Source organism: Glycine soja, chromosome 16 (assembly GCF_004193775.1).
Source record: "Glycine soja cultivar W05 chromosome 16, ASM419377v2, whole genome shotgun sequence".
Taxonomy (NCBI): domain Eukaryota; kingdom Viridiplantae; phylum Streptophyta; class Magnoliopsida; order Fabales; family Fabaceae; genus Glycine; species Glycine soja.
In genome coordinates this window covers 4465748-4609926 of record NC_041017.1, presented here as the reverse complement: position 1 = coordinate 4609926, position 144179 = coordinate 4465748, and the positions used below count along the sequence as shown (strand labels likewise).

Here is a 144179-nt window from a genome sequence, read left to right as displayed (position 1 = left end):
ACATGCCTAAACTATGGACCTTCCTCTCATGCGAGGATAACTTCAATTCAGGATGCTCCTGAATTGAAGTATAAAAGGAACGCAAAATTCATTAAAATTATCATTTAAAGGAAAACTAATAGTATAATTTACTGGTTTAGATTTCGAGTGGGTCAAGGTATCCTGGATGTTCTTACACTTATTAACTTGTCATAGATTTATATTAGTAAGGCTCAACATAATTGATGAATGACTAGAATTTTTAAGCAAATAGATAGGGGTTCAATTTTTTTATCATGCATGTGAAGAAGATTTCATTGAAAAATATAATTTATTTCAATAATCTATAGGTATTAAAAATTAGTTTCATAATTTTTGACCATGGAAATATTCTTTTAGGGAAAAAAAAATGCTTGCTATAGATTCATAGTCGAATTCAAACAATTATTTTCGTTGTGTTTTTCTTGTTTTATTACTAGTGACTAGTTTACTACATTATAAAGGTACAAGTGGGGTCCTTAGGTCAACAGTGCGTGACGCAAAAACGTGGGCATTAGAATTTGCAGGATGGAGAAATACAGACGAGCTGATAGCTAAGGCAATCGCTTCCTGCATCCTAATCCAAAATGTAATTTACATCTCAAATTAGTGATTTTGAAATATAAAAAATTTCATTTTGGATAATATTTCAGAGAGGTTAATCTTGAATGTAAAATTATATTTTGGATTAAACTTTCCATAAGATTAAAAAAAAGTGCAGGAAACAATTATGGTTTTAGGAAGCAATTGCTGATAGCTAATTTAACATCTATGAATTGCTCAACTAAAGAATGAGCTTTCCAAAATTAGACCAGCCCAAATCATTTAATGGGCCAAGACAAGCTATGTTTCAGCATCGGGCTAGCCCATTCCCTTTCCCTTTTCAAATTCTGGCTTATCATTTCGTCACCAGAACACAACGACAGACAAAACTTCTTGCACTTTCACTATTACTTCATGTACTTTTCATTACATTATGAAAAACTCATTCAAAAATGTAATTCGTATTTTAGAATAAGCTTTCCATAATACAATAGAAAATAAAGGAAGCAAGCAACAGCCACAATGACATTATGCAATGAATAAAAACGATAGTGTATAAAAAAAAAATCTATTATATTACTGTAGTTCCTAAACTTAACTGTTTAGTTGTCACTAAAATATTTAAAATTATAGTAATGTTATCACTGAACCAACTTGTATGAAAAATACCTCACTTTACTGTTCAATAGGAACAAAGAGCTAGAGGAGTTGGAAATTTAAAATAAAGAATTAATTCAAGTGCGCTAAGTCATTAATGCACGAGTATGATATATTGATCTAGAAGGCCTTATTATAATGCCTTGCCACAATGTGTCCGTCAAAGGCTGCAAATTGATGCTATTTATTAGTACTACTTAATGGAATAGACAGCACAGGTACATAATTTTCTAGGGAGAGTCCTCAGTTTGAGGAGCATAATTAGAAATCATCAACATTTAGTGGGAACTGATTGTAATATCATGTACCTGGCCAAAGATTTCAATATTCGCTTGAGGATAGTACCAAAGGTGGAAGAACCTGAAAGAAGCAAAAGAGAAAGTATTCATGAATACCTAGCCAAACATATTTTCAAATTTCAATTGGGTGAGAGAAAAAAGGGTTTACTTCATAATTGGAACCTCAGCCAATGGGCAACCAAGCCCAACAATGCATGCCAAGGTGAAACCTGGCCATGTCCTATCCAAGTAAAACCATATGAGTCTGCTGCAGCAAATAAAATGTAGGCTTCAATCTTGTCCGCTATTCCGGCACTCAGTTCTATAAACAGCGCCAGCAATCTAGGACTGGATAACCCTATAAGGTTTAAATATCACTTTAATTTATGAAAATATCATGATTTTATTATTATTATTATTTTAATCACTCTTTTTCACTCTTCCACTAGGAATAGGAAATTCCAGATACTTACTAATTTTCTGAGTATACTGAAAACCAGTAATACTAGAAAACTTTGTAATCTTCTGTCTAGGAATATTCCTGGAAGCTAAAAATTTGGCAACCATTAAGGCCATTTCTTGGCAACGTGTCCTATAAAAAAGGACCTAAATGATATTTTCTTTTCTTCATGGTGCACAAGTCCCCTTCAGTGACTCTTTGTGGAACTTCCTTTGTCAGGTCTTTTTGGTTCTTTGAGTGAAGGTGTCTCGTTTTATTATTTTTGGATTTAATCATCAAACTGAACATCATGCACAGATATGATGTAATTAATACCCCATTTCATATTAATATATATGATTTTGTTTCATATTAATATACATGAATTTGTCTTACCTACGGTCTTTTTATTTTATTCAATCGAAAATTTTAGTCTCTCCATTTTAAAAGAGACACTTAGTCTTCTATTTTAGAAATTTTATAATTTTGGATTAATACTTAATTTTTTCTGTTTTATTTTATATTTTGTTTCAATTAAATCATAAATTTGATATATTCATTTATGATGACAACAATAAATGATTTACTTAATTAAAATGTAAGTCGTAAAAAAAATAAACATAGGCAAAATATATTCATAAAAAATTATATTTTTTTTTAAAAAGAAAACTAAATATCTTTATTTTAAAATAGAAATGTCATATTTTCTATCTGTATAAAACAGATACCAATGTTTGTATTTAAGCTTTTTTAATTAGTGATTTTAATTTTTAGTTAGGTTGAATATGAATTATCTTGTTACCAGCTTAGGATAAAGTAGTAGAGATTGGGTAAGAACTAGTTCTTTTGTTATTTCACTGAAAAAGTTAAAATAAATCTGTTATATTTTTAATATATTCTATACCTTTTATCATCTCAATGTTAATAATTTTAAAATACAAAAATGTTGATGAAATATAAAAAATATGGAATAACGTACTTGTGAACTTTTTAAATTATATAATTGAAGAGGAAAGTTGATTAAATTGTAATGTATATATATGTGCATTAAATCATGGACTAGTTTATTTGTCCACATCTCAACCCAATTTAAAATTGAAAGAATGTACACCGAATAAAAAAGGGGATACTGTATAATGACATTTCATTGGTTGGTTCAAAAACACACGGATTATCAAACAAATAATAATCAACCATTGATAACATTAAATCAAACCGTTTAGATTTTTTTGTGCTAGTTCGATTGGATCCTCGCAAAGGCTTCAAAAGCTTTATAATGTGGAATTGTATCAAGGCACCATTCATCTACATCTTATCATCACTCTCCCACCCGTAATTATTCCTTTCAAACGAAATCTTCACTATGAAATCCATAGCCTCCTCTTATTGTCATCAAATAGAATATTAGACCTAGAGGACCAAGCCCAACCTTGCCCAAACTTTATAATTATTTTTGTCTTGTTGGCATATTTTCTTGTTTGTAAAATTTTTGTTCTCTTTTTGTTTATGCTAGTTAGATCTATGAGCCATAAAACAAAACCCCATTCATGGACCTTCATTGCAGATCTACTCAGATGGAATTCATTGACCATGTCTTATATTTTTTCATCTTCTGTTTAATGCTTTACCCTATCGTTTGTTCTAATCATGGCCAATAATTATAAACATCATCAACGATCGTGATTTCCTTGATTAATTAAATAAGGTGAAAGTTCTAACTCTTTTGTTATTGTACATTAACTTATTTAATAGTCCTAATTACAAGATTAATTTGTATCCTCCATAAAAGACATGGTCGGTACCCACATGAATCAATTTGTTATAGATCTATTTGAATCTCTTCATTTGTTGGTGGACGAACCCACACAAATCGGTTTTTTGAGGAACTTGGCCAGAGAGTATTAGGCCAATTAATTATTGGTTATTAACTAATATCATATTTTGAAGGAGAAGGGTAGAATGACTCCTATCCCAATTTTTCTAAATAAAGGTTGAAATTTAGTGGTGCTTTGCTAATGCATGTACTCTAAGTAAGACAATTGCATGTGGTACCTTGGCTATGTGAGTTAGCACTCCCCCTTAGGAGTCTTATGTGTCTTTTTACCCCCCCTTAAAGGTTTTCATAGAAAAACAAATATAATTACTTTTTGTTGTTGATTTTTCAAAATCACAATTTCCTTTTCTTTATTCTCAACATCTTTTAACACCATTGTTTTGACTAGTGTTATATTTCTTTTGATAAGTGCTTTGAAGGGATTGGATTATAATGACTCATGTGATTAACTCGTGTGCATTCCATGTTGCAGTGATTTAATGATCCAACACCATTGGAATCAAAGAGAATTGAATCAATTCACAAAGAGTGGGCAAGATATTTTGTAGAAGTTTGAAATAGAGCATTGAATGAATAATGTTTAAGAATGTTTAGAATAGTTAAGTTATATCTAGAGTAGCTTGAGAGTTGTTGACAACTTACAAGACATGAAGATCTCCTTGATGTCAATTGCAGCAGGTTTATTTGGATCATGCTACAATGACACATAGGTTTGATTTTGCCACATTATTATAAATAACATGATGGCAAATGCAGATGAGTCTGCGAAACTGGATTTATGTGTGCACAAGTCTTATGTACAGTGGTTCATGTCCGATCAAATTGTGTTGACTATGAATAATGATGTTGTTGATGAAGTTGGAGTTGGAGCTTAAGTTAATAATGAAGATGTTATTGCTTAGATCCTGCCTATAACTTTTGAAGACCAATATTCCAACTTTCATCATTTTTTTCCTCCAAGGAACAAAGTTATTATTTATCGATGCAACTTCAACCCAGGTTGAGCTCAAGACACGCCTAAGATAACAAGAAGGGCAGCCCATATGAAACAATAAAACTAAAGTCCAAATATGAACTAACATATGAGCAAGGCAACAAAACCCAATTCATAGACTTTCGTGGCAAATCTAGCTAGTTAGATGGAAGTCATTAACCTTGACTTATATTTCTTTGTCCTCCCGTTATGCTTAATTTGCCTTATTCTTGGTTCTAACCATGGCTAATAAACATATTCAAGTATATATTGTGATTTTTTTTATTAACTAGTGTGTTGGGCCTTGAAATCCCTGAGAAGACATTGACAACTCCAGTTCAGAATAAAAGTCTAGACTTTTCTATTTTGTTTCTAGATTATCTTATTTGTAATTTTGGTCTTTAGGCCTCAATAAATTTCTTCTTGTGTTGTTAAAGGGGGCATTGATGCAGATTGTATCAAAGGTATTAAGATCTCAAACTCAATGCATCTCTATAAATAATTTCCATTGAGAGAAATAGTTTGTTTATTTTGTTTCAGTTCAATATCCGTACCTGTATAATTTGTTTCATTCTCATCTACGTCACTTTCCCTCCCACGCCTACTCTCATCTCATTCTCGTTTATCTCTTATTATCTCAAAAACTTTAACATTTAGCACCAAACTATACATAAAAAACATTTACCACGAAACTACACAGAGACAAAGTAGCAAGTGTGACATATTGCCATCAGAGACAAAGTGACTACTCACATGAAAGAATAAATAGTTGACAACATTGCTTCTCCTTCGGCAACCTCAAAATGGACATCGGAGTTTCTTATTTGTTACTTGACAACATTAACATGTCTTTCCGTGAAAGTCAAAACCCATCGAGCCAAAAAAATTAACCAATACGAAGGCTCAAACAGTCAGATATGGCATTAAATTAATTTAGAGTACTTGATTTTGGTCAAGTGATCTAACCATAATGATCGGATGCCCAAATGCTACAAATGTAACCTTATTCTTTTTATTGGTATATAAAATATGATTTCTATGTTTCCACTTCTTTTGTACAAATCAACCAAATATGAAGACAAGAGCATTCCTAAGACCTAAATATATTTTGGATCCTTGATAAATTAGAAAATTTAATTTTGGATCCTATTAATTTTTCTATATTTAGTCCTTAATAAAAACAACATTTATATTTCTGCTTCATGTTATTTTACTTTAGTCATTCTAGTATGTCTATTTTTTTGTTTTTTTTACATAAAATATATAAATCATTTATTATTAGTCCTATCATATCATTTTAAAATGGACTAATACAAAATAAAAAAATATTAGTGACTTAAATAAAAAACAAATGTATTAGAAGGATTGCAACAAAATGATAATGACCAAAAATAAAAATTTTATTTTATTAAAGATTAAAAAAATAATTATTAGAGACCCAAAATAAAATTTGTAAATTTATGGGGTTTAAAGTTTAATAACTATATTATATATACGTTAAAATAAAAGGTAGAGGTTAAATGATATGTATTATCCATATATCAAATGAGAGTTTTGGAGTTGATATATGTTTTTTTTTTTACTACCGGAGTTGATAAATGAAAGTTAATTTATTTTAAGCCCATAATTGATAATGCAAAGTTTTATTTTTCTAATTGGTATATTGTGTATGTAACTTTTTATTTATCCTTCTTATATAATCTTGTCAGATTATCCTTGTACGTTGCTTCTTAATAAAGTTCTGCTTATGAAAATATTAAATATGCAAGAATTGAAGACTAAATGAGAACTAATTATATTTTAAAAAATTTAATAGAAAGTATGAAATATTTCTTATATTTTGTCATACATAAGAATTAAGAGAAAATAAAATATGTATTAAGAATGTAAAGATATTTTATATTATTATTCAATTACCAACTATTATGAATGATAAGTCTATTTACTTTGATGATAACTAACTTCAAAATCATACAAAAGAAGAATTTTAATAGATTATTAACCGTATAAAACTTTCAAACTAAAAGAGTACGTTAAATAATCTCTGATTAATATTAATACATATCACAACTGGTAATTATTCCTACCATGCAAAAGTCCATCACCTCCCCTTGTTGTCACTAAATAGAATATTTGATCCTGAGGTCCAAGACCAACTTTTGTTCACACTTTATAATTATTTTTTGTTGTGTTGACATTTATTCTTGTTTCTAAAATTTATGTGTTCTTTTTGTTTATGTCAGATCCATGAGTAAGATAATAAAACCCCATTCATGGACCTTTGTTAGAGATCTATTCATTAGGTGAAATTTGTTGACCATATCTTATATTTTTTTCGCCCTTTCTCTATATGCTTTGCTATATCCTTGATTCTAACCATGGCCGATACACATCTTCAATGTAACGACCAAGATTTTCTTGATTAATTAAAGAAGATAAAAGTTCTAACTCTTTTGTTATATTTAATTAACTTATTTAATAGTCACAATTGCATGATTATTTCATATCCTCCATAAAAGACATGATCGATATCCACACAAATTGATTTGTTGCATATCTACTCATATCTCTTTGTTAGTTGAGGGAAAAACCCACACAAGTTGGACTAAATTGAACTCAATATGGCTACAGGGGTAGTAATACAATGCAATGGGTTCTGAGGAAGAGAGAAAGAGAAAGGGTCACTGCAAAATGAATATCCAAGAATTCGTGCCATAAACGCGAGATGAAAAGAAAGAAGCAAAGGCTGTTGTGTTCTTCCTTAGCCCACCGAAACCAGTGCGCGGCCAAATACTTGGTCAGTTAGAAAAATATTGTACATAAGCAGTCAAATATTTAGCAGTAAGTTTTGGAAGGTCCTAAATTTTTGCATTACAAATTTTGAATTAAAAAAATAATTATTATATTTATTTATCAATATTATCCTTATTAACAAGAAATAATTAGCAAGAGAAAAAGAGAAATGGGAGCAATAAAGAATGTAGCAAAAATAGTTGCACTAGGAAAAAATAGTTGATTTATCAGCAAGAAAGAATGTAGTTAGAGAGAAAGAGAAATGGGAGCAATAAAAAACGTTTAAGAAAATAAAACTTAACTTGATTTTGTCACAATAAAAATTTGAAAGTAACAAACAAATTATGATTATGCTTATTATTATGTTTGTTATAACTTATATTTTTGTTTTCCTATTGTCTGATTATTGTAGCCTTATGCTTGTAAGATAAAAAAAAAGAAAGAAGATGAAGATTAAATTATATTTTGGGTAAATAATTACTTTCATTCTTGAATACGTAAAGCGCTGACAAATTCGTCCCTGACAGTGTCATGTATGCTCTCTCTTTCATTAACGGTAATGGATAAAAGTTAATGAATATATGAATTTATCTTTTTTTTTTCAGTTTGAATTTTAATCTTTCGGGACCGAATTTGCCAGCGTTCTACACATTCAAAGATGAAAAAGACTATTTACCAAAAAAAAAAACTCAAGAATCACATTCTTGAGGCTGCAGTTAATTTTATTTTTTCCTAATTGCATATTTTACCATCAAATTTTTTTTATGAATTTTACCGCTCAAAATTTATTTTCATGAATTTTACCACTCAACTTTCATAATTTTACAGATTTTTCCATTGAAGATTTTTTTCACGGATTTTATGCGTTTTACATTGTCTTTCAATCACAAAGAATGATAAACTTATTGACTTTGATGATAACTGCCTCAAAATTAAGTCATATAAAAGAATATATTTTATTAATTATTGAAAATTTAAAACTTTTAAACATACCGCGTTTGCTAAATAAACTCAAGAATTAATACATATCACTTTTACACATTATTTAATCAATACAATATACTTTTAGACACTCATTAATTAATAACTAATAATTTAAATGCATATTTAGTTGTGTTTATTCAAACACATTATTTAAACGTGTTTATTTTAAATAGTAACTAATAATTTAAACACATTAAATAAAATGAGTGCAATACATGGGCAAGTTTAGTTGTTATCTACATCTCGATCCAATTTAAAATTAAAGAACCTACCGAGAATAAAAAGTTGGTGTTGCATCATGCATGCCATCTCATTGGCTGGTTCGAAGAGACACGGATTGTCAAACAAATAATTGTGAGCCGTTGATAACATTAAATAGAACCGTTTATTTTTCTCAACATTGGTCGTTCTAGATCCTTGTAAAGGCTTTGAGGCTTTATAATGTGGAATTGTGTGAATGCACCCTCCACCCACATCTTACCATCATTCTCACACATATAATTATTCCTATCACATGAAGTCTAAACCTTAAAGTCCATCACCTCCTCTTGTTCTCATCAAATAGACTATTAGACCCAGAGGTCCAAGACGAACTCTTCCACACTTTATAATTATTTTCTTATGTGTTGGCATCTTTTCATGTAATTTTTTTGGGTTTTTCTTGTTTATGTTAGATCTATGAGCCAAACAACAAAGCCCCATTCATGGATCTTCGTTATAGATTTACTAAAATGGAATTTGTTGACCATGTCTTATATTTCTTCACCCTCTCTTTTATGCTTTGCCCTGTCCTTCGTTCAAACCATGGCAAATAATCATCTTCAACGACCGTGATTTCCTTGATTAAGGTAAAAGTTCTAACTCTTTGGTTATTGTAAATCAACTTATTTAATAGTCACAATTACATGATTAATTTGTATCCTCCATAAAAGACACAATCAATACCCACACGAATTGGTTTGTTGCAGATCTACTTAGATCTCTTCTTTAGTTGGGGGAAAATCCACGCATTTGATTTTTTGAGGAACGTGTCTAGAAATTAGATTTAGTTAGACAATGTATGGTTGGTAAATAAGAATCGATTCTTTAACAAAGTACAAAATGTATCACCTTTTCCAAATCATTTAATACTTTACAAAGCAACCATCATTGTTACAGTATCAATCATTTCTTTCAAGTTTGTCACCATAATTATTGTTGACATGAACAAATGGTTCATCTAAGTGGTATTGGACATGGATCCCTTAAGCATGTGATCAAGGGTCCGAATCATGACCGATGCGTATGGGAAAAATCTTGTTGAAAGGGGCATTCCACTTATGAGCGCAAGCAGGTCCCTCGAACGAGATTAAAATCCCCTTGGCTGGTCAATATACTTCTTTGCTATAGCCAATTTGCCTCTACCACCACACAAAATTGACCTCAATCACTTTAATTTTATTTTTAATTATTTTAGTACAAAATGATGTTATTTTAAGAGTTTTTTTTTGTGAAATCATTTTAAGAGTTTTAATTAGAGTACTAAATTATTTTTATTTATAAATATAATGAATCCTTTTATTTCTATAGATAATTTCTATTTTATTTTTTTAACCAATGTCATTAACATTCGTCCTAATTAAAAAAAAAGTTAATCCAATCTAGCTATAATTTGACTAGGTTGGGAATGAATCATGGTAAGTACTGTTCAAATTTTGCACTGATACAATCCATCATTTGCAAATTAAATGAGAAAAAAATGTCATTCCTCACCAATACATACAATTACATCTTGTCCCCATGCTACTAGTAGTAGGTAATGTTTCCATTACAAGAATATACTTTATCTTAATTCCAACTGCTCTTCTCAAAATTGGTCTGTCTATACTAGTAAGGTCTCCTATGTAACCTAGTTACATTGTTAGGTGCCTCATGTAATGTAGACTTTTGAATATAGCTATGTTACCTGTAGTCTACAACTATGATTGTTGCTTAAAATATATGCTAATTGCAGATTTTATTAACATCCAAAGTTGTGAATTTTTTGTCTTTTGATATATTTATTTGTTTGAGATTATGTAGAACAATTAGAAACTAGAATTGAAATACTTAAGCTTTTTAACCTCATCCGGGCTGTCCCAAAGAGGTGAGGTTTCCCCACTTATCTCTAAAGTTGTTGTTCTAATTACTAGCTTCTGCAATTAGTTTGAATTAAAATATATCGAGTATGAAATTGAATTTGCAGAATGAAATTAATTTTTAGTGTTAATTATTGTTACAATTAACAATTATAGTTTGAGATTGTGTGGAATGATTAGAATCTTGAATTGAAACACTTAAGCTTTTTAACCTCATATGGGCTACGCTGCTAGTATAAAAGTTTTATTTGACAAAATTGAATTTTTTTCTTATTGTTAGAATGTTATGGAGTGGAAAAATCTCCAACAGCTGTTGGCACTCCGCTAAGCCCTTCTCAATCTTCATGCTTCTGTCATCCCAAAGCATAAAGCAACTGTTTCACAGATTCTTCCTTCGAGTCCACATGAAAACATAGAGATAGAATCTCTTGAAACGAATGAAAGTACCTAATTTGATGGATGAGGTTAAGAATACCTAATTTTGTGTATACTAAATCTTTTTGGTAATCAGATTCAAGGATTGCAAAACATGTTCAAGTATCCTCTAGAAGCTGAAAGCCAAATGGGAACAGATAAAAATGATGAAAATGTTGCTGGTTACTCTGTTGGAGCTGGGCATAGTGCACCTGTTGTTGTTGGTGTTGTGTATACTAAATCTTTCTGGTAATCAGATTCAAGGATTGCAAAACATGTTCAAGTATCTTCTAGAAGCTGAAAGCCAAATGGGAACAGATAAAAATGATGAAAATGTTTCTGGTTACTCTGTTGGAGTTGGGCATAGTGTACCTGTTGCTGCTGGTGTTGGGGATACAAACATATGTGGGTGTATAGTTCAGTTGTATTTGGATAATATTTTGGACAGATGTTTGGATTTCAGTGAACAAGTTCGTCAATAAAATCTAAAGGTCAGAATCTAGCTTCTATTTTTATCAGATTCAACACTCTTGAGCCAAATGCCAAAGAACAATTAAAACCATGTCTTTGAATAAAAAAGAGTTAATATAGATGGACTGAGGTAAAACCAATAGTGTCTTGCTTAAAGCTATGATATCACAAAAAAAAAAAAAAATTTTAAGTCCGTTACGCAAAGAACCATCTTAGAATAGTACAACTACTAAGGCGGTTATTTGGACAACCGATCTAGAAAACCATCTACAATATATCATTTCTAAGACGGTTCAAAACCGGCGTTGTATAACCCACCATATTTTATGACCTCCCTATTTAAGATGGGTCAAAACCGTCATAGATTGACCCCAATGACCGACTTAGAAAGACTTATTTGTAGTAGTTAACTCACATAAAGAAAAACTGTATTGTTGTTTAACCTAGGAACTTTGAATCATTATGAAACTTAATTTAGATTGTAAGATAGATGAAACTTATCCTAGTACTAACCCTTTGTTTCATTATGTTAGTCTCAGGGAACAAATTCATGTGGAACAAATGAATCAGAATTACGTAAGAACTCTCAAAAATCTTTATTTAAGTTTTATTAAATTCTATGTTTTGCTTAATTGTTCATGATTTCTATATTTTTTCTTTACCGTAGTTGGCTTTTGGAATGTAGACAGTTCAATTATTGTTTACAAGATTGGCTTATGATGGCCTTCTTCGATGATGTACAGGAAAGTTGCAAGTTGCTTGCATCAGACAAGAAAACAAAGAGAAGAGGACAGAATAAACTTTCACAAGTTTTTGGAGGCAGGCCGGGCACCGAAAGAACCTGCATTGCTGTTTTATGAAGTATTGGTATGTTCAATTTGTGCATGTTTTAAGATTCTATTAATGCTTATAAAAACTTAGGTGACTATTGTAAAAAAAAAATATGAAATGTTTGGTGACTATTTTTCTCATGAAAATTCCATCTTCATTTTTTGTGCAGAAATCTGAATTATGTTTTTTTGTTTTACTACTCATCTTTTTCTGAAGATGACATACTTAATTTTGCTAAAGGATGGAAAATTGTCCTTAATAATAGTTAGTTCTACTTTTATTTGAGTGATGATAACAGGAAAATGTGGAATTGTAGTTGTCCAGATGGTTGGTCAAAGAATAATGGTGTACTTCTATAACTGTTTTTTTGGGTGATGGACGCCCTTTCATTTAATGGATATTTTTGTTGTTTGATTGGAATGTAAGTATATAAATCTACAATGCAAGTCAGAGGGGGAACCTATGTCAGTCCTTTTGCTCTTTCTTAGCAATCATATATATTCCACAGCGGCAAAACAAGTCGATCCTTTCAATAATTTACTTTATTGTTATTTAGTTTAATCATTTTTCTGCCACATAAAACAAACTGGTTGAATGTATTGTGGCTAGCTATGTGCATGTGTGGTGCTATAAGGATATTGTCATTGACTTTTAACCACACTACTACAAAAAACAATTTTAACATCAGCTTATTAACATTGGTTTTGGACAAAATCGATGATAAGTTAAACGTGGTGACATATTTGTAAATAAAGTATCCTTCTTAACATCAGTTTTCCAAAAAAACGATGTTAATGCATACACGTTAACATCGATTTTTCAAAAATCGATGTTAACGTATGATATGTTAACATCGGTTTTTTGGAAAACCGATGTTAATGCATACACGTTAACATCGGTTTTCCAAAAAACCGATGTTAATGCATACACGTTAACATTGGTTTTTCAAACAACCGATGTTAACTAATGAAGTTAACATCGGTTTTTGAAAAATCGGTGTTATCGTATGATATGTTAAAGAAAAAACTTTTGGGAGATCTACCAGTCCATTTTTAGTTTAAGTAGGACATCAACAAAATTTTTTTGAGTAAATTGCCCTTAATTACATCTCTTGAGGATTCGTCAAATCCCCTCTAATACTCCTCATTTTACTTCTACACTAAACACTCTTAGTTGTTTGAAATACATCACACACTATACATGCTGACACACCATGTTATCCATGAGATGGACCACATAATGAACCAATTTTTAAGAATGTTATTTGTGGAATAGAAAATCGACTCATTACCCCGACCAGAGGAGGAAAGATTTTAACCTTGTTTTCTGTCTACTGTTTTTACAGGTTTTGAAAACTACAGGCTATGTAGACGTGGAGCAAAACGAAGCTTATGGTGATATTGCAATCTCTAAACTCCCAAAATTAGATCAAACATTTTTATTTGATGGTAGGACGATTCTGGTAGATTAATTTTATGTATTAGCAGTAGTTTTTTTTTTATTTGTAGTATTATATAGTTTGATTTCACAGCATTACTTGTAATTTTATTTTAGCATGTTAGTGTCTATGGTTGCATCGCAACAACATTATTTTCCAAGGTTCTGCATATTAAGGATGTTAATTCGGTGTTGAAGCATATTAAGGCAATCTTGTGGTCTTGGATCTGCATCAAAGGGGGTTTGTCTTATGGTGTAGCTTTTGGTTCATGGTACAATATTCTCCTATTGATTGTATAAGTTAGATAGCCACTGTATTGTCTTTTTTTTAGTTTTGCTCTTGTAGCTGTACCCTGTTACTGTCAGCTTGCTCATATATCGTGCCAATTGCTATTGCAATAAATTTAGCCTTTAAAAAAAAGGTAGAGGCTGGACGATTATAATTTCATATATCGAATCAGAGTTTTGGATGTTAAATATTTGTTATTGTTATAATACAATTGTGAACACTCAACTTTGCTTGGATAATTAAAATAAATGAAACAAATAATTAAATTTGTGTTATATATTAACTTTTGTCTTACAAAATTTGTTTCCATCTGTATCAGGATTATATATGAAGTTGGAGAAGAAATTGCGAAGCTGTATTTATGTGTGCACAAGTGCATCAAACAGTGGCTCATGCACAGGAACCAATGCCTGATCTGCAAACAAATTGCCTTGACTATGAATAATGTCAAAAATGAAGTTGGAGCTGGAGCTTAAGTTAATTATGGAGATGTCAATTCTTAGTTCCTGCCTACAACTTTAAAGACCAAGGTTCCACTTTCATTTTTCCTCCATGCATGGAACAAAGTTATTTATGTACTTGATGCAACTTCAACGAAGAGGTTGATCTCAAGAAAGGGCAATAAGTAAGAAGATGGGCAACCCATATGAACCCCATTCATAGACTTTCATTGCAAATCTAGATAGATGGAAGTTGTTCACCTTGACTTATATTTCTTCGTTCTCTCTGTTATGCCTTGCCATATCCTTGGTTCTAACCATGGCTAATAAACATATTCCACTATTGTGATTTTCTTGATTAATTAGTGTGTTTGGACCTGCAATCCAAGAGAAGACATTGACAACTCTAGTTCGGTAGAAAAGTCTAGACTTTTCTATTTCATTTCTAGATTTATCTTATTTCTAATTTTGGTCTTTAGGCCTCCATTAATTGCTTTTTGTATTGGAGATTGTATCAAAGGGTATGTATTAAGATCTCCAGCTCAATTTATCACTATAAATAATTTCCATTGAGAGAAATAGCCTGCCCAGGCATTTGTTTGTTTCATTTCAGTTCAATATACTTACCTACATTTGTTATTAGTTCTTTTTAAATATTCTTCAAAGGGACTAATATAAGATGAATAAATATGAAAATGACTCAAATAAAAAAATAGATATATTAAAAAGACTAACACAAAATACCAGGGACCAAAATCAAAATTTATTTTATTAGAGTGTCAATGCAAAAAAGTTATTAAGGATCCAAAACAAAATATATTAATTTATTAGCAATTCAGAACATATTTAAGTCTAAGGTTGAATAATTTTTAATTCGTATATCGGATTAGAGTTTTGGAGTAGATAAATGCTAGTTGATATGGTTTAAGGCCATAATAGCTAATGCAAAGTGTAATTTTTCTAATTGGTATATAGATTATGCAACTATTTTTTTTTTTATCAATGGGAAAATACAGCAAAACAAAAAAGAAAATTACAGCCTTGTATGAGAAACTCCTGAAGCATTAGCCAGCAGAAGATTTCTCAAGCTAGCAGGACAAAGCTGAACAAAAGAAAGAAAGATTGAGTATGAACTCCATGCTTTGCTAGCCAATCAACCCAAGCATTAACCTCTCGGAGAGTATGCTGAAAAATGATAGTCCAATGTGATGATCTTGCAAGAGATTGAATATTGTTGATCAAATAGAGGAAGAAGCAAGCTAGTGTGAAGGAGGAACACCCTTGGATATGAGAGTCAAAGCCACTTTTGAATCTGACTCAAGCAACCAGGAACTTGCCTAGCAACCAGATGATAGAATCAGACAAATGATCCCAGCCGTATCCAACATTTTTCTTAAAAATAAATGGATACTTCTTGGATATGTATCAGGGTGTAATGGAGGCGTATATCAGTATCATGGCTCATGGGTGCCACACCAGTATATATCCGTCTATCAAACCAAAGAGAGATGTTATACCTTGACCCACTCAAAATCTAAACCCCGACTACAAGATTCTAGTTGATTTAGCTATGGAATTCTAAGTGTAAGAACATCCAGGATACTACTTAACAAACAGAATATATGGAATTATTACTAAGATATTTGGAAACATTTTGAACAATAAGTTTATTATGATCATGGATAAGAGACAAAGCATGCTTCCCTGATCAAAGAGCAATATTAATATCCGTTGCAGACCTTATACCTAAGTCTCTCATCTTCGTCTTGGTTGAATAATAGTCTCCCACTTCACCCAATGGTTATAATTACTTCCCCAAATAAAACGTCTAGTAACCACATCAATTTTATCACAAATACCTTAAAAGGGAGCCAAAAGTTTTGCATAGAATAAATGCGGGGTAGCATTTAAAACTGACCTAGCTAGGCAAAGTCACCCCTACCAGCTTTGTTCAACAACTTGGACTTCCATCCATCCAGTCTATTATTAATTAATGCGGTCCATAAGATTAGAAAAATCACTCTTTTTCACTCTTCCACTAGGAATAGGAAATTCCAGATACTTACTAATTTTCTGAGTATACTGAAAACCAATAATACTAGAAAACTTTGTAATCTTCTGTCTAGGATATTCCTGGAAGCTAAAAATTTGGCAACCATTAAGGCCATTTCTTGGCATCGTGTCCTATAAAAAAGGACCTAAATGATATTTTCTTTTCTTCATGGTGCACAAGTCCCCTTCAGTGACTTTTTGTGGAACTTCCTTTGTCAGGTCTTTTTGGTTCTTTGAGTGAAGGTGTCTCGTTTTATTATTTTTGGATTTAATCATCAAACTGAACATCATGCACAGATATGATGTAATTAATATCCCCTTTCATATTAGTATATATGATTTTGTTTCATATTAATATACATGAATTTGTCTTACCTACCGTCTTTTTATTTTATTCAATCGAAAATTTTAGTCTCTCCATTTTAAAAGAGACACTTAGTCTTCTATTTTAGAAATTTTATAATTTTGCATTAATACTTAATTTTTTCTATGTTTTATTTTTTATTTTGTTTCAATTAAATCATAAATTTGATATATTCATTTATGATGCCAACAATAAATGATTTACTTAATTAAAATGTAAGTCGTAAAAAAAATAAACATAGGCAAAATATATTGATAAAAAATTATATTTTTAAAAAAAGAAAGAAAATTAAATATCTTTATTTTAAAATAGAAATGTCATATTTTCTTTCTGTATAAAACAGATACCAATGTTTGTATTTAAGCTTTTTTAATTAGTAATTTTAATTTTTAGTTAGGTTGAATATGAATTATCTTGTTACCAGCTTAGGATAAAGTAGTAGAGATTGGGTAAGAACTAGTTCTTTTGTTATTTCACTGAATAAGTTAAAATAAATTTGTTATATTTTTACTATATTCTATACCTTTTATCATCTCAATGTTAATAATTTTAAAATACAAAAATGTTGATGAATTATAAAAAATATGGAATAACATACTTGTGAACTTTTTAAATTATATAATTGAAGAGGAAAGTTGATTAAATTGTAATGTAAATATATGTGCATTAAATTATGGACTAGTTTAGTTGTCCACATCCCAACCCAATTTAAAATTGAAAGAATGTACACCGAATAAAAAATGGGATACTGTATAATGACATTCCATTGGTTGGTTCAAAAATACACGGATTATCAAACATATAATCATCAACCGTTGATAACATTAAATCAAACCGTTTAGATTTTTTTGTGCTAGTTCTATTGGATCCTCGCAAAGGCTTCAAAAGCTTTATAATGTGGAATTGTATCAACGCACCATTCATCTACATCTTATCATCACTCTCCAACCCGTAATTATTCCTTTCAAACGAAATCTGATGAAATCCATAGCCTCCTCTTATTGTCATCAAATAGAATATTAGACCTAGAGGACCAAGCCCAACCTTGTCCAAACTTTATAATTATTTTTGTCTTGTTGGCATATTTTCTTGTTTGTAAAATTTTTGTTCTCTTTTTGTTTATGCTAGTTAGATCTATGAGTCATAAAACAAAACCCCATTCATGAACCTTCATTGCAGATCTACTCAGATGGAATTCATTGACCATGTCTTATATTTCTTCACCTTCTGTTTTATGCTTTACCCTATCGTTTGTTCTAATCATGGCCAATAATTATAAACATCATCAACGATCGTGATTTCCTTGATTAATTAAATAAGGTGAAAGTTCTAACTCTTTTGTTATTGTACATTAACTTATTTAATAGTCCTAATTACAAGATTAATTTGTATCCTCCATAAAAGACATGGTCGGTACCCACATGAATCAATTTGTTATAGATCTGTTTGAATCTCTTCGTTTGTTGGTGGAAGAACCCACACAAATCGGTTTTTTGAGGAATTTGGCCAGAGAGTATTAGGCCAATTAATTATTGGTTATTAACTAATATCATATTTTGAAGGAGAAGGGTAGAATGACTCCTATCCCAATTTTTCTAAATAAAGGTTGAAATTTAGTGGTGCTTTGCTAATGCATGTACTCTAAGTAAGACAATTGCATGTGGTGCCTTGGCTATGTGAGTTAGAACTCCCCCTTAGGAATCTTATGTGTCTTTTTACCCCCCCTTAAAGGTTTTCATAGAAAAACAAATATAATTACTTTTTGTTGTTGATTTTTCAAAATCACAATTTCCTTTTCTTTATTCACTCAACATCTTTTAACACCATTGTTTTGACTAGTGTTATATTTCTTTTGATCAGTGCTTTGAAGGGATTGGATTATAATGACTCATGTGATTAACTTGTGTGTATTCCATGTTGCAGTGATTTAATGATTCAACACCATTGGAATCAAAGAGAATTGAATCAATTCACAAAGAGTGGGCAAGATATTTTGTAGAAGTTTGAAATAGAGCATTGAATAATGTTTAAGAATGTTTAGAATAGTTAAGTTATATCTAGAGTAGCTTGTGAGTTGTTGACAACTTACAAGACATGAAGATCTCCTTGATGTCAATTGCAGCAGGTTTATTTGGATCATGCTACAATGACACATAGGTTTGACATTGCCACATTATTATAAATAACATGATGGCAGATGCAGATGAGTCTGCGAAACTGGATTTATGTGTGCACAAGTCTTATGTACAGTGGTTCATGTCCGATCAAATTGTGTTGACTATGAATAATGAAGATGTTATTGCTTAGATCTGCCTATAACTTTTGAAGACCAATATTCCAACTTTCATCATTTTTTTCCTCCAAGTAACAAAGTTATTATTTATCGATGCAACTTCAACCCAGGTTGAGCTCAAGACACGCCTAAGATAACAAGAAGGGCAGCCCATATGAAACAATAAAACTAGAGTCCAAATATGAACTAACATATGAGCAAGGCAACAAAACCCAATTCATAGACTTTCGTGGCAATTCTAGCTAGTTAGATGGAAGTCATTAACCTTGACTTATATTTCTTTGTCCTCCCGTTATGCTTAATTTGCCTTATTCTTGGTTCTAACCATGGCTAATAAACATATTCAAGTATATATTGTGATTTTTTTTTATTAACTAGTGTGTTGGGCCTTGAAATCCAAGAGAAGACATTGACAACTCCAGTTCAGAATAAAAGTCTAGACTTTTCTATTTTGTTTCTAGGTTATCTTATTTGTAATTTTGGTCTTTAGGCCTCAATAAATTTCTTCTTGTGTTGTTAAAGGGGACATTGATGCAGATTGTATCAAAGGGTATTAAGATCTCAAACTTAATGCATGCATCTCTATAAATAATTTCCATTGAGAGAAATAGTTTGTTTATTTTGTTTCAGTTCAATATCCGTACCTGTATAATTTGTTTCATTCTCATCTACGTCACTTTCCCTCCCACGCCTACTCTCATCTCATTCTCGTTTATCTCTTATTATCTCAAAAACTTTAACATTTAGCACCAAACTATACATAAAAAACATTTACCACGAAACTACACAGAGACAAAGTAGCAAGTGTGACATATTGCCATCAGAGACAAAGTGACTACTCACATGAAAGAATAAATAGTTGACAACATTGCTTCTCCTTCGGCAACCTCAAAATGGACATCGGAGTTTCTTATTTGTTACTTGAAAACATTAACATGTCTTTCCGTGAAAGTCAAAACCCATCGAGCCAAAAAAATTGACCGACCCGAAGGCTCAAACAGTCAGATATGACATTAAATTAATTTAGAGTACTCGATTTTGGTCAAGTGATCTAACCATAATGATCGGATGCCCAAATGCTACAAATGTAACCTTATTCTTTTTATTGGTATATAAAATATGATTTCTATGTTTCCACTTCTTTTGTACAAATCAACCAAATATGAAGACAAGAGCATTCCTAAGGCCTAATTATATTTTGGATCCTTGATAAATTAGAAAATTTAATTTTGGATCCTATTAATTTTTCTATATTTAGTCCTTAATAAAAACAACATTTATATTTCTGCTTCATGTTATTTTACTTTAGTCATTCTAGTATGTCTATTTTTTTGTTTTTTTTACATAAAATATATAAATCATCTATTATTAGTCCTATCATATCATTTTTAAATGGACTAATACAAAATAAAAAATATTAGTGACTTAAATAAAAAACAAATATATTAGAAGGATTGCAACAAAATGATAATGACCAAAAATAAAATTTTTATTTTATTAGAGATTAAAAAAAATAATTATTAGAGACCCAAAATAAAATTCATAAATTTATGGGGGTTTAAAGTTTAATAACTATATTATATATACGTTAAAATAAAAGGTAGAGGTTAAATGATATGTATTATCCATATATCAAATGAGAGTTTTGGAGTTGATATATGTTTTTTTTTTACTACCGGAGTTGATAAATGATAGTTAATTTATTTTAAGCCTATAATTGATAATGAAAAGTTTTATTTTTCTAATTGGTATATTGTGTATGTAACTTTTTATTTATCCTTCATATATAATCTTGTCAGATTATCCTTGTACGTTGCTTCTTAATAAAGTTCTGCTTATGAAAATATTAAATATGCAAGTAATTGAAGACTAAATGAGAACTAATTATATTTTAAAAAATTTAATAGAAAGTATGAAATATTTCTTATATTTTGTCATACATAAGAATTAAGAGAAAATAAAATATGTATTAACAATGTAAAGATATTTTATATTATTATTCAATTACCAACTATTATGAATGATAAGTCTATTTACTTCGGTGATAACTAACTTCAAAATCATACAAAAGAAGAATTTTAATAGATTATTAACCGTATAAAACTTTCAAACTAAAAGAGTACGTTAAATAATCTCTGATTAATATTAATACATATCACTTTTACACATTATTTAATCAAAACATTAAACTTTTGGACAGTCCTTAATAAGATATAATATTTTATCTCAAACTAAAAACTAATAATTTAAACACATTTAATAAAAAGAGTGCAGTATAAGAATAACTATTATTGTGGTTATCCACATCTCAATCTAATTTAACGTCCACTAAATTAAAAGTAGGTATTGTGTATAGTAAAATCCTATTGGTTGGTTCGAAAACATATGGATTGCCAAACAAATAATTGTAAGTCGTTGATAACATCAAATCAAACCATTTATGTTTCTTTGTGTTAGCAAGTCACATAGGATCCGGGTAAAGGTTTCCAAAGCTTTATAATGTGGAAGTTTGTCAAAGACCCCTCCATCTACATCTACATCTTGCCATCACATTCATAACTGGTAATTATTCCTACCAGACAAAAGTCCATCACCTCCTCTTGTTCTCACCAAATAGAATATTTGATCCTGAGGTCCAAGACCAACCTTTGTCCACACTTTATAATTATTTTTTGTTGTATTGGCATTTATTCTTGTTTCTAAAACTTATGTGCTCTTTTTGTTTATGTCAGATCCATGAGTAAGACAATAAAACCCCATTCATGGACCTTTGTTAGAGATCTATTCATCAGGTGAAATTTGTTGACCATATCTTATATTTTTTTTCGTCCTTTCTCTATATGCTTTGCTTTATTCTTGGTTCTAACCATGCCTGATACACATCTTTGATGTAACGACCATGATTTTCTAGATTAATTAAAGAAGATAAAAGTTCTAACTCTTGTTATATTTAATTAGCTTATTTAATAGTCACAATTGCATGATTATTTCATATCCTCCATAAAAGACATGATCGATATCCACACAAATTGATTTGTTGCAGATCTACTCATATCTCTTTGTTAGTTGAGGGAAGAACGCACACAAATTGGACTAAATTGAACTCAATATCACTTTAAATTTATTTTGAATTATTTTAATACAAAACGATGCTATATTAAGATTATTTTTGGGAAAACATTTTAAGAGTTTTAGTTAAAGATTATGATCAACAAGTGGTCTAAAAATATTGGTTAAGAAAAATTTCCTACTTACAATTAATTACTTAAAAAAATGTACTAAATTCATTACTTTTATTTTTTAAACATAATAAATCCTTTTATTTCTATAGACAATTTCTATTTTTAATTTGTTTAACCAATGTCATTAACATTAGTCGTAATTACAAAATGTTAATCCAATCTAGTCGTAAGTTGATTAGGTTGGAAATGAGTCATGGTAAGTCATGTTCATATTCTGTACTCATACAATCTATCAATTGCAATTAAATAAGAAAAAATGCCATCCCTCAGAAACACATACTATTACTTCCCGTCCCTGTTACTAGTAGGTTGTGTCCATTACAACAATAAACTTACAATAATTGTTGTGCGTCTATTCTAGTAAGATCTCCTAGGTAATCTAGTTACATTGTTAGGTGCCTCATGTATATAATTTAGACTTTTGAATATACCTATGATGCTTACTCTAAACTATGATTGTTGTTTAATGTGTGTCTGTGTGCCAGTAGTAGATTTTATTAACATCCAAAGTTGTGATTTTATTGGCTTTTGATTTTTTTTAATATAGATTGTGTGGAACAATTAAAAACTCTAATTGAAACACTTATACTACAAGCCCTGGAGAGCTTGGCACAATGATGCTAACTTGCAGTGGCGGACCTACATTGGTGGTCTGAGGGTGTGCACTTGCACCCCCTTATTTTTTAAAATTCACTAAATTTGTAAATAAAATTTTATATTTTTATATTTTATTTTATTTATATTTATATAATTGAACCCACTGATTTTATTTTTTTATAATTTGTACCCACTGACTTAGGGTCTTGGATTCGTCACTGCTAACTTGGTAGTGGCGAGCAAATTGAACTGCTCTCTCAATCACATCAGAGTTTGTAGGAACTTCAATGAAAATAGGTTTGATGGCATGTATGTTGCCTTGGTTAATCATGAAGGGTAGTTTTAGAAATCTTGGGGTTCTCAAAGTTCTTGAAAGTACACAACAACTTCATCTGCTGCTATGACCTTTCCTCTGACAATTCCAATAAAGCTTTGACCTGAAATTGAAGAAAAGGAATTTCTAAAAGAACATTGAAGGTCAAGATTGGATGATGGATAACGATGAAGAAGCAACACAAAGGTGGTTGTTATCTATGTAGGTTCCAGTGAGGGAAATCAAAGTGAAGGGTCCATAAACAATGAAAGAAGCTTAATATGAGAGAGTGGGCAAGAGTGGTGTTAGTACGAATCATTTCTATCCTTCACTTTAATTTCCCTCACTGGCACCCACATAAATAATAATCTTTGTGTCGTTTCTTCATCATTATCATTATCATTATCCAATTGTAGTTCTCTTGGAATTTCCTATTCTTTAATTTCAGGTCAAAGCTTCATCAAGATTGTCGGAGGGAAGGTTATTGCAGCCGATGAGATTGTTGTGGTAACTACTACTTCCAAAGGGAATCACCTTACTACCATTTTCGGCTGCAAAGCAAAGTATGGGAAGAAGCAAGAAGGCATGGCAACTGAATGAAGCCTCAAATGGAAAATGAAAGTGAAAGGAAGAGTGATTGGAAGCTGCAATACACAATACCCTTTGCTAGTAAGTTATCACGTTTGACTCAGAGGAGATGAGAATCACTGAAGAGAGAAAGGAGGGACAATTTTCTTCCTGCACCAATTGATAAGTGAATGAAGGGAATGCATTTTCTTCCTGCACAATTTTCTTGCTGCACCAATTTTCTTTGACGACTTTGCTAGAATGAAAGCCTTGGCCTTGAAAATAAAATGGACCAATTGATAAGTGGATGAAGGGAATGCATTTTATTTTATTTTTGCTAAAAAGTTAATTGCAGTTTTGTTGGAATAAATTGAACCTAATTAAGGTTGAGGAAAACCACTCTCAAACTTGCGCAAGTTTCTTATGGAGATGGATTCCACAACGAACCACCTATTAAGGTGGTTAACCTTAGCCTTTGTCTTGCATCAGAGTGCAATATAATGCTAAATAACTGCATACCACTCCAAAGTTCAATTGGCTGCAAAGAATAATTGTACTAAGAAAGTATATACATTGACTGTATAAATTAGTAAGAAAGTATATCAAAAGAGAACTCAAACTCAACCCACCCACCTATCTAACCATGACACAAAAAGGTTATGTTCATATATATTGAAGCATATGAATATGCTCCTCCTATAGTTAGCTATTTCCTCATAACACATCTCTTGTAGTAAATTAAAAAATGAAAAATTAAGAGAAAAAAGTAAGATATAAAAAGGAAGAAATAAAAGGAGATAATGTATTTCTCTTGTAGAACTCCTTGCCACTAAATTAGCTTTGGGATAGGGTTGTTTTTGCTGTTTCTCTGGTTCTCAGGCCATCTCTGTTTCAAGTATGAAAAGACAGTTCTCTGAGCAGGATCGACTGTTTCTTGTTGTCTGAAGTTATGTTTGATTAATGGAATGTCACTTTTCAATGGGTTGGATGAGAGACATTTCTGACCATTGCTAGCCAAATTCTTTTGAAGAATGAGGTCAGGGACTAGGTGGGGGCTAAACCTTTTTTTTTTTAAGTGTTGATTAGATCATCCGAAATTCAAGAAGGTGGTATCTGAGTGTTGACAATATAAAAATAAATTGACCGTGTATGCTAAATAAACTCAAGAATTAATACATATCACTTTTACACATAATTTAATCAATACAATATACTTTTAGACACTAGTTAATAAGATACAATATTTTATCTCAAATTAATAACTAATACTTTAATCACATTAAATAAAAGGGTTATCCACATCTTAGATCCAATGCAAAATTGAAAGAGTGAATACCGAAAAAAAAAAGTTAGTACTATATCCATATATTGGAATAGACACAGATAGGATGTCTTATTCGTTAGTTCGTAAAGATACGGATCACTAAACAAATAATCATGAGCCGTTTATAATATCCAATCGAACAGTTTACATTTCTCTGTGCTAGTCCTGCTGGATACTCGTAAAGGTTTCCGAGGCTTTATAATGTGAAATTGTGTAAAACACACCCTTCATCTACGTCTTACAATCACTCTCACACTAGTAATTATTCAATGACACCAAATCTACACTATAAAGTCTATCATCTCCTTTTATTCTCACCAAATAAACTATTAGACCTAGAGGTTCAAGACTTGACACTTTATAGTTATTTTCTATCATGTTGGCATCTTTTCTTGTATCTAAAATTTTTGTGCTCTTTTTGTTTTATGCTTGTAGCAGGGTATTGAATATTGTGAATTGTGATATGATATCTACTTCGTGTGAATATTCATATTCTCTTTAGCTAATTAATTTGTTATTTAAAAAAGAATGATATTTTTATTTCAATCTAAAAAATTCATACAAAATGTCAACTAATTATTGAATCCTCCGTGGGGAGTGTGAAGTTGGATTAAGAAAAGAATGATCAAACAATAAAAAATGTGATGCTTCTTACTAAGAGTTGAGTCGACAAATCATCATTGTAACATCCTCTACCCCTCACATATATATTAATAAAGGAATAAAAGTTGAAATATTAATTAAAAGTATTTTTAAAACATTTTTAAATACAAGTCTTTCAAAGGGGTAAAAAGCTTATGTTCACTTTTTTCTACATCATATTCAAACTTGTTCAAATAAATAATAAAATCATCTCGACTCAAATAAGGTCTTCTAAGACTTCATATGATTAATATAAAATTTTATACCACAATATCACATCCTATCAGAACGTTGTGTCCCGACGTCCTTCAACACAACATTCCTTAAAATAATTCACCTAGTCATCTGCTCTTTCGAACACAAAGTTCAAGATCATCAAAAGATCCAAACACAAACAACATACAGGAAGTGAGTTATCACATTCCTAACTAATGGAGAGAAATAAGATAACATGTAAGTATAAATATCATACAAACAAAATACAACTTACTTAAGCATCACTCACATTATTTTACCACTTTGTCGCACAACATTACATCGCAACACCACACGTCTCATTCATTTTCACAGCATTCACGTATTCAAGGATCAACACTCAATATCACCAAGTCAATCAATATCGATCAATACACAAGCGTTATGCAACATATACACTAAGACTCAATCTTATATGCAATGTGGTACTATATCAATGAAAAACCTCGTCAGGCGCCTAGGAGTACATGACGAGACAAACCACACACTAGCAAGTCAAGTCACTCTTACTAGGTAATATCATAGGAAGACCAGTCAGGATCACAGTGTTTTGCGAAAATGCTCCAACCATGTGAGATCGACAAAGACTTAAAAGAGCACTCAAACCGGGTGACCCCCAAGGCTTACACTCCGAATAGTCCGTTAGGGCCTCTTCCTCCTGATTCAGGTCCAACCCAAAAAACATTTTAGCACACAGACTCTATCTATGAACTGTACAAAACACATGACTCCTCAATTGTTCTCAAAATAGTTTTAACCCATCGTCTTTTAAGGGTCTTAGCATTAACTTGTTGTCCTTAAAGGAACTTAACATTAACTCGTCGCCCTTAAAGAGTCTTATAGTCGGTGTGAAAATTAACATAGCATCGTTATTTATACCTAGGATACTCACAACTTATTATTTACTCCATTTATTTTTATTATTTAAAAAAGGAACTCTATTTTATTCTATATCAAATGAATAAATAAAATATATTTTTTTATTTTCTCTCAAAACATTATTTTATTATAAGTATTATTTTATTTATTTAATTATAAAAATCTCATCATTTTCTAAAATTTTATTTATGAAAAATGAGATATTACAATCATAACCAGAAGACTAGGATGGGTCTGCCCCACTGTCTTCCTCGACTTGTAATGCATTAAGAGTTGATCCATTGTCTTTTCTTTTTCATATGCAAGTTTGGTTTCTTGGTGCTGCTGCTTCTTTGGTTTCTGTGATTCTTTTCCACTCAAGTCTACCTTTGCTCTACCACCAATGGTAGAATCTGAGAAATTATTGTTATACTCGTGTGGTGGCTTTAGAGGTCTTATCCGGTAGCTAGAGCTTTGGATTTGGTTGGTTTCTTCGTAATACTTTCACCTTTGTTAAAAAAAATTCTTTTCTTTGACACAAGGAGGCAAAACAAGCAAAATGGGCTCTTAAGTTCTGCTTCATCCTCCTCTGATAGGCAATTCCTAATGATCTTGAACAAGCCTTATGGTTATGGACATCCGAAAAGGAGTCAAATCATGATGATGTTCATGAATCAGTTGTTCCAAAAAAGCCAACACCGAGACCAATCACGTCACGCGGAGACCTCTCCACCCCACGAGGATAACAATAATTTTTTTAGATTCAACAAATGGTGGCACAACAAAGGTGGACTTGGGTGGAGAGGAGTCAGAGAAAACAAGCAACACCAACACACCAAACTTGCATATGAAGAAGAAAGGGCAATAATGGATGGACTCTTAATGCATTACTTTAATATTTAAAGTTGAAGAGGACACTGGGGCATGCAAATCCTAGTCAGCCAGCTTATGATGATTTGTCTTCTCAGAGAACTCTAAGTAAGAAACATCACATTTTTTATTGTTTGATCATTCTTTTCTAAATCCAACCTCACACTCCCCAAAGGGGATTCAATATTTAGTTGACATTTTGTATTAATTTTTTAGACTGAAATAAAAATATCATTCTTTGTTAAATAACAAATTAACTTGCCACAGAGAATACGAATATACACCTGGAAGTAGATGTCATATATATCTCAATTCACAATATACCATACCCCTTCTACAAGCATAAAACTGAATAAATGCAAGATGTAGCCCATTAGATAATTTTACATAACAAATTAATTAATAGGAGAATGAATAGTCCTAACTACATGAAAAGAAAATGTATTTAGATCCTATTCAAATTCTCGTTGATCCAATCACAAGAGACTCATGGAAAAGGAAGTCGGTTATCAAGTTGTTTGAATTAGTCCACTAAGTACTTTCTTGCGCTACTTCCAGCAATCCCTTGTGATTGGATAAGAGAAATTTGAATAATCAAGAACCTAATATTGTACGTGAAAGACAGACACATGAATAAACAAATGGCAAGGAATTTAAATTACCTTCCATGTGCATTGTAATCAAGGGCGTTGCTAAGAAGGCCAGCGATGTCTTTCTTGAGAAATTTCTGCATTGCACTCTTTTTCTTGTGTATTGTCTCTAGTCTCATCTTTAATAACTTCAACCGTGATTTGCTGTTTCACATTTTAATTTCATCATTATTAGCAGTTGAAGAAAGAATAAAAGAAAAAGGGAAAAAAGAGAAGAATTGTTACCACTTTGAATGGAATTTGGGCTCGAATAGCGCATCAAACATTTTCACTCCCGAGAATCTGAATATATGAAGCTGGTGAATATATTGGAAAATATCTGAAAAAGGGTTCTTGCAGAGAGGGTATGTTATTGTAAAATCAAGAATGAAGAGACTCTGGTGAGGAATTAATGGAATGAAATTCACGAAGAAAGAACTAGGAAAAAATAGTTGATTTATCAGCAAGAAAGAATGTAGCAAGAGAGAAAGAGAAATGGGAGCAATAAAAACGTTTGTCAGAATGGTAAGGAGAAGAAACAGGGATAGTAATACAATGCAATGGGTTCTGAGGAAGAGAGAAAGAGAAAGGGTCACTGCAAAATGAATGTCTAAGAATTCGTGCCACAAACGCCAGATGAAAAGAAAGAAGCAAAGGCTGTTGTGTTCTTCCTTAGCCCACCGAAACCAGTGCGCGGCCAGATACTTGGTCAGTAAGAAAAATATTGTACATAAGCAGTCAAATATTTAGCAGTAAGTTTTGGAAGGTCCTAAATTTTTGCATTACAAATTTTGAATTAAAAAAATTATTATTATATTTATTTATTAATATTATGCTTATTAGCAAGAAAGAATTAGCAAGAGAGAAAGAGAAATGGGAGCAATAAAGAATGTAGCAAAAATAGTTGCACTAGGAAAAAATAGTTGATTTATCAGCAAGAAAGAATGTAGCTAGAGAGAAAGAGAAATGGGAGCAATAAAAAACGTTTAAGAAAATAAAATTTAACTTGATTTTGTCATAATAAAAATTTCAAAGTAACAAACAAATTATGATTATGCTTATTATTACGTTAGTTATTACTTATGTTTTTGTTTTCCTATTGTGTAGCCTTATGCTTGTAAGATAAAAAAAGGGAAAGAAGATGAAAATTAAATTATATGTTGGTAAATAATTACTTTCATTCTTGAATACGTAGAGCGCTGACAAATTCGTCCTTGACGGTGTCATGTATGCTCTTTCATTAACAGTAATGGATAAAAGTTAACGAATAGATGAATTGGTCTTTTTTTTTTCAGTTTGAATTTTAATCTTTCGGGATCGAATTTGTCAACGTTCTACACATTCAAAGATGAAAAAAACTATTTACCCAAAAAAAAACTCAAGAATCACATTCTTGAAGCTGTAGTTAATTTTATTTTTTCCTAATTGCATATTTTAGCATCAAATTTTTTTTATGAATTTTACCGCTCAAATTTTATTTTCATGAATTTTACCACTCAACTTTCATAATTTCACAGATTTTTCCATTGAAGATTTTTTTCACGGATTTTATGCGTTTTACATTGTCTTTCAATCACAAAGAATGATAAACTTATTGACTTTGATGATAACTGCCTCAAAATTAAGTCATATAAAAGAATATATTTTATTAATTATTGAAAATTTAAAACTTTTAAACATACCGTGTTTGCTAAATAAACTCAAGAATTAATACATATCACTTTTACACATTATTTAATCAATACAATATACTTTTAGACACTCATTAATTAATAACTAATAATTTAAATGCATATTTAGTTGTGTTTATTCAAACACATTATTTAAACGTGTTTATTTTAAATAAACTCAAGATACAATATTTTATCTCTATTTAGTAACTAATAATTTAAACACATTAAATAAAATGAGTGCAATACATGAGCAAGTTTAGTTGTTATCCACATCTCAATCCAATTTAAAATTAAAGAACCTACCGAGAATAAAAAGTTGGTGTTGCATCATGCATGTCATCTCATTGGCTGGTTCGAAGAGACACGGATTGCCAAACAAATAATCGTGAGCCGTTGATAACATTAAATTGAACCGTTTATTTTTCTCAACATTGGTCGTTCTAGATCCTTGTAAAGGCTTTGAGGCTTTATAATGTTGAATTGTGTGAATGCACCCTCCACCCACATCTTACCATCATTCTCACACATATAATTATTCCTATCACACGAAGTCTACACCTTAAAGTCCATCACCTCCTCTTGCTCTCATCAAATAGACTATTAGACCCAGAGGTCCAAGACGAACTCTTCCACACTTTATAATTATTTTCTTATGTGTTGGCATCTTTTCATGTAATTTTTTTGGGTTTTTCTTGTTTATGTTAGATCTATGAGCCAAACAACAAAGCCCCATTCATGGATCTTCGTTATAGATTTACTAAAATGAAATTTGTTACCATGTCTTATATTTCTTCACCCTCTCTTTTATGCTTTGCCCTGTCCTTCGTTCAAACCATGGCAAATAATCATCTTCAACGACCGTGATTTCCTTGATTAAGGTAAAAGTTCTAACTCTTTGGTTATTGTAAATCAACTTATTTAATAGTCACAATTACATGATTAATTTGTATCCTCCATAAAAGTCACAATCAATACCCACACGAATTGGTTTGTTGTAGATCTACTTAGATCTCTTCTTTAGTTGGGGGAAAATCCACGCATCTGATTTTTTGAGGAACGTGTCTAGAAATTAGATTTAGTTAGACAATGTATGGTTGGTAAATAAGAATCGATTCTTTAACAAAGTACAAAATGTATCACCTTTTCCAAATCATTTAATACTTTACAAAGCAACCATCATTGTTACAGTATCCATCATTTCTTTCAAGTTTGTCACCATAATTATTGTTGACATGAACAAATGGTTCATCTAAGTGGTATTGGACATGGATCCCTTAAGCATGTGATCAAGGGTCCGAATCATGACCGATGCGTATGGGAAAAATCTTGTTGAAAGGGGCATTCTACTTATGAGCGCAAGCAGGTCCCTTGAACGAGATTAAAATCCCCTTGGCTGGTCAATATACTTCTTTGCTATAGCCAATTTGCCTCTACCACCACACAAAATTGACCTCAATCACTTTAATTTTATTTTTAATTATTTTAGTACAAAATGATGTTATTTTAAGAGTTTTTTTTTTGTGAAATCATTTTAAGGGTTTTAATTAGAGTACTAAATTATTTTTATTTATTAATATAATGAATCCTTTTATTTCTATAGATAATTTCTATTTTATTTTTTTAACCAATGTCATTAACATTCGTCCTAATTAAAAAAAAAAGTTAATCCAATCTAGCTATAATTTGACTAGGTTGGGAATGAATCATGGTAAGTACTGTTCAAATTTTGCACTGATACAATCCATCATTTCCAAATTAAATGAGAAAAAAATGTCATTCCTCACCAATACATACAATTACTTCTTGTCCCCATGCTACTAGTAGTAGGTAATGTTTCCATTACAAGAATATACTTTATCTTAATTCCAACTGCTCTTCTCAAAATTGGTCTGTCTATACTAGTAAGGTCTCCTATGTAACCTAGTTACATTGTTAGGTGCCTCATGTAATGTAGACTTTTGAATATAGCTATGCTACCTGTAGTCTAAAACTATGATTGTTGCTTAAAATATATGCTAATTGCAGATTTTATTAACATCCAAAGTTGTGAATTTTTTGTCTTTTGATATATTTATTTGTTTGGGATTATGTAGAACAATTAGAAACTAGAATTGAAATACTTAAGCTTTCTAACCTCATCCGGGCTGTCCCAAAGAGGTGAGGATTCCCCACTTATCTCTAAAGTTGTTGTTCTAATTACTAGCCTCTGCAATTAGTTTGAATTAAAATATATCGAGTATGTAATTGAATTTGCAGAATGAAATTAATTTTTAGTGTTAATTATTGTTACAATTAACAATTATAGTTTGAGATTGTGTGGAATGATTAGAATCTCGAATTGAAACACTTAAGCTTTTTAACCTCATATGGGCTACGCTGCTAGTATAAAAGTTTTATTTGACAAAATTGAATTTTTTTTCTTATTGTTAGAATGTTATGGAGTGGAAAAATCTCCAACAGCTGTTGGCACTCCGCTAAGCCCTTCTCAATCTTCATGCTTCTGTCATCCCAAAGCATAAAGCAACTGTTTCACAGGTTCTTCCTTCGAGTCCACATGAAAACATAGAGATAGAATCTCTTGAAACGAATGAAGTACCTAATTTGATGGATGAGGTTAAGAATACCTAATTTTGTGTATATTAAATCTTTTTGGTAATCAGATTCAAGGATTGCAAAACATGTTCAAGTATCTTCTAGAAGCAGAAAGCCAAATGGGAACGGATAAAAATGATGAAAATGTTGCTGGTTACTCTGTTGGAGCTGGGCATAATGTACCTGTTGTTGTTGGTGTTGTGTATACTAAATCTTTCTGGTAATCAGATTCAAGGATTGCAAAACATGTTCAAGTATCTTCTAGAAGCTGAAAGCCAAATGGGAACAGATAAAAATGATGAAAATGTTGCTGGTTACTCTGTTGGAGTTGGGCATAGTGTACCTGTTGCTGCTGGTGTTGGGGATACAAACATATGTGGGTGTATAGTTCAGTTGTATTTGGATAATATTTTGGGCAGATGTTTGGATTTCAGTGAACAAGTTCGTCAATCAGACCTAAAGGTCAGAATCTAGCTTCTATTTTTATCAAATTAACCACTCTTGAGCCAAATGCCAAAGAACAATTAAAACCATGTCTTTGAATAAAAAAGAGTTAATACAGATGGACTGAGGTAAAACCAATAGTGTCTTCTTTAAAGCTATGATAGCACAAAAAAAAAATCAAATTTTAAGTCAGTTACGCAAAGAACCGTCTTAGAACAGTACAATTACTAAGGCGGTTATTTGGACAACCGATCTAGAAAACCATCTACAGTATATCATTTCTAAGACGGTTCAAAACCGGTGTTGTATAACCCACCATATTTTATGACCTCCCTATGTAAGACGGGTTAAAACCGTCGTAGATTGACCCCAATGACCGACTTAGAAAGACTTATTTGTAGTAGTTAACTCACATAAAGAAAAACTGTATTGTTGTTTAACCTAGAAACTCTGAATCAGTATGAAACTTAATTTAGATTGTAAGATAGATGAAACTTATCCTAGTACTAACCCTTTGTTTCATTATGTTTGTCTCAGGGAACAAATTCATGTGGAACAAATGAATCAGAATTACGTAAGAACTCTCAAAAATCTTTATTTAAGTTTTATTAAATTCTATGTTTTGCTTAATTGTTCATGATTTCTATATTTTTTCTTTACCGTAGTTGGCTTTTGGAATGTAGACAGTTCAATTATTGTTTACAAGATTGGCTTATGATGGCCTTCTTCGATGATGTACAGGAAAGTTGCAAGTTGCTTGCATCAGACAAGAAAACAAAGAGAAGAGGACAGAATAAACTTTCACAAGTTTTTGGAGGCCGGCCGGGCACCGAAAGAACCTGCACTGCTGTTTTATGAAGTACTGGTATGTCCAATTTGTGCATGTTTTAAGATTCTATTAATGCTTATAAAAACTTTGGTGACTATTGTAAAAAAAAAAAAAATGAAAAGTTTGGTGACTATTTTTCTCATGAAAATTCTATCTTCATTTTTTGTGCAGAAATCTGAATTATGTTTTCTTGTTTTACTACTCTTCTTTTTCTGAAGATGACATACTTAATTTTGCTAAAGGATGGAAAATTGTCCTTAATAATAGTTAGTTCTACTTTTATCTGAGTGATGATAACAGGAAAATGTGGAATTGTAGTTGGTCAAAGAATAGTGGTGTACTTCTATAACTTTTTTTTTTGGGGTGATGGATGCCCTTTCATTTAATGGATATTTTTGTTGTTTGATTGGAATGTAAGTATATAAATCTACAATGCAAGTCAGAGGGGGAACCTATGTCAGTCCTTTTGCTCTTTCTTAGCAATCATATATATTCCACAGCGGCAAAACAAGTCGATCCTTTCAATAATTTACTTTATTGTTATTTAATTTAATCATTTTTCCGCCACATAAAACAAACTGGTTGAATGTATTGTGGCTAGCTATGTGCATGTGTGGTGCTATAAGGATATTGTCATTGTCTTTTAACCACCCTGACGAATGACGATGCTTGAACATTCATAAAGGAAAAACTTTTGGGAGAACTACCAGTCCATTTTTAGTTTAAGTAGGACATCAACAAATTTTTTGAGTAAATTGCCCTTAATTACATCTCTTGAGGATTCGTCAAATCCCCTCTAATACTCCTCATTTTACTTCTACACTAAACACTCTTAGTTGTTTGAAATACATCACACACTATACATGCTGACACGCCATGTTATCCATGAGATGGACCACATAATGAACCAATTTTTAAGAATGTTATTTGTGGAATAGAAAATCGAATCATTACCCCGACCAGAGGAGGAAAGATTTTAACCTTGTTTTCTGTCTACTGTTTTTTCAGGTTTTGAAAACTACAGGCTATGTAGACGTGGAGCAAAACGAAGCTTATGGTGATATTGCAATCTCTAAACTCCCAAAATTAGATCAAACATTTTTATTTGATGGTAGGACGATTCTGGTAGATTAATTTTATGTATTAGCAGTAGTTTTTTTTTTCTTTGTAGTATTATATAGTTTGATTTCACAGCATTACTTGTAATTTTATTTTAGCATGTTAGTGTCTATGGTTGCATCGCAACAACATTATTTTCCAAGGTTCTGCATATTAAGGATGTTAATTCGGTGTTGAAGCATATTAAGGCAATCATGTGGTCTTGGATCTGCATCAAAGGGGGTTTGTCTTATGGTGTAGCTTTTGGTTCATGGTACAATATTCTCCTATTGATTGTATAAGTTAGATAGCCACTGTATTGTCTTTTTTTTAGTTTTGCTCTTGTAGCTGTACCCTGTTACTGTCAGCTTGCTCATATATCGTGCCAATTGCTATTGCAATAAATTTAGCCTTTAAAAAAAAGGTAGAGGCTGGACGATTATAATTTCATATATCGAATCAGAGTTTTGGATGTTAAATATTTGTTATTGTTATAATACAATTGTGAACACTCAACTTTGCTTCGATAATTAAAATAAATAAAAGAAATAATTAAATTTGTGTTATATATTAACTTTTGTCTTACAAAATTTGTTTCCATCTGTAGCAGGATTATATATGAAGTTGGAGAAGAAATTGCGAAGCTGTATTTATGTGTGCACAAGTGCATCAAACAGTGGCTCATGCACAGGAACCAATGCCTGATCTGCAAACAAATTGCCTTGACTACGAATAATGTCAAAAATGAAGTTGGAGCTGGAGCTTAAGTTAATTATGGAGATGTCAATTCTTAGTTCCTGCCTACAACTTTAAAGACCAAGGTTCCACTTTCATTTTTCCTCCATGCATGGAACAAAGTTATTTATGTACTTGATGCAACTTCAACGAAGAGGTTGATCTCAAGAAAGGGCAATAAGTAAGAAGATGGGCAACCCATATGAACCCCATTCATAGACTTTCATTGCAAATCTAGATAGATGGAAGTTGTTCACCTTGACTTATATTTCTTCGTTCTCTCTGTTATGCCTTGCCATATCCTTGGTTCTAACCATGGCTAATAAACATATTCCACTATTGTGATTTTCTTGATTAATTAGTGTGTTTGGACCTGCAATCCAAGAGAAGACATTGACAACTCTAGTTCGGTAGAAAAGTCTAGACTTTTCTATTTCATTTCTAGATTTATCTTATTTCTAATTTTGGTCTTTAGGCCTCCATTAATTGCTTTTTGTATTGGAGATTGTATCAAAGGGTATGTATTAAGATCTCCAGCTCAATTTATCACTATAAATAATTTCCATTGAGAGAAATAGCCTGCACATGCATTTGTTTGTTTCATTTCAGTTCAATATACTTACCTACATTTGTTATTAGTTCTTTTTAAATATTCTTCAAAGGGACTAATATAAGATGAATAAATATGAAAATGACTCAAATAAAAAAATTGATATATTAAAAAGACTAACACAAAATAACAGGGACCAAAATCGAAATTTATTTTATTAGAGTGTCAATGCAAAAAAGTTATTAAGGATCCAAAACAAAATATATTAATTTATTAGCAATTCAGAACATATTTAAGTCTAAGGTTGAATAATGTTTAATTCGTATATCGGATTAGAGTTTTGGAGTAGATAAATGCTAGTTGATATGGTTTAAGGCCATAATAGCTAATGCAAAGTGTAATTTTTCTAATTGGTATATTGATTATGCAACTATTTTTTTTTATCAATGGGAAACTACAGCAAAACAAAAAAGAAAATTACAGCCTTGTATGAGAAACTCCTGAAGCATCAGCCAGCAGAAGATTTCTCAAGCTAGCAGGACAAAGCTGAACAAAAGAAACAAAGATTGAGTATAAACTCTATGCTTTGCTAGCCAATCAACCCAAGCATTAACCTCTCGGAGAGTATGCTGAAAAATGATAGTCCAATGTGACGATCTTGCAAGAGATTGAATATTGTTGATCAAATAGAGAAAGAAGCAAGCTAGTGTGAAGGAGGAACACCCTTGGATATAAGAGTCAAAGCCACTTTTGAATCTGACTCAAGCAACCAGGAACTTGCCTAGCAACCAGATGATAGAATCAGACAAATTATCCCAGCCGTATCCAACATTTTTCTTAAAAATAAATGCATACTTCTTGGATATGTATCAGGATGTAACGGAGGCGTATATCAGTATCGTGGCTCATGGGTGCCACACCAGTATATATCCGTCTATCAAACCAAAGAGAGATGTTATACCTTGACCCACTCAAAATCTAAACCCCGACTACAAGATTCTAGTTGATTTAGCTATGGAATTCTAAGTGTAAGAACATCCAGGATACTACTTAACAAACAGAATATATGGAATTATTACTAAGATATTTGGAAACATTTTGAACAATAAGTTTATTATGATCATGGATAAGAGACAAAGCATGCTTCCCTGATCAAAGAGCAATATTAATATCCGTTGCAGACCTTATACCTAAGTCTCTCATCTTCGTCTTGGTTGAATAATAGTCTCCCACTTCACCCAATGGTTATAATTACTTCCCCAAATAAAACGTCTAGTAACCACATCAATTTTATCACAAATACCTTAAAAGGGAGCCAAAAGTTTTGCATAGAATAAATGGGGGTAGCATTTAAAACTGACCTAGCTAGGCAAAGTCACCCCTACCAGCTTTGTTCAACAACTTGGACTTCCATCCATCCAGTCTATTATTAATTAATGCGGTCCATAAGATTAGGAAATTTTCACTCAACACTAAGTTTTCTAGTATTACTGGTTTAACTACAGCTTCTAGAATGTGATTCTTGAGTTTTTTTTTTTTTGGTAAATAGTCTTTTTCATCTTTGAATGTGTAGAACGCTGACAAATTCAATCCCGAAAGATTAAAATTCAAACTGAAAAAAAAAGACAAATTCATCTATTCATTAACTTTTATCCATTGCCGTTAATGAAAGAGCATACATGACACCATCAAGGATGAATTTATCAGTGCTCTACGTATTCAAGAATGAAAGTAATTATTTACCCAACATATAATTTAATTTTCATCTTCTTTTCCTTTTTTTATCTTACAAGCATAGGAAAACAAAAACAACATAAGTTTTATCAAACGTAATAATAAACATAATTTAATAATAAACAAAATCATAATTTGTTTGTTACTTTAAAATTTTTATTGTGACAAAATCAAGTTAAATTTTATTTTCTTAAACGTTTTTTATTGCTCCCATTTCTCTCTCTCTAGCTACACTCTTTCTTGCTGATAAATCAACTATTTTTTCCTAGTGCAACTATTTTTGCTACATTCTTTATTGCTCCCATTTCTCTTTCTCTCTTGCTAAGAAGCATAATATTGATAAATAAATATAATAATTATTTTTTTAATTCAAAATTTGTAATGCAAAAATTTAGGACCTTCCAAAACTTACTGCTAAATATTTGACTGCTTATGTACAATATTTTTCTTACTGACCAAGTATCTGGCCACGCACTGGTTTCGGTGGGCTAAGGAAGAACACAACAGCCTTTGCTTCTTTCTTTTCATCTGGCGTTTGTGGCACGAATTCTTAGATATTCATTTTGCAGTGACCCTTTCTCTTTCTCTCTTCCTCAGAACCCATTGCATTGTATTACTACCCCTGTTTCTTCTCCTTACCATTTTGACAAACTTTTTTATTGCTCCCATTTCTCTTTCTCTCTTGCTATATTCTTTCTTGCTGATAAATCAACTATTTTTTCCTAGTTCTTTCTTCGTGAATTTCATTCCATTAATTCCTCATCAGAGTCTCTTCATTCTTGATTTTACAATAACACACCCTCTCTGCAAGAACCCTTTTTCTGATATTTTCCAATATATTCGCCAGCTTCATATATTCAGATTCTCGGGAGTGAAAATGTTTGATGCGCTATTCGAGCCCAAATTCCATTCAAAGTGGTAACAATTCTTCTCTTTTTTCCCTCCTTCCCTTTTTCTTTTATTCTTTCTTAACTGCTAATAATGATGAAATTAAATTGTGAAACAGCAAATCACGGTTGAAGTTATTAAAGATGAGGCTAGAGACAATACACAAGAAAAAGAGTGCAATGAAGAAATTTCTCAAGAAAGACATCGCTGACCTTCTTAGCAATGCCCTTGATTACAATGCACATGGAAGGTAATTTAATTTCCTTGCCATTTGTTTATTCATGTGTCTGTCTTTCACGTACAATATTAGGTTCTTGATTATTCAAATTTCTCTTATCCAATCACAAGAGATTGCTGGAAGTAGCGCAAGAAAGTACTTAGTGGACTAATTCAAACAACTTGATAACCGACTTCCTTTTCCATGAGTCTCTTGTGATTGGATCAACGAGAATTTGAATAGGATCTAAATACATTTTCTTTTCATGTAGTTAGGACTATTCATTCTCCTATTAATTAATTTGTTATGTAAAATTATCTAATGGGCTACATCTTGCATTTATTCAGTTTTATGCTTGTAGAAGGGGTATGGTATATTGTGAATTGAGATATATATGACATCTACTTCCAGGTGTATATTCGTATTCTCTGTGGCAAGTTAATTTGTTATTTAACAAAGAATGATATTTTTATTTCAGTCTAAAAAATTAATACAAAATGTCTACTAAATATTGAATCCCCTTTGGGGAGTGTGAGGTTGGATTTAGAAAAGAATGATCAAACAATAAAAAATGTGATGTTTCTTACTTAGAGTTCTCTGAGAAGACAAATCATCATAAGCTGGCTGACTAGGATTTGCATGCCCCAGTGTCCTCTTCAACTTTAAATATTAAAGTAATGCATTAAGAGTCCATTCAATATTGCCCTTTCTTCTTCATATGCAAGTTTGGTGTGTTGGTGTTGCTTGTTTTCTCAGACTCCTCTCCATCCAAGTCCACCTTTGTTGTGCCACCATTTGTTGAATCTAAAAAAATTATTGTTATCCTCGTGGGGTGGAGAGGTCTCCGCGTGACGTGATTGGTCTCGGTGTTGGCTTTTTTGGAACAACTGATTCATGAACATCATCTTGATTTGACTCCTTTTCGGATGTCCATATAACCATAAGGCTTGTTCAAGATCATTAGGAATTGCCTATCAGAAGAGGATGAAGCAGAACTTAAGAGCCCATTTTGCTTGTTTTGCCTCCTTGTGTCAAAGAAAAGAATTTTTTTTAACAAAGGTGAAAGTATTACGAAGAAACCAACCAAATCCAAAGCTCTAGCTACCGGATAAGGGTCAAATCATGATGATCTTCATGAACCAGTTGTTCCAAAAAACCCAATATCAAGACCAGTCACATCACATGGAGACCTCTAAAGCCACCACACGAGTATAACAATAATTTCTCAGATTCTACCATTGGTGGTAGAGCAAAGGTAGACTTGAGTGGAAAAGAATCACAGAAACCAAAGAAGCAGCAGCACCAAGAAACCAAACTTGCATATGAAAAAGAAAAGACAATGGATCAACTCTTAATGCATTACAAGTCGAGGAAGACAGTGGGGCAGACCCATCCTAGTCTTCTGATTATGATTGTAATATCCCATTTTTCATAAATAAAATTTTAGAAAATGATGAGATTTTTATAATTAAATTAATAAAATAATAGTTATAATAAAATAATGGTTTGAAAGAAAATAAAAAAAAATGTTTTATTTATTCATTTGATATAGAATAAAATAGAGTTCCTTTTTTTAAATAATAAAAATAAATAGAGTAAATAATAAGTTGTGAGTATCCTAGGTATAAATAACGATGTTATGTCAATTTTCACACCGACTATAAGACTCTTTAAGGGCGACGAGTTAATATGAAGTTCCTTTAAGGACAACGAGTTAATGCTAAGACCCTTAAAAGACGATGAGTTAAAATTATTTTGAGAACAATTGAGGAGTCGTGTGTTTTGTACAGTTTATAGATAGAGTCTGTGTGCTAAAATGTTTTTTGGGTTGGACCTGAATCAAGAGGAAGAGGCCCTAACGGACTCTTCGGAGTGTAGGCCTTGGGGGTCACCCGGTTTGAGTGCTCTTTTAAGTCTGTGTCGATCTCACATGGTTGGAGCATTTTCGCAAAACACTGTGATCCTGACTGGTCTTCCTATGATATTACCTAGTGAGAGTGACTTGACTTGCTAGTGTGTGGTTTGTCTTGTCATGTACTTCTAGGCGCCTGACGAGATTTTTCATTGATATAGTACCACATTGCATATAAGATTGAGTCTTAGTGTATATGTTGCATAACGCTTGTGTATTGATCGATATTGATTGACTTGGTGATATTGAGTGTTGATCCTTGAATACGTGAATGCTTTGAAAATGAATAAGACGTGTGATGTTGGGATGTAATGTTGTGCGATAAAGTGGTAAAATAATGTGAGTGATGCTTAAGTAAGTTGTATTTTGTTTATATGATATTTATACTTATATGTTATCTTGTTACTCTCTATTAGTTAGGAATGTGATAACTCACTCCCTGTATGTTTTTTGTGTTTGGATCTTTTGATGATCTTGAACTTTGTGTTCGAGAGAGTAAATGACTAGGTGAATTGTTTTAAGGAACCTTGTGTTGAAGGACGTCTGGACACAACGTTCTGATAGGATGTGACATTGGGGTATAGGATTTTATATTAATCATATGAAGTCTTAGACGACCTTATTTGAGCCGAGATGACTTTATTATTTATTTGAACAAGTTTGAATATGATGTAGAAGAAAGTGAATGTAAACTTTTTAACCCTTTGAAAGACTTTTTAACACAAAGATTATTATTTATGTGGGTGCTAGTGAGGGAAATTAAAGTGAAGGATAGAAATGATTCGTACTAACACCACTCTTGCCCACTCTTTCATATTAAGCTTCTTTCATTGTTTATGGACCGTTCACTTTGATTTCCCTCATTGGAACCTACATAGATAACAACCACCTTTGTGTTGCTTCTTCATTGTTATCCATCATCCAATCTTGACCTTCAATGTTCTTTTAGAAATTCCTTTTCTTCAATTTCAGGTCAAAGCTTTATTGGAATTGTCAGAGGAAAGGTCATAGCAGCAGATGAAGTTGTTGTGTACTTTCAAGAACTTTGAGAACCCCAAGATTTCTAAAACTACCCTTCATGATTAACCAAGGCAACGTGCATGCCATCAAACCTATTTTCATTGAAGTTCCTACAAACTCTGATGTGATTGAGAGAGCAGTCCAATTTGCTCGCCACTACCAAGTTAGCATCGTTGTGCCAAGCTCTCCAGGGCTTGTAGTATAAGTGTTTCAATTAGAGTTTTTAATTGTTCCACACAATCTATATTAAAAAAAAATCAAAAGCCAATAAAATCACAACTTTGGATGTTAATAAAATCTACTACTGGCACACAGACACACATTAAACAACAATCATAGTTTAGAGTAAGCATCATAGGTATATTCAAAAGTCTAAATTATACATGAGGCACCTAACAATGTAACTAGATTACCTAGGAGAACTTACTAGAATAGACGCACAACAATTATTGTAAGTTTATTGTTGTAATGGACACAACCTACTAGTAACAGGGACGGGAAGTAATAGTAGGTGTTTCTGAGGGATGGCATTTTTTCTTATTTAATTGCAATTGATAGATTGTATGAGTACAAAATTTGAACATGACTTACCATGACTCATTTCCAACCTAATCAACTTACGACTAGATTGGATTAACATTTTGTAATTACGACTAATGTTAATAACATTGGTTCAACAAATTAAAAATAGAAATTGTCTATAGAAATAAAAGGATTTATTATGTTTAAAAAATAAAAGTAATGAATTTAGTACATTTTTTTTAGTAATTAATTGTAAGTAGTAAATTTTTCTTAACCAATATTTTTAGACCACTTGTTGATCATAATCTTTAACTAAAACTCTTAAAATGTTTTCCCAAAAATATTCTTAATATAGCATCGTTTTGTATTAAAATAATTCAAAATAAATTTAAAGTGATATTGAGTTCAATTTAGTCCAATTTGTGTGGGTTCTTCCCTCAACTAACAAAGAGATATGAGTAGATATGCAACAAATCAATTTGTGTGGATATCGATCATGTCTTTTATGGAGGATATGAAATAATCATGCAATTGTGACTATTAAATAAGCTAATTAAATATAACAAAAGAGTTAGAACTTTTATCTTCTTTAATTAATCTAGAAAATCATGGTCGTTACATCGAAGATGTGTATTAGCCATGGTTAGAACCAAGGATAAAGCAAAGCATATAGAGAAAGGGCGAAAAAAATATAAGATATGGTCAACGAATTTCACCTGATGAATAGATCTCTAACAAAGGTCCATGAATGAGGTTTTATTGTCTTACTCATGGATCTGACATAAACAAAAAGAGCACATAAGTTTTAGAAACAAGAATAAATGCCAACACAACAAAAAATAATTATAAAGTGTGGACAATGGTTGGTCTTGGACCTCAGGATCAAATATTCTATTTGGTGAGAACAAGAGGAGGTGATGGACTTTTGCCTGGTAGGAATAATTACCAGTTATGAATGTGATGGTAAGATGTAGATGTAGATGGAGGGGGTCTTTGGCAAACTTTCACATTATAAAGCTTTGGAAACCTTTACCCGGATCCTATGTGACTAGCTAACACAAAGAAACATAAACGGTTTGATTTGGTGTTATCAACGACTTACGATCATTTATTTGGCAATCCGTGTGTTTTCGAACCAACCAATAGAATTTTACTATACACAATACCTACTTTTTATTTAGTGGACGTTAAATTAGATTGAGATGTGGATAACCACAATAATAGTTATTCTTATAATGCACTCTTTTTATTAAATGTGTTTAAATTATTAGTTTTTAGTTTGAGATAAAATATTATATCTTATTAAGGACTGTCCAAAAGTTTAATGTTTTGATTAAATAATGTGTAAAAGTGATATGTATTAATATTAATCAGAGATTATTTAACGTACTCTTTTAGTTTGAAAGTTTTATACGGTTAATAATCTATTAAAATTATTCTTTTGTATGATTTTGAAATTAGTTATCATCAAAGTAAATGGACTTATCATTCATAATAGTTGATAATTGAATAATAATATAAAATATCTTTACATTGTTAATACATATTTTATTTTCTCTTAATTCTTATGTATGACAAATTATAAGAAATATTTCATACTTTCTATTAAATTTTTTAAAATATAATTAGTTCTCATTTAGTCTTCAATTACTTGCATATTTAATATTTTCATAAGCAGAACTTTATTAAGAAGCAACGTACAAGGATAATCTGACAAGATTATATAAGAAGGATAAATAAAAAGTTACATACACAATATGCCAATTAGAAAAATAAAACTTTGCATTATCAATTATGGGCTTAAAATAAATTAACTATCATTTATCAACTCCGGTAGTAAAAAAAAAACATGTATCAACTCCAAAACTCTCATTTGATATATGGATAATACATATCATTTAACCTCTACCTTTTATTTTAACTTATATATAATATAGTTATTAAACTTTAAACCCCCATAAATTTATGAATTTTATTTTGGGTCTCTAATAATTATTTTTTTTAATCTCTAATAAAATAAAATTTTTATTTTTGGTCATTATCATTTTGTTGCAATCCTTCTAATATATTTGTTTATGATTTAAGTCACTAATATTTTTTTATTTTGTATTAGTCCATTTAAAAATGATATGATAGGACTAATAATAGATGATTTATGTATTTTATGTAAAAAAACAAAAAAAATAGACATACTAGAATGACTAAAGTAAAATAACATGAAGCAGAAATTAAAATGTTGTTTTTATTAAGGACTAAATATAGAAAAATTAATAGGATCCAAAATTAAATTTTCTAATTTATCAAGGATCCAAAATATATTTAGGCCTTAGGAATGCTCTTTTCTTCATATTTGGTTGATTTGTACAAAAGAAGTGGAAACATAGAAATCATATTTTATATACCAATAAAAAGAATAAGGTTACATTTGTAGCATTTGGGCATCCGATCATTATGGTTAGATCACTTGACCAAAATCGAGTACTCTAAATTAATTTAATGTCATATCTGACTGTTTGAGCCTTCGGGTCGGTCAATATTTTTGGCTCGATGCGTTTTGACTTTCACGGAAAGACATGTTAATGTTGTCAAGTAACAAATAAGAAACTCCGATGTCCATTTTGAGGTTGCCGAAGGAGAAGCAATGTTGTCAACTATTTATTCTTTCATGTGAGTAGTCACTTTGTCTCTGATGGCAATATGTCACACTTGCTACTTTGTCTCTGTGTAGTTTCGTGGTAAATGTTTTTTATGTATAGTTTGGTGCTAAATGTTAAAGTTTTTGAGATAATAAGAGATAAACGAGAATGAGATGAGAGTAGGCGTGGGAGGGAAAGTGACGTAGATGAGAATGAAACAAATTATACAGGTACGGATATTGAACTGAAACAAAATAAACAAACTATTTCTCTCAATGGAAATTATTTATAGAGATGCATTGAGTTTGAGATCTTAATACCTTTTGATACAATCTGCATCAATGCCCCCTTTAACAACACAAGAAGAAATTTATTGAGGCCTAAAGACCAAAATTACAAATAAGATAATCTAGAATTACAAATAAGATAATCTAGAAACAAAATAGAAAAGTCTAGACTTTTATTCTGAACTGGAGTTATCAATGTCTTCTCTTGGATTTCAAGGCCCAACACACTAGTTAATAAAAAAAAATCACAATATATACTTGAATATGTTTATTAGCCATGGTTAGAACCAAGAATAAGGCAAATTAAGCATAACGGGAGGACAAAGAAATATAAGTCAAGGTTAATGACTTCCATCTAACTAGCTAGATTTGCCACGAAAGTCTATGAATTGGGTTTTGTTGCCTTGCTCATATGTTAGTTCATATTTGGACTTTAGTTTTATTGTTTCATATGGGCTGCCCTTCTTGTTATCTTAGGCGTGTCTTGAGCTCAACCTGGGTTGAAGTTGCATCGATAAATAATAACTTTGTTCCTTGGAGGAAAAAAATGATGAAAGTTGAAATATTGGTCTTCAAAAGTTATAGGCAGGATCTAAGCAACAACATCTTCATTATTAACTTAAGCTCCAACTCCAACTTCATCAACAACATCATTATTCATAGTCAACACAATTTGATCGGACATGAACCACTGTACATAAGACTTGTGCACACATAAATCCAGTTTCGCAGACTCATCTGCATCTGCCATCATTTATTTATAATAATGTGGCAAAATCAAACCTATGTGTCATTGTAGCATGATCCAAATAAACCTGCTGCAATTGACATCAAGGAGATCTTCATGTCTTGTAAGTTGTCAACAACTTTCAAGCTACGCTAGATATAACTTAACTATTCTAAACATTCTTAAACATTATTCATTCAATGCTCTATTTCAAACTTCTGCAAAATATCTTTTGCCCACTCTTTGTGAATTGATTCAATTCTCTTTGATTCCAATGGTGTTGGATCATTAAATCACTGCAACATGGAATACAAACAAGTTAATCACATGAGTCATTATAATCCAATCCCTTCAAAGCACTGATCAAAAGAAATATAACACTAGTCAAAACAATGGTGTTAAAAGATGTTGAGTGAATAAAGAAAAGGAAATTGTGATTTTGAAAAATCAACAACAAAAAGTAATTATATTTCTATGAAAACCTTTAAGGGGGGGTAAAAAGACACATAAGACTCCTAAGGGGGAGTTCTAACTCACATAGCCAAGGTACCACATGCAATTGTCTTACTTAGAGTACATGCATTAGCAAAGCGCCACTAAATTTCAACCTTTATTTAGAAAAATTGGGATAGGAGTCATTCTACCCTTCTCCTTCAAAATATGATATTAGTTAATAACCAATAATTAATTGGCCTAATACTCTCTGGCCAAGTTCCTCAAAAAACCGATTGGTGTGGGTTCTTCCACCAACAAACGAAGAGATTCGAACAGATCTATAACAAATTGATTCATGTGGGGACCGACCATGTCTTTTATGGGGGATACAAATTAATCTTGTAATTAGGACTATTAAATAAGTTAATGTACAATAACAAAAGAGTTAGAACTTTCACCTTATTTAATTAATCAAGGAAATCACGATCGTTGATGATGTTTATAATTATTGGCCATGATTAGAACAAACGATAGGATAAAGCATAAAACAGAAGGTGAAGAAATATAAGACATGGTCAATGAATTCCATCTGAGTAGATCTGCAATGAAGGTCCATGAATGGGGTTTTGTTTTATGACTCATAGATCTAACTAGCATAAACAAAAAGAGAACAAAAATTTTACCAACAAGAAAATATGCCAACAAGACAAAAATAATTATAAAGTTTGGACAAGGTTGGGCTTGGTCCTCTAGGTCTAATATTCTATTTGATGACAATAAGAGGAGGCTATGAATTTCATCAGATTTCGTTTGAAAGGAATAATTACGGGTGGGAGAGTGATGATAAGATGTAGATGAATGGTGTGTTGATACAATTCCACATTATAAAGCTTTTGAAGCCTTTGCGAGGATCGAATAGAACTAGCACAAAAAAATCTAAACGGTTTGATTTAATGTTATCAACGGTTGATGATTATTTGTTTGATAATCCGTGTGTTTTTGAACCAACCAATGGAATGTCATTATACAGTATCCCCTTTTTTATTCGGTGTATATTCTTTCAATTTTAAATTGGGTTGAGATGTGAACAACTAAACTAGTCTATGATTTAATGCACATATATATACATTTCAATTTAATAAACTTTCCTCTTCAATTATATAATTTAAAAAGTTCACAAGTACGTTATTCCATATTTTTTATATTTCATAAACATTTTTGTATTTTAAAATTATTAACATTGAGATTATAAAAGGTATAAAATATATTAAAAATATAACAAATTTATTTTAACTTTTTCAGTGAAATAACAAAAGAACTAGTTCTTACCCAATATCTACTACTTTATCGTAAGCTGGTAACAAGATAATTCATATTCAACCTAATTAAAAATTAAAATTACTAATTAAAAAAGCTTAAATACAAACATTGGTATCTGTTTTATACAGATAGAAAATATAACATTTCTATTTTAAAATAAAGATATTTAGTTTTCTTTTTAAAAAAAAATATAATTTTTTATCAATATATTTTGCCTACATTTATGTTTTTGACGGCTTACATTTTAATTAAGTAAATCATTTATTGTTGGCATCATAAATGAATATATCAAATTTATGATTTAATTGAAACAAAATAAAAAATAAAACATAGAAAAAATTAATTATTAGTCCAAAATTATAAAATTTCAAAAATAGAAGACTATGTGTCTCAATGGAGAGACTAAAATTTTCGATTGAATAAAATAAAAAGACGGTAGGTAAGACAAATTCATGTATATTAATATGAAACAAAATCATATATACTAATATGAAAGGGGATATTAATTACATCATATCTGTGCATGATGTTCAGTTTGATGATTAAATCCAAAAATAATAAAACGAGACACCTTCACTCAAAGAACCAAAAAGACCTGACAAAGGAAGTTCCACAAAAAGTCACTGAAGGGGACTTGTGCACCATGAAGAAAAGAAAATATCATTTAGGTCCTTTTTTATAGGACACGATGCCAAGAAATGGCCTTAATGGTTGCCAAATTTTTAGCTTCCAGGAATATCCTAGACAGAAGATTACAAAGTTTTCTAGTATTATTGGTTTTCAGTATACTCAGAAAATTAGTAAGTATCTGGAATTTCCTATTCCTAGTGGAAGAGTGAAAAAGAGTGATTTTTCTAATCTTATGGACCGCATTAATTAATAATAGACTGGATGGATGGAAGTCCAAGTTGTTGAACAAAGCTGGTAGGGGTGACTTTGCCTAGCTAGGTCAGTTTTAAATGCTACCCCGCATTTATTCTATGCAAAACTTTTGGCTCCCTTTTAAGGTATTTGTGATAAAATTGATGTGGTTACTAGACGTTTTATTTGGGGAAGTAATTATAACCATTGGGTGAAGTGGGAGACTATTATTCAACCAAGACGAAGATGAGAGACTTAGGTATAAGGTCTGCAACGGATATTAATATTGCTCTTTGATCAGGGAAGCATGCTTTGTCTCTTATCCATGATCATAATAAACTTATTGTTCAAAATGTTTCCAAATATCTTAGTAATAATTCCATATATTCTGTTTGTTAAGTAGTATCCTGGATGTTCTTACACTTAGAATTCCATAGCTAAATCAACTAGAATCTTGTAGTCGGGGTTTAGATTTTGAGTGGGTCAAGGTATAACATCTCTCTTTGGTTTGATAGACGGATATATACTGGTGTGGCACCCATGAGCCATGATACTGATATACGCCTCCATTACACCCTGATACATATCCAAGAAGTATCCATTTATTTTTAAGAAAAATGTTGGATACGGCTGGGATCATTTGTCTGATTCTATCATCTGGTTGCTAGGCAAGTTCCTGGTTGCTTGAGTCAGATTCAAAAGTGGCTTTGACTCTCATATCCAAGGGTGTTCCTCCTTCACACTAGCTTGCTTCTTCCTCTATTTGATCAACAATATTCAATCTCTTGCAAGATCATCACATTGGACTATCATTTTTCAGCATACTCTCCGAGAGGTTAATGCTTGGGTTGATTGGCTAGCAAAGCATGGAGTTCATACTCAATCTTTCTTTCTTTTGTTCAGCTTTGTCCTGCTAGCTTGAGAAATCTTCTGCTGGCTAATGCTTCAGGAGTTTCTCATACAAGGCTGTAATTTTCTTTTTTGTTTTGCTGTATTTTCCCATTGATAAAAAAAAAAATAGTTGCATAATCTATATACCAATTAGAAAAATTACACTTTGCATTAGCTATTATGGCCTTAAACCATATCAACTAGCATTTATCTACTCCAAAACTCTAATCCGATATACGAATTAAAAATTATTCAACCTTAGACTTAAATATGTTCTGAATTGCTAATAAATTAATATATTTTGTTTTGGATCCTTAATAACTTTTTTGCATTGACACTCTAATAAAATAAATTTTGATTTTGGTCCCTGGTATTTTGTGTTAGTCTTTTTAATATATCTATTTTTTTATTTGAGTCATTTTCATATTTATTCATCTTATATTAGTCCCTTTGAAGAATATTTAAAAAGAACTAATAACAAATGTAGGTAAGTATATTGAACTGAAATGAAACAAACAAATGCCTGGGCAGGCTATTTCTCTCAATGGAAATTATTTATAGTGATAAATTGAGCTGGAGATCTTAATACATACCCTTTGATACAATCTCCAATACAAAAAGCAATTAATGGAGGCCTAAAGACCAAAATTAGAAATAAGATAAATCTAGAAATGAAATAGAAAAGTCTAGACTTTTCTACCGAACTAGAGTTGTCAATGTCTTCTCTTGGATTGCAGGTCCAAACACACTAATTAATCAAGAAAATCACAATAGTGGAATATGTTTATTAGCCATGGTTAGAACCAAGGATATGGCAAGGCATAACAGAGAGAACGAAGAAATATAAGTCAAGGTGAACAACTTCCATCTATCTAGATTTGCAATGAAAGTCTATGAATGGGGTTCATATGGGTTGCCCATCTTCTTACTTATTGCCCTTTCTTGAGATCAACCTCTTCGTTGAAGTTGCATCAAGTACATAAATAACTTTGTTCCATGCATGGAGGAAAAATGAAAGTGGAACCTTGGTCTTTAAAGTTGTAGGCAGGAACTAAGAATTGACATCTCCATAATTAACTTAAGCTCCAGCTCCAACTTCATTTTTGACATTATTCATAGTCAAGGCAATTTGTTTGCAGATCAGGCATTGGTTCCTGTGCATGAGCCACTGTTTGATGCACTTGTGCACACATAAATACAGCTTCGCAATTTCTTCTCCAACTTCATATATAATCCTGATACAGATGGAAACAAATTTTGTAAGACAAAAGTTAATATATAACACAAATTTAATTATTTGTTTCATTTATTTTAATTATCCAAGCAAAGTTGAGTGTTCACAATTGTATTATAACAATAACAAATATTTAACATCCAAAACTCTGATTCGATATATGAAATTATAATCGTCCAGCCTCTACCTTTTTTTTAAAGGCTAAATTTATTGCAATAGCAATTGGCACGATATATGAGCAAGCTGACAGTAACAGGGTACAGCTACAAGAGCAAAACTAAAAAAAAGACAATACAGTGGCTATCTAACTTATACAATCAATAGGAGAATATTGTACCATGAACCAAAAGCTACACCATAAGACAAACCCCCTTTGATGCAGATCCAAGACCACAAGATTGCCTTAATATGCTTCAACACCGAATTAACATCCTTAATATGCAGAACCTTGGAAAATAATGTTGTTGCGATGCAACCATAGACACTAACATGCTAAAATAAAATTACAAGTAATGCTGTGAAATCAAACTATATAATACTACAAATAAAAAAAAAAACTACTGCTAATACATAAAATTAATCTACCAGAATCGTCCTACCATCAAATAAAAATGTTTGATCTAATTTTGGGAGTTTAGAGATTGCAATATCACCATAAGCTTCGTTTTGCTCCACGTCTACATAGCCTGTAGTTTTCAAAACCTGTAAAAACAGTAGACAGAAAACAAGGTTAAAATCTTTCCTCCTCTGGTCGGGGTAATGAGTCGATTTTCTATTCCACAAATAACATTCTTAAAAATTGGTTCATTATGTGGTCCATCTCATGGATAACATGGTGTGTCAGCATGTATAGTGTGTGATGTATTTCAAACAACTAAGAGTGTTTAGTGTAGAAGTAAAATGAGGAGTATTAGAGGGGATTTGACGAATCATCAAGAGATGTAATTAAGGGCAATTTACTCAAAAAAATTTTGTTGATGTCCTACTTAAACTAAAAATGGACTGGTAGATCTCCCAAAAGTTTTTTCTTTAACATATCATACGTTAACACCGATTTTTCAAAAACCGATGTTAACTTCATTAGTTAACATCGGTTGTTTGAAAAACCAATGTTAACGTGTATGCATTAACATCGGTTTTTTGGAAAACCGATGTTAACGTGTATGCATTAACATCGGTTTTCCAAAAAACCGATGTTAACATATCATACGTTAACATCGATTTTTGAAAAATCGATGTTAACGTGTATGCATTAACATTGTTTTTTTGGAAAACTGATGTTAAGAAGGATACTTTATTTACAAATATGTCATCACGTTTAACTTATCATCGATTTTGTCCAAAACCAATGTTAATAAGCTGATGTTAAAATTGTTTTTTGTAGTAGTGTGGTTAGAAGTCAATGACAATATCCTTATAGCACCACACATGCACATAGCTAGCCACAATACATTCAACCAGTTTGTTTTATGTGGCAGAAAAATGATTAAACTAAATAACAATAAAGTAAATTATTGAAAGGATCGACTTGTTTTGCCGCTGTGGAATATATATGATTGCTAAGAAAGAGCAAAAGGACTGACATAGGTTCCCCCTCTGACTTGCATTGTAGATTTATATACTTACATTCCAATCAAACAACAAAAATATCCATTAAATGAAAGGGCGTCCATCACCCAAAAAAACAGTTATAGAAGTACACCATTATTCTTTGACCAACCATCTGGACAACTACAATTCCACATTTTCCTGTTATCATCACTCAAATAAAAGTAGAACTAACTATTATTAAGGACAATTTTCCATCCTTTAGCAAAATTAAGTATGTCATCTTCAGAAAAAGATGAGTAGTAAAACAAAAAAACATAATTCAGATTTCTGCACAAAAAATGAAGATGGAATTTTCATGAGAAAAGTAGTCACCAAACATTTCATATTTTTTTTTTACAATAGTCACCTAAGTTTTTATAAGCATTAATAGAATCTTAAAACATGCACAAATTGAACATACCAATACTTCATAAAACAGCAATGCAGGTTCTTTCGGTGCCCGGCCTGCCTCCAAAAACTTGTGAAAGTTTATTCTGTCCTCTTCTCTTTGTTTTCTTGTCTGATGCAAGCAACTTGCAACTTTCCTGTACATCATCGAAGAAGGCCATCATAAGCCAATCTTGTAAACAATAATTGAACTGTCTACATTCCAAAAGCCAACTACGGTAAAGAAAAAATATAGAAATCATGAACAATTAAGCAAAACATAGAATTTAATAAAACTTAAATAAAGATTTTTGAGAGTTCTTACGTAATTCTGATTCATTTGTTCCACATGAATTTGTTCCCTGAGACTAACATAATGAAACAAAGGGTTAGTACTAGGATAAGTTTCATCTATCTTACAATCTAAATTAAGTTTCATAATGATTCAAAGTTCCTAGGTTAAACAACAATACAGTTTTTCTTTATGTGAGTTAACTACTACAAATAAGTCTTTCTAAGTCGGTCATTGGGGTCAATCTACGACGGTTTTGACCCATCTTAAATAGGGAGGTCATAAAATATGGTGGGTTATACAACGCCGGTTTTGAACCGTCTTAGAAATGATATATTGTAGATGGTTTTCTAGATCGGTTGTCCAAATAACCGCCTTAGTAGTTGTACTATTCTAAGATGGTTCTTTGCGTAACGGACTTAAAATTTTTTTTTTTTTTGTGATATCATAGCTTTAAGCAAGACACTATTGGTTTTACCTCAGTCCATCTGTATTAACTCTTTTTTATTCAAAGACATGGTTTTAATTGTTCTTTGGCATTTGGCTCAAGAGTGTTGAATCTGATAAAAATAGAAGCTAGATTCTGACCTTTAGATTTTATTGACAAACTTGTTCACTGAAATCCAAACATCTGTCCAAAATATTATCCAAATACAACTGAACTATACACCCACATATGTTTGTATCCCCAACACCAGCAGCAACAGGTACACTATGCCCAACTCCAACAGAGTAACCAGAAACATTTTCATCATTTTTATCTGTTCCCATTTGGCTTTCAGCTTCTAGAAGATACTTGAACATGTTTTGCAATCCTTGAATCTGATTACCAGAAAGATTTAGTATACACAACACCAACAACAACAGGTGCACTATGCCCAGCTCCAACAAAGTAACCAGCAACATTTTCATCATTTTTATCTGTTCCCATTTGGCTTTCAGCTTCTAGAGGATACTTGAACATGTTTTGCAATCCTTGAATCTGATTACCAAAAAGATTTAGTATACACAAAATTAGGTATTCTTAACCTCATCCATCAAATTAGGTACTTTCATTCGTTTCAAGAGATTCTATCTCTATGTTTTCATGTGGACTCGAAGGAAGAATCTGTGAAACAGTTGCTTTATGCTTTGGGATGACAGAAGCATGAAGATTGAGAAGGGCTTAGCAGAGTGCCAACAGCTGTTGGAGATTTTTCCACTCCATAACATTCTAACAATAAGAAAAAAATTCAATTTTGTCAAATAAAACTTTTATACTAGCAGCGTAGCCCATATGAGGTTAAAAAGCTTAAGTGTTTCAATTCAATATTCTAATCATTCCACACAATCTCAAACTATAATTGTTAATTGTAACAATAATTAACACTAAAAATTAATTTCATTCTGCAAATTCAATTACATACTCGATATATTTTAATTCAAACTAATTGCAGAAGCTAGTAATTAGAACAACAACTTTAGAGATAAGTGGGGAAACCTCACCTCTTTGGGACAGCCCGGATGAGGTTAAAAAGCTTAAGTATTTCAATTCTAGTTTCTAATTGTTCTACATAATCTCAAACAAATAAATATATCAAAAGACAAAAAATTCACAACTTTGGATGTTAATAAAATCTGCAATTAGCATATATTTTAAGCAACAATCATAGTTGTAGACTACAGGTAACATAGCTATATTCAAAAGTCTACATTACATGAGGCACCTAACAATGTAACTAGGTTACATAGGAGACCTTACTAGTATAGACAGACCAATTTTGAGAAGAGCAGTTGGAATTAAGATAAAGTATATTCTTGTAATGGAAACATTACCTACTACTAGTAGCATGGGGACAAGATGTAATTGTATGTATTGGTGAGGAATGACATTTTTTTCTCATTTAATTTGCAAATGATGGATTGTATCAGTGCAAAATTTGAACAGTACTTACCATGATTCATTCCCAACCTAGTCAAATTATAGCTAGATTGGATTAACTTTTTTTTTAATTAGGACGAATGTTAATGACATTGGTTAAAAAAATAAAATAGAAATTATCTATAGAAATAAAAGGATTCATTATATTTATAAATAAAAATAATTTAGTACTCTAATTAAAACTCTTAAAATGATTTCACAAAAAAAAACTCTTAAAATAACATCATTTTGTACTAAAATAATTAAAAATAAAATTAAAGTGATTGAGGTCAATTTTGTGTGGTGGTAGAGGCAAATTGGCTATAGCAAAGAAGTATATTGACCAGCCAAGGGGATTTTAATCTCGTTCGAGGGACCTGCTTGCGCTCATAAGTGGAATGCCCCTTTCAACAAGATTTTTCCCATACGCATCGGTCATGATTCGGACCCTTAATCACATGCTTAAGGGATCCATGTCCAATACCACTTAGATGAACCATTTGTTCATGTCAACAATAATTATGGTGACAAACTTGAAAGAAATGATGGATACTGTAACAATGATGGTTGCTTTGTAAAGTATTAAATGATTTGGAAAAGGTGATACATTTTGTACTTTGTTAAAGAATCGATTCTTATTTACCAACCATACATTGTCTAACTAAATCTAATTTCTAGACACGTTCCTCAAAAAATCAGATGCGTGGATTTTCCCCCAACTAAAGAAGAGATCTAAGTAGATCTGCAACAAACCAATTCGTGTGGGTATTGATTGTGTCTTTTATGGAGGATACAAATTAATCATGTAATTGTGACTATTAAATAAGTTGATTTACAATAACCAAAGAGTTAGAACTTTTACCTTAATCAAGGAAATCACGGTCGTTGAAGATGATTATTTGCCATGGTTTGAACGAAGGACAGGGCAAAGCATAAAAGAGAGGGTGAAGAAATATAAGACATGGTCAACAAATTCCATTTTAGTAAATCTATAACGAAGATCCATGAATGGGGCTTTGTTGTTTGGCTCATAGATCTAACATAAACAAGAAAAACCCAAAAAAAATTACATGGAAAGATGCCAACACATAAGAAAATAATTATAAAGTGTGGAAGAGTTCGTCTTGGACCTCTGGGTCTAATAGTCTATTTGATGAGAACAAGAGGAGGTGATGGACTTTAAGGTTTAGACTTCATGTGATAGGAATAATTATATGTGTGAGAATGATGGTAAGATGTGGGTGGAGGGTGCATTCACACAATTCCACATTATAAAGCCTCAAAGCCTTTACAAGGATCTAGAACGACCAATGTTGAGAAAAATAAACGGTTCAATTTAATGTTATCAACGGCTCACAATTATTTGTTTGACAATCCGTGTCTCTTCGAACCAGCCAATGAGATGGCATGCATGATGCAACACCAACTTTTTATTCTCGGTAGGTTCTTTAATTTTAAATTGGATCGAGATGTAGATAACAACTAAACTTGCCCATGTATTGCACTCATTTTATTTAATGTGTTTAAATTATTAGTTACTATTTAAAATAAACACGTTTAAATAATGTGTTTGAATAAACACAACTAAATATGCATTTAAATTATTATTTATCAATTAATGAGTGTCTAAAAGTATATTGTATTGATTAAATAATGTGTAAAAGTGATATGTATTAATTCTTGAGTTTATTTAGCAAACGCGGTATGTTTAAAAGTTTTAAATTTTCAATAATTAATAAAATATATTCTTTTATATGACTTAATTTTGAGGCAGTTATCATCAAAGTCAATAAGTTTATCATTCTTTGTGATTGAAAGACAATGTAAAACGCATAAAATCCGTGAAAAAAATCTTCAATGGAAAAATCTGTAAAATTATGAAAGTTGAGTGGTAAAATTCATGAAAATAAATTTTGAGCGGTAAAATTCATAAAAAAAATTTGATGGTAAAATATGCAATTAGGAAAAAATAAAATTAACTACAGCTTCAAGAATGTGATTCTTGAGTTTTTTTTTGGTAAATAATCTTTTTCATCTTTGAATGTGTAGAACGCTGGCAAATTCGGTCCCAAAAGATTAAAATTCAAACTGAAAAAAAAAAGATAAATTCATATATTCGTTAACTTTTATCCATTACCGTTAATGAAAGATAGAGCATACATGACAACGTTAGGGACGAATTTGTCAGCGCTTTACGTATTCAAGAATGAAAGTAATTATTTATCCAAAATATAATTTAATCTTCATCTTCTTTCTCTTTTTTTATCCTACAAGCATAAGGCTACAATAATCAGACAATAGGAAAACAAAAACATAAGTTATAACAAACATAATAATAAGCATAATCATAATTTGTTTGTTACTTTGAAATTTTTATTGTGACAAAATCAAGTTAAGTTTTATTTTCTTAAACGTTTTTTATTGCTCCCATTTCTCTTTCTCTCTAACTACATTCTTTCTTGCTGATAAATCAACTATTTTTTCCTAGTGCAACTATTTTTGCTACATTCTTTATTGCTCCCATTTCTCTTTCTCTCTTGCTAATTCTTTCTTGCTAATAAGCATAATATTGATAAATAAATATAATAATTATTTTTTTAATTCAAAATTTGTAATGCAAAAATTTAGGACCTTCCAAAACTTACTGCTAAATATTTGACTGCTTATGTACAATATTTTTCTTACTGACCAAGTATCTGGCCGCGCAATGGTTTCGGTGGGCTAAGGAACAACACAACAGCCTTTGCTTCTTTCTTTTCATCTCGCGTTTTTGGCACGAATTCTTGGATATTCATTTTGCAGTGACCCTTTCTCTTTCTCTCTTCCTCAGAACCCATTGCATTGTATTACTATCCTGTAGCCATATTGAGTTCAATTTAGTCTAATTTGTGTGGGTTCTTCCCTCAACTAACAAAGAGATATGAGTAAATATGCAACAAATCAATTTGTGTGGATATCGATCATGTCTTTTATGGAGGATATGAAATAATCATGCAATTGTGACTATTAAATAAGCTAATTAAATATAACAAAAGAGTTAGAACTTTTATCTTCTTTAATTAATCAAGAAAATCATGGTCGTTACATTGAAGATGTGTATCGGCCATGGTTAGAATCAAGGATATAGCAAAGCATATAGAGAAAGGGCGAAAAAAATATAAGATATGGTCAACGAATTTCACCTGATGAATAGATCTCTAACAAACGTCCATGAATGGGGTTTTATTGTCTTACTCATGGATCTGACATAAACAAAAAGAGCACATAAGTTTTAGAAACAAGAATAAATGCCAACACAACAAAAAGTAATTATAAAGTGTGGACAAAGGTTGGTCTTGGATCTCAAGATCAAATATTCTATTTAGTAAGAACAAGAAGAGGTGATGGACTTTTGCGTGGTAGGAATAATTACCAGTTGTGATATGTATTAATATTAATCAGAGATTATTTAACGTACTCTTTTAGTTTGAAAGTTTTATACGATTAATAATCTATTAAAATTCTTCTTTTGTATGATTTTGAAGTTAGTTATCATCAAAGTAAATAGACTTACCATTCATAATAGTTGGTAATTGAATAATAATATAAAATATCTTTACATTGTTAATACATATTTTATTTTCTCTTAATTCTTATGTATGACAAAATATAAGAAATGTTTCATACTTTCTATTAAATTTTTTAAAATATAATTAGTTCTCATTTAGTCTTCAATTACTTGCATATTTAATATTTTCATAAGCAGAACTTTATTAAGAAGCAACGTACAAGGATAATCTGACAAGATTATATATATAAGAAGGATAAATAAAAAGTTACATACACAATATACCAATTAGAAAAATAAAACTTTGCATTATCAATTATGGGCTTAAAATAAATTAACTATCATTTATCAACTCCGGTAGTAAAAAAAAAAAACATATATCAACTCCAAAACTCTCATTTGATATATGGATAATACATATCATTTAACCTCTACCTTTTATTTTAACGTATATATAATATAGTTATTAAACTTTAAACCCCATAAATTTACCAATTTTATTTTGGGTCTCTAATAATTTTTTTTTAATCTCTAATAAAATAAAAATTTTATTTTTGGTCATTATCATTTTGTTGCAATCCTTCTAATATATTTGTTTTTGATTTAAGTCACTAATATTTTTTTATTTTGTATTAGTCCATTTTAAAATGATATGATAGGACTAATAATAGATGATTTATATATTTTATGTAAAAAAAACAAAAAAATAGACATACTAGAATGACTAAAGTAAAATAACATGAAGCAGAAATAAAAATGTTGTTTTTATTAAGGACTAAATATAGAAAAATTAATAGGATCCAAAATTAAATTTTCTAATTTATCAAGGATCCAAAATATATTTAGGCCTTAGGAATGCTCTTGTCTTCATATTTGGTTGATTTGTACAAAACAAGTGGAAACATAGAAATCATATTTTACATACCAATAAAAAGAATAAGGTTACATTTGTAGCATTTGGGCATCCGATCATTATGGTTAGATCACTTGACCAAAATCAAGTACTCTAAATTAATTTAATGCCATATCTGACGGTTTGAGCCTTCGTATCGGTTAATTTTTTTGGCTCGATGGGTTTTGACTTTCACGGAAAGACATGTTAATGTTGTCAAGTAACAAATAAGAAACTCCGATGTCCATTTTGAGGTTGCCGAAGGAGAAGCAATGTTGTCAACTATTTATTCTTTCATGTGAGTAGTCACTTTGTCTCTGATGGCAATATGTCACACTTGCTACTTTGTCTCTGTGTAGTTTCGTGGTAAATGTTTTTTATGTATAGTTTGGTGCTAAATGTTAAAGTTTTTGAGATAATAAGAGATAAACGAGAATGAGATGAGAGTAGGCGTGGGAGGGAAAGTGACGTAGATGAGAATGAAACAAATTATACAGGTACGGATATTGAACTGAAACAAAATAAACAAACTATTTCTCTCAATGGAAATTATTTATAGAGATGCATTGAGTTTGAGATCTTAATACCTTTGATACAATCTGCATCAATGCCCCCTTTAACAACACAAGAAGAAATTTATTGAGGCCTAAAGACCAAAATTACAAATAAGATAATCTAGAATTACAAATAAGATAATCTAGAAACAAAATAGAAAAGTCTAGACTTTTATTCTGAACTGGAGTTGTCAATGTCTTCTCTTGGATTTCAAGGCCCAACACACTAGTTAATAAAAAAAATCACAATATATACTTGAATATGTTTATTAGCCATGGTTAGAACCAAGAATAAGGCAAATTAAGCATAACGGGAGGACAAAGAAATATAAGTCAAGGTTAATGACTTCCATCTAACTAGCTAGATTTGCCACGAAAGTCTATGAATTGGGTTTTGTTGCCTTGCTCATATGTTAGTTCATATTTGGACTCTAGTTTTATTGTTTCATATGGGCTGCCCTTCTTGTTATCTTAGGCGTGTCTTGAGCTCAACCTAGGTTGAAGTTGCATCGATAAATAATAACTTTGTTCCTTGGAGGAAAAAAATGATGAAAGTTGAAATATTGGTCTTCAAAAGTTATAGGCAGGATCTAAGCAACAACATCTTCATTATTAACTTAAGCTCCAACTCCAACTTCATCAACAACATCATTATTCATAGTCAACACAATTTGATCGGACATGAACCACTGTACATAAGACTTGTGCACACATAAATCCAGTTTCGCAGACTCATCTGCATCTGCCATCATGTTATTTATAATAATGTGGCAAAATCAAACCTATGTGTCATTGTAGCATGATCCAAATAAACCTGCTGCAATTGACATCAAGGAGATCTTCATGTCTTGTAAGTTGTCAACAACTTTCAAGCTACTCTAGATATAACTTAACTATTCTAAACATTCTTAAACATTATTCATTCAATGCTCTATTTCAAACTTCTACAAAATATCTTTTGCCCACTCTTTGTGAATTGATTCAATTCTCTTTGATTCCAATGGTGTTGGATCATTAAATCACTGCAACATGGAATACACACAAGTTAATCACATGAGTCATTATAATCCAATCCCTTCAAAGCACTGATCAAAAGAAATATAACACTAGTCAAAACAATGGTGTTAAAAGATGTTGAGTGAATAAAGAAAAGGAAATTGTGATTTTGAAAAATCAACAACAAAAAGTAATTATATTTGTTTTTCTATGAAAACCTTTAAGGTGGGGTAAAAAGACACATAAGACTCCTAAGGGGGAGTTCTAACTCACATAGCCAAGGTACCACATGCAATTGTCTTACTTAGAGTACATGCATTAGCAAAGCACCACTAAATTTCAACCTTTATTTAGAAAAATTGGGATAGGAGTCATTCTACCCTTCTCCTTCAAAATATGATATTAGTTAATAACCAATAATTAATTGGCCTAATACTCTCTGACCAAGTTCCTCAAAAAACCGATTTGTGTGGGTTCTTCCACCAACAAACGAAGAGATTCAAATAGATCTATAACAAATTGATTCATGTGGGTACCAACCATGTCTTTTATGGAGGATCCAAATTAATCTTGTAATTAGGACTATTAAATAAGTTAATGTACAATAACAAAAGAGTTAGAACTTTCACCTTATTTAATTAATCAAGGAAATCACGATCGCTGATGATGTTTATAATTATTGGCCATGATTAGAACAAACGATAGGGTAAAGCATAAAACAAAAGGTGAAGAAATATAAGACATGGTCAATGAATTCCATCTGAGTAGATCTGCAATGAAGGTCCATGAATGGGGTTTCGTTTTATGGCTCATAGATCTAACTAGCATAAACAAAAAGAGAACAAAAATTTTACAAACAAGAAAATATGCCAACAAGACAAAAATAATTATAAAGTTTGGACAAGGTTGGGCTTGGTCCTCTAGGTCTAATATTCTATTTGATGACAATAAGAGGAGGCTATGGATTTCATAGTGCAGATTTCGTTTGAAAGGAATAATTAGGGGTGGGAGAGTGATGATAAGATGTAGATGAATGGTGCGTTGATACAGTTCCACATTATAAAGCTTTTGAAGTCTTTGCGAGGATCCAATAAAACTAGCACAAAAAAATCTAAACGGTTTGATTTAATGTTATCAACGGTTGATGATTATTTGTTTGATAATCCGTGTGTTTTTGAATCAACCAATGAAATGTCATTATACAGTATCCCCTTTTTTATTCGGTGTACATTCTTTCAATTTTAAATTGAGTTGAGATGTGGACAACTAAACTAGTCCATGATTTAATGCACATATACACACATTACAATTTAATCAACTTTCCTCTTCAATTATACAATTTAAAAAGTTCACAAGTACGTTATTCCATATTTTTTATATTTCATCAACATTTTTGTATTTTAAAATTATTAACATTGAGATGATAAAAGATATAGAATATATTAAAAATATAACAAATTTATTTTAACTTTTTCAGTGAAATAACAAAAGAACTAGTTCTTACCCAATCTCTACTACTCTATCCTAAGCTGGTAACAAGATAATTCATATTCAACCTAACTAAAAATTAAAATCACTAATTAAAAAATCTTAAATACAAACATTGGTATCTGTTTTATACAGATAGAAAATATGACATTTCTATTTTAAAATAAAGATATCTAGTTTTCTTTTTTTTTAAATAATAATTTTTTATTAATATATTTTGCCTACATTTATTTTTTTATGACTTACATTTTAATTAAGTAAATCATTTATTGTTGGCATCATAAATGAATATATTAAATCTATGATTTAATTGAAACAAAATAAAAAATAAAACAGGAAAAATTAATTATTAGTCCAAAATTATAAAATTTTTAAAATAGAAGACTAAGTGTCTCTTTTAAAATGGAGAGAGTAAAATTTTCGATTGAATAAAATAAAAAGACCGTAGGTAAGACAAATTCATGTATATTAATATGAAACAAAATCATATATATTAATATGAAAGGGGATATTAATTACATCATAACTGTGCATGATGTTCAGTACGTATGATGATTAAATCCAAAAATAATAAAACGAGACACCTCCTTCACTCAAAGAACCAAAAAGACCTGACAAAGGAAGTTCCACAAAAAGTCACTGAAGGGGACTTGTGCAGCATGAAGAAAAGAAAATATCATTTAGGTCCTTTTTTATAGGACACGTTGCCAAGAAATGGCCTTAATGGTTGCCAAATTTTTAGCTTCCAGGAATATTCCTAGACAGAAGATTACAAAGTTTTCTAGTATTACTGGTTTTCAGTATACTCAAAATTAGTGAGTATCTGGAATTTCCTATTCTTAGTGGAAGAGTGAAAAAGAGTGATTTTTCTTATCTTATGTGTTGGTTTTGTGGAGGAAATTATAAAAAAAAAATAGAGGAGAAAAGAGAGACGATACATATGCGGAGAAAATAGAATTATTCTATTCTGATTCAAATTGTTCTCAGCGGCGATACAATAAATAGCAAAAGATAAACTAATTAGATAACAAGATATTAGCATAATAGAATATTAAAACTAACTTGCTCCTTAAAGATAGGTATCACTTATTGACTAGGCTAATCCATTAAAACTGACTTACTCCTAAAATATAGGAAACCAACTTATTTACTAAATCCTATTTTAAAAATTGAAAAAATAAAATATTATGCCGTTATAAAAGTATATCTTCAACACTCCTCCTTGCTTTTGAAACTGCAAACTTCAATTATTTGCCGTAAGAGTTCAAGTTTGTTGATAGGTAGTGACTTTGTAAACATGTCAGCCAATTGATCTTTAGACTTGCAGTAAATTAAGTTTACTTCTCCACTTTGTTGCATCTTTATCAAATAATAAAACTTGATTTTGAAATGTTTAGTCTTCCCATGACATACGGGTTTGTTTGCAATAGCAATGACTACTTGATTGTCAACAAAAATTCCAGTTTTGTTCTTTTGAGAAAATAGAATATTTGGCCTTGTTGTAGTGAGATACATTAGACATTCAATCAAGCTCCCATAATATCCTTCATCAATGTTATCAACACTTTCTTCCTTGCTGAACTTCTCCTTTTGATTCATTGGTGTGCTAACAGATTTGCATTCCTCCATTTGAAACTTCTTCAAATTTTCTTTTGCATATTTCCTTATTTTCATGTTTAGCATTCTTTCAAGATGACAATGACCAAGTCTCTTGTGCCAGAGTTCCGTGGGTGTGACTTTAGTGAAATAGGTTGTATGCGCCTCCTCTGCTGGATCAAATGAGAAGTTTTTACCTTTCATTTTAACCCTTAGAACTTCCTGGCCAACAATGTCATAGATAAAACAATGTTGATGTTCAAAGGACACTTTAAATCCCTTTTTAATCAATTGACCTACACTTAGCAAGTTTTGGTCAATGTTAGCTACATAAAGAACATCTGAAATTAATTTGATACTTGAACACGTTGAAATTGCAATAGTTCCTTTTCCTTTTACTGAAATATAGCCACCATTCCCAATTCTGACCTTTGAGACATTAGTTGACTTCAAATCCTTGAATAGAGTCTTATCATATGTCATGTGGTTTGTACAACCACTATCAATTAGCCAACATTTAGAACTACTCCTCATCGAATAGCATGTTGCAACAAAAATATAATCTTCTTCCTCCTGCTCAACAACTTGGGCATCGACTTCTTGCTGCTGAAATTTGCTTTTACAAATTATAGCTTTGTGTCCAAGCTGATTGCACTTGCTGCACTTTGCGTCTGGCTGTTTCCAACATTTGTATGGTGGGTGACCCAATTTTCCACAATGCTGACAAGGTGGATAATTTTTCTTTTTATCCTTACCTTTGTTTTGGTTGTTTGCATTATTTCGCTGCTTGTTGGCTGATTCTTCTTGAAAAAATCTTTTTTGCTTTCATCAACTTCATGATGTTTGGCGGGCAAAGCACCTTAGACCACACGATCTTGCCTCATCAACCTTCGCTGCTCTTGAGCTTGCAGGGCATGTAGCACTTCTGCCAATGTGATTTTCGACAGATCCTTTGTGTTCTCCAATGAAGCTATAGATGCTTCATACCTCTCTGGCACTGTTACCAAAATTTTCTCTACAATTCTCGAATCAGCAAAATCATTTCCCAATAACTTTATCTTGTTGGCAATACCCAACAATTTGTTTGAGTATTCTTTGATTGTCTTTGACTCTTCCATCCTTTGAAGTTCAAATTCCCTCCTTAAATTCAGCACTTGCATGTTTCATATTCTATCATCTCCGGCATATTCCTCTTTCAGATAATCCCAAATTGCTTTGGGTGATTTAAGAGTCATGATTCTGATGAATATCATTTGTGAAACACCACTGAACAAACATGATCTTTCCTTTGCCTTCTTCATCTTTCTTTCCTTGTGATTTTTAATTTGGGCCATAGTGGGATTTTCAAGTAGCGGATATATTTCATAATCCTCTTCCATAGCATCCCACAAATCCAAAGACTCCATGTAAGATTGCATTTTCACTTCCCAAAGATCATAATTCTCTCCATCAAAGATCGGAAGAGTTATGTGGGAAAAACTTGTTTCACCTTCCATGGTAGAGGTCCCGTAAGAATAAGGCTCTCGATACCAATTGTTGGTTTTGTGGAGGAAATTATAAAAAAAAAACAGAGGAGAAAAGAGAGACAATACGTATGCAAAGGAAATAGAATTATTCTATTTTGATTCAAATTGTTCTCAGCAGCGATACAATAAATAGCAAAAGATAAACTAATTAGATAACAAGATATTAACATAACAGAATATTAAAACTAATTTACTCCTTAAAGATAGAAACCACTTATTGACTAGGTTAATCCATTAAAACTGACTTAGTCCTAAAATATAGGAAATCAACTTATTTACTAAATCCTATTTTAAAAACTGAAAAATAAAATATTATGCAGTTACAAAAGTATATCTTCAACATTATGGACCGCATTAATTAATAATAGACTGGATGGATGGAAGTCCAAGTTGTTGAACAAAGCTGGTAGGGGTGACTTTGCCTAGCTAGGTCAGTTTTAAATGCTACCCCGCATTTATTCTATGCAAAACTTTTGGCTCCCTTTTAAGGTATTTGTGATAAAATTGATGTGGTTACTAGACGTTTTATTTGGGGAAGTAATTATAACCATTGGGTGAAGTGGGAGACTATTATTCAACCAAGACGAAGATGAGAGACTTAGGTATAAGGTCTGCAACGGATATTAATATTGCTCTTTGATCAGGGAAGCATGCTTTGTCTCTTATCCATGATCATAATAAACTTATTGTTCAAAATGTTTCCAAATATCTTAGTAATAATTCCATATATTCTGTTTGTTAAGTAGTATCCTGGATGTTCTTACACTTAGAATTCCATAGCTAAATCAACTAGAATCTTGTAGTCGGGGTTTAGATTTTGAGTGGGTCAAGGTATAACATCTCTCTTTGGTTTGATAGACGGATATATACTGGTGTGGCACCCATGAGCCATGATACTGATATACGCCTCCATTACACCCTGATACATATCCAAGAAGTATCCATTTATTTTTAAGAAAAATGTTGGATACGGCTGGGATCATTTGTCTGATTCTATCATCTGGTTGCTAGGCAAGTTCCTGGTTGCTTGAGTCAGATTCAAAAGTGGCTTTGACTCTCATATCCAAGGGTGTTCCTCCTTCACACTAGCTTGCTTCTTCCTCTATTTGATCAACAATATTCAATCTCTTGCAAGATCATCACATTGGACTATCATTTTTCAGCATACTCTCCGAGAGGTTAATGCTTGGGTTGATTGGCTAGCAAAGCATGGAGTTTATGTTAAATGGCAGAGAGTAGAATAATATATTAAGAGGAGAGCATAAATCAGAGAGAGGCTGCAATCTATTCTATTCATTAAGGATAAAGCCTTTATAGGCTTATACATAACAAATTTATTCTTAAATTCTAGGCCACTAATCCATAGCAAACTCATGTTCTACATAAGATAACAAACTCCTAAAATTAAGGATAAATTAAACTTAAACAATTCAACCAAAAATTAACATGCAGAAACAATAAAACAAAATTATCCTAACAATCCCTCCCTTAAACTGATGCATCCAGTTTACTTGTACATAGACTTCTTCAAATTGGATCACCCAAAGTACATACTTTTATTAACCTCCTTAAGTTTTGAAAAAATGAAACCTTGAGAGATTTTGTAAACATATCAGCCAATTGCTCATCACTTCTGCAAAACTTCAAGTCAATTACTCTTTCATTAGTGAGATCTCTTAGAAAATAAAACCTTACACCAATGTGCTTGTTTCTTTCATGTGGCACTGAATTCTTGGAAAGCTTAATTGTTGAGCTGTTATCACAAAAAACTGTAGTAGTTTCTGGTTGTTTGAATTTCAGCTCCTCAAGTATTCTCCTTTGCCAAATAGCTTGACAAGTGCAAGTTGTTGCAACAACAAATTCAGCTTCTGTACTTGACAAAGTCACAATTGATTGCTTTTTAGATGGCCATGAAATAGCACTTGTGCCAAACATAAAGACTGAAGTACTATCACCTTGATCTCCTGCATAATCACTGTCACTAAACCCAAACAAAATTGATTTTCCACCTTTCCTGTAGAATATCCCAAAATTTCTTGTTCCTTGCAAGTAACGAATGATTCTCTTGCCTACAATTTGTTTGTAGAAAGTGTTGTCCACCTTCTTCCCTTCATGATCTTTATTTAATTTCAAGCCAAACTCAGTTGGAGTGTTTGCAGGATTGTAATCCTTCATCTGAAACTTATCCAAAATTTCTCCAATGTACTTCTTTTGAGAAATAAAGATTCCATCACGTGCCTTCACCACCTCTATGCCAAGAAAGTAATGCATAACATCAAGATCGAACATTTCAAACTCATCCATCATAGATTTCTTGAATTCTTGAAACATGATTTCACAATTTCCAGTAAATATGAGGTCATCAACATACAGACATACAATAAGCATTTTCCCTCCATTTTCATACTTAAATAATGTGTGCTCATAAGGACATTTTAAAAAACCAACTTTCATAAAATAAGCCTCAATGCGACTATACTAAGCCCTTGGGGCTTGTTTTAGTCCATAGAGTGCCTTTTTCAATCTGTACACTTTATGTTCATGTCCAATCTTGATATAGTCAGGGGGTTGTTCAACAAATACTTGTTCCTCCAAGTATACATGCAAGAATGCAGATTTGACATCTAGGTGCTACTGCAGAATTTTTTTGTATAATCGACCCCATATTCTTGCTTGTATCCCTTGGCCCCAAGCGCGCCTTATACTTGTCAACTTCACCATTTTCTTTAAGCTTTATTTTGAAGACCGACTTTACGCCAATGGTTTTGTGTCCTTTAAGAAGATCATTTAGCTCCCAAGTATCATTTCTTTCAATGGCATCAATTTCATCATCCATTGCTTTTCGCCATTTTTCTTCTTTGACAGCACTATCCAATGTTGTAGGGTCACAATCTGAAAATAAGGCAAAGTGAATAGTAGGATCTTCAGTTTGGTCAATCCCAGTTACCTTATAATTTGACATCCATGCTGGCCTCGAAGACGTTTAGATTGAGTTGCAGCTGTTGCGTCTGTTGTTCCAGCATTTATTGGTGTTGAAATCTCTGTTTCAAGAGCTATTTGAGCTGCATTTGGAGATGTTAAGACAGTGTTTACAGCTGCAATTCTTTTACATCTTCATTGTCAACAATAATTGAATTGGGTTGTTGCTCATTCCAGTCACATGTGTTGTCTTCATCAAAAATAGCATCCCTGTTCGTCACAAGCTTCTTTGTTAGTGGATTAAATAACTTATATGCTTTTGATGTTTCACTTACACCAATAAAGACACACTTTTCAGCTTTGTCATAAAGCTTCTTCCTCTTCTCATCTGAGATATGAGCATAGGCAATGCACCCAAAAATTTTGAAATGATCCACAAATGGTTGTCTCCCACTCCAAGCCTCTTCTGGTGTCATGTTTTGGATAGAAAAAGTTGGGCTTCTATTGAGCACATGAATGCTCCAATTAACTACTTCTGTTCTATTTTTCCTCTCCGATACACCATTTTGTTGTGGTGTATATGTTGTTGTAAGCTCTCTTCGAATGCCCATGATGTTCACAATACGCTTCAAATTCTTTTGAGCAATATTCGCCACCATGATCAGTTCGAAGAGTCTGAATGATTTTTCTTGCTTCATTTTCTATACGAGCTTTGAAGCTTTTGAAAGTAGAGAAAGCTTTTGTTCCGCAGGAAATAAACCCTAGTTTTCCTAGAAAAATCATCAGTGAAGGTAATTAAATAGTTTTTACCTCCATTGGAAGACGGTTTTATTGACCACATATATCTGAATACACTTGCTCTAAAACACCCTTCACTCTCCATGATAGAGTCATTAGTGTTATCTTTGTTTAGGATTGTTACCTCTCCTTTTCCCATAATTGAAATTCTGGATTCGTCGCCAAGTTTTACTTTATCACAATACGTCACATCCAAGTTAGTGAATATTGACTTGTTCCTACTTATATGATTGCTGCAAACTGTGTCTAAGACCCCTTCCTCTGCCTCTGCCTCTACCTGTGGAACGAGTGTTGGTAGAAGCCTTCAAAGCTTGCTCTTTTGCTGTCAAATTTGAACTTCGATTCATCTTCTGCTCATGTACTAACAAGGAACTTTGCAATTCATCAAGGGAGAGTGCATCTATATCTTTGACTCTTCAATTACACAGACAACATAATCAAACGTTCGTGTTAGGGAACGCAAACTTTTTTCTAAAATGGTGACATCTTTCATCTTCTCGCCATAGAATCGCATCCTAGTGCATATCTCCATTGTTCTTGCAAAATAGCTAGAAACAGATTCACCATCCTTCATTGCTAATGTCTCAAAATCTCTTCTTAAGGCTTGAAACTGTGCACACTTCACTCTAGTAGAACCTTGATACTTTTTCTTCAAAAAATCTCAAATGTCCTTAGAAGTTTCTTTGCAAAGAATAGTTTCCAGGATGGGGCGATCGGAAGAGATAATTTTTTGCCTTTAGATCCTTCAGCCTTCTAGCCTCCAAGTCTCTGCTTTCTGAGATTCTGTCAAACTTGTGTCTTTTTCTGGCTCTTGAATTCCTGATTCAATGATTGGCCAATACTCCTTTGATCGGAGAAAGTTCTCCATTAGCATGCTCCAATGGTCATAGTGACCATCAAATCGTGGAATGACTGCTTGCACAAAGTTGGAATCTGTAGCCATGGTTATGGGAAAGAGATTTATTTGATGCAATATGTGATTTTTAAACCTCATTACGAAACCTTGCTCTTGATAGTTGATACCACTGTTAAATGGCAGAAAGGAGAGAAAAATATATTAAGAGGAGAGCGTAAACCAGAAAGAGGCTGCAACCTATTTTATTCATTAAGGATAAAGCCTTTGTAACTGAGTAGCAAAGATGGTCGTAAATTTGAAAGTTTTTCATACTTCATCCTCTTTAAAGTTCCAGTCTCAACGGTATCAAAGGGAAAGGCAAAAAGAGTTCCTTCCAATGAAGAATTATTGGGCTGGAGGCTCAAGAACATTGTGAAGCTCTGTGGTATGCGGCCAGTGAAAGAGTTATTTGACAAATCCAAGTAATAGAGGTTGTTCAATTTGCCAATCCACGGGGGAATGCCTCCACTGAGATGATTCCATGACAGATCCAGCATCTGCAGCATCTTGCATCCACTTAACCATTTCGGAATTGAACCTTTGATCTGACTGTTGGCCAGCACAAAAACCTTGAGATTGCTGAATTCTAGATTTTGACCCTGTGCTTGTGGCATTTCTTCATTATGGAAGTTGTTTGTAAGGACTAGCGTACTTAAGTTCTTACAGTGACTTAAAACCTCTAGTGTTGCTGACAAATTACGCAGGCCGGCCTTCGGAAGTGAGTTGGGTTAGGGATCGAAGATTCTTGAAATTAACAGGTGGTCTCTCCGTAGTTGAAATGGTCAGAAGAACCAAGACATATTCCTTCCAATCTCAAGCAATTCATTAGACTAAAAAGGACCGAACAATTGGATTGATTATTAATGAGAACAATATTTTTCAGTGCAGAGCAATTGAAATTAACTGAACCAGCCAAAGAATTGATTTTCAAATTAAGCATCTGAAGAGATACAGAATTCACCAGCGATGCAGGCAATGGACCGGTGAATCTATTTGACCCAGCATAGAAAACCTTAAGCCTGGTGAGGCCTCCAAAGATATTAGGAAGAATTCCAGAAAATTCATTGTTGGAGATGTCAAATTCCAATAGGTTTGAAAGCTTGCCAACTCCCTCACTCAGTGGCCGAGATAGCTTATTATCCTGCAGGTATAGTTCATTCAAATTCTGTAGCAGAAAGATGCTCTCTGGAAGGCTTCCTGACAAATTATTTTTATTAATAGACAGATGCTGCAGAGAGGAACAATCACCCAAATTTCGTGGAATCTCACCAGAAAAGTAGTTACTTGACAGTTTAAATACTCGGAGCTGAGTAAAAGAGGAACACATAGTTGTATTTATAGAGCCTTCAAATTGATTATTGCTAAAGTCCATGATCTCCAAGTTTGGAAGATGAAACAAGCTGTGTGGAAGAGAGCCAGTGAAGAGATTTTTGGAAAGCTTCAAGACTCTAAGTTGATCCAAACATGCTAATGATTCACAGATCTTCCCTGTAAGTTGTGTGCTTCCAAGTTCCAAGCGAACCACCCTCGTGCCAACACATGTGACACCAGACCAAGTGCAGTAATCAGAGGAGGTAGAACTATTCCAGTCCGGAATAGCTGATTCTAAGCACCTAGAGAATCCAATCAAGGCTTTCAAATCATTGGGGCTACTTGTGAAGTTCTGAGATTTCTGAGTAGTACTACCAAAGCTGATAAATGCTATCAAAATGGTAGACAAGAAGAGACTACGAAATCCCATTTGGTATCTCAATGAAAAAGGAAAAAAAAATGGACTCAGCAAATGATTTGGTATTTCAGTGTTTGAGAAATAGCGCACATACAATACAAACATTAAAGGAACACAATTTATAAAACGATGGGTACACTACTGTTATTACTTGGACTTCAACGTATAAATCACTTCGTAAATCCCATTCAGTCAACCACCTTGGTGATAAAAGTCAAATATAATCTTTTCTGGACAAGATAATCCCTTAAAGCTAAAGACACGTATACATGTGTAATAATGTTATAATAGCAATATCATCACGTAACGCAATATGGACACCATTTTCTTCCTCTTTCTTATCTGGTTGTGGGATTTTTTATTTTTATTTTCCTGACGATTAGGATGCATGTGATGGTCCGTATTTTGTGACTTGCAAGAATAGGGCTCGTAATTTCACTTTCATTTTCATTCGGCAAGTGTGCTAAGGTTCTTCTAAATCCTAAAAAACAAAACAAATGACGTCTAAAAAAACAAAACTTCCATCAAACTTGTTATACCCGGGTTAATAAACTAATCCACAGATCACAGTATATCATATGTATACAAATTATCCAAAATGTTAGTAATACATCGCTAAAGCTAGGCAATACACAACTACAAGTATTCCCATACGAGATACGTGAAAGCCAAATTCACAATGCTTAATGACTCTAGTTTAATTTGCTCATTCATCCATTCATTATATTCTATGAAAATACCCATCCAGAAGCAAAATACATGCCAATGGTTATCAGAATACCAGCAAGAGAACCAAACCAAAATGGAAAATCAATGATCTGCAGCTTCTGGTGATGAGGCTGAGCAGGAGTCTCATCTGGCGGAGAAGGCATAAAGCCTGAAGCGCTGCAACGGTAGAGACCCCTGTTTCCTTCAAAGCTTGTTAGTGGAAAGGTATCAAACTGTCCCTTTTCTGGGATTTCCCTATGCAACTCATTATAAGACACATCAAATGAAGATAAGAAACTCAATTCAGTTAATGATTGTGGTATTTCTCCGAAGAGTTTGTTGTGAGACAAATCCAAAATCTCCATCATTGCCATGCCTGATAGCTGCCAAGGAATTGGTCCAGAGAGTCTGACCCTTTGGTTGTGGCATTTCTTCATTGTGGAAGTTAAATGCAAGAGCTAGCGTACTTAAGTTCCTGCAGTGACTTAAAACCTCTAGTGTTGCTGACAAATTATGCAGGTTGGTGTTTGGAAGTGAGAGTTGGGTTAGAGACCGAAGATTCTTGAAATTAATAGGTATCTCCCCACAGTTGAAATGGTTAGAACCAAGACCAATTGCTTCAAATCTCAAGCAATTCATTAGACTAACGAGGACTGAACAAGGGAAATGATTATGACTGAGAACAATGCAGGTCAGATTTTTCATTACAGAACCATTGAAGTTAACAGAACCACCCAAAGAATTGTTTCTCAAATTAAGAATCTGAAGAGATGGAGAATTCACCAGCGATGCAGGTAACTGACCAGTGAATCTATTTGACTCAGCAGAGAAAAGCTTAAGCCTTGTGAGGCTCCGAAAGATATTAGGTAGAATTCCAGAAAACTCATGGTTGGAGATGTCAAATTCAACTAAGTTTGAAAGCTTACCAACTCCCTCACTCAGTGGCCCAGATAGCATATTATCCTCCAGGTATAGTTCATTCAAATATTTATTTTTAATCAGTGGAATGGATTTAAAATATCGAATTATATAAGACCTGTATATAGCCAATATCAAATAATTTGGCCATGGTAATTATTAAAAAATAATTCAAACTAAATACAAAAATAACTAAGAATATAAAATTAATACGCTGATCACTTGTTACTTTTAGCAGTTCAGATTTTTCTGTTGTGATATTAAATGTCTCAACCTTTCCCATAATTTCTTCAGTGGTTCTCTCCCAGACAATTTGTTTCATCTTCGAAACAATTCTTTGGGTGGTTCATTTACCTGTTCTGCAATGAAAAATTTGACCACCATTACTGTCATTCATAATCAATTCCATTGTTCAGTCCTCGGTAGTCTAACGAATTGCTTGAGATTGGAAGGAACTGATCTTGCTTCTAACGATTTCAACCGTGGGGAGATACCCTGTTAATTTCAAGAATCTTCAGTCCCTAATCCAAACATCACCCTGCATAATTTGTCAGCAACACTGGAGGTTTTAAGCCACTACAACAACTTAAGTACGCTAGTCCTTCCAAACAACTTCCATATATTAATCAAGAAATGCCACAGCCACAGGGTCAAAATCTAGAATTCAGGAATCTCAAGATTTTTGCGTTGGCCAAGGGTCAGATTAAACTTTGAAGGTTCATTTCCGAAATGGTTAAGAAGAAGATGTAAGGTGTTGCAGAATCATCTAACTGGAAGCATTCCCTCTATTACTTGAACCTTTCAAATAACTCTTTCACTGGCAACATACGACAGAGCTTAACAATGTTCTTGAGCCTGCAGCACAGAAATTTATCACTTGAAGTACAAGGAACCTCTTTTCTATTTCCCTTTTACAGCAATGGGAATAGCATATTTATGCACAAAAAGGTTTCAAGTTACCGACCATCTTTATTGCTCGGTTAGAAAATGAATCAACAATTTTTGTACAATGTCAAACGTAAAGAGGATAATGTATTATGTTGTTTTCTTTCATTTGTATTAACATTATTGTAATTACGTAAACAAGAGTCTTGAACTTTTTATCGTTCCCTCTAATCTCTCCATATCTAATATCTCTGGATCTTTCTAATCTTGTCACCCCCCACCGGACTACAATACAGCAATGCGAAATAGTTTATGTATGTTGTAAAATATAAAGAAGGATAAACTAGGAAAATAAAGAAATAATAGAAATTAAAAACTATATAAAATATGAGAATTAAAAGTTTATTTGAAGAATTAAAAGTCATTAGAGAAGCTTTAATAATTGAATCAAAAGTTTTATGATATTGAGTTCTTTGAAGACAGTCAATTGTTTTGCTATGTACAAATTATAAAATAATATTATTATTCATGTTATTGTTGCATCGGTTGAAAAAGTTTTTTTTTGAAATTAAAATTGTTAAAATCTTATTTGTGATCTAGTATGTCACAAGATAGCTTAAATAGTCTTATTTTGATTTCTATTTGAAATTAATTTTAAAAAAAAAATTATGAACATATAATTAAGAAATTTGTAACAAAAAATGCAAAAAGAACAATATTCAAATAATTACGAGTGCATAGTTTTCTCAGATAGCCTAGGACACAAAAAATCTCAGTACCAGCCCTAGCCTGGTTTAATAATTAGTGGACGATAAACATATTATGCGAAAACTACAATTAAAAATACGAAAGAAACAGACTAACTATAACTAGTCTTCAAGCTGATATGGGGGAAGGTAAGATATAATATTAAGCAAAACATTCTACTATTTGAAACGTAATTTATGAGAGGTTATCATATAGCTGAACTTGTCATATACCAATATGCTTGTTCAGAAGCAAGGACTAGAAGAAATGATTTTGTTCTACAATGCATCAAAAAGTTGGTTAGACACATCATCAAAGTCAAGGATAAAAGTGCGAATTTCCATAGGAGCAAGCTCCACGTTTAGCTCTTTTGGATCAACTGGCCCTCCCCTTGAAACTTGCTTACTTCCAGAAGAGCCTTCTACTTTCCAAGCAAGTCTTTTCTTCTCCATCTCTGTCCTTTCTTGATTGGCAGATAAACTCATCTCCTTCACCTCCTTGATCTAATTTCAAGGAAAGCACTTAAGTTAGAAAACACGCTAAAAAAGTTAGAAAAAAAATTCCATGAAACCTATCACTTTTTACCTTCCTCCCAGGCAAGAGCTTTTTCAGCTCCACAGTTGCAATTACAGAGAGATCTTTGTCTTCTTCAATCTGCATAAATTTTATCAGCTAAGAAAATGAGGGAGTAAAACAAGAAGCAAACCCAACCCTTATAGGTTCACAATGGCAGGAATCCATCTCTGTAAACTTGTGCAAGTTTGAAAATGATTTTGCTTTTCCCCAACCCTTATAGGTTCACTGATTTATTCCAACAAAACTGCAATTATGTTTTTAGAAGGAAAAAAAATGCATTTCCTTCATTTATTAATTGGTGCATTATTTTTCAGGGCCAAGGCTTATACTTCATTCTAGCAAAATCATCAAAGGAACATACAAAAAAGAGAAATGGTACAAAATCATCAAATCTGTTAAGTCAAGGAAAATCAAATGTGAAAAATACTACATAAGAATGAAGTGGACACCTCATATAGATGTGCTAACCGAAGGAGAACTGTCCCATCATCAAGTTCCTGAAAAGTCCAAGAAAATAAATATAATTACAAGATAAAAAAATTTCTACATAACAGAGTGCGTATTTTGTTAGGAACCAAGAGGTTCCAAAATTGAAGGTCCACTCTAAAAGAGACACCATTGAGTAAATGGGGTAATATAGCAGTGGGTGGAAGATTGACTATACCAATTAGTAGCTATTGGTTATATCAGTAAAGTGTATTGGATTAGTTATAACCGTTGGTGGTTAGAAGTACCTGTAGGGTGAAAGGCATATAAATACAATTGTATCCAGGAATAGAGATTCTTTTTGGCGATTGTAATAAAACTGTTTCACAGTTGACAAGGGGAATCCCTCCCTTGGAAAACCTTTGGGTGTTCTTTAATCTTCTCTCTCTATCTCTTTTTCTCACTCTCAACCCTTCCTTTGATCTTGATGTCTTAACATATGTGCACTTTCTCACACATAACAAACAAATAAAACAAGTTTTTCTATACCATCATTGTATTGGCCATGTAATTGTCACTTGTTATTGTTGGCCAAAAGCAATTGCCTCTTGTTAATAATGAACTAATACTGTTATGGTGTTTATCACTGGAATGTGGAAAGCGTGATCAAGCAGGAGAGAAGTGAGGGAGAGTTTAGTGAGAGAGAGAGAGAGAGAGAGTAGTTCATTATCAATCAGAGCTCCTTATTTGTGCCTGGTTACAATATTTATAGGGTGGCTAAAAGGCTTTTTGACGGGAAGGGCAGTTATGCCACGTGTTATCCACTATTTGTGTTACATAGCCCAGACTGTTGGTTCCGCATATGCCGGTCTCTTACTGTACGTCAGCACAAGTTTCCAAAACCCAACCTATTATGTCCAACGCCTGGTTAATCCCCATAACAAATACAATTGGGGATAAGGGAATCCCTTTAAGCTAAAGACACATACCTGTAATGTTATAATAGCAATATTATCAGGTAATGCATAAGAAGAATCAATTCCTGAAAATGTTAATACACGGGAATTCATCCAATCATCTTTATCATCCTGCAGAGTCAAATAGACCTTTAGTGACTGATACATAATATAATTATAAATATTAAAAGTTTATCAAATAAAAGGTAGATATATGTCCAAGAACTATTTTTCTTTTCCAGTATTGAATTTCACCTTTTCAGCAAAGGCTAACAGAAGTGGAGAATATATTTCCTGGCCAAAAGTACGACGCCACTTAGCGCCCTCACCCAAGGGGTCTATTCTGTAGTAAAATTTACCTTGGACCTACAAAATAGGTTGAGTTACGTATTCCAAATTGCCAAAATCTAAATCACACAGAAGTTACATTTTCCACACATAAATATAGGCAACAATGCAGGCATATTGCTCCGACCAAATACACTAACAGCAAAAACTGCACACCGCCATAAAATTTTGGTTGGCATAATTTATTGGAAACATTGGAAATAAATCCTTCTTTTCAAAACCTCACTGCAATTTAAAATTGGCTATTTTCCTTCTCAGTTATATATCAATAAAACATTACAAAATGCCAAATTATGGCATTGACACTTTCGTCAGCTTCAGCTAAAATGGATTGACATTGATTCGTCAAATCTTTTTCTGCCATCAGCATTAAGACCCATTTGAGAGCAATTGTTAGTTGATCAAGTGAGAATAGATAACCAAAATAAACATCTAACCTCAATAAAAAATAAAAACAAAAGTAGCAACTAAATTATTTTAAAAGTATGGAAGAAATTCTTACAGTTAGACCCCTGCAATCATCACCGACACAATCTGTTTCATTTAGAGCCTCATCAACACCTCTTGAATCATCAAGTAGTAATCTCCTGTTGGTGACAGAGAAGAAATAAAGTTTGTTAACCCTTTTAAAATGAAATAAAAATACATTAACAGAACAGAAGAGTGAAAATAGACACCCACAAAACAAGATAGTGGAAGGTGGTGGAAGCAATTAAAGCAATGAGGAGCCTCTTTACCATTGCACGTCCCCAATTAAAAGACCCCCATCCCCTTCTCTAAGTTACAAATACATAAGACTGTTGCAGGAGCAAATTCATGAAAACTTCAAATTGTAAAAAGATGAGTATTAGGAACACACTCTAACTGTCTAACACATTGTATCTAACACACTCTTTCTTATTGGTTAAAAGAGAAATGCTAGGAACACACTCCCTCAAACATACACTCTCTCTAATTTTGTAGCTCCCACATCTCATTTAATGATTCTCTATCCTAGTTTGCAGTTTTCGATATATTTTAACCAGTTAGAGACAGTGTGTTCATAGCACTCATCCAGTTAAAATTTATTGAAAAGTACCAAATTAGGAGAGAGAGAGAGAGAGGTTCATTGAATAAGGTGGGGGACCCACCAAATTTTGTAATTTTCAATAAATTTCAACTAATGAGAGATAGTGTGTTCAAAAGAGTGTGTTGCTAGCATTTCTCTTGTAAAAATAGCATACCATTCCATGATGGATACATTTTTTGTTCATCTAAATGCAAAATACTTTAAATTGATTGCATATTTCATTTATAAATATCAATAATTTAATATCATTATTTCATCAAAAAAGTCTTAAAGAAAACCTAAAAATCTATATAGCACGTTAATAAGAAATTTATCCCCCAATTAAAAAATAAGTAAACAAACTAATGATGGCAAGAAGATAAAACTAGTAAGAACAGCATCATTTATTCATCAGACGAAAAATGGGCTAAATGACAAAAAAATATTGATTTTAGCACCAAGGAATGCTTTCACAGTTCTGGTGAAAACTTCACAGCAGAAAAAAGTCATGTCAGGTCCATGATGGCCTGATGGGCCAGTGGAGCTTTTTTGTAACAGATGTTCATTTGTGAGCCTTGAAGTAAGCAAACAATTAAAACTGTTAAGTGCAAAATTTTAATTCGCAGGTTAATCCTATCCACTCTGAAAGCAGAAATCCAAACTCTAGTGTGCAAAAATGGAGAGCATGATGCGAATTAAGCAATTCATCCCCCACCACTAAAATGATTATTGATGATGAAGACACTGCTAAAATTCCCACTGTAAATGCTGAAGCAGATAAGTTCCCTAAAAAACTTTGCAATATGATGCACTAAAATACCAAATTGCTGCCTAAATTGTACATCTCAGAAATCTTCCCCTCCTTTTTTCCAAAACTTTTTAATGATTAAAAGCTTTTGTTCCCTTCTGTAAGCTAACACACTTCAGCATAGATGCAAAAAGACCACATTTCCAAGCAACAAAGTAATGCTAACTTCTAAAACATGAGTAATTCAATTATATTTCAAGTAACTCCAGTATGATCGCAATCTATTTAAATCACCATGAAGAATAACACATACCTGTGAACCATCAGCTCTATTTGTCCATCTTGTAAGCTGGATCCTCCAATAGCTCTATCCACCAAAACTGAGAATTCTGTTTTATTATCCTCTGTGTATATCCCAAGATTAATCTGGAGGATAAAATAAATAATATTGTGAACCTGAAGGTTGGATATAACTTCTTGTTGAATTTATGAAGTGCTTGTGCCAAAAAGCAAGCTGTCTCAATTATAAAGTGGGATTGGGCATACATTTGCTGAAATCCAAAACCTCCACTGACCAAAAAAAGAACTTTTTCTCATTGAAACGAAAAGAACACAGGTAAAAGAAGAAGATTTGCATATGTCAAGCTTAACAAGCTCATGAAAATGAACGATTTCGATTTGAAAAATGCAGTTTATTATTAGAAGTTGCATATTTTATCATACAAGAATAACCAACAGTTAGCAAGCATAACAGTTTCAGCAATAACAGCCCCTCCCCCCCAGGCAAGTAAGAGGGGGAAATTAGGTCATGAACACTGAAGATGAATGACAGAAATGTTGCATAAAAGTTCACATACAGGGTAATAATTTCCAGCAGCAGGTTGGTTCACTTCTAGGTCCCAGTCTGTTCTGTAGTCTCGTATCTGCAGTGGGATGAACTCCATAAATTTAAGATACACCCGAAGAAAAAGAAAATGGATGATGTTTGCAGATACTTTTATACCATCAACAAATTTTATGATCAAATCAAAAGATGAGTTGTTTCCATTTCTTTACTTCCATGAAAGAAGTATCTTTTGGCAACAAAACCCAGCATCTGGAAATAGAAAGATGTTGGAAATTGGAATATCTTATAATATCAATATTACATCTAATCTAAGAGCATATCATATCAAGTCAATCTCAATTCTATCAATAACAGTTAGTTATTTTACTTCCTGCTGGCCCTCCTGATATCTCCTCTCATAGACCCTTGTAATTAAGGGTCATCTGGCAGAGTATCCTAATATCAATATTATATCTTAGAATTTTTTAATAATATCTTTAGAAATTATCTCTAAGGATTAGTTTTAGTTTCCATGTTTTGTAATATTTTATGATTTGTTTCCTTATTTAATTAGGATCATTAGTATCAATAGGAGTGAGTGCTATAGGCCTTTTATCACTATATATATATATTATATACGGTCAATATCAATTCTATTGCATTCAAACTTGGTTTTCTCCTTTCCCTCTCTCTACACCTTAAACCCAATAATTTCAACAAAAGACAATAATGAAAGTTATGCAAGGTAGCTTCTAGTCATCTAGTGCCAAAACCTATGGATGATCTAAACTATTTAGATGTGGTATTATATGGAACTTAATCTGAGCTGCATACCCTTTTGATAAAATCACGTCCATTAGAATCCGTGTAAAACGTGTTGTTGGTTTCCATAGTAGTTGAAATCCGAGTGGCAACTTCTTTGCCAATTCCATCTTCAATTGGTATAGGGCCAACCTGATATTCCAAATACCATAAGTTCAAATAAGTTTCCAACATGTTCTACATGAAATCCTTATATGAAATATATCTCAATATTTACCACAATGTAACAAGAAACACCAACAAAGGAAAATCAAACAGTCATAGGCAGCTTATACCACGACTAGGAGAATGACACAATGTAAATATAAAAACAATTATTTAAAAGCTTACAATAAACTCCACTTCAACATGCTCCTTTCCTTTGTATAGTCTGGTAATCTACAAACATATTTGAAGCACATTAATTTCTAATGTTAGATAAGAAGAGGATAAAAAGTCTTATTCCTAATTATCTATTACTATAATTGTTATCATTATGGAAAAAAAAATTGGAGCTGGGACAAATACAAACTGGAGTTGAACAGATACTGATAATGGGGTTTGGTTCCACTTTGCTAGACCTCGTTCATGAAGTGGGGAAAATTATTTTTCTAAGCATCTGGGCTGACAGGCAAGACTTTCTCCAGGCTATGTATGACAACATTCAATTATTATTTTGCAAAATTGCATACTCTGAAATAATTATCAGGATGGCACTAAGTGCACCTCCCTAAAGCTTTGATTACTTCTAGTAAAAAAAACATTGAAGTAATTTGCATAATATCAAGTGTCAAGAACTGTTCCATCTAAAATTTAAACTATAAGGTGAAGTCATAATTATCATTTAGAGGGAAGACTATACTAAAATCAACTATATTGTTAATCTATTGGACTAAAAATGATATATAAGCCAATGAAAATTTATCATATTAAGATTGTCAAGAAGGTAACATGCAATTCATGTCTTCCCTTTTACACTACACATTTTATTCAATTAATTATGAAATGACAATTTCATATTGCTAAATAGGAAAGAAGTTAATTAATAAGAAAGTAATATGAAGATGCTGTTAAAGATGTAACAAGCAAAACACCTGATATATCCATGGATTGATTTGTTGGTGCACTTCATCTAGCACAGGTCCATGCAAAACAGTCAATGGAACCTGAAAATTAAAGTGAAAGTTGTTATGGGAATTTGTTTGTTGGGATATTATATATCAGAAAGAATTTCAAACCTTTTTTTCATGGTTTATGGGATGTGTGCCATTTGGACGGAAGATATAGGCCCCAGAATTCTGTGAGGGAAATTAAATTGCAAAGTTATATCAAAGTAGGATACCAGGAGACTTAAAAAATGAATAACATACTGGGGGATAAATATGTTTTTACTATAGTCTTTGCAAATAGGATAACCTTCACTTTTAGTTCCTAAAAACAAGTCTCTTTTTGGTCCCTCATTTATGGAAATGTGTCATGTAAAGTCTATTTCCATAAACAAGGGACCAAAAGAAGACAATTTTTTTAGGAACTAATAGTAAACATTTTTATATTTACAAGGACTAAAATCATATTTAATCCACATATTTGTATCTACAGTAAAAATATCCATCCACCTGTGGATCTTTTTGATTAGTTCCATTGTATCCAGAATAGTATAGGTAACTTAGTTCAACCTGCTCCTCGACCTTCCATGTAAAAAATAACAGGGTTAATCGAGTTATACTTCTTTGCTTATCATTTTTCTATCCAACCATTTAAAATTCAAAGCTAAAGAATATATTAAATCATGAAAAGAGGAAAGAGAACATCACAAATACACAGGCATGATTAGACACATAAAAGGTTTCTAATTAAAAGGGAACCATCTGCAAAGTGAAGTCTCACAAACCAGGTTTCTTATATTAACATAATTGGTACACTTCTCTTGATCCATAGAAAATGTAAGCTTCAAATTTCCTTGACCAACATCAAATTTAGACTTTTCACTACTCTTATATATATCTACTGATGATCTTGTGGACCCTGAAAACAAGCAGAAATTATTTTATTTGTTATGAGCATGGAATAAATAAGCTCTTCAAATTAAATAGTAAAGCAATCTATAACTGAACCTGTCCTTTTGGCAGTTGAGACAGTGTATGTGCTAAAACCAAGTGGCGGTACAGAAACTGTAAATGCAAGCCAGTACTTAGGTGCCTTGGGTGGAGTTTGTCCTAGATATGCCTTCACGTAGTAATTTCTTAAGTCTACATATTTCTCAGCCTGAGGAAGAAGTTGAGATTCTATTTCTATACCATTAGAGTCATGAACTCTAACATTGGCCTCAATAACCTGAAGATGTTTGCAACACCAAAAGATATATTACTTGCATCTATCTATACACAAACACACAAGGAGCAAGCACTATCATAGTTAAATAGATCATAAGTTACAGGTCTGTCTATGCAAATACTACAGTCTTGTTAGGATATAAGGAGAAGGGAAAGTTAGTTAAGATGGTTAGACAAATAATGAGTTAGTTACTACAATTAGGATATTGATTGGTTAGTTAGAGGGGTTTATTAGATATAAATAGGAGAAGAAGGATACGATAGAGGGGGATCTTATCATTTGTAGATTGAGCATTAACTCTTTGTGAAAGGAAAAATCCTTTGTGAAGGGGAAACCCTTGGAGTAGAGTTTTCTCTCTTATTTTCTGTTCTTTTCTTACTAGTCAATAAAATCCTTTCTTTTCTTTCTCATTTGAATTCTTGGTTCCTAACAAGTCTACATTTATTTCAGCAGACTATAAGAAGTAAATAATACCAATGCCCATGGATGGAGTTAGAGATGGGCAGGCAGAACTCCTTATGTATATAAATATATATTTTTAAGTTGGTTAGTGTAACATTATATAAAACTAATAGTGTATGTTGTTATTATAATAATGGCTGAGGTTATTTAGTATAAAATTGTGTAAAACTAGTTGTGTTTGTTGTTATTATTGTAGTGGATAAGATTATAGTTGGTGTAAAATTGTGTAAAACTAGTTTTGTTTGTTGTTATTACAGTAATAATTGAGGTTATTATCATTTAAAATAAAAATTAGTTTTAATTTTATGTATAAAATAGGAAATGTTTTTTAAATGATTATTTATTAGAAGTTAAACATTTAAACAATTATAAAGAAAGAGAGAAAAATTAATCCCCCATTTAAACAATTATAAAGAAAGAAAGAAAAATTAATCCCCCATTTAAACAATTATAAAGAAAGAAAGAAAAATTAATCCCCCAATTCGATAGATTTCTGGATCCATCCCTGCCAATGCCAAATAATCTTTAACATCATATTGAAGAAGACATACTAATAGTTCATGAATGAAGACCACTGAAAGAATCAAATAGATAAAGATTATGATAATTTTCAGTATATCAGTTTCAAATGCTCTCAGCACCACCATATATTGAATTTACAACAACCAAGAAATATTATATTGACATCACTCACCGGAATCCGAATCACTTCATTCCTCCTCCAACCTAGAGAGTTGTAAACTACAATAACCTAAGTATAGAAAAAGATCGCAAGAAGATATAATTTAAAAATTAAATATAAAACAATAACACTGAGGAGTGAGGAAAGAAGGACAAAATATGAGATGAAATAAATATTTTTACCAAATTCTTTCCTTGAACCAGATCAACTTCTGATGCAGGACAGTAACTTATGTTCAAAAGTGGACACTGTAAAATATGAAAAGGAAAAACAAATATCAAAATACTCTACAGCTTGAACTTGGATATGATGATAAAAAATTATCAATATCCAAATTAAATGCTAATTTTACAACATTCTTTATATTCCTTTGGAACATACAGGTGTTAACTATCATATCTAAGCTCTAATCATTATAATCTTCTAGAGAGAGAGAAGGAACATAAAGCTTTAATTTTGTTGTATAATAAGACTAATTGGACTATATCAAAATACAAGAGAAGAGATTGGATGGACAAACTGTATATAACAACACATACAAGAAAATTGCTGGAAAAGAAATTACTTTTGTTGTGCTTAGTTATGCCACCTTTTGACGATTTTCTTTCCGAGCAAGAAGGTAATGTCTCTCATGTCACTGTCCAGTAGGAGAATCCATTTTTAATTTAGCTGCCCCTTGACCTTTTCATCTATCTACCTTGAACAACAATTTTATTTTTTATCTATCCACCTTAAACAACACTTATATCGAAGATTTTTAGTATTCGAGATCCTGTTGTTTCTAGGGATTTTTAGAATTCAAGATTTGAAAGAATCCTCTGAATTGAAGGTTCTTCCGAGTCCCCTTGATTAGGTTCATTTGTCCTTCAATCAAATTAAAAGAATTTGGTTTCTTAATCCTTCTGGGGTGTTTTTGGGCAAATCATATTTTCAATTCTTAACTCCTAGGTTAAGGCCCAGTTTAAATCAATTCCGCAACAAGCACTTATAAGAGAAAAAAATAAGGAGGTAAAATAAATCCAACTTTTTTCATATGTTAAAATCAACTTATGCTTTTCAATTTTTTAGAAACTCTCTGATCTAACTTCTTCAAGGATTGAGATGCTTAACTTGATTTTAACTAATGTAGAAGTTTGAGTGAATTTACCTCCTTATTTTCTCTTCCAATAAGTGCTTGTTAAGAAGTTTATCTAAACTAAACCTAATTATTTTATTTGGACATCTGTGCTTTAAAGAATAAATACCAATGTGTTAGGAAACCATCTATTAATAGAGTCTATATTAGGAAATGGCAGACGGGGAATTACATGGAATTGAATGATTAATGTAACAGATTGCACGTCCAGCAATCAAGGGGAATCAAGTGATTTATATAAGGAAATAATTGAGTAATTTATGTAAAGAAATAAAAGGGAATCAAGAAAGGAAGTTGACCCATATAACTATAAGAAAGGAGTTAGGGAGATGAAAAAAAGTCAGAAAAAGAGTTGAAGTCGGTAAGGGAGAGTGCAGGGTCTCTCAAACACCCTTTTTAACTTTCATTTCTGTAATTCTGCTGTTCTGGTACAGCGATCTATTGGTACCATCATAAATTGAAGAATTAAGCAGCAAATTTATGCTAGTTCAGAGTGTTCTGATCCAGTTTCTAACACAATGACAAGCTACAAAAGCGTAGGCCACTTAAGGCAATTTCCCTTGTGTGTTATGATGATGGAAGCTCAGAATTTGTTCTTCACTTCTTGCACTGTTCTGCTGCTACTGCTTCATGGAATTCTTTGTTTGGATTTAGAGAATGTTTCGTGAGTCCTAAGTCCTTGGACCAATTCTTACTGACCAGTTTTAGTAGTTTTTGGAAGAAGTAAATAACCCAACGTTTGTGACACAGTGCAATATTTGCTAAATTTGGGTGGAGCTAAGCTCTCGCATTTTTTAGGATACCAATTCAGATAAGCAGTTGCTTTGGGATAATATTAGGTGTTTGGCTTTCACATGGTGTAACGTGCATGCCTATTTTGAAAGGGTAAGCCTTACAGAAATGAGAAGGAATTGGGTAGCTTTACTACATTAATGTCTTTTGGTCCTTGATGTATACTTTTCTTTTCTCTTTTTTATGGAGGATTTTTTAACCTTCTTTCCCTCTGTCATATTCCTATCTTTGTCTCAATATATTTCTTATATCAAAAGAAAATCTCCCTTATAAGTCAACATGCTTAATGCATGAAATATGATAACATTTTTAACATATGCTAACATTATAGCATGCTGAATACTTGAGAAATAAAGACACTTCTATGTAGTGAAGATGAAAAAAGGAATAGAATCCATAAAAAAATAAGCAAAACCAGGTTTGCCAAGAAATAATTAATGATAAGAAATAATTTATCAACAACTATAACTTATGAGTAACAGTTTTAAGACAAGGAAGAAGCGGGTCATTTCAGCAAGTAATGAAAATACTGCACAAACTTAAAAAGATTTGAGATCTTTTACTTGTTGAAACTTTGTAACTGGATTTTGACATCTAGTAAGCAACGGTGACTCAACCAAGCAAGCCAGCGATGATGAAACCAATTCCTCTGCCTGCACAAAGGCAATATGCTACTAGATGATACGCTAACAAATGGTTATACACAATTACTTGAAGACAGATAAGCTGAAATCACACCTCCTTGTAGCCTATTGACAATCGCTTAGAATAATCATTGGCCACATGCTGCTTTTCTGTGCCAGTGACTGCATCATGGTGTTGCGCAATTGCTAAAGCATCAGCTAATGAGTCTGTATTTGGCCCTGAATTCACTCTCCCCCTAAAAAATTCTAGTTGTCTTGCAGCCTAATAATTTATTGGTAGAAAGTAAACATCCAAACACCAGTGGAAGACATTGACTAACTTGTAAACTAAAACTATAAAAATACAAATCATACCAAATAATAGCCACTCATTAATCTGACATAGCGTTTGATAGCTGGCCTACTGGTAAAGTATCCTGTCCAGTAACCATTTGCTCGATCTGCATAACTGGTATTTTTTTCATGCATACATGAGATAAAACATCATACACAGGGAATAAAAAACCAAGAATTAAGCAAAAAGATTATGCAACAACTAAATATTAAACTCACGGAAAAAAATCATCAGTCTTGATTGGCCAGGACTCATTTGTAGCATATTTTGCATCAGTATATATGGATGGTGTAGAGTACAGAGCATTGACGCGTCCATCCTAAAGTTGTCCATCAAACAAACTTTTAACAATCACACAGTTCATAATAACACAGAGAATAAAGACATAAAGTCAAATCAAGAGTTAAAACACAATCAAATTAATTCATGTATGTTAGAAAGTTACCATGTTTACATAATGAATAAGCTTGTCCAGCTGTCGGAACCATGTATGTGCATATTGATACTTAAAATCAGTTCCCATTGTCCACATTATGTGATTTGTTCGAGTTATGTTTGCCTGAAAATGAAACAATGTAGGATAACGATTCTGATGAGATCCAGCATAAAAGCCGTTAAAGTTCCCTCTATTTCGAACTCAATATCAAAATTAAAGTTCTCATTCAAGTTTCAAGCTAAGAACATATAAGTGTAGTTGAGATGGATTGTCATTAAAGGAAGCAGGAAGCATCTTTTGAAAGCACCAACCATAAGAAAATCTAACAGATCATTTACATGCTGATATTATAATCCAACATTGCACAAGACAAATAATTGGAATACATTGAAGTGTACAATATAAATCACTAGATAGTCTGAAGCAAACATCACTCACTATATAAAGATGATAACCTCAAAAGAGCTGAAACTAAGAAGCCTAGATACAAAATAGATAAATATATGACAAAGTCAAGAAACGTTAACAAAAATTTATATATTTGCAACATAAATGCATAATATTTGTAAAGAGGCATTCACATTACTAATTTCTCATTAATACATAAACATATCAATAGTCAATAAATGATGATTACAATTTACAAAAACGATACTTATGGTCATAACAGGCATAGTCCCCTGCCCCCAAATAAGAAATTTGTTTTTAACTATCAACATGTCACCAGAAATACACAATTTTCCTGCCCGTGTTAAAATATCATAAGAAACATCATTAGTCCTATCCAAAAGTTTTAGCTCTATGGAATAATAAAATCATCATTTGAAAGATATAATCTAAGAATGACAAGCCCTAGCTCATCATTTGGAAGAGATACACTTCTTTTTAAGGTAGACACTATCGGGTGCCTTTTAACAATAAAAAACTACAATAGTTACAGAACTGTGTCATGAGCCGTATACATTGACTAAAAGAACTCTAATGCACTTCCATTTTTCGTATTGGTTGTGAATTGAAAATTAGAATATATGAAAATATCTTATTATTTCTATAAGGCAACTCTCTCACACAACCTTAGTGCCATTCTGTCAATTCAGATAGTTATAACTGTCTTAGTTGGATAGACAGCTGTATCATTTAGGTTCCAGCTGGCACAGTTAGTTAGGTCTATGAACTGATGTGTATATGTATTAATTGTATCAAAAGGAAAAATGACAGTAATCATTTTTCTGACATACTAAAGATTTGTTTTCATTCTTTGAATTTCAATAATTTCTAAGAGTATCTGTTGTAAATAGGAACTAATTTAGGATAGAATATCCCTGTATATAACTCTCAATCTCTCTCTCTCTCTCGCTCCCTCTATTAATCACTCAATTCTGTTTTTAATCTCTAAACATGTTCTTGTGTCACAAAAGTCATATAACTTCTTCAACAGTTTGAAGACAAACTTGCTAAACTTACCTGTAATAATGCAGCAGCAACAAAGTCATTCACTCGATCTTGGACATTGTAATCAAACAATTGCATGTTATCCTTCAGCAAGTAAGCAAAATTTAGCAGAGCAGAGAACAAAATAGTTAACATGTGATAGCAAAATTAACAAGTTCTTATAGTATTACTTGAACTATTGGTGAGGCATCATTAACTTCAAAGTAAAATCCTGAAGGTGGCTCATAATTTTCTGGGAATGCTCCAGCAAAGATCTGGAAGAACACAAGGGCAACAAGGATACACCACATAATTAATAGAAACATTTATTTTAAGAGACACCAATCATGAAAAAACAAAGACAACCATACAAACATTTAAAGAGACAAACATTTCTTGACATTCACCTGGGCAGAGGGGCCAAGGCTCTTGCTACCCTGCCAGATAACCTCAAGACTCTTCTCCTTTTTGCGCTTAGCCCTATCTTGGTAATCTATCCGACCAAAGAAAAATGAGTCAAAACCAACCTGCATACAAAGTAGAACCAGTTGATAGCCCACAAAGAAATTAGTACTTCTGACAGCTAACTTTTTCCAAATATATTCATTAGTCATGACAAGATTTGTCACTTGAAGATCTATGGCATACTTCAGCTCCCAACAGGTAAGCCTGCACAGCAGAATGTCCGAAAGGATCAATTTGCCAACCAATTCTGGGAGTCACACCAAATTCCTCTTTTAGAAATTGATGTCCAAGTGCAGTCTGATCAATCATGTCTATGTAATGTGTTACTGCCTCATCATGCATAGCCATGGCACCATTTCTGTAACAAGGAGAAAATAAAGGAAAGAAATAACATCAATACCCAAATACATGACAAATGAAGAATATAATAAATGGAGAGAGACAATCGTCCATAGTTATTGGAACCCTCACAAACATGAATGATGACTTAGTTCTTAATCACAGTGAAAATTTTAATCAGAAAATGTAATTTACATGAACTCTAGTTGACCCGAACTAACGAGTTTCTTAACTACATCCTGAACAGCTTCACTTTGATCTCTCCACCATCGCTTGAAAAAGGCCTGCAATGATCAAAGTGAAAGAATTAATAAGAAACAGTCTACACATAAAATGAACATATAGTTACCTGCTATGTTCAAGCATATAACAGTGACAGGGTAGGAATACAAAACAGAAAATGTGAGATAAATATAAATTTACAGTATAAAGAAGAAATTCAAATATCCACGGAGTTCATGCCTTAGTGTTTGACAAACCCTCAAACTTTCTTGATATTCTTATCCACCAACCAATTTCATAAGCTAGTAAACCCTATCACACAGCAGTATCGAGTTGATCTAAAGAGAGAGCCATTAATAGTTAACATTATAAAAAAGCTTTAAAAGTAACCCATATTTTCAAAAGTTTTTTTCTGATTTTCTAAAATATTCCTATTTGCCAATGTCACGAGTATTAACAGTCTAAGGTCTATCAAGCTACTGTGGAAGTAACATTAATCTGTTGGCAGAAGAGGGATGTTAAATATAAAACATCACATTTGGAAGATAAAATGCCAAGGAAGGCATTGGCTACAGTACAGAAGGAAATGATGAACTTCAAATTGTATATTGGAGCATCACTACATTGAACCAAAACGACCAACTTTTATACCTCCTTTAGGCACAAGCAGAACCACTTCAATCCAATAAAGGAAACTCGAGAGAGCAACAGATAAGGGGGTTAAAAGAAAAAAGTTAACGTACCATCTCAACATAGATAAATTTTCTGTTCTTGTCAGCCAGAAGAGCATGCACCATGGAGTCCAAGACATTTTGCACACAAGCCCCCTACGCAATGTGACAATGCAATAAAACAAAAAGTCAATCAAGTTGCAATTTTCAGACACATCGCTCTCAAGTTTAATCAAAGAAAGAGAAAAAACAAAAAACAAAAAAAAAAGCACCTGAATTGAATTGTTGGAACCAACATAGTACTGATCAACGGTCTTCAACCAACCAACATCATCGTGGGTGTGAGCTACCAGATGAACATTGAGCTTCCCAGGGACTATGCCTTGGGAAGTGTTGTACACCATAAACTTGGATTGCCCACAAAGGAGAATTTCCAAAAGGGTCAACAAAAAGAGCAATTTTTTCGCCATTAGATGCTGAAAACATTGAGGAATTGCGTGTTCACCCATGAAGGGGAAAAAAACGTTTCAGAGACCAAAAGAAGAGCTGAAATTGTATTCTTTTTCTCAATTTGTCTGCCAAAAACGGAAGAACGAACAACTTCCACTTGGTGATCATGCACAGTGGTGATCCTGCAAGCTCATCAGAGTCACTTCCATGTGTTGTGTTCGAAGGATGAAAGTACAGACAGGTGGTTTTATCGGCTCTTGTTAATCTGACTTCGCTGCTAATGTAACCAAAATACATGACAGAGAAGTAATATTACACAACTTTAAATGTATTTTTTTAGGATAAAATGTGTATTACTGTTAATTCCTTGATATTTATTTAATTTGATTTTAATCACCACATTTTATTATCAAGTGCAGAGATCAATTTTCACAGGGGTCCTTGTAATTTAATTACAGATTTTGAGTTGGAATCTTTTGGTCTATACCAAAAAACCCTATATTTTAACTTTTTTACATTCTATTTTTTATTAATTAAAAATATTAAAAAAAACTATCCAGAAAAAAAATTAAACTATAAAATTAAAGACAAATTCATCGTAGTTTACAAATATGAAAACGAAAATTTATTTTAAAATATAAAGATTAAAACCAATTTTGAAGAATCTAAAACACATTCTTCTTTATTTTTATTGATAAAAAACTATTATTAAGAATAATCAAATTATTAGTTTTCGGTTACACAAGTTTTATTTATAATTGGATGATTTTTAATAAATTTTAATCAATAATCATAAATATATTTAAAAAACGTTAACATTCTAATAAATGAGAAGAAGGTGATATATTCCATTCTTTTAACATTCTTTATTATTATTGTATAAAACTTATTAAATAACTCTTTAAAAAAAATTAGGTTAAATAGTCATTTTTGTCTTTGAACGTGTAATTTGCTGAGAAATACGTCCCTGGAAGATTAAAATACAAAATTTAGTCTTCGAAAGTGTAAAAAGTATAACAAATATATCTCTAATAAAATATTATTAACTTTCGTGTGTCACCGTTGATAAAATAGCCTACATGACATAGAAGGACAAATTATATAGTATTTTTTGACTTTTCGTCTTCCCACAAATGCATTCATGTAAAAATATAAAATTTAGTTCCCAAAAGTATAAAAAATGCAACAAATATATTCAAATGTTAATAGTAGATTGTGACTAATTATTATAATTTCAAAAAAAATTATAATGATTGTGGCAATTTTTTTTAAAAAACTCGTAAATTAAATTGAGTCTAAAAGAAAAAAAATACTCGTTTTATAAATTATAAATACTCTTTTTACAATCTCGTGTTTGATGAAAAGTTCAACTAAAAAAAATATTTATTGTAAAGCATTATAGTTAAATTAGGTCTATGAATAATTTTTAGGGAAAATTGCAATTGCAATGACACTTTTAATATGTAAAAAACACTTACCTCCTTTGGAATGATTTTTTGTAAGGTTATGATTTTTTAAATGATCGGTCAATAAAAAATAATTGTATACGATTTATAAAAAATAAAAATCAACAAATTTTTATTATAATTTATAATTTGATGTCATTGCATATACTAATAAATATTCATATTTTATTATAAAAAATTTATAAAGAAAACAATTAAATAAATAGTATTTGATTAAATATAAATAATGATTTTCTTATCGTTTTACAATAAAAAAAATCTTTTTTTCCTATGTTGATTGCATTTATTCAAAAGTTAATAGCTAAAGGATTGATTTTTTTGTAGTTGAAGGAAAGTAAAAAGAATTCGTCAAAGTAATAAAAATTCAATTTTATTTGTAATATTTTATGCATGTATCAACCGTTAATGAAACTTAAAAATTACATAATGGAAAAAGACACTTACGTGTGTGATATAACTCTCTTGAAATTTTGTGCCGTCATTATAAATTTTTCAAAAATTATAATAATTAGTCACAATATATTATTAACATTTGAATATATTTATTCTACTTTTTATACTTTTGATGACTAAATCTTCCATTTTTTCTTTCAGAGACACATTTGTCAGCGGGGTGGGAAGATGAAAAGCCAAAAAACTATTATGACAAATATATCCATATATGCTGACAATTAGAGATAGTCACGTTGATAAGCATCATTTCAGTGACAAATTTATCCATCTATGTCACATGGGCTATTTTATTAATGGTAACGGACAGAAGTTCAAAATTTGATATATTTGTCGTATTTTTTATACTTTCAAATATTAAGTTTTGTATTTTTATCTTTTAGAAACACATTTGTCAACAAATTACCTATTGAATGATAAAAGTAACTATTTATAAAATAAAAAAACTATGTAAAAAGTATATAGGTTAATGGGAGAAAATTGAAGACAACGTCATTAGGGATGGAACCACGAAATTGTATTAGGGGGGCGAATTTTTACCATTAATGATAATCTAAAATTTCATTTAATAAATAAATATATATATATATATATATATCATAATTATTATAAAAATAAAAATAAAATCATAATTAATTATGGATTTCTTTCTTCTTTAAAGGTGATTTATCAATTTTATATGTTTGTGGTGAAAATTTTGAAGTCTGTGACATATGAATAAGAAATTAAAAGCAAATTAATTTTTAATTTTTTTTTGCTTTTAATTGAAACATTGCAATTCTATAATGTATAGGAAAAGAAATAAAATAATTTATGAAACCAATTAAAAGCATTCCAAATTTAAAGCAAAATACGTTTTTATCTAAAAAAATTATCTATAAAAACAATTAAAAGTGGAATTAAATTCTAAAATAAAACAAACATTTATATATTTGAATTATTTTTTATCAGTAACTATTGTTATATGCAAAATTAATTTATAAAAATAAAATAAGGAAGACTCACTACAAATGCCAATAAGAAAAAAGAAAACAAGTTGCTTAATTAATTTTCTTTACTTTTGGTCACTTAATATGTTTTGAGTGTTTTTACTAGATATAAAATAAATAAAAGTGTGCTGATACTAAAATTTTGTAAATTTATAGAGCTGTGAGTGGGGGAGGGGGGGCAAAAGTGGAAATGTAGAAGCAGGCAAATATAACAACTCATATTTTGTTGTATAAGATAACATTTTGTGGATTAAAGAGGCGCCTGCCTCTGTTTCATGGTACCTACTTCAGTTTCTAAATATCATAAAATTTACAACAATTCAGATATACTTGCCTAATGGAGTTAGAGTTTCTTTACATATTTGGTATAGTTTAAATTTAAAGAAAAAAAATATTTTAAAATGTTAATAAAAATAAGTATACTAAATAAAGAATATTATCTTGAATCACACAAATTTTAATTAATAACAAATAATGAGTTTTAAAAGTGTGTCAAAATATATTTTATCCTTCCTCAATCAAAATCAAACCAAGTCTCCTCGGTGGTTAGCATTGTCTCCATTTGTCTGACATCATCACTAAAACATTTTCCATTTGCATTTTTTAATTTAATAATTAATTACGTTTTCTGATAACTGGATAAGAACCAGAGCCAGACAAAGACAAGTGATATTTCATTTTAAGAGAAAAACAAAGTGGGGCTTCTCACTTGTCTGAACAGTGGGTGATTTTTTTTTTCTTTTGCTGAGTCAGGAATCATGATTTTAAGCACCTAAAGTTTTACTCCCTCCAACGTCGATTATAAAGAAAAACAAAATTGATTAATGCTAACTAAAAAACATAGTTGACTGCATTAAATTACATTAATCTTAATTAAAAAAATAATTTTTAATATGAGAAATAAAAATGAATCATTAAATCTAAAATTCAATTAAATGAAAAGTATTTAAGATATATAGCATTAAATGAAGTAAACTTAATTAAATTTTTCTTATATATATCATCAAGAAAAAAGTGTTTTTTTCTTCAGACTATTTGAGACCGGAGAAAGTATCTTTCAATCACATTGAATAAAAATATGTTCATTTAAATAATCTGGTTACCATAGCGTTCAAGCAAAAACCCTTTATTATTTATTATTTATTATATCACGTGGAAACTACAAAATGTGTTCTGACAATCTTCTTTTTATGCATATAAAGTTTCATACTCGAATATTCGATTACCGCGTCGTCCACCACGAATTGCTTTTAGTGCATAGCTCGATAAAAGGTCTGCAAAAAATTCTAGCATTGCAAAGAGTCACTTAATACAGTCTTACTCTGCACAAGTCATGTGAATTATCACTATACTAATGCAACAATGTATCAACTCATAATTAACTTGATATTTGCGAAAAATATAAAATGGTTATGTAAACCTTTGAATCGCACAAATATTTTAAAATGGTGACAAGTCACTGATTCATTAGAGCTTAATGCTAACAGAAGGAGAAAAGACCAACATGTATGAGCACCTCATATTTCACTATCTACAAAACAAAAAACTTCTAGGAAGTTTTAGTGTGTGCAACTCTTATATTAATAGTCACCGAGACTCAAGTTACAGAACTTTTTATTTGTTTACAAAAGCTTATACAGAAATACACATTTTCCAGCAACATGTTGAGGGCACTACAACAATAAAACATATATTCCATGGGAATATCATATTACAGCCGGACAATGCATAGATGCTACTGTGTTGGATGCTTTGCTACATTGCCACATGATTTTCAGCTTCAGGAACTGTTTGGAGGGGATCAAATTCAATAAAGAATGTTCGAATCTCCATTGGAGCAAGTTCGACCACCAACTTCATAGGATCAACAGGTTTCTACCTTCCAATTTAGCTTCCTCGTTTCCATTACAGCTCTTTCTTGATTAGCAGACAAACTCATCTCTGTTGCTTTATTTATGTGAAAAGGTTGAGTTGTCAAAAAGGAAACTATACACGAGTACATGTGTGAAAAAAACTAACTTGGAGTGGTTAGCTATCACTCTTACCTTCTTGTTAGGGAACAATTTTTTCAATTCCACACTTGCCGTTACTGAGTAATTTTTGTCCTCTCCAATCTTTGTATGTAAATAGGCACCAAACATCAATGCAAGAATAAAGGATATTTGATTTCTGAATGTAAAGCACAATATTTGATAGACGATTAAGATAGAGGAAAAAGTTGTTGTACATTGTACTGACTCTTGATGCATGACAAATATCATAAATCATTCATAGCTAGGTTATAAAGTTCTTTGCAAGGGTAAACTTACCTGTATAGTTGCATGGACAAACTGTTATTGATCTCTAACAGTTACATATACAAATATTATTTCCATACTTTGATAGAAATGCATGCATGTTTGCATTTTATAGCATAGGTTAAATGCAAGTAAAACACAGGTCACTGAAAAAATCATTCCAATTATGGTTAAGAATATAAAATTGCAGTCAAGCAATCCTTAGAAGATCATTCTGAAAGGGTAGATTAAATCTTTAAGAGAGAACCAAAGTTATCAATACATCAGTAAAAAAAAATACAACCTCATAAAGGTGAGCCAATCTTAGGAGTACTTTTCCATTTTTAAATTCCTGCAGAAGTTCATAAAAACAATAGATACACATCAGAAATAAAGATGAGGTAAAAATGTTAGAAGGCATCTTAAACTTCATCTTCTATTTTCTCTCTAAATGTCCCTATCGTTCTCCCTCTCATACCTGGAGGGTTAAAAGAGCAGTGTTGTCAGGTAAACTGTAGGAAGAATCTATGCCAGAAAATGTTGATGGAATGAAATGCAACCAATTGTCTCCTTCCTGCATCACAAGTGGAAACCAGTTATGACAAATGATTTAACTATCATTTTATTTTATTTTTGGGGGAGGGGGGGGATCTCCCTTCATTTTACCTGTTCTGTGAAGGCCAACAGCAATGGTGAATATAATTCCTGCCCAACTGTGCGACACCAATTAGCACCTTCACCTTTATGGTCAATTCTAAGGTACAGTTTTCCTTGAATCTGGAAATATCATATAAACTTGTACTATCAATAAAAGGTAAGTTGGTGATATGATGGGAGCCAAAATTCAAGTGGGTTAGGAAGGATCTATTGATGGATTGGAGGCAATTATTATTAGGAGTATATGTGATATGAAATAACTTACTCGTATTAGTAATTAAGCATTAGTTCTGTATTTGAAAGTGCACGATGACAGTTATTCATGGAAAATAACATTTGGCAGTTACCTATCAGGATTATATCTAATTGTAGGTTGTGTAATTAGGAAAGTGTGTTGTCATTTTCCGTTTCAGGGAAGAGAGTAATCTCTGTAAGAGACTTTTATCTCTGACAGCAAGTATATAGCTGTATTATGCATGATTTCTGTATTTTATAATTTTTATTAGTTTATCAATTAGTGTTCAATCATTCTCGTCCAACTTGCCAGATCAGTGGGAAGGGATATTTGTCAGGCCACCACATTGATCATTTGAAAATGGCTAGAATTTCTGATCATGTAAATTTATTAGAGAAACAAGTGGCAGGATTTGTGAAATTATGTGTTGCAAATGGATCCTTTAGCTTGTCATCCAACCATCCTTCAAGTTTCTTTGTTTCTTCATCTAAAAATTTTATGGGTGCATCCTCGTCTTATTCATTTGGCTTCACAAATCCTGTGGGTTTCAAAGGCTCTCCTTTAGCCTTTTCTAAAATCCGATGCACAGAAGCTTAAGAGAAGTGGGTCGAAAATGGTGTTGAAGTTAAGAGAGAAGGGAGAGGGTTTGGGAAGAGGATGATGAGTGTGATTTAGATGAACTTGTGTTGTGTTATGGTGGATTTGGACGAGATCTGAACCATGTCGTTTGTTTTAGTGCAAAGCAGAGGAAGAAGAAGAAAAGGTGGAAGAAAGTTACACTTTCTTGTGCTTTTTAGCCACCAATATTTTTATCTCAGTAACATGTTAGTTTGAGATGAACAAAAGTATCAAACTCAATCAACTTAAATAGATAAAGAACTAAAATAATTTTTTTAAGAGATAAATGGTTAAATTAAACTAAAAAATAAGATAAAGGAAAAAAAATTATTTTATCTTTATTTTTTTATAACTATAAAAGTAATTTAATTATTTTAAGATTAAGAAAATAAACCTAATAATCCATATTATTTACTAATGACCAACAAATCAGTGTGTCACTTAACAATTACACTGATCAATTTTAAGTAAGTACCCGTCAACAAGGGCAATTGGATGGAAAAATTAAAATTAATTATTTTGAAAACTAATGGGACTAAATTTGATAATTAGAAACTAAGGAACTTAAAATCGTGAATTTTCAAACCAAAGTATAATAGGTTCAGATGACAAGTGTTTAACTCATGGTACCTATGTAAATTACAAAGTGGTTTAGATAATATATGTCTTTTAAATGATATTTCATAAACATTTAGTTCAGTTTTAGATAATACTAATTTTTTTAGCCGTACATCATTGTTTATGAAATAAAATAAATAAAATAATATGGTAGGAAAAAAATTAGATAAATAAAATTACATCTAAACTAAATTATAAGTGCAATCAATTCTTTTTTGGAAATTGCTTACTAGTACGATTTCATGTAGTACGAAATGTTATATATAACAAATACCCCGATGATTTCCGGTGGTTATTACTTTTTTAATTCTTTAATTAACACTTAAACCAATTATATTGAAACAATTGCTTCTTAAACCAATTATTGTGAGTAATTAAAGGTAGCTACCAATCTGAATTTAAGATATGTAAAAAAAAAATCAGAATTTCAAATGAAAGAAAATGGTATAAGAATTCTAAGAGACGCAAAAGGCCAAAAACAAAATAAATGCACTGTATTAAATTTGAAATTCAAATTCAAATTATAGGTGAAAGAATAAGAGGGAAGCAAAAACAGCATAGGGAAGGGAAAAAGTTAATAAGTTTAAGATCATTTCAAAATATGGTGGAAAAAAAACTTTAAATAAAAAACATTTTTTATTATTCAATTAATTTAAATTAAATTAGGACAATAAATTAATATAATATTACTTTTTAATTAAATCAATATCTCGCATTAATGTCAATAAGAAAGAGTGACAATGAAAAACGTGACAATAATGATGTTGAAAATTATTATTAATATATTATATCATAAACATTAAAAATTGTTTAATTCTAAAGAAATTCAATTATTGAAAAATCTCTGAAATTTATAGATAATCTTTCAAAAAAGAACATGACTATTGAATATTTAAAATAATTATGGTAGTATTTTAAAGTAATTAATTCAAAAATATAAAGATAAGCATAAGTATTAATATAATAGTTATGGTTATTTTCATATCATATCAATATCAATAAATTATACATTTCTTAGCTAATATTAGAAAATTGTGATTTGTCTCATTGTTCTCTTTGATAAGTAATTTTATTCTGGTACAATTCCTTTCTTTGTAGTGTTCATTGTTAAATTTTGATAATAAAAAGAACTAACAACAACAACAAAATTATTGGAAAACTGCTTGTGGAGTATGGGAGGTAGGCACCCCCATAGTGGAAAAATGCCTCAAGAGAAGGAGCAGCGCTGTGCAATATAATAATTTCCAGATTGCAGTCTTACTTGGCAGTAGACAGATGAGTAGAGAAGTTGCGCATGCAAAGCACCAAAAATTCACTATGGAATGAATGCCAGCATTAGTCTCATGAAGTCTTTGTATCCGTGACAAAACCTGCACTCTGGTGCAGAGGTGGGTTTGTGGTTCAAGCAAAGCTGAAATGTCTAGGCAAAAAACAGGAAGAAGACAAGGTACAAGAATAAATTGAACTTGGAAGCATACCCAAGAAACATGTTCCTCCATAGCAGATATTTCACTAGAAATTCATCTCCAAAAAATTAAGATTTATTTTACATTCAAAATTTGTACAATAATAATAAATAGATAAAAATAAATTTAAACCTTTTGCATTATTTTTTTTAATTTATAAAATAAATAATAATCCTTAACATTAATACAAAATATAGAAAATATTAAATAAAATTAAAAAAAGAAAAACATACATTAATTCATTAAACAATTAAAATAAAAAATTACTTATGATTTTTAAAAAATACACTACGAGTGTCAAAAAAAATTGAAGTAGTAAGATAATTTATGAATTTAATGAAAAAAAAATCCTTTACAACTTTAAAGTTGTTTGAAAAAAATTTCTTACGACTTTAAAGTTGTGTTTAAAAAAATAAAAAATTAAAATCATAAAATTTCAATATAAAAAAATAAAAAATTGTATTCACATGCATAAAATTCTTGTGCATAACTATTTGGATGTCATATGAATCATGTTGATCCGTGTAACTCATACACATAATCCGTGTCAACTTGATTTGTATGAGTCAGTTCATCCATGAGTTATATGGATCAACTTTATCCATACGAACCATACAGATCAACTTGATCAGCATGTTTAAATTATACTTATAGATTGCATGATCCGTATATTTTATACAGATCATGTAATCCGTAAATTTAATTTAAACATATAAATCAACCACGAACTCATGTACCTTCGACGCAGGGTAATTTTGGAATTAACAAAAAATGTTGGGTGCACAAGCAATAAAGCTGGTACACCTAGCAACACTCTAACTATTTTTCCACAATGTTTCACAAAATATGAAATGCCAAGTAAAAAGCTAGATAGAATGGAACCTATAAATTCTATCTTACCATGGACAGTATTCAAAGAGAGAAACGTTTTGAAATATAAACCAGGTGAAAATTGCTATTATGGGCAACTGCTCACAATTTGATACTTTATGATGAAAAATACATTTTTAACACATCTCATCTTAGCTCTGAATCTCTGATCATTATGCTTGAGTTGAAGCTTATACCTATAGCAGTTCTACTTCTAGAAAGAAACTAACGAACTTGGCCATAGGCAGATCTTGGCACATGATGTAGTTTCACAAATTTACGAAAAGGGAGCATTAGTCTGAGGGAAACAATGGGGGGAAAAGGTACAAGTCTGATCATGTCAAATTATGCAAGTCTAGGAACTAACTGCGCCATTACATTACACAGGCTCCTCCAAATTCTCCTGAGCTTTCTTCCTGTACTGGCGGTTCACCTTCTGTGAGCTCTTTTTAATGTCTTTAACTTCTGGTTCATCTTCCTCCATTGCACAAGCGTCACTGTTTTCAGAGTCACTGGCAGCTATGCCAACAGGGAAGGCTCTTTTATTCATGGCCTCCGTGCCGGCATCAAGCTTTGGCTTTGACACCATCTCGCTGTCGCACATATTGGCATCACCAGATTTCTTCTTCGATATAAATGTTACTGATGGAAGATCTTCCAAAGCTTCATCTGCTTGAGGTCCAGTTCTCTTGGCAGCATTTGACCCCTTCAACTGCAAAAGGAAGCTCATGCATGCTTCCTTATTTGATTTGTCATCCATGTCACTTGGAGAATCATCAAAAGTGTAACGGGTGTATCTTGAAGGATTACGAATGTAATCTGGAACAGCTGAATCAAATTCTTTTGACTTTGACAACTGATCAGAAGCTGTAGCCTCTTCCATTGAAGAGGTCTTCATGCGAACACCCCTGGTTCTTCCTTCAAGCCCATCATCATCGTTACCACTATCATCACATTCAGAATCAAACCGAACACGTTTGCGAACATCCCTGGGCTCCGAAAGATTATCCTTACTCTTCAAGATTGACTTGGGGTTAATAACATCACTGCCACTACCACCACCAATGTCTGGTGCAGATTTCTCAGAGACATGCAGAGCATCAATTTTTTTGGCTGCTGCTTCGTCATCCTGCTTCAGCCTAATCCTTGCCGCCAAATGATTTGCACGCGGGTCTCTGACAAAATCTCTGAATGAAGTGGGGAAAACATTGCAAGAACTAATCTCAACTCCATCGTCGTTTAGATCCTTCATATACACACGATCACCCGAATTCTCTTTGCCTATAGCCTGCTTGTCATATTGATCCTCCTCTTCCTGCATAAAGTGATGATTCACTCAATTTTCTTTACTAATCCCGACTTTGAGGATGAAAAACTAGTACCAAATAGTCACAACAAAAACTAGAATAACAAAGATGAAAAAACATAGTACCCTCAAGTTAAGTTCTTGGTTTGAGCTCACACAGATAATAATAATAATAATTAAGGAATTCAATATCTACCACCCTAACTAGTGGAGCAAAGTCGGTTCAATTTGATTTTTTTTTTCTTGTACAGAGTACAGACTGCAATTATCCACTAAGCAGGCGTATCTAGGACTCAAACCGGAGGTATAAGGTTGGTTGGATGGTTAAGATATTAGGGAAAGGTCGCGCATTCAATCCCTCTTGCTAACAAAAACTAACAAAGTAACGATTAACATTTTCCGATCCAAAATAACAAAAAAGTCTAGGACTTAAACTGGAAACTACTTATCAAACTTAAATAACCCCGCCCCAGTTTATTCACGTGTTTCGTGGTATTTGAAATTGAAAATATATAAACTTTTCACACGAGAAAAAAAAGTTTAAAAGTTTAAAGAAAAATGATTGATTCCATTGCAGTTCTGAATTCTAAATGAAAAAGAAATGAATTTCGGTCATCTAATTGGTTGAGTGAAATGGGTTTAAAATTATAATAAATAAATAAATAAATAAAAATATTATTGGGCAAGAAAGAGAAAAAAGAGGGATGAAAGTTACATACCTCGTAATCGAGGGTGCAATCTCGGCCAATACCAGCCCTAATCTGCCACTGTTCATCGTCGTAATCAGGGGGTTTAGAGACTCCACGAGGCTCTTCTTCTTCTTCGTCATCGTCGTCGTCGTCGTCGTCGAGATCGTGGAGGCCCTTCTGGAGCTGAACCCGGGAGCTTGAAGAGGGGTAGGGTTTGGGTTTAGGTTTGGGGGTGCGATTGGAAGGGGAGTTATTGATTTCGTCTTCGGTGAGAGACCAGAGAGTGTTGAGAGAAGAAGAAGGGATTGGAAGAGAACCAAAGGCTCTCTCTGCTCGTACTCTGAAACTGTCTTCCATGATGCCGTTGGCTTGGTTGCAGTGGCTGACGGAAACCGTACACATAAATTGTTTTGTTTATATAGGCAAAGGGTGTTGTTTTTGGCTTTAGGCTTAATCCATTATTTTTTTTGGGTGAACGGCTTAATCCATTTTGATTCTTACATGTTTTTATTTTGGTGTGTTAAAATTTTGAAGTGTCATTATGATACTTTATTGAATTTTAGAAATTTTATTTAACTTTAAAATAATTACTTTAAAATAATTTAAACGATAATTTATAATATAGTGAATATATAGATATTAAAATCTTTATAATATACAAAATTTAATTTAAATATTTTTTTTATACACTTAAAATAATTAGTTTTGGTTTTAAGAATTATTTTGATAAAAATAATTTTTTTATCAGAATTGATTTATCTTTGATTGCATTCTGGATTAATTAAGACTTATTTTTGTCTAATAACGGAAGGATTAACATAAAAAATATCTTTTATTTTATTTTAATAAAAGAGTCTCATGTCAGTTTTATTCATTGAATTGGTGTTAAGATTCAAAAAAATACTTAATCTAATAACTTCAGTTTGATTTTTGAAATCAAGTCCAGTCTAATTTATTCAACGTAAAATTAGTAGATTTTTAAAAGATTCTACAAATATTCAAATAAATAATAAAATATACTAATTAGTCCAACATCAAACATCATATCTCATGTAACTGCATAATTCAAAATATAAATTCAAATCATAAGTGGAATATAAATTTACAATATCTTAAAAAACAAATACATAATGGATAACAAAATCATATTATTATTAAGTATGACCATAGATAAAATAATTATTGAATAATTTTAAATAAATGCTAACAACACAGTCTAGTCTATTTTTAACACTTTCTATTAGCTAAAATTATTTGAAAATCACAATTTAGGAGTTTCATGATTTTATAGTTAATAAAAGTTTAACTAGTGATCAAAATAATGCTAAAAGGAGTATGCTGCTAGTGTTCCTCATCTGACATAAGGAACTAAAATCTAATATAACTAGTAAGTATATTTTTATTTTCTCTCTTTTCAATTTGTTCAGTATGCATTAAATTTAAACATTTCAACACTCCTAAATCGCATGACGACTAAGAAAGTCATGCCCACTTTATATTTTAAACACTATTCAAATATGAATTAATAATCTATATTTAATATTCTTATTTCTTACCATAACAAAAGAAATTTACCGAATATATGAACATGAAAAATTGAAACAAATGTATAATGCAGTCTTAGTCACAATTTAAAATGTAAGGCAACCTCCAGTATTTGGTTCTATTTTTTGCTCATTTTGATCAGGAATCTTTGCTTCGTGCAGTTATTTTTTCTCTATACAAATAAATATTCAGTATTTCTGGTGTCTACTCCATAGCCAATTAATAGTTGTTACCATATCTCTATACATATACATGCTTTGAACGACTCCTTATATCTTTAAAAAAAAAATACCATATATGTAACAGGTTATTACCCCAAAATCATAAACTTGCAGTACTTAATAGAGCAGGTTATTTCTAGCCAAAAAATAAACCTATATCATTTCCTTGCATCTGCACAAAAAGTTACAATGTTCCTCTGCTGCCATTTCAGCCCAATACATAAACTGCGCAAATTAACCGTGAATGAATAGAGACCACTTTGCAGCTCATGTTTTAAACAACCAATACTTAACCGCACTAGTTTTGCAATTGCAAAAATACCACATACAACTTCCAGAGTATTAGAATAATCGCTTCCTGCAGACTGAGGCTCCACAGTAGCATGGCATTTGCTTAATCTTCCCATCCGAGTCCAACACGCTATCAAGCACGTAACCATAGTCATATGTTAATTCCTGCAACCAATCAAAGAGATTCAAGACATTGCTTAAAATACATCAGATAAAGTGGGAGAAAATATACAAAATGAATTACCTGCAAAGGGGGTATGTTGTCTGCAGCAAACAACATTATACGAGCCAATCTCAAATCATCGTGTGTGCTCAAAACACATTGAACAAACAGATTAGGCTCACAACAATGGTTTATAAACCTAGCAATATTTCCAGTAGATCCTGCATCAATACAAAACTCTGGCACACTTTCAGAACATTGATCATGATATTTGTCCAAAAGATTTGCAGGAATATCTCCATCTTGTGATCGTCGCTGTCAAAATTAACATCACCAAGGAGACAAGACAAAAGTTCTTTGCATTAAAATGAAGCAGCTGACAAAAAATAGTGTTACATGATTTCATAGGATTCAATACCTCTCTTCCCCCGAGCCCCTTTATAGTTTGCAAGCAATCTATCTCAAAAATATAATTGTTTTCTAGAACGCTATCCATATCCTCGGCCCTAGCAAGTATTCCGGTGTACTCACAAACTGGTGCTCCAGAAGGTATAAAATCCCAGGATCTAACAGCCCATCCTTTTTTGGCAGTACGGAAAACCTATGCAATAATTTAATTAAATATAAAAATTAAAAGCCCAATATATTTTAATTAATAATCCAAAAATGTGGAAATCAATATGCAACCTCCAGACGATATCTAAGTCCTCTTTGAGACGTTCGGTTCACACAACCAGGACCACAACCACATTTGGGACCACATTCAAATACTACATCTTTAGCTTCAATTAACCTGTGAATAATATATACATGAAAGCCACATCAAATATTACAGCAAATAAAATTTAATATGCATTTAACCAATTGAGTTTCTAACCTGCCACCATCCCGAGATACATAGGGAAAATCAGAGCCATTACGCAATGCACATGCACAGGTTGTTGGGTCATTACAAATGCCTTCACATTTGCATCCGGTGGCATTCATGGGAAGCTTCACATTTTTTGCAACCTTGAGTGACTTACAATATGTGAAATCTATAATATTAAATAACTAAGCATCAAAACAAAGTAGGCAAAAAGAAAATTTAGTTTCCCCAATACACTATTTGAGTAGACACCAGAAACATACAATTAAACATCAATAGACAATTAAACATATAACAACATTAATTTGTTTAAAAACATTAACCATATAAGCAAATGAGCAAGCAGGAGAAAAATAAATAAAATAAAATTAGCAAAACCACTTCTCAAAGCAGAAATGATTTTCTACTGAAGCCTGCTCAATTCATCTTATTTCAGAAATATAATCATTGTGCCAGTGTGGTCTTCCCTAGGACAGCTTTTTTTTCTGTTCCATGATCTTTTAGCTTTTCTTTGAATCATTGGGTTTAGACATTACTTCAGGAATCTTAAATCTTTTCATGGTAAATTATGTAGTTAGTCGGTAGTCTGGTTTTTTTTTCCTGCAAAAATAGTATTATATTAATGAGTACCAGTGGTACTAAAAGTACATAATACAGGTCAGATTTGGTCCCTTGACATTTGGTATACCTATGGGACCATAATCTGATCTACGTGAAAACATTACATAAATCTGCTCTGAAATTCTGTCCTCCTCATTTGAGGAATCCTGCTCTGATGTTAGAGTACCAGAAAGTCGGTAGTCTGGTTTATATCTCTGTTTAACTATTTACAAATTATCTGAGTCAACTATTAATAACGACAGCTGTCCCATTATGGCAGTTGCATTCTGTTATGATTATGCTTCAGTTAGAAGCTTGTATCACAAATTTATGATGCATGAATAAGAGTCTGCTGACTCTCCATTCTTGTAATCAAATTCAGATTAATTCACAACTCTAGTTTTTTTTTTTCAAGTTCATGTCCTCTATATATAAATTAGAACATCAATCCTCAACACGGGTGATCTTAGGAGTCATTCTCCAAGAAGACCTTGTTTGGGAGTTTTTCTTCAACAATAGCATTTTTAGGAATTTTTCTTAACCTCTTATCTCTTTCAAGCTATCTTTTCATCTTTATTTTAAAATAGAATTTCAATAATTTTTTAAGAAAATATTAACAATAGTTGAAAATAACCATGTATCATAATATAAATTATTAGCACAAATCTAAATATAGTTTATATGTTAAAAACAAAAAAGTATTTATTTAGAACTGTTGAGATCATGCCTTTGAATGTTGCCAAAGTAGTTTTAGTCTGAATAAGTCAAATTTGTTATTTTGCTGTTATGGACAAGTTAATTTCTGATTTTATATTCAAATTTTATCAATAGCATCTACTAAAATCATGCATCATTTTTATTAAATTATCTCAATGTATTTAAATGAGTTTCATTCAATAAAAATATAAGCTCCTGCAGTTCTAAAAATACACTCTTATGTTCCCTTTTCTACGTTTTCTTTCTCCTAAAACAAAAAACAACAATTGGTATCTAGAGCCCTTTTCTTATTGGACTTGTAGAATGGTTGGTGAATCAAGTTTCTCCCAAGTCGCTCTTCCAGTCTTTGATGGAGAAGGTTATGACCGATGGACAGTAAGAATGGAGTCTTGTCGAGGGACTGGATTTATGGAAAGCTGTGCAAGAAGATTATATCCGCTACCTAAAAATCCCACCATAGCCCAAATTAAAAACCACAAGGAAAGAGAAACAAAGGCAAAGGCGAGGTCATGTTTGTTTGCCAATGTTTCACAAATGATTCTCACCAAAATCATGACTTGAGACACCCAAAGAAATTGAGACTATTTGAAGGAAGAATATGAAGGGGACGAGAGCATTTGAGGCATTCAAATGCTAAACTTGATAAGAGAATTTCAACTGCAAAAAATGGAAAAGTCTGAGACAATTAAAGGTTACTCGAACAGATTACTTGGCATTCATCGCTAACAAGATTAGATTGTTGGGCACTAACATTTACAGATTCCAGAATTGTTGAAAAAATTCTGGTTAAAGTGCCTGGGAGATATGAAGCATCAATAACCACTTTGGAGAATACAAAGGATCTGTCCAAGATCTCTTTGGAGGAGGGGATACAGGTCTTGCAGGCCCAGGAACAAAGAAGATTGATGAGGGAGGAATCAAAAGTTGAAGGAGCTTTAGCAGCCAAGCAGCAAAATGTGACAAATACAAGAACTTTGATGGATCAGGATCAAGTTCAAAATCAACCAATGCAAAAGGAAATTGGAAGAAATCTTATCCGCCTTGCCAATACTACAGCAAGAAAGGTCATCCTTCATTTAGATGTTGTAGAAGACCTGATGCTAAGTACAATGAGTGTAATCAAATGGGGCATGAAGCTGTTATTTGCAGAAACAAGAATAAACTACATGGTGAAGTTGCAAGGGATATTGATCAGGAGGAGGAGTACTTGTTTGCTGCTACATGTTTCTCTAGCCTTGAATCTAGTCAAAATCAGCTTATTGACAGTGGTGGTAATAATCACATGACAAACAACAAGGATCCATTCAAGGAACTAAGCATATCATGCACATTGAAGGTTTAAGTTGGAGATGACAAGTACATCATTGTGAATGAGAAATGAATTGTAGCAATCTCAACCAATAAAGGTACAAAGTTAATTTCTGACATGTTGTATTTTTCTGAAATTGATCAAAATTTAAGTGAGTGTGGGACAACTAGTTGAAAAAGATTATAAAGTGTTGTTCGAGAACAAAAGCTGTTTGATTGATGTTGGTGACAAAGATATTCTCAAAGTAAAAATGAAAGGAAAAAGCATTGCTTTAAATTCATTGGAGGAGGAGCAAATTGCTTTTTCAGTAAAAGAGAATCTCACATCTTGGAATGTTGTTGCTAAAGCAAGGTTGGCAGCAGCAAAGGGACAAGAAAAATCCACTTTAGAGAAAGTAGCTATTGTGCAAAAGCATACAAACAAGAAGACACAATTGAGAGAGAAAGCTGCAAAAATTGAGCACAATGAGAAGTGTTTAAAGTTCCTGACTAAGAACTTGAAAGCTGAAAATGTCAAGGCTCAATCACATGAGAAGGAAGCAATAGTATTTCAGCATCAGCAGGTTAAAGTTCTGAGGAAGAAGATAGGAGTTCGCAGCCTCCAAGTGCCTTTGAGATGCTGCCAAAGTAGTTTTAGTTTGAATAAGTCAAATTTGTTATTTTGCTGTTATGGATAAATTAGTTTCTGATTTTATATTCAAATTTTATAAGCAGTATCTCCTAAAATCAAGGGTTGTTATCTTTTATTCAATTATCACAATGTACTTAAAAATGAGTTTCATTCAATAAAAACATAAGCTCCTACTATCCTAAAATACACTCTTGCATTCCCTATTCTACATTTTCTTTCTCCTAAAACAAAAGCCAACAATAACAAATTTTAATTATAACAGCTTCAACAACCTTCAATCGATGATTGAATTAATAAAAAAAAAAATACCCATTTGCCAGAAAGAGCTCCTTACTATGCAAAGGTACGTGAGAACCGAATTCAAACCCAAAAATCGATGATTGAATGAAAAATTAAAACTAATTATATCACTATACATATATATTGCAAACCCCTTATTGAACTTGCCTGTGGGTGGAACAGGGGGGTCATCAACCAAATTTGTAGCCGGAATGGGCATATCTTCTTGACCTCCAGTGATATCTTCACAAACCAACCTAAGCCAATGTATAACGAGATATTAATATAATTTGTATAAAATATATTAAATATTCAATTTATAAAAATTTCTTTTACCCTTGTATTTCTGTTAGAGATTGAGGTACACGTCCATATGTAAAATATACCTGTTAACAAAGTGAAATAAGCAAACGATATTTTAAAGCCCCACTGCTTAGATTACAAAATAAATCACCCTAAAGAAACATTTGGTAGTTGGGATAGAACAAGACAGAACATGTGGATTCTTTTGTACATTTAGTGTATTTTAAAAATAGAATAAAAATTGACACAAGGTTAAAAAGATTACAGCTTTGATTCCACTAAAAATGTAAATCAAGGAGGACAACATTATCATTGCATCAATGCTTGACATCATCATAAATAAACAGAAATTTCATGTAAAAACAAAAGGCAACAAAACAAGAAAATGTTTTTGACGAAATTAAAGAATTATAATAAACCTGATTTGTAGTTAATGTAGGTTGCCCTTCAAGCCTCCTAAGTCTAAACTTGTAGACTGTAAATCCGGATATTCCCTTCCCTGCCCAATAATTGACAACCTGCAATACAAAAAAGGCACATAAAACATTTGAATTACAACCCTTAACTAGCATGCAAATGCTGTAACCGTTTTCAGAATCATTCTTTATCAGCAATTAAAACGTGCAACATTAGAGACGAGCAAATGCCACTGTGAAGACAACTACAATAAAATAGGAATTAGAAGATATTCAACACAACTGTTACCTCATCTCACAAACTCTTCTCTGGTGCCAAAATAAATCATGAAAAGAAAGCATCAATCCTTTTCTCGCAACAAATTATCAAAACTTCCTAATACTAATTACTAATTGAATTTGATTAAATGGATGAGATTATCATCAAAATATCAATGAAATTAATTAATCAAATCTTAATTTAGAACACGAAATATCAATGATATTATCTCAAATATCAATGAAGTATCATAAATGTGTACCTAGTTGAAAAAGAAATAACTTGGCTTAAAAGTTAATAAATCAAATCTTTATTTAGAACACAAAATGTTGGATGAATGAATAAAAAATGCCAATATTTAAGCATAAACTAGTTAGTTTTCCATCAATTTCCCATGTTTTAAAATTTACAAAAAAAAAATTAAAATATAATTAAGAAGAATATATAGTAATACTATCGTTGTTAAACAATGATGAAATCATATACCTCAACAAGGAATCAAGTGTAATAAAAAAATGCCTTTGCTGTCAATAATGTGGATATTGTTTCATTATATAGAAATCTAAGTGATGAGACGTTTAAAATTTTTATATAGGAATAAATTAAAATATTAAGACTTTTGAAATTAAAGAGTAAAATATGGAGTGTGGATCAACTATTAATCTGATATGGTGTGTCAACATATGAACTTCAAATTTATAGACCTAGAAAGTTTAAGGTATTAACATCCAGACAAGTTAAAATTGACTAATTTAAATAATATTTGAAAAAAAAAATAGAAGAAAACACAGCACATTGAGAGTACATTGAGAAAATACTCACTCATCAAAGTCCAAACTCAGAAGTGTGAGAATTCAAATTGAACATTTTAAAAATTAAGATTTGATATTTTAAGCTCTCTATGCAGGTATATTGGTCAAAATGAAAATCCAAACACCGATGAACAACAGATTTGAGTAAGATTTTCAAAGAATTACCTTGTACAAGCCATCGTATGTGTATACTTTACCAGTGTAACTGCTTGAAGATTCATGACCACGAATGACTCTAACAGGCACACATTGCTCAGAACAATTCTACAATTGAGCTCAAAGCATGTTAGATGTGCCTTTGTAACATCAAATCAAATAGGTTACAATGCTTAAGGAAAAAGAAACATACTTAAAAATCATAAAAAAAAAAAAAAAAAAACTGAAAAGCATGGATACAAAATTGGAGACGAACATGTTACAACACACACACACAAGCAGGTATAATGTTGGCTTGGTAGGAAAAGGGAGAAGGGAGAGGTTGGTGTTTTGAATCCCTTCCACTAACTGATATGTAAATATAAAAAGAAAAGGATGTCAGTTGTATTTTAGAAAGACTGAATGATAATCAGAGTGCAGTGCAGTGCACATTTTCTTGACCTCTCTGAATTATTTTCTCTTTTCCATTATCCTCTCTATTCTGTTTCTTTCTCTTTCTCACCTAAATTCTATAACACTAACAATCTAACAAAACTAACAACATTGGTTGATAAAAAGAAAACATGGACATGAAATACAACAAAAATTAAACATTATAGCACACAACAGAATCATAATACAAGATGAAAATCAATGTTTTAAAAGTGAGAGTAACATAATAAAATACTATAATTTATCTAATTATTTTAAATATAATGAATTGTGAGAAAAGAGAAAACCTAGAGAACCAAAGTGCCAAGTATGAGCATTGGAAACAAACAGAGAACCAAAGTATTTTCATTGGATTGAGTGGGAGTTAAACAAAATATGAGCAATACAATTTTAGCAAGGAATAAGAGGAAAGTCACTTGGGAGGCAAAATTGTAGATGTCACACCAAAAGTTTCTAATTTGACTGAGATCCGTATTTAAAAAATGATGGGATATTAAATGATGTCACACACAAGATTTAAGCTAATTGGTTAAAATGGAGAAAGACACCATGGGTTATTTGTGACTTTAAAGTACCTACCAAACTCAAAGGGGAGTTATTTCATACTATTATATGACCAAATATACTCTATGATAGTAAATGTTGAGCTATGAAGAGAGTAAGAGACAAGAAAAAAGAGAGACCGACATAAATGGATGGATGTGTGGTCACACAAAAAGGAACAAGATACAAAAAAATTTGTATACAAAGATATTTTGCAGAGGCACTTATTGAGAAAAACATATTAGAAAATCAACTAAGGCAGTTTTGACATTTGCAAAGAAATCTATTATAGGCCTTAGAGAGAATAGTAGATTGCCCAGTTTTTAAGCATGCGAAAAAGGATAAAAGACAACCAATAAGGACACTAGAGGAAGTTATCATACAGGATCTCTCATGTTGAATAGCATCCTTAAGAATTTTGTTTTTAACCAAACCCAATGGCAGTGTAATCCAAACAATAACCTCACCTAGAAGAACAAATTTACATATTTCTGCGTACATACCATAGAACTGCAGACAATTTACCAACAATGGCATAACCTTCCCATGGAACAAAACCATAATTCTCATCATTAAATAACACAGACAGCAAAATTAATCATCAATTTATACTACTGAAAAGAAACAAGAAATTATCAACAAAATTCAAAGGTATTGAGAAGTCATAAAAAAGGCAAACCTTCAGAGCCAAGTTACCACGCTCCAACTTTTGATCCCGAAATTGACGCTTATCACCAGTCAGATTATGCCCACCTTGACCAGTGTACACAACATCCTCAGCATTATCCAGATCATCCTCATACATGCCCGAAATAACAATGGCAACAGCAACTGGAAGTTCATAGCTGTACTGTGACAACAGAAAAAAAAAAAAAAAAGAAAAATGAGGGGAACAAGGAGCATAGGCTTATATGGATGATAAGAAATTCCTATCAAATTCTGAATATGCATTCAATTTAGTGAAAGAAAGGACAATCCAAGAAATGGCTATTTTTTCAAAAACCAATTACAATTAAAAATAACCTAATACATCCCAATATTCCTTTATTTCCTTAAATAACAGACTACTATTTTTCCATCTTATGACTAACTTGTCACTCCCATCTCTAAGGTTGCATTTGTTTTGCTAAATATTAGTCCAATGTTTGTTTTAGATAATAGCTATAAAGGACAGCACCAATAAGAACAGTACTGAACCAAAGTCAAAAATCTCTCTTCAAGCCACCATCCAAGTTTCTTCCTTCAAGCAACAAAAAAAAACCATGTATACTTCCCAATAATCCTTTATTCCCCTATATAAAAAACTACTAGTTTCTCTCTCCTGCAACTAACTTTTCCCTACCATCTCTACCTTCTCGCCCAAGGTGAGATTAAGGACCTAGGTGTTTGGGCTTTTCAGTGTATTCTATTGGCTTCTCCATATTGGGTCACTAGTTCATACTTCATACCCATAGGACTTGACTTCATACATCATAGGAAGTCAAAAACCTTTTGTATGAAAATCACATTTATAGTTTATGATCTATAATATTCCAAAGTAGAGAACAAATAAATAAATACAACATAGCAAGAAATTTCATTACCGCTTTGGCATAGCTCTGGCCCATATAATCAATGCCATTTAACCAGTGGCTATGAAAACCAACTGCAACCATTTCAGCACGAGAATAGAACTGATATCCAACATCAATACCTACCATTACAAGAAAAAATAAAACAACTGAATAAGGAACTACCAGCACAAGAGTTGATCAAGCAAATGACGAGATAATTATTTAAGAGAAACATCTACCAGTGTTAGAACTAGGAGACAGAAAATATAGACCATGGGTAATAGCAATGTAAGATGGCTATTGGCTACCAACCTGGAATGTTGCCAATTCTTTTCTCAGGGTACAATATCTCATTATTTTCCATCATCTGCCAAAAATCCCCAAATGGAGGATAGTGTTAAAGGAAAACAAATACATCTTAGAAAGTATAATTAAATTGATTTCAATTAATGAAAATAATCAAATCAAAACAATTAATAGTATAAATTACATTAATAAATTAATACATTAATACACATTTAAAAAACAGTTAATTGTTCAGACTTAAATTAAATAGTCCATGGAATTGTTTCAAAGATACGGCACATAATTAACAGATTAACTAAATACATCCATCACTACAAAGAAAAAAAAGGTAACAAAAAATGGATAATGTAATTTAATGGCAATGCTATGACAAGTATCAGAAGAGAAAAATCCTATACTAGATCATCACAGAAAAATATCCTGAGACTTACAATCAATATTCTATGAAAAAAATAATAAAGCCATTGAATTTTCACTTGCCTTGCTTACAGCCTTTAGATCTGGTCGTTTAGCAGTGGTCTTTGATTCTTCAGGTGGAGCACCTTTCTACAAGATTAATTGTTGAAGCTTTATAGCAAGGTTATAGTAAAACAATTAACGGAGGGAAAAAAAAAAACAGTAAAGCGTTCAGTTTAAAATTTCAGTATACAATTAGTAAGATGTAAAGCTCCCCAAAGACATTTAAACACATTGTTAATACAAGCAAAAGCTTCTAGCTTTACCGTTTGACTCCAATTGCCAGGCGCTTTTCCATTTGATTGAGAAAGGAAAAATAATTTCTAGCTTTGAAGTACTAACCAATAACTATGAATTAAAAATCAGCCTTACCACATTTAACTACAAAACTATTCAGGCAACACTAGATTTTTAAAGACAAAACATGCATGATGAAAAAATTCTCATCTTAAAATTGGAAGAAAAAAGAGGTAAAGATAGAGAGCAGAACAATAACTAAAGACTGCACAGACCCATGTGCTAAGCTATACAATTTTAGTTTGATAATGAAAGAGGAGGGATTCACTTACTCCAAGGGTAACTTTAAACAAGTTACTCCTCATCCTCATCCTCATCATTCATCTTCTTAAGATCTAACGATTGTAACAAGTAACTAATCTTAACCATTAGATCTCAAGAAAATAAATGGTGAAGATGAGGAGTAACTCGTTAAGTGAATCCCTCCTCATAATAAAATAATGAAACACTATAAACGTCCAGCTAAAAGTGCACAACCTTCATCCACCCAGCCCAATTAACCACTTTTACACATGTAAACGTTGCCAGACATTTCAATAGACTCATGACACCATTAACCACTCTAGATAAGTAGAAAGCTCAAGCTATCAAGTGAATCTTTCAGGGTTATTCACGCATCCAAAAAGGTTATTAGTGCTACTCTACTGCCAACCACCATTTTTACATGTCTGCAGATGTCAACTTTGAAAATACTCCATTTTTCAGCTCACCCATCTCCGCTGAGTCTATCTCTCAGGTATTGCCTATTCCCTTTGTCATTCCCTACAGGGTTGTTGGTTGTGAGGAGGGAAGAGGAGAGAAGAGAAATAGGGGGGAAATAGAAGTGATTTGGTTAAATAGAAATAGAAATATTGGAGATGAGTAAATGACCATTTTAATGTTTTTAAAACAGGATATTTACACCACCAAGCACTATAAGTCATTTTAACTGGTTTCAATCATATTTTCTTCACCATCATCATGTGTTTCCCTTTTACAGCTTGTCTTCACCATCATCATCATGTGTTTCCCTTTTACAGCTTTTCTTCACCAACAACATAAAAACCAACAAGTTTGCAATTGGAAGTTCACCGACATATTGCATACCATGCAAATCACAAATCTGAATCCATTCCAAATTTAAATTTCAAACCCACAAAAATCTATATTCAACAAAATTCTCACAGAAAGTAACTCATTCTTTTCAAATATCAAACCCTCCAAACCAAATTATTCCATTTCAGAGCAACTAAAATTGAAATAAATGGTCGTGGTGATGGCAAGGTCAATAGATCCAGGGACAGTGTCAATGGCAGCGAGCATGGAGGAGGGAGTGGAGGGAGATGATGTTTTTAATGATGTAGATCTGAAAAAATGAAAGAGAAAGCATTCCCTAAAAACCTAGAAAAATGAGGAATGGTGTTGAAGAAGCTGGCCACACCCACCATGCAAACACATTCACAAGCGCAGCACACGGTGGTCGATTGCACTTTGGATTCAACGACAACAATGACTGTCACGACAACATTCACAGTCACATGGAATTGTTGCGGTTGAGCCGTGGGTCTCATATCTGAACATAAAACCCAAAAAAATGAGAAAGAAATAAGAGGTGGAGCAGAGGGTTCCAATGTAAGTGAGACAAAGGAAGGGGCAGCTATGGCGGAAGGTGTGGTTGGCATAACTGATGGAAGGTCATCAGCATGGCGGTGGTGGGTATAGCCGGGGAAGTCAGAGTCACGAGAGAGAGAGAGAGAGCAAAGAGGGTCAGAGGTTGAGGGCACAATTCAAAAAGGAGATACACAGTAACAATTTCTCCTCAAATCATATGAGAGGAGGAAAAAGTGTGGATCCCACTCTTTTTTTTAAAAAAAAAAACTTCTGCACAAATCAATGCAATCATATCACTCCAAGTTTCCTAATTCTTTGTTCTTCTCTTCCTTTATTTCCTCTTCTCATTAATTTAGGTGCAACCAAACTTCAACAATCCCTTTCTTACTTATCACCATCATCCTCGTCCCCAACCTGTGGAAGCACCACTTATTGACAAGACCCAGTGCATCATCTCTTTCTCCAATCATTATCCTGTTGCAATCAACTCTAACTTACCAATCACCATCCACAAAGGTATTCATGCTACTCACAATCCCCATCCCATTTATCATCATCTTTCACCTTCCCACTATGCCTTTGTGTCTACCCTTCCTTTTATTTCTATTCCTAAAATTGTCTAGGAAGCTCTTTCACAACCAAGATGGCAATGATTGATGAAATGCAAGTTCTAGAATCTAATTAGACATTGGCTCTTGTCCCTCCACCTCCATGGAAATCTATTGTTGTTGCCACTAGGTCTTTGCCATTCAAGTTGGACACAATGGACAAATTGACCAATTAAAGGCTCAACTTGTTACCAAGGGCTTCACTTAGATCTTTGGACTTGACTACAATGACACCTTCTCTTCGGTCACCAAGATGGGCTTTGTTCACCTATTACAATCCATGGCAGCTATGCGCCGATGACCACTTTATCAGTTGGGTATCAAGAAAGCATTCCTACATGGTGATTTAGCTAAGGAAGTTTATATGGGGCAACATCCCGAGCTTGTTGCTCAAAGGGAGTCTAGTGGATTTGTTTGCAAGTTATGAAAAGCCCTATATGATCTCAAACAAATTCCGAGAGCATAGTTTGACAGATTTAGTTCTATTCTTCAAAGTTTTGGCAGGACTCATAGTGAGTCCGATCACTCAATATTTCACAGACTTTTCTTCACTGACATGTGCATTTATCTTGTAGTATCCAAGATGATATTGTTGTTACAATAGATGACCACAGGGGTATCCAAGACCTTAAAATCATTTGTCTTGAAGTAGCCCAATCAAAGACCGTTGTTGCCATTTCCCAAAGGAAATATGTCCTTGACATCTTGAAAGACATTGGATGCTAAATTGTAAGCCTATTGACACTCCCATGGATCCAAATACCAAACTTATACCAATACAGGGGGAGCCCTTCTCAAATCCACGAAGATGTCAAAGATTGGTTGGGAAGCTAATTTATCTCACCATGACTAGACCTCACATAACCTTTGCAATCAGTGATGTAAGTCAATTCCTCAATTCTCCCTACAAAAGTCATTGGGATGCTGTCATACAAATCTTGAGGTATATAAAAAGGTCTCCCAAAAAAGGGATAGTTAATGAGAACAAAGGTCACACTGATCTAATTGCATATACAAAATTACAGATGTGGGATGGGCTGGTTTACCAAGGGATCGCAGGTCAACCTCATGATATTGTGTCCTAATTGGTGGTAACCTCATTTCTTGGAAGAGCAAGAGATAGAATATTGTGGCAAAGTCTAGTGCAGAGGATGAATATTGAGCTATGTCAGTTACTATGTGTGAGCTGATTTGGTTGAAGCAACTCCTAAGTGAACTCAAATTTTGCAAAATTGGATCCATGAAACTTGTTTGTAAAAACCAAGCAGCCTTGCATATAGCATCGTCTTCCATGAACAAACTAAACACATTGAAATTGACTGTCACTTTATGCAAGAGAAGATAATTTCTGGAGATATTTTTTTCATTGACTGTCAACTCTAGTGGTCAACTAGCAGATATTTTTACCAAGTCACTAAGAGGACCAAGATATCCTACATTTTTTCCAAGCTGGATGCATATGATCTATGCACTCCAGCTTGAGGAGGAGTGTTGAGATATGATATAGTTTCCTGATTTACATTGTTGAGATAGGATTTAGTTTCCTGATTTACATTGTTGAGATAGGATTTAGTTTCTTGATTAACAATGTTGAGATATGATTTACTTTCCAGATTTACATTCTTACTGAGTTACTGTTTTTATGTAATTGACTCTGATTGTATAATTCTGGTTGTTATAAATAAAGAGCTGAGGAATCACTCTCCTCAAGCATTCAATCAATATCTTCCTGGTACTCAAGTGAATTTATCCATTAGTTACAAATCAATTATTTTAAACAATCACATTCATTTACTCTTACCCACTTATGAGGCAAAGTTAACTGCTATTAAACATTTCAATAACCCTATAACACTATTAACCACTTGTAAGACATTTAATCATTAACACTACAAGAACAAATTGATAATTGCATACATACATTTATTTACTCTTAATAATCATTAGCGCAACAAGGACATATCAATAAACAATAATTGTATACAATGACACTCATTTACTCTTACCCACATGTGAAACAAAGTTAACCATATTTACACACGATTAATCATGTATGACATTTGAAAGCCAAGTGGAGAATTCCCAACAGAACATTAATCAGTACTCAGAAATAAAATGCAGCTTGAAACTTGCAAGAAAATTCTGCTAACCCCCAATCAAATGTGTAGTCATACCAAGCAAAAAGTCTGTTATCACTGGCAAACCTAGCAGCTAAAATAACAGTTAAGCTGAGACCAGATCAAGGCAACCACCAAATCCAAAACAAAGGAAAATCAATACAATGCAGAACATTAATAATCAGGGAGACTTCAAGCAGCATTTTACCATTGTACTATCTATTTCCAAAACAGAGGAGGGAGACATAATCACATTAATTAATATTATAATCCACAAGTAAGAACTAATGGTTAATCAAACACCAACCTTCGATTTTGAAGCCTTTTTAGCAGCTTTCCGCTCAGCCTCTGCCTTCCCACACCTCTTTTCTTCTTCCTACACATATAGAATCATATCTTCAACCACAGAATACAAAATTGATCAACATAGACACCTGAACTTAATATTTCTTATTCTACACACAAAACATACCCACCTGAACTAAATGAAGGTAATACTTATTAAACAGTCTTATCGTCTCTTTGACCTTAAGCAAGTCACTCTTCTCACCCAAACCCCCACCCGCATTTTCCAATCCCTCCTTCCCATTCACTTCTCCTACCTTAACATTTCCATTCACTCCGTCCACCACCTTACCCTTGCGGTAGGCCACCCGTTTTTTCATCGGCGGCGAAACAACCTCTACTTCCACTACTACACTCTCCTCACCGTCACTACTACTTTTCCTATTGCGCTTCTTCGCCTTCCCAGCCTTCACCTCATCGTTGCAATTGTCTTTTTCCTCAACTCCCTCTGCTCTTTTACGAGCAAGAAGTTCCTCCTCCGCTTTCTGCAACGCTTGAATCCTCGCACTCGACCTCCGCGGCGGCATTGTCGAACCCTCCTCCGATAATTCTCTCAGTTTCTTCTCGGCGGACTTAGCACCGTTCCCGCCATTTGCCGTCACGGCGATTTTGGATTCCGAACTCTTCTCCGCCGTGGCTGAAACCATCAATTGCTGGTGAACAACGTCGTCCAGAGACTGCACAACCATCTAAATCTGCGAGCCAAAGAAAAAAAAAACATGAAAACATGAGAAGGAAAAATCGATAACAGAATGTCACGAAGAAATGCAAAACAACAAAAGAATCAAAAATGAAAAAAATTCCGAGAAAACGAACGTCTACAAGAGGTGTTATTGCTGTTGTTGCTGCTTCGATTGGATTAGAAGTTTCTAGGGTTTGAAAATGGTCAAGATGACGAGGAAAGAGAGAGAGTGCGGAGGTGAAGAACAGAAGGGGGGTTTTGTTTTGGTGTTATGGGAAAGAAATGAGTAATTATAGCTTCACTCTCTCTCTCTCAGGGAGTGAACTGAAGAGGCGCCATTGCCGAATATATGGGAATAATATTAATATAATAATCTGTCGTTTCAATTTTCATATAACTTTTGGCTTTTTTCGGGTTTTTGTTTTTTGTTTTTCGCTTTTGGGTTCCCGCTTTGCATTTTCATCTCCCTCGCAGGCACAAAGAAACTCGGGTTGCCAGGTGATGGAAATCGGGGATGTTCTTTCATGACCAGTGCCATCTTTTTGGTCTCAATTCAAAGGATTTATATTTCTCTAGTGAGTTTTCTTTTTTTGACAAATTATCATATTGGTATAAAGTTATTTCGTCAAGAAAATAGTGATAAATCTAATTCAGAAAATTTGAGTTTATATAAGTTGGATATTCTCCTATTAATATAATTTAATTCATACCTAGTGAGATTCAAATCCCGAATCAATTAATAGACAATTTTGAGTGCTTGAACTCTCTCATAGAAAGTTATATTAGTCAAATACAAGTTTAATGTAAAATTTACTGTTGACAAATACATAAAATGATTATAGATTATCAAGACTCTCTTTTGTAATATGATCATTATTTGTTTATAAGGAATTATGGTGGATTGGATTTTGACCCGTCAAACTCAACCATGTTATATGATCATTATTGTTAGGTCCAAATGAATTATGGTCGACTAGATTTGAACCTGTGGTTGTTGATTGGATTTGGACCAGATGAAACTTCATGTTCAATATGATAAACATTAGTATATTTCAAGGATTTGTGATGAATTAAATTTGGATTTCCTGGACTCTTTCTTAAACCATGACAACTTCACTTGATTGCATGGAACAATGGTGGATTGGATAAGTATCTACTAGACTTCCTCTTGCAATATGATCAACTTTATTATAACGCAATGAATTGTGATGTATTGGATTTGAACTTGTCACACTCTCACTTAAAGTATGATCCATTGTACTTGATTCTGAGATAGCATGGTGGAGTGGATTTGGACCTGATGGAACTGTACGTGTAATATGATAAACATTATTGGGTTATAAGGAATTATGATGGATTGGATTTGGACTTTTTAGATTTTTTCTTAAAACATGATCAATGTCATGGTAGGCTTGAGGTGTGGTCAAGTGAACAAATTGTGTTGCAGTTGTTATGGCATTATTAGTGAATAATGCATAAAGAATAACTAGGACCATTGTAGGATAGCTCATAAGAAAATTTGTTATCTCTTAAAATTAATGAAGATATTACTAAGGTTAGGCAAATATAACCCAAGACAAGTTAGTAATATATGCAAGTTCAATTAAATACTAACTTAGTGCATGTGTTCTTCACCATTACAACTTTAGGTGCATTTAATTATGCAAATTAACGCATAAGTTAGGAGTTAGATCCTTTTTGCAAACGTCTTTTTGAAGGTCATGAATGATAAATCAAACTTACTATTAATAAAATTTCATTTATTTTTGGTAGGCATATTATTCTTCTTCTTGGTAGTCAAACATACTACGGCTCATTTTGAATTTTTATTAGTGACAAGATTTTCAATAATTTTCAATCAACATTTTGAAGAAAAAAAATGCAAAACATTTTTCATTATTAATAAGAGTTTTAATTTTGGATTTTTTTTTATTTTTCTTAGTGACATGTCACACATTTTCAACTAGTTATTAGGAATGTATTTGAAGTAATCAAGTCTGCGCATTTAATTTGAAAGTATGTTTGCCATTTGATATTAGAAAACTTATAATTATATGTTTATTTGATAAAAACATGGATGTTTGGTAAATGGATTTATTTTACTAAGTTACTACAACTAAGATTAAAACACTTATTAACAAGTCATGTGTCTTTCTCTTTCTTCTCATTTCTTAATAATGTTGCATTTGCGTCGTCTCACATCAATGGGCAACAACTTTGTCATATGTTCCAAATAGGAGTTCATGGCATGATTCACACATAAAAAGAATGGTTGAATAATAAAATTCAAATTTCAATAAAATCCCCCTTTCCAAAACTATATAAGATTATTAAGATCAAATTGTGATAAATGAAACAATCATGTCTTTTTTCTTTCCTTTCTTCAATAAAACAATAGTTTATATTAAACCCATTTTGTCAATTGTAAAAGATGATAGGTGCAAAACTAACAAAATTGATCTTTCCATTTTAAATTTCTAACTTTTGTAAATTCTCTCAATTTACTGTGAGGACATTTTCTGTTTATTCAATAAAAAATGTGAAGATTTAATTTTGACAAAGTGACTTGAAAATAACATTAATTGCATTACTTCTATTGTTGTGGTGTGAATGAGAAGGTAGAACATTACAATGTGAATGAAGGTTATAGAAGCACCATACCATTGATGTGAATGGGAAGGCGCGGACGAAAGATTAAAAAACTTGTAGAGTATGTTTAGATGAGAGAATTTTAAATTCTAAGAATTTCAATTACTTCAATCGAAATTCTTTTATTTTCAAATTTTTGTGTTTGGATAAAAAAAACTAAAATGTGAGGGTGAAGGAAAATGAGTCAGGAGTTCGAGAACGAGAAACTTGTAGGCGAAAAAGATGATTAATGTTATAAAGAAAATACGAAAACATTTTGAAAAGTTCTTCTGCCAAAAAGAGAATTTTAATTTCTCACCTTTTAGAAGGAAATTAAAATTACACATTTTTTAGTTGTTTAAAATTTTGTTTTAAAATTTCAAAAATTTAAATTTTTCATAAAAAAACATCCAAACAATTATAGATTAAAGAAATTTAAATTATTTGATAAAATACTTTCCTCAATTAAAATTTTATATCCAAATGCACTCGCAAGGAACATGGGAGATTGAGAGGCATAAAGCATAAGAGAGAAAGAACATGATTTGTTTTAAGCATGTTTTAATCTTTGTTGTTTTTTTTATTTGAGAGTTAATGACTGTTGGACCTTGTGGCCTCAATAATCTTAAGAGGGATAGGTTTAGAATAACAATCAATTTAACAATGTTCTTTAAACATGCAAGACAAAATTGATTGTAATAAAATAAATGAGATAAAGGAAGAGAGAATGCAAACACAATTTTATACTGGTTCGGCAAATTTCGTGCCTACGTCCAGTACTCAAGCAACTCACTTTAGATTTCCACTCCCTTTGTAAAAATTCGTTTACAAAGTCTGAACCACGCAGGGACAACTCGTCTCTTGTGTTCAAGAATCCTTACAACTCAAGAGACCCTCGGTCCCTTAATCAATTTCAAATATATTATAATGTAAAATTATTAATTTATTATATTTTATAAATTTATTTAAAAAATATATTTTTTAAACTGTCATAGTGGTAACTGTATAAACTTAAATGTTTTTTAATATTATCTTTTAAAATTAAAATTTAGTTAATTATTATAACTTGTTGCATTTTTATATATATAAGTTGTATTCCCTACATTTCATTTGAAGCACAAGCATTTCTTAACAATCCTACAATATCTTTGATCCCATCCCACATTTTCATTTTACACAACAATTTTGAGTGCTTGAACTCTCATGGGTAGTTAGACTAGTGAAACTATAAATTGTTGTAGGTTGTCTTTGTCTATGTCATAAGTTCATGATTTCACGTGATAAATCCCCCCAATTCAACATATTTAATCTAAAATTACCAAATATGTTAAGGTCAACATGATTTAACCCTGTTAGTCATGTGTCCCAACTTCCATCATCTAAAATTAGTCTAATTAATTAAACTCCCAACTATATACATACTTGCAAACTAAGCTCCTCATCATGATTTGCTGATTTTTTGAATTTATTTATTTTATCAATGATGCTTTGGGTTAATAAAGTTCCTAGTTTTAAGAAAACAAATTATTTTAATGATTACATAATGTTTTGAAATTTATTAAAACAAGTTTATTTACAAAAAAATATATAACTAAACAACATGAAATAAAGTTTCTTACAAGTTTGCGGTAAGACTTATTGATTATATTATTATTTAAGTACAAATTCAGTTGACAAATACATAAAATGATTGCAGACTATCAAGACTCTCTTTTGTAATATGATCATTATTTGTTTATAAGGAATTATGGTGGATTAGATCTAGACCTGTCAAACTCAACCATGCTATATGATCATCATTGTTAGGTCCAAATGAATTATGGCCGACTAGATTTGGACCTACTGTTGTTGATTGGATTTGGACCAGATGGAACTTCATGTTCAATATGATAAACATTAGTATATTTCAAGGATTTGCGATGGATTAAATTTGGATTTCCTGGACTCTTTCTTAAACCATGATCAACTTTACTTGATTGCATGGAATAATGGTGGATTGGATACGTATCTACTAGACTTCCTCTTGCAATATGATCAACTTTATTAGAACGCAATGAATTGTGATGTATTGGATCTGAACTTGTCACACTCTCGCTTAAAGTATGATCTGTTGTACTCAATTCTGAGATAGTATGGTGGAGTGGATTTGGACCTGATGGAACTATACGTGTAATATGATAAACATTATTGGGTTGTAAGGAATTATGATGGATTGGATTTGGACCTTTTAGATTTTTTCTTAAAACATGATCAATGTCATTGTATGCTTGAGGTGTTGTTGAGTGAACAAATTGTGTTGCAGTTGTTATGGCATTATTAGTGAATAATGCATAAAGAATAACTAGGACCATTGTAGGAGAGCTCATAAGAAAATTTGTCATCTCTTAAAATTAATGAAGATATTACTAAGGTTAGGCAAATATAACCCAAGACAAGTTAGTAATATATGCAGGTTCAATTAAATACTAACATAGTGCATGTGTTCTTCACCATTACAACTTTAGGTGCATTTAATTTATGCAAATTAACGTATAAGTTAGGAGTTAGATCCTTTTTGCAAACGTCTTTTTGAAGGTCATGAATGATAACTCAAACTTACTATTAATAAAATTTCATTTATTTTTGGTAGGCATATTATTCTTCTTCTTGGTAGTCAAACACACCACAACTCATTTTGAATTTTTATTCCAGACAAAATTTTCAATCAACAATTTGACAACACAAAATTGTGAAAACCTTTTTCATTATTAATAAGAGTTTTAATTTTGGATTTTGTTATTTTTCTTAGTGACATGTCACACATTTTTTTACTAGTTATTAGGAATGTATTTGAAGTAATTAAGTCCATGCATTTAATTTGAAAGTATGCTTGCCAAGTGATATTAGAAAACTTATAATTACATGTTTATTTGATAAAAACATGGATGTTTGGTAAATGAATTTATTTTACTAAGTTACTACAACTTTTAGATGTTACTTGAATAACGTTTATGCATATAATTTATAACCTATCATGTGCAACACTGAATTAACCCCGAATTACAAAACATAAGAATTTTCTAATTGTGAAATTCAATTCAAGTAATTTCTAGTAACCGAAAAGTCTCTCTTAAGAGAATTTCTCTCCATGTGAGAAGTTTTGACATGCTTTTTTTTTCACAAGTCTTAATGTGTTTTCAAATTGAATGGTAGGTTTTGGGCTTCAGATGAGTTTGCATATTTAGAAGATACTTGGTGGAGTTGGCGACAATGTGGTGGCCAACAAATTTAGTTCAAGTTTCACTCTTCAGGTAATTGATAATACTACTACTACAATGGTAACACATTCATCTCCATGGAATGGGCTATCACATAATAGATCAAATCATAGACATCAATCGGGGTTGGGGTGATATAGTGATGCACTTAATTTATACTTGTTCTATTATCTCACTACTTCTATTTCTCTCTATTTAGTTATTTAACTAGCAGATTCAGTCATTCAACATTATTACCCCAAATGGCAAAAACACAACATAGAATTCGTTGAAAACTACACAATAATCAATTGATCAGCATAGCAATATTGCAGTGCAATGAAATTTGAAACAACTAATAGCAATATAGCATACATTGTAATAATGGTGGCTCACAAACTGGGTCAATGTCTCGCTGACAGTAGTGTCTCATGATGACTCACAGTCACAGTGAATCGGTGATAATTGCAAGAGTTCAGAGGAACACGAGAGCCGAGATTTGTGAGTTGCGAGAGTGGTGGCTCTGGTTCAAAAAGCGGATTTGGGAGAAATGTCGAGACTTGCGAGAGACAAGAATGGTTGTTTAGCTGTAGCTCACGGTGGCTAAGGTAGCAGATCTGCGGAAAGGTTGAGACTTGTGAGAATGGTGCTCGTGGTGGCTTTAGTTCATAGTGGCTCTTGGTGGCTATTCACGGGAGAGTGAGAGAGCGGAGAGACCGAGAGCAAAGATAGAGAGGTTGAGCAAGAGAGTGTGGGACAGAGACTAGAGCCACCGTTGAGAGTGAGAGACAGATGAGAAAGAGAACGTGTATGTTGCGCGGTGCAAAAGACAAGAGAAGAGAAAAGTGCATGCACACTTGCGATGCGGGCTTATTTCGCAGCTTGAAACCAAAAACCAAACCAAACCACTTGTTCACTAAATAAAAACTCAAAAAAATTTAAAGATACTTTGATTTTGATCGGTTATCGATTTTGTGAATTGATTTTTTATCATTTTTATTTTGAATACCCCTAAACAATAACAACTGAAATTGAAACTCAAAATAATTCACGACCATGAGTAGCACAACAAAAAGTGGAACAATTAATGTTCCAATTGAATGTTAAGTAAAAACAATTGAATGAAATTAACATCACACAACCATTCAATTTAAACCACAATAGTTATTAAAAAAATCATACACTAACTTTTCGACTAAGTAATTGAAAACTATTTCGTTAACTAATGATAAAAACTCAAATTGTTTAATTTATTGCAAATTCAATTATTAATGGAACAAGACTAGTTTGTTATGATATTTGGACTTAGGTTTACTGTTTTATGCATAGGGTATGTTTGTCCTTTACAAATATGTTTTACTCATCAATATCAATATTTTTGAGAAATGATACATGTAAAACAAGTTATATAAATAGGCTGACAATATAAAAAGTTTAACACACTCATTCAATCACAGTCAATCATATATGATAAATTTGTTAATTTTTTAAATAATTATTTTAAAGTAATTTAAACGGTGATTGGATGACTTTGTAAAATTGTTCTACAATGTCACTCCATACACATTAAACTTCATTTATATAATATTATATTGGTTCTCTAATTCATTACATGGCTTTAGTTTGATTATTTAACTTTTTTATTCAATTTGACTTTCTAATATTTTAAGTCAATTCAATTTGGTCCTTCAATCTAAATTATAAGAAATTATACTTAGAGACAATTCAAAATCACCCCTAAATAATTTTAAATTACTACAAAATATATATTTTCAAAAAAAAAAGTAACCGATTTAAAAAAATTTCAGCCCAATTAACAAATAAATTAGAGGAACACAATACTAGTTTAACCTATTATATTTTGTTTCCAACGTTTCGCATAAGCCTCCTCTGATGTGTTTTTTTTCTGAAGGGGCAGCATCCCGCATTTGACATTTGACCGAAAACCCAAACAAACCAAAATCTCATTCATCCCCTTCCTGGGATCGATCGAAAAGAAATCCTGCGCAGAAATGGGAGTCCTCTCCTACGTGTTTAGAGGCCTATGGTTCATTCTGATCAGTGCTCACGAAACCCTTCTTCCTCCCAAACCAAGAAAACCAAAACCCTCTTCTTGATCTCTCTGCTCCTCTTTTCCTCTTTCTTCATCCTCAACTCCGCACTTTCCCTCTTTGACGCGCACAACTCAAACGACGCTGTTGGCCCCACGCTCCAATTACAAGTCCTCCCCATCGCATTCGTCTTCCTCTTCTACTCCCTCCTCCTTCTCCTCAGCCTCAGCTTCACCCTCCCCTCTCCGCTCCTAACCCTCATCGGCGCCTTCGCCTTTGCCAAAGAGTTTCTCTTGTTCTATCTCCAGCGAAAGGACCCCAGCGACGTCAAGAATCGCTACTACAATCTCTTGTTGGTGTCAATCGCCGTGTGCATGTTCGGCACGGTTCTGGAGTTGGGATCGCCGCGCTCCGATGGCATCGCCAGATTAGGCTTAAAAGTTACCTCATTCATATAAATTAAAATCAATGTAATATAAATATTTCAAAATATACTAGAATATGGATCCTTTTATTACCTTCTTGTTGTTGTTCAATTTTGACAAAATTTGACATAAACAATATTGATAATACGTAAATATAATTCAATAGTTAGATCAATAAAAGTTACATTTTATATCAAGTTATAAAAATGATGTAATAGTTCGCAAAATTACACGGGTATAATTTGATCAAATTACACTAGTGTAACTTTGATAAACTATTATATGATTCAATAATTTTTAATTGGATAATTTTTTCGTAAAATTTCACGTTGGATTGAAAGTTTGTTCCACATAGATCATATATATAAAATTTTATATTAATTCAAAATGATTTGTTACTTCATTCATACAGATAACGTAATATAAAATTTTCAAAATATACCAAAATACAAATCATTTGATTACTTTTTTATTGTTGTTCAATTTTAACAAAATTTGACATAGACAATCTTAATAATATGTAAATATAATTTAATGGGCCAGATTGATTAAAAATTACATTTTATATATGATTATAAAATAATATAATAGTTGGTTAAGTTATACCAATATAATTGAATTCCTTATATATATATAGACACACATAAAAAAAATCATTTTTAAATCAGTTAGTTCTTATATTTCCTAGTCCTAACCCACATAAAAAATAAGTTAAATAGACTAATTAACCCACTAAGCTTTATCCTATATACATATCCAGCTCTGCGTATCTTTATTAAAATAAAAAAGAATTCATTGGATTAATTGAACAATAGTACCCAACCTTCTCCAAATTACCTATTTCACAAATATACATCATAACCTTTAATTTCATCTTTATTAATTCTTAAATTTTACAATCTTTGCTATTAGTAATTTTTTATGAAGTTTAGATTAACTACTAATAGAAAAGTGACATCAAATGTTTATTTACCTTAAATCTCAGTCATTTTCAATTTTTTTAAATTTTATTTTTCCAAACAATAAAAACATTATAAAGAATTGAAATTCAGAAGAAAAAATTACAGTCAAAAAAAGAATCAAAAGAGCTTATATTAGTTCCCAGCTTGATTGATTTCTCTTTTTCGATTATTATTTTTTAAATTCAAAGTTTTTATTATATTTTAAATATGTTTTAAAAATAAATTACAAGAAAAACAAATGATTCACTTTAATGTAATTGCTTTATTTACTTGTAATTTAAGTTCAGTTTAATAGAAATGACTAATTGTAAAAAAAAATAATTAAATATCGATAAAAACGAAATTTAAATTTAAAATACCTATTTGCAAAGAAGAAAATTCAAGAAAGCTAATTACTCATCCTTTTTATTGGAGCAACAAACTCGCTGGCTCTTTTTTTTTTTTCCCTTGTTTCCAATGGAGAAATAAACCCGTCTTCGAAGTAACAAGCAAGGTTATCTTTTCTCCTTTTCCTTAGTCTAGTAAATATTTTTTTTTTAACTCCTCTTTCTTATTTAAAAGATGATGATAAGAGTATCCTTCTTTTGATATTGGTTTCGTTCAATATTCTATGACTTTTCTCTTTAAGAAATTCTAGATCTGCTTTATATGAAGGCATATATAGCTTGAAGTTCACCATCAAGCTTACACATAGAGAGAAAAGAGGCTAATTTATTGTGTTCATAGATACAAGACAATGAAGAACCTTTCATAGAGTTGAACAAGGTGGATCGAAGGCATGGGAAGAGGCCTCTCCCTTCTGATCATGCATCAAGGGAGAGAAGGGAAGGTTTCAACTTTTCTGTTAACAAATCTCCACCTAAGAGCCAAGGGGGAGAAGCTTCTCAATTCTCCTTTATGCATCCAATCAATACTGGTGATGATAGCACCCTTTCTTCACCAATTCCACAATATGGGCAAATAAGCAATTCTTGCTTGATTGAGACTCAGGACCCATCCCTACAGCCTTTAAATCAAGGTAAAATTGCCAGGTTCATGCACTATCTAACTTTTTTTTCTTTCAATTTATATTATCATTTGTGCTATATTATACAGCCCTATTTATCAATAATTTCTTTCAGGATCAATTTTTTAATTTCACCCTTGTTTTTTTGAACTCCATATATAGAGATATATGTAAGAAGATCGATCCCAAGAAATTAAGATCTATGCTCACACACACACATATATATATATATATATGCGTTTTCAAAACATTTATAAATTTATTTTTACTACTAGCCTGAGTGCAATTAGCAAATCTGAGTTTCTTGTTGAAAAAAACGAAAACAAAAGAAGGTATTTTTTTCTAAAAAAAAAGCTTGTTGGTTGATGCACATGTAAAATATGTTTTACCTTGAAATACATGCCAAACCTAACCAGTTGAAAACTTGAAATGACACTCCATTTATCATATGCATGTCTGCCTTCAATTAATCTCCATCTTCGGTTTGTGTCTATCCTACATTAATAATGACGTTGATTGTTGAGACAACTAGTTAGGTATTTTCAGTGATCAGCAACATTTCCAATGCCACTTTAATTTCTTACTCTAGCTAGTTGAGGATGTGTTTTCATAAATCCAAACCAAAAAAAAACAAATGCTGCCTAACTAAAGCATGGTTATTTATAAAGAAAAATTATTATAGATTTGATATTGTAGAAAAATTTATATTATCATTTAATTATAATTTATTATATATAATAATTTTTATAATAATTACTTTAAAAATCATATTAATAATAAATTATAACTAAACGATAATATTATAAAGTGATATAGACTATCCGTCATGACGATTAAATTCTTATTTATATGCAATAATAATTCAAATTTGATATATTGAAAGGAGGTAATGGGAGAAAAAGACATTATAGAGGAGTTAGGCAGAGACCGTGGGGCAAATGGGCTGCCGAAATCCGCGACCCTAAAAAGGCTGCTAGAGTGTGGCTTGGCACGTTTGACACGGCAGAGGCTGCTGCTGCTGCTTATGATGCTGCTGCTTTGAAGTTCAAAGGCTCCAAAGCCAAGCTCAATTTCCCTGAACATGTTCTTCTTCCTCCTCCTCCAATATCATCATCATCACCACCTTGTAATAATAATAATAATCATCATAGTTATTATTATGGTTCTTCAGCTCTTGCACCTCTTGCACCACCACCACAACATGTTTATGATCAAACACCACCACCACCACAACAACAACCCTTGCTATCATCATCAGCACAAGAAGAAGGGTTTCCAAATCTAATGCAGTACGCGCAGCTTCTTTGGAGTAGGGATGATGATGATCTACAGCGTATTGCTTCAGGCCTTCATCAACACCATCATCACAATGAGGCTTTTTATGATTCAAGTTCTTCAACTTTGTTCTCATCAACTTCCACTACTTATTCTATGACTGTGTCTGATCAACAGCAGAATATTGGAGATGACACGAGTACTCCCATGGGGGCAGAATATAATTATGGTGGCTGCTTTTTTAGAGGGAGTGATTTTCATGACAAGAATTGAACATTATGCTAAGTGTAAGTATGCTGTGTGTGCTGCTAAAAACCTACCTTTTTCTGTATTGTTTTCATAATTCAAAATTTCAAATAATGCTTCTTGAACTTCAGGTATAAACTCCCATTTCTTCACATCGGAAGTGATATATATATATATATATATATATATATATATATATATATATATATATATATATATATATAAACATGAAATTTTTAGAAACATACTCTTTAATCTTTATATATTATACTCTTTTGAACATATTTTTTTCTATTAGAATTTATTAAAAATGATAAAATTTAATGGATCTTAAATTATATTTATATAATGTTTCTCTCTCATACTTTTATAGTTTTAAATTTATTTTAACCAATAATATAAAGTATTATTCCTAGTATTTCTTTAAAATAAAATAAACACGTAATGAAGAAGACTTTAAAAGGCTGAAAATGATGCATCCTTCTTTTAAATTTTAGGCCTCTCAAAGCATCCCCAATGTGACTATGTGAATTACTTATTTAGGACATCATATTTAATGTTTCTTTCTCATAATTTTTATAATTTTTAATTTAGTTTAACCAAATATATAAAGTATTATTCCTAGTACTTCTTTAAAATAAAATATACACTAAATGAAGAAGACTTTAAAAAGGCTGAAAATGATGCATCCTTCTTCATTTAAATTTTATGCCTCTCAAAGCATCTACAATGTGACTATGTGAGTTACTTATTTAGGTTCTATGAGTTGCGGATATATAAAATTAGTTGGGTGGTTAATAAAAAAGAGGAAGAGGATTTGATCCATTCTACTAATTAAAATTATTAATTAATATTTATCTATAAAAATATTATATAAGCTGCTTAATTAACAATAAAACACTATCTTAGTATGTCACTATCATGTGATTTTTTTTTTTTTGTATTTGTCACTTATGATTTTAGGTTGTTTACAATTGGAGTTATATAAGCAACCATTTTTCATGGGATTGTTTAGCATTTGTGTATAAATGTAGGAGAGAGAATATGAGATGTTGAAGGGAGAGAAAATATATTTGTGTTAAGCAACAACTTATTAATATGTATTTTTATTGGAGTGAAAATTAATTGAGTTGCGTAGAATTTAACTGATATATATGGATCCGCTTAAAGAGACAAAATGAGTTGCTTATATTAAGAGCACAATGGAGATGCTATGAAAAGATGATGTTTTTAATATATTTCCTAAATTAAAATTCACATAAATCTTTTAAATATATGACTCATCAATACGTAGTTTGTAAAAATATATTGAAAATTTGTCTTAAACACAAGGCAAAAGTGTAACACTACGAAGATTTACTCTATCAACAAGGATAACAATACAGATTGTTTTGGCATTACTTTTATTTTTTAAATCCTTGAAAAATAATCTCTATCTCACAAACACACACAGGAGACTTGGTGCATTCAAATGAATACTTTTGTTAGGGTAAGCTCGATCTTATCTCAATTTAATTTATGGAGCATGTTTATCTTAGATCGAACTGGCCTAATATAACCCATAATCGTTGTCAGATAATTAATAAAATAACTTCTAGATGTTCAGCTAACAGATTAAGAATGTGATTTATTACTCGTTAGAAATCCATTGCACATAATGAGTTTATCTTCTTTTTTTGTCAGTTCTACACATAAGTTTGAAATCATGTTAAATGTGACAACGAAACTATTTTAAGAAATCCAGCTTATTTTTAATGGACCGTGATTATTTATATTTTTTTATGAAAAAGGTGAAATTACAATGGAATGCTTATATTTATTACATTGTATTTAAAATTTTGCTACTGTAGTAAAACTTGATTAAGTTTTTATTTAATTTTATTACTATAATAAGAAAATAATTCTTATTGATTACTTTCAAAATACAAAATTATACTTAATTTTTTTATTTATTCTCACATTATTTTAATGCCATCTTTCAGTTTTATTGTTTAAGTATTTTATAAACCTTAACCATTTAATATCATTGATGCATTTAATTGTATTGTATTTTTAAAATTAATAAGAAGAAATGTGTTACAGTGTTTAACAAGTAGATCGACGTGATTTTCTGTAATGAGTCAAAACCCACAAGAAAGATATTTATGGTCATTTTTTTACAAAATTATATTGTAATGAGCATATTTAAAACATATTCAAAAGTGGCAACCCTGGCTGACTCGAAAAATGTTGGTTTGGAGCGTTTCATGCATATCGAGGAGCTAGCCATGTGAAGAAACAAATATGTTATCAAGAATCTGCAACCTCCACATATATCCACCCTTAATTAGCATTAGTAGGTCTCTTCCTTTTGCTTGTTGTTCTGTTTGTTCAATTAGTGATACTACAACTTTGCTGTATATATATGCTAGTAATATTAATTGTCTACCCAAATGAAATACTTTCTCCATGCATGTAGATTCAAAGTCTAATATATTAGTTTATGATTTCACGGTTATAATTAGGTGTAGGAAGGTGTTCATCAAATTATTGAGATGCCATCCATCGTTGCACTATACTTCCTTAATGCAAATGCGGTATCATGGGCGTTGAACACATCCACTTACATACAAAGAGAACCCATGTAAATCTAGAACTTATATATATACTAGAACGAGGCTTGCTCATCAGCAACTCAAAATTTGTAGCCATGCATCACGGAGAATGTGCTTTGCTTTTTGCATAGAACTAACTCTTACAATTGGTAAAAGTCCCTCACTTCATATACTTTGATAAGACAACTTAATTAGATCCATAGTTTTTCTTATAAATGGTGGATGAAATTACAAATCATGAGCTTACCAAGGAGTGCATATTGTTGGTGACAACCTCCTCTTCTCTTAGGTTTGGTAAATATAATAGTCTTATATAGTTGTTAGTCGACCAAGTGCCTGATAGAGACCTACGTGTGGATGTCATCAAGGAAAAGCTTGAAGAACCCGTGGCAAAAAGCCAAAAGCTAGGAGGAAATACAAGAAGCCTTGGAAGGAGATCGAGATCAAAAATTGAAGATCTTGAAGAACAAAAGAGGAACTAGCTAGCTAATCAATCCACTTGGTTCTTGATGAGTTGAACCGGTTTGACTCTTATCAAAGGCTTTCAATTCTTAGTGGCGAATTTGCGGTTGGTTTATCATTCTTCTATGTTGATTTAATGTGGCGCCTTCTACTTACTTCAACTCGTTCTTCCATTTTTCTTTTGAGTTCTTGAATGTGTTCATGTGATTCTTGACATGATGAGGCTTTCGGATAGATATGATTTCATCATTCCATATAGGATTCCATTAATGGAGGTCCTTGTTTTTATTAGTGCTCTATGCGATGTTTCTTATTGTGGCATCAATTTTGTAACAAGATGCTTTTGGGATCACATAACTTGGTTGATGTGTAGGTCGAAATAGCCAAGAGAATCAAGTAAGCAAGAGTGAACAACATGTCTTTCAAGAAACAATACACATATCCATCTTTTCAATGATGAAGTTGAAATTGAAATCTTCTTTCTTCCCCTCTCCCATGATAAGGGATAATCAAATACTTGACTAGATTGGAGGCAAAGTCATAGATGAAATATATTTGAGAGGGTTAGGAACACACTTTTTCTAACATGCTTTTTTTCATTATTTAAAATTTATTAAAATTTATAAAATTAGAAGTAAAGTTTATTAAATAAAGCAAGTCATAATTTTGACGATTTTTAATAAATTTTAACTAATAAAAAATAATATAACCAGAAGAATGTGTTGAAAAATATATTTCTAACATTTTTAAGTAAATTTGAAGGATTAGTTGTTAGACCAAGCTAACTCAAAAGGGAAAAGAAAACTTTTTAATTTCATTAATTAGTTTAGGTATGTGGATATATAAACAAAGAAAAATAAGTAATCTAAGCAGTTTTTCAGTTAATACTTATTTTTTAAAGTATTTTGAAAAGAAAAAAAAATCTCTACATAGTAATATTTTTTAAATTTTCAATCAGTATATATATTTTGATGAAATTGTGACAGAAAATAATAGAAATATGAAAAAGAATTAAAGATGCTACTTATTTTATTAATAAAAGACATTTCTTCATCCCACCGCTGCCGAGATTTCTTGTACGGCACCATGACATCCCTTCATTATAAAAAGCCTAAAACTTTAGTCTACATACAATGAACTTCTTACTTTTGTGGTTTGCCAAATAAATTCCCGTTTTTGTAGAAAATTAAAGCTACACCATAAAGAACAGACGTACTTCAATGAATAATAATACATAAATACTCTCTTATTTTAAACATCTTATCAATATATTTTTTTCTATCAAATCATAACTCTAATATATATATATATATATATATATATATATATATATATATATATATATATATATATTTCTCTTTTTCTTCTCTTTTCCTAGGTGTTTTATAGCCAAATGAGTGTTCATTAAACATTTTCCGTACTTCAATAGTGTGGCTACATGCCTGAAAACCACAATTGGATCTCAATGACACGTTCCTTTTTAATTTTAGAATAGCACATGTAAAAAAGTATCATATAATTGAAGTTATAGCAGTACAATATCAACTTGGGTAAAAAGGAAAATTAAAACCCCTTGGAATCATTCTAGCTAGTAGTGGGTTTGAGTAGTTTTTGATATAGGTATATTCCAATATATAAACGATACTACTTGAGTCATCGCGGACTCATGGAGGACTACCCCGAAGAGCAATTTTTTTTGTATATATATATATATATATATATATATATATATATATATATATATATATATATATATATAACGCAATAATATACCTAAAACTTAAGTTTAAGACCAATTAGGTAAGAATATCGATCATGCTAGTTGATTAACATGCGCTCAGTTTTAATGTTTGAATAGTAGTTTATATGGTATAGGGTACTTAACATCTCATTATTATTATTATTATTATTATACACAAAAAATAAAAGAATAAAAATGAAGTTATTTATAATATATCTATTTCTTTTTTATTCTTTCACTCCTCTAAATAAATAAAGAAGAAATATTTCTTTTTTCATTTACATAATTTTTTTGGTAAACAAAATATGTACTATTATTGAAAACTAAATATTGTACAAGGAGTGTCAAGTTTGGAAACGGATATACAAAGTGAAAGGAATTATGTCATTTACATAATAATCTAAATTGCATGTTTTTTTTGTTTTTTTTATATTTTATTTTCCTTTTTCATTTTTCTCCTATGTCTTTTCTTAACCAATCAGAATGTTGATAATTTTTACTTGCTATTCTTAAATATATATCAGACACCATTCAAACTAGTCCGAGAGAAGAACGAGAAAAAGAGCTATATAGCTAGTGCTAATTAATTATAGTTAATAGTACTTTCATAAAGTCGTTTGAGATCCTTTAAATAACTTGAGTAGTCGAAGATTAAGTACAAGAAGAGAATATTATTGACTAACATGGAGCTTGATAGTGGCAAGTGAAACCTCCTCCACATTGAACTTCCGAAAAGTTTGAAAGTTTGAAGCATGCCATTTTTTTTTCTTGTGTAAGAGAGAATGGATATCATCTTATGAATTAAAAACTAATCTTATTTAATATGTGATTATTATTAACTTAAACTTTTTTTACACATAATAAAAATTAAATACAAATTTTTTATTAAATAAATTATTCTCACTTTATATGTAATACAACAAGATCTTAGGTGTATCATTGCATTAACCCTTGGGTTCGAAGTATGACATATGCAAGCGTGGGATTGAGGGCACTATCCGACATGAGACTTCACAAGAGCAATAATTAATATAACCATGGCCTAGCTATCTATCTACGAGAATCAGTTGATTGCTGAAAATGAATGCTACGTGATTTTTGCTTTCGGCTCACACGTCAATTTTTGCGGCTATCATGTTATTCCCTTTTCCCTTTGTCCCCTCCACTTTCATGCATGCACCGTTTTCTTCTTCAACAGTGTTCACATTAAGTTTCTTTCTTGTCACAAAGATCTCCAAGAGTGACAAGAAATCCATTTTTTAAAAAATTATTAGTGTTTAACTACTTATTTAATCATAAAATTGAGCTTTAAATTGTTTATGTTTGTTTGAGGAGTTGAACTTGAAATTCTCATGTCGACCCTTAAAGGTTCATACACAACAAATCTTAAAGTGGAAAACCAAGTCAGTATGACGTAAAGTTTACTAGAATTCTTGCCTTTGGTCCTCGAATTGGAAAGTCTCTTGAAAAGATCTTGAATGGAATACTCTTAACCTATTTGTTTTCTTGACCTCCAATTTAAACACGTTATATTTATCCATTTTATATAGTGAAGAGTTTATATAATAAATAATTAAATTAAATATACTAATAACATAAAAGTTTTTTATTGTCCAATTACACACGAATAACTCTAATACTTTATTTGGTAGGAAAAAATATTATTTAATTCTAGATCAGCACTTATCTATGGTTCCAATCAAATTTTATGTAACATAAATTAAAACATTTAAATCTAACAGAAAATAATTAATAACACTTAATTACGTATCATTAGAGATTGATTGAGGTTATGAATGGGGTGGTGGTTTAGGATCACTTAATAATTTTTTATTTGATAGATAAGACAAAAATACAAAGAGAGACAATAAGTGAGTGAGAAAAAATAAAAGAAAAATAAGTAAGAAATAAAATAGATATAGAAATCATTTTGTTTAACAAAAATGTAAGAGAATTAAATAGATTGGTTTGGACAGAAGAAAAATATATTATAATTCAATTTACTTTTTTACCCTTCAGTATAAACATGTTTGAGGGATAAACACAAACATAACAAGTGGTATATAAAGTTAAAATTATCATTCATTTTCTTCCTTTTCTTCACATATTTGGAGAAGAATTTCTGACCAAAGGAACTCACGATCTTGATTTAAATTTCCTTCTTAATTCATCTATACCAAATGAAGGAAAGTTGCATATTTCTCGTCATTTTCATGCTTTTCCTCTTCTTTCCTTTCTATTTGTACTATGCCAAATAAGGCGTAAATCCTATTATTAATCTTTCTACTTCATCTTATAAGGCTATAATAAGTTTAAAACTCTTGTTAATCAATATTCTTAGAACATTAATTAAGAACTAAAATGAGAAAATATTTATTGTGAAAAAATTTGCGCATATCAACAAAAATCTTTTTCCTTTTAGTTCTTTAACCAATGCCCTAAGGGCATTGTACCTACGCAGGTGTATACAAGTAATCTTTTCTCCTAGCTTGCTTTCTCATCGAAGTCTTATTTCTTCATTATTCGATATTCGATAATTAGAAGGATGGGAAATCTATGAAAGACACTCTGACATTCAAATCAGATTTTGAACAAGAACAATAAATGAGTATTTAATACAATGAATAGTATTTTACTTAGATGTTCTCATAACTATTTGTACATATCTTAATAGGCCTTGGACCTATGGACTCATATACATCATTACCATATTAGGTAAATACTATTGTAGTCATCACTAAGGACTCTTCTTACAGCCTTACTAGCATTTTCTTAAGATAATCATATTTTATGACCTTAATCATGATTTAAGGCCTTTGGGATATTTGGGTTCTCGACTTTGTCGAGTACCTGAGTACTAATGAGGGGTATTTAGTGTATAAGGGGTACTGAATACCTTTCAATAGGAGGTTTGTTGGGGTGCTAGTAGGAACTTGTATTTGAGTACTTGAATACTCTTTTAACAATAAGTTTTTGTTGTATTGAAGGTAAAGGTGCTTGGCTATTCGATTATGTCAAATATTTGAGTACTTTAAGATCTTGTGCACACTTGACATTCCATGGTTTTAAGGGTGTCTAGGTACTCGTGTATTTGACAAGGTCGGACACCATAGTACTCTCAAAGGGCAACCATGCTTACATATCTTAAAGGCTTTTAAAGGATACTATTTAGTATTTGTCTAAGTTTAAATAATGAGTTTTATATTTTCAAGGCATTAAACACAACTTTTTTATTTAATACTTTCTTTATAAAGTAAGAGGAAAAATTATATATATATATATATATATATATATATATATATATATTATATTTTAATCAAATGGTATATTTATCATTTTTTAGAGCAATTGTATATATATCACAATTGTACGTATTATCATATATGCATGATATTTTTTTTTTACTTTTATATAACAATTATTGTTTTTGGTAGATATATACTCTTTTAAAAAGTTATACTTAAGATAACTTTTTATTAGTTAATAAAAAAAATTTACACACTATGGTAAAAATTAAACTCTATTAAAAATAATATTATGTTATGCTTGTTTTTTTAAAAAAAAAAATTGCATGATTCAATTGTTATGTAAGTTAGCTTTTATGTTTCTAAAAAAAAATAATTATTTTAATTTCTTTAAATTCAATTTTTTTCTCTAACTTTAAAATTTGTTAAAATAAATATTTTGTAATAAAGGTTCCATTTTTTGTTTTAAATTTAGTTATCTGCAACATTAAATTTGTTATTAAATATATTTTACTCTTGATTTAATTTTAATACATAAAATACTTACTCATTATTTCACTTTGTGAGAGGGAAAGAAAATGAGTATTCAAAAAGGTTACCATTATTCCACTTTTATTTATGTAGTTAAGCAATTTTTTAAATCATCAAAATCGTTGTATAACGTCATGCATCCTAAGCATGATATATATAATAAAACAAAAGAACATTTATTGACGCCGTCTGTGGGAATCGAACCCACGACCACGTGGTTAAAAGCCACGCGCTCTACCAGCTGAGCTAAGACGGCTTACTGTTAGTTTGCTAACTTTTTTTTAATAAAATCAATAATTTGATTTGTTAATTGAGTTTAACTAACTATTGAATGTGCAGTTAAAGTTGAAATTAATATATATATATATATATATATATATTATTTTTCTTTTTAAATTATTGTCACTTTTTTATATTTTTTTTTTCAATTTGACTCACCTTATTTGTGTTTAAGATTAATAAAACTATTAAGATAAAAAAAAGATTTTATTAAGTTTAATATGACATTTCAAAGTTGTACCAAAATAAATTATGAACCTTTTGTTGCTTAACCATTTACACGCCGTTGACATCGTCCCCAATACTCATCATTTATGTCCCTTTTGTATCAATCACAAACGATTTTGTTGACTATTTCCCTAAGATTAAAAAAAATGCTAGGAGTCTTTAATTGTTGTCACCAAAAAATCAACATCAGTGAGCATATGAGCACCATGCCACTCTACTCATTAATTCAGAAGTCTGGCATGCTTAATGGTTATTCTTGATAAAGTCCAACTACTGATTCCTTTTTATCTAATTCTATTGTTCTCCTTCCTACATATCAACAAAGTGGTTTGTCCAAGCTACTACTTTCCTCCACCATCCTAATATTAATGATTCTTTGGTTTATCCTTACCTTCGTGTTGTTGCATACTGAGTCAATCTAATGATAAACAAGACTAAAGTAAATTTTTAAAGATTTTTTTTAGTTTAAATATGTTAGACTTTTTATTAATATATGTGTCATTATTTTTGTTAGTGAGCTTAAAGGTAAACTTTAGTTGTTTTATTTTTGGATTGACCCTAATATTGAATCTGGACAAACAAATTTGAATGCAAACTTTAACTAACTGAACTAATAGATCGATCATGTTCAAAAATAATTAATGTTGTTATATATAACACTAAATTTTCTAATATATATTTAATACACATATAATTTTATATAATAAATTTTGTAACAATTAATTTTGATATAATAATATATTTTTTACATATATAAATTTTAAATAAAAATCATAGGTTTAATAAAAATTTATATATGTAAAAAAATACATTATTAGATTAAAATTAATTGTTACAAAATTTATTATGTAAACTTATATGTGTATTAAATATACATTAGAAAATTTAGTGTTATATATAGCGATATTAATTATTTTTTAACATAATTGTCTTATTAGTTCATTTGATTAGAGTGTAATGTTAATAATGTGAAAGTCAAAGATTTGAAACTTGCATGAATCATTAATTTTAAATTATTTTATAAAATATATTTTATACGGATTGACAATCCGTATAGGCTATATGTAAGAGCATTTTTTATTTTTTTTCTCTCATTGATGGGTGTATGAAGAAATTTGCTAGGTGTAAAAAAAAAACCCTAGGTTTAAAATTCATCAACTCAATATCCAACACAAATATAATTGGGAATTCAAAATAAACCCAGATCAGAATTTGCATTGCACCTACTAACTTTGTAGCCCCTTCTTTCCCCTATTAAGTCTTGGCAAATTACTATCATGATCAGCCCAAAAAGGCTTATTAAAATCACAAGCGGCAGTAAATGGCACCAAGAAATCGCAAGAGAATTTCAAACCCAAGGCACCATGCATGTTGATATGCATTCTAATCACACACACACACACCCCTAATAAGAACAACCCAACTCGATTTTGTTTAACAGGATACTTTGAAGGCAATTATAACAACACGGTTTTTTCCATTTAATAAATTTAAGTTGTTTGATATATTTTAAGAAAATTAATTATTTCTTAAAATAAAATTTGATTGAAAGGAATTTAACGTTCAGTAAATTGCGATTAATTCCTTGGATAAATTAGTATCAGGGTTTTGATAGTCTTTTGTCATGAAATTTATTTCATGATATGTGATTTAAGTTTTGATTTAATATGTGTTGTTAAATTTATTTGATAAAATTTTATTTGAGTGAATTACTTAACCTGGTGATTTTTTTAGTGATCTTTAAAATTAATTAAATTATCATGTTGGTGTAATTTATTAAAATTATGATTTTTTTGGGTGAAAATTTTAATTATTTAAATTAGTTTGATAATTAAATAGACATGATTTAATACATATAATTATGGGCCTAAACGTAAATAACATAAGAAATTGGGCCTAGATTTAGAAAACAAAAACTCTGATAAGGGGAATGCAGTTAGCTAAATATGAGGTACAGCCAGTAAAACTATCCTGTTACACTTTGAGGTCCAGAAAGCAATTCTGGTGGTGCAAATAGTGAAATTTTGGGTTGTCACCTATTTTTAGCTGAGTAACTTAAATCTGAATTAAAATTGGACCTTTTCTCCTAAAAACTAACACAAAACCCACCCCAAACAACAACAAAAAAAAAATAGAAAGAGAGAGAGGATTGACGAGATTGAGAGAGAGAGAGAGAGAGAGAGGGGGAGGGAGGAGGTATGAAAACTTACTATTCCCTCATGCAATTGTCATCTCACCCTTGCCAATACTTTACACTTCCAGATTTCAAATTTTCTTCATCATTTGGTCAAGCTAAAATCACTCCAAGCTAAGGCAACCATTGATCATTCTTGCCACCCCTCCCACATGATCCCCTCCTCCACTATAAATAGAGCTCACTCCAAGCTCACTTCCCACAAAAAAAACAACTAGCCTTCTAGTGCTAACTTGAGATAAAATTTGAGAGTTTGGTGAGGTTTTGTGTTGGAAGAAATGGAGTCTTTCCCTTGATGATTTTCGGCAGCCTCTTG

At 31.7% G+C, this 144179-nt stretch overlaps 8 protein-coding genes, 2 long non-coding RNA genes and 1 other non-coding gene across 15 annotated transcripts; 4 read left to right on the top strand and 7 right to left on the bottom strand.

The window, feature by feature from the left end:
• The first annotated feature begins 9006 nt into the window (after positions 1-9006).
• LOC114390238 lies at positions 9007-11517 on the top strand. Its single transcript, XR_003661857.1, has 2 exons — positions 9007-9367; positions 10917-11517. It is a non-coding gene; the product is annotated as an uncharacterized LOC114390238 (long non-coding RNA).
• A 19198-nt stretch (positions 11518-30715) lies between these two features.
• Positions 30716-36470, top strand: LOC114390496. Its single transcript, XR_003661924.1, has 6 exons — positions 30716-31075; positions 32628-33251; positions 33771-33807; positions 33975-34098; positions 35071-35173; positions 35768-36470. It is a non-coding gene; the product is annotated as an uncharacterized LOC114390496 (long non-coding RNA).
• A 34790-nt stretch (positions 36471-71260) lies between these two features.
• LOC114391087 (phytosulfokine receptor 1-like) lies at positions 71261-72250 on the bottom strand. The gene has a single exon (XM_028352076.1). The coding sequence runs from the start codon at positions 72248-72250 to the stop codon at positions 71261-71263; it is 990 nt and encodes a 329-aa protein (XP_028207877.1).
• Positions 72251-72966: 716 nt separating this feature from the next.
• On the bottom strand, positions 72967-73903 carry LOC114391086 (phytosulfokine receptor 1-like). The gene is made up of 2 exons (XM_028352075.1): positions 73323-73903; positions 72967-73201 (listed from the first exon to the last, which is right to left on the bottom strand). The coding sequence occupies exons 1-2, from the start codon at positions 73901-73903 to the stop codon at positions 72967-72969; spliced, it is 816 nt and encodes a 271-aa protein (XP_028207876.1).
• Positions 73904-75631: 1728 nt separating this feature from the next.
• LOC114389534 (probable alpha-mannosidase At5g13980) lies at positions 75632-91903 on the bottom strand. The gene is made up of 29 exons (XM_028350226.1): positions 91445-91903; positions 91245-91328; positions 90475-90563; positions 90124-90298; positions 89883-90002; positions 89667-89750; positions 89509-89580; positions 88054-88167; positions 87827-87927; positions 87629-87722; positions 87369-87536; positions 87194-87283; positions 84886-84951; positions 84716-84772; positions 83340-83559; positions 83117-83250; positions 82842-82913; positions 82464-82523; positions 82320-82391; positions 81577-81624; positions 81259-81378; positions 80456-80521; positions 79912-80024; positions 78305-78389; positions 77710-77820; positions 77488-77586; positions 76522-76569; positions 76082-76150; positions 75632-75999 (listed from the first exon to the last, which is right to left on the bottom strand). Exons 1-29 carry the CDS (start codon positions 91679-91681, stop codon positions 75775-75777), a joined length of 3093 nt encoding a protein of 1030 aa, XP_028206027.1. The 5' UTR covers positions 91682-91903; the 3' UTR covers positions 75632-75774.
• A 4181-nt stretch (positions 91904-96084) lies between these two features.
• On the bottom strand, positions 96085-97869 carry LOC114390196 (alpha-mannosidase At3g26720-like). Of its 5 annotated transcripts, XR_003661841.1 has the most exons (5): positions 97726-97869; positions 97470-97580; positions 97282-97377; positions 97108-97155; positions 96085-96641 (listed from the first exon to the last, which is right to left on the bottom strand). XR_003661841.1 is itself a non-coding variant. In XM_028350893.1 (4 exons), the coding sequence occupies exons 1-4, from the start codon at positions 97381-97383 to the stop codon at positions 96463-96465; spliced, it is 231 nt and encodes a 76-aa protein (XP_028206694.1). In that variant the 5' UTR covers positions 97384-97404; the 3' UTR covers positions 96085-96462. The 5 variants fall into 5 exon arrangements, 3 of the variants coding, with proteins under 3 accessions (XP_028206694.1, XP_028206695.1, XP_028206693.1); XR_003661840.1 differs by having other exon boundaries at positions 97470-97869; XM_028350893.1 differs by lacking the exons at positions 97470-97580; positions 97726-97869 and having other exon boundaries at positions 96085-96474; positions 96573-96641; positions 97282-97404.
• A 3455-nt stretch (positions 97870-101324) lies between these two features.
• Positions 101325-103692, bottom strand: LOC114390936. The gene is made up of 2 exons (XM_028351865.1): positions 103293-103692; positions 101325-102582 (listed from the first exon to the last, which is right to left on the bottom strand). The coding sequence occupies exons 1-2, from the start codon at positions 103662-103664 to the stop codon at positions 101647-101649; spliced, it is 1308 nt and encodes a 435-aa protein (XP_028207666.1). The 5' UTR covers positions 103665-103692; the 3' UTR covers positions 101325-101646.
• A 1302-nt stretch (positions 103693-104994) lies between these two features.
• On the bottom strand, positions 104995-121284 carry LOC114390873 (histone-lysine N-methyltransferase, H3 lysine-9 specific SUVH4-like). Its single transcript, XM_028351785.1, has 16 exons — positions 120895-121284; positions 120210-120773; positions 120041-120109; positions 115146-115211; positions 114672-114726; positions 114390-114499; positions 113486-113656; positions 111841-111939; positions 110608-110706; positions 110222-110271; positions 110054-110142; positions 106360-106519; positions 106170-106275; positions 105901-106083; positions 105564-105797; positions 104995-105484 (listed from the first exon to the last, which is right to left on the bottom strand). The coding sequence occupies exons 2-16, from the start codon at positions 120765-120767 to the stop codon at positions 105371-105373; spliced, it is 2163 nt and encodes a 720-aa protein (XP_028207586.1). The 5' UTR covers positions 120768-120773; positions 120895-121284; the 3' UTR covers positions 104995-105370.
• Positions 121285-128668: 7384 nt separating this feature from the next.
• Positions 128669-129133, top strand: LOC114391085. The gene has a single exon (XM_028352074.1). The coding sequence runs from the start codon at positions 128669-128671 to the stop codon at positions 129131-129133; it is 465 nt and encodes a 154-aa protein (XP_028207875.1).
• A 1371-nt stretch (positions 129134-130504) lies between these two features.
• On the top strand, positions 130505-132719 carry LOC114390247 (ethylene-responsive transcription factor ERF113-like). The gene is made up of 3 exons (XM_028350958.1): positions 130505-130555; positions 130789-131080; positions 131952-132719. The coding sequence occupies exons 2-3, from the start codon at positions 130960-130962 to the stop codon at positions 132614-132616; spliced, it is 786 nt and encodes a 261-aa protein (XP_028206759.1). The 5' UTR covers positions 130505-130555; positions 130789-130959; the 3' UTR covers positions 132617-132719.
• An 8626-nt stretch (positions 132720-141345) lies between these two features.
• On the bottom strand, positions 141346-141418 carry TRNAK-UUU. The gene has a single exon. It is a non-coding gene; the product is annotated as a tRNA-Lys (tRNA).
• Positions 141419-144179: the final 2761 nt, after the last annotated feature.

What these genes read in the sequence shown, in the direction of transcription:
- LOC114391087 (XM_028352076.1), bottom strand. Translation starts at nt 72,250, where the DNA reads ATGGGATTTCGTAGTCTCTTCTTGTCTACCATTTTGATAGCATTTATC.
- LOC114391086 (XM_028352075.1), bottom strand. Translation starts at nt 73,903, where the DNA reads ATGCTATCTGGGCCACTGAGTGAGGGAGTTGGTAAGCTTTCAAACTTA. An exon ending in AATTCCTTGGCAGCTATCAG is followed by an intron (nt 73,202 to 73,322) that starts GCATGGCAATGA and finishes TGAGTTGCATAG; the next exon opens with GGAAATCCCAGAAAAGGGAC.
- LOC114389534 (XM_028350226.1), bottom strand. Translation starts at nt 91,681, where the DNA reads ATGGGTGAACACGCAATTCCTCAATGTTTTCAGCATCTAATGGCGAAA. An exon ending in GTTCCAACAATTCAATTCAG is followed by an intron (nt 91,329 to 91,444) that starts GTGCTTTTTTTT and finishes CACATTGCGTAG; the next exon opens with GGGGCTTGTGTGCAAAATGT. An exon ending in TTATTCATTATGTAAACATG is followed by an intron (nt 87,928 to 88,053) that starts GTAACTTTCTAA and finishes GGACAACTTTAG; the next exon opens with GATGGACGCGTCAATGCTCT.
- LOC114390196 (XM_028350892.1), bottom strand. Translation starts at nt 97,383, where the DNA reads ATGCAGGAAGGAGACAATTGGTTGCATTTCATTCCATCAACATTTTCT. An exon ending in CTGCTCTTTTAACCCTCCAG is followed by an intron (nt 97,156 to 97,281) that starts GTATGAGAGGGA and finishes GAACTTCTGCAG; the next exon opens with GAATTTAAAAATGGAAAAGT. An exon ending in GATTGGCTCACCTTTATGAG is followed by an intron (nt 96,642 to 97,107) that starts GTTGTATTTTTT and finishes TTACATACAAAG; the next exon opens with ATTGGAGAGGACAAAAATTA.
- LOC114390936 (XM_028351865.1), bottom strand. Translation starts at nt 103,664, where the DNA reads ATGTGTACGGTTTCCGTCAGCCACTGCAACCAAGCCAACGGCATCATG. An exon ending in ATTGCACCCTCGATTACGAG is followed by an intron (nt 102,583 to 103,292) that starts GTATGTAACTTT and finishes CACTTTATGCAG; the next exon opens with GAAGAGGAGGATCAATATGA.
- LOC114390873 (XM_028351785.1), bottom strand. Translation starts at nt 120,767, where the DNA reads ATGGTTGTGCAGTCTCTGGACGACGTTGTTCACCAGCAATTGATGGTT. An exon ending in ATTACCTTCATTTAGTTCAG is followed by an intron (nt 120,110 to 120,209) that starts GTGGGTATGTTT and finishes CTATATGTGTAG; the next exon opens with GAAGAAGAAAAGAGGTGTGG. An exon ending in CATACGATGGCTTGTACAAG is followed by an intron (nt 110,707 to 111,840) that starts GTAATTCTTTGA and finishes TTTGTATTGCAG; the next exon opens with GTTGTCAATTATTGGGCAGG.
- LOC114391085 (XM_028352074.1), top strand. Translation starts at nt 128,669, where the DNA reads ATGGTTCATTCTGATCAGTGCTCACGAAACCCTTCTTCCTCCCAAACC.
- LOC114390247 (XM_028350958.1), top strand. Translation starts at nt 130,960, where the DNA reads ATGCATCCAATCAATACTGGTGATGATAGCACCCTTTCTTCACCAATT. An exon ending in CCTACAGCCTTTAAATCAAG is followed by an intron (nt 131,081 to 131,951) that starts GTAAAATTGCCA and finishes ATATATTGAAAG; the next exon opens with GAGGTAATGGGAGAAAAAGA.